At 55.9% G+C, this 137,026-nt stretch overlaps 6 protein-coding genes and 1 long non-coding RNA gene across 7 annotated transcripts; 4 read left to right on the top strand and 3 right to left on the bottom strand.

Moving 5' to 3' along the window:
* Positions 1-15,939: 15,939 nt before the first annotated feature.
* RnrS (ribonucleoside-diphosphate reductase subunit M2) lies at positions 15,940-22,389 on the top strand. The gene is made up of 7 exons (XM_037213229.1): positions 15,940-16,126; positions 16,968-17,012; positions 17,427-17,582; positions 17,978-18,228; positions 18,539-18,767; positions 19,644-19,862; positions 21,320-22,389. Exons 1-7 carry the CDS (start codon positions 16,058-16,060, stop codon positions 21,479-21,481), a joined length of 1,131 nt encoding a protein of 376 aa, XP_037069124.1. The 5' UTR covers positions 15,940-16,057; the 3' UTR covers positions 21,482-22,389.
* Positions 22,390-23,559: 1,170 nt separating this feature from the next.
* On the bottom strand, positions 23,560-39,503 carry Pgd (phosphogluconate dehydrogenase). Its single transcript, XM_037238973.1, has 7 exons — positions 39,300-39,503; positions 38,225-38,445; positions 30,440-30,684; positions 29,872-30,048; positions 26,959-27,279; positions 25,390-25,523; positions 23,560-24,547 (listed from the first exon to the last, which is right to left on the bottom strand). The coding sequence occupies exons 1-7, from the start codon at positions 39,353-39,355 to the stop codon at positions 24,205-24,207; spliced, it is 1,497 nt and encodes a 498-aa protein (XP_037094868.1). The 5' UTR covers positions 39,356-39,503; the 3' UTR covers positions 23,560-24,204.
* A 4,532-nt stretch (positions 39,504-44,035) lies between these two features.
* LOC119090668 (uncharacterized) lies at positions 44,036-46,735 on the top strand. The gene is made up of 3 exons (XR_005093283.1): positions 44,036-44,276; positions 44,733-44,828; positions 45,724-46,735. It is a non-coding gene; the product is annotated as an uncharacterized LOC119090668 (long non-coding RNA).
* Positions 46,736-49,357: 2,622 nt separating this feature from the next.
* Positions 49,358-52,805, top strand: LOC119090336 (uncharacterized). The gene is made up of 2 exons (XM_037213130.1): positions 49,358-49,843; positions 52,601-52,805. Exons 1-2 carry the CDS (start codon positions 49,485-49,487, stop codon positions 52,788-52,790), a joined length of 549 nt encoding a protein of 182 aa, XP_037069025.1. The 5' UTR covers positions 49,358-49,484; the 3' UTR covers positions 52,791-52,805.
* Positions 52,806-68,260: 15,455 nt separating this feature from the next.
* On the bottom strand, positions 68,261-75,224 carry LOC119089792 (PSME3-interacting protein). Its single transcript, XM_037212608.1, has 6 exons — positions 75,123-75,224; positions 74,409-74,518; positions 72,051-72,149; positions 70,575-70,695; positions 69,891-70,062; positions 68,261-68,670 (listed from the first exon to the last, which is right to left on the bottom strand). Exons 1-6 carry the CDS (start codon positions 75,200-75,202, stop codon positions 68,452-68,454), a joined length of 801 nt encoding a protein of 266 aa, XP_037068503.1. The 5' UTR covers positions 75,203-75,224; the 3' UTR covers positions 68,261-68,451.
* A 543-nt stretch (positions 75,225-75,767) lies between these two features.
* On the top strand, positions 75,768-91,823 carry Tango5 (Transport and Golgi organization 5). Its single transcript, XM_037238819.1, has 8 exons — positions 75,768-76,067; positions 83,580-83,833; positions 84,629-84,719; positions 85,351-85,541; positions 85,966-86,248; positions 89,891-90,037; positions 90,964-91,149; positions 91,596-91,823. Exons 2-8 carry the CDS (start codon positions 83,628-83,630, stop codon positions 91,740-91,742), a joined length of 1,251 nt encoding a protein of 416 aa, XP_037094714.1. The 5' UTR covers positions 75,768-76,067; positions 83,580-83,627; the 3' UTR covers positions 91,743-91,823.
* Positions 91,824-94,213: 2,390 nt separating this feature from the next.
* Positions 94,214-117,228, bottom strand: LOC119089791 (uncharacterized). Its single transcript, XM_037212607.1, has 7 exons — positions 117,137-117,228; positions 98,923-99,095; positions 97,192-97,280; positions 95,524-95,662; positions 94,730-94,881; positions 94,319-94,480; positions 94,214-94,243 (listed from the first exon to the last, which is right to left on the bottom strand). Exons 1-7 carry the CDS (start codon positions 117,205-117,207, stop codon positions 94,214-94,216), a joined length of 816 nt encoding a protein of 271 aa, XP_037068502.1. The 5' UTR covers positions 117,208-117,228.
* Positions 117,229-137,026: the final 19,798 nt, after the last annotated feature.

Raw genomic sequence — 137,026 nt, 5'->3', positions numbered from 1 at the left:
GAATGGATGATGTTTTTGTGGTTTGGCGACTTACGTGAGATATGAATAGCGGTGGAATATGAGACATCCACTGCTGCTGTAGATCTGTGTGGTCAAGCCTCAGCTTTCCTCTAAAATACGGCCACTATTCCCGTCCGTGCATGCCCGTTTACGCCCTTTGGTGAATGTTGACCAACGCCTACGACGTGGAGGTCGGCGATTGGTCAGTTCTCAGAAGAGTTTTATTCAGCTGTTGTGGGACTTCATTCCCGTCTTCGTCGGCGACCGATCGGCGAGGCGGTCAGGATACCTGTCGACGAATCAGGGCAGAGTGAGAAGCGGCGGCACGCAATACGTTGCCGGTCGGCATACACGAGTGCGTGGGTTGATCCTCCCAGGAATGTTGCCAGAGTATCGCCGCCGCCGCCAGAAGTGCCACCGTTTCAACACAATGAATGGAGCTGCTGTTAAGAGGGTGGTGTATCTCGCACTCGTCAACCAGGCATCATGGACGCAGTGTAAAACGTACCTGTCATTGGGAGAGACCCTTTCCTAGTCAGCAGTAAGTGGTGCGCCGCCGTGATGCAGAACAGGGGAGGGTGAAAATTTCCAGCCGAGGGAGTGTTCCCACGACGTGTGGGAATCTGCCAACAGCAGTTGGGCTTTTCAGAAACGTTTGCCAGCGTCACAGCTGCAAATAAAGGTAATCGCGCAGCTATCGTCAAAATGAAGCTAATAGGAGAACAAAGCTGATAACTGGCGTCTTAGCAAAGCGGCGTATGCAAAATTTCGGTATGGCTGGTGACGAAAGTAAAAATTGTCGCTGACAACAATGGTATCGGGCCGCAGTTGAACGAAATTTCTTGCGCGGTGCATATCATCAGCATCAAATTTCTCAGTCTAGTTATTTTTCGGCCTATAACGCGGTATATGGTCGACATTTTTTTCACATGCAGATTATCGCATCTAAGTATTTATTACCAGGGACACGTGTCCGGGTACAAGCGCCCTGAATACCCCCATATCTTAGTAAAAGTAGTCTTCTCTCAGGGCTCTTTGGCACCCTCCCATATAATTCGAGTGTGACCACTCGTGCGAAGCGTGTTTCGTCCCACAGGCTTGCAAATGAAACGTAACGTTAGCGATGATGGGGTGCTGAGAAATATCGAAGCCAAACAAAACCCGTAATTTAGTGCAGCTTGTCACTTGAAGTTTGTCTCATCTTGAAAATGATTCGCTGATACCTGAGTTGGACAGTCGACGGACTTTCAAACCATCACGTTGAGAGTTGACATTTGCCACAACATGCGCACACCTTGAGTGTTGCACATTTCATCTAAGGTAGTTATACTTGCCTAAATATAAAATGTTGAGTCTGCCCGCTCATTTGGCCAAACAGTAGCCGCTCAAGGTTTACACAGCGCTTGGCTCATATTTCCCCTAGGACATAAACACGACAGGTAAACATGTTTTCTAATTACGGTAATGACCATTCCGAGGCGAAATGTCCATTACTCGTAGAAAAGGTCATAGAAATAACGTAATGCTGCTCACGTTCCCTAAGCAATTAAAGCTAAGCAACCCAGCGCGTGTAATATTGCTTGCCGGACAGCAGCGACGGCAGTCTGGACGCCGGTCTCCTGTTCCGCCAGCCGCCCGACCCACGGGAACTGTCCAGGTGGCAGGCACGGCGCGTGCCCGGCCGGGGCACGGTCCGGCCCCATTGTTACAGGTGATTGGTTATACAGTGGCCACGTCAACAGCTCCACACCCGCCCCCCGCCTCTGACGCCAGGCAGGTGCACATATCTGTCCTCGTGGTTCCCTCGCGCGCGGGAAGGCACTCGCCGGCCGCATGCCATTGTCCCGGAGCTCAACGTTGGCTGTGTACGTGTTGAGGCGGTGCACGTGTATGTATGGACGGTTGCATATTGCAGGCATGCACAGGGCTCCCAGAGGTCCCGTGCTGAGGCCAAAGCTGTGCTGAATTATTGCATCGTAAAGAGAAAGCTCCCGACAAAAAACGAGTAATGAGTGCAATGAATGAGTAGCAACTTCCCACGTGTTGAGCTCGCAAATGTCACGACAAATATATGCGGAACATTCACGGGTGGCCTCGCATCAAAGAGACCAGCCTTTGATGAGTGTAGCGCAAATGTGCCACGAAATGATGTGACTAATGCAAACTACCAATACGCGCCCAGGTGACAGATTCAATATGACCTGCTCGGGTGTGGCTCACTTTGAACCCCCTCCCCCCCCCCTCCCCTGAGATCTCAAAAGCTAAGAGAGCTAGAGTCGCCAAATTAACGTAGTAGGCAGGGGACTATTTGCACTTATTTTGTCAAACTCTGCAGCCCGTTTAAGTTAAATCGCTCATGTCCCTCGCTTCGTGTAAATAAGGTCAACCAAAGCTGAGCTTCAGGTCGGGGTCCGAAATGCCCTCAGGCCTCTTCAAACAACCAGCTTTAACCTAACGCCCTCTTGCAAGCGAATGATCACTGGTGCTCATGTCAGGTTAGTGATCTTAGGTGATCTTTAGAAGATAGAAACTACCAAAAACCTTTAAGATTACCCTAACATTTGAAGTTATAATCGGCGCCAACCAGTACCCTGAGCGGCTTGCCTCTCGGAACCAGAAGTTGATTGGGGTCATTTTAAGGTGAGTGACCTCCACTGACCCTTAATAAATCATACAAAGAAGCATGCTGATGTCCTTGTGATCCAGGGATTCCAATTGCAAGTCAAGCTATTCGGGGAGCAACTCTTTCATCAATAAACTTTGCTTCTTTTTTACCTTGATTTGGCATACATACCTGATCTTAGGCCAATGGAATAAGTCGTAATCCTGATTTCAATTGTCTAGTTGTCTAAGAACCATCTCAAAGTTGCATGATTTCATCTTTCATGGAACTTTGAGATGGTTCAACAGATTAACTCTCCGTCGTTACAACAGATCAAACTATACCCCAGGAGCTGGCTTCCATGGGCTTCCATGACAACCGTGGGTCAATTTTGATCTTTATAACGTTTGGAGATGATTCTCAAAAAACTTGGGGCTCAAACTGACCTCCACCCGATCGCGTGCTAACGACAGAACCACGGAATGTTCTAAAACCACAGCAGTTTGCATGTTCTGTTAAAGCGGTTGCCACACATGAGCACTAATGGTAAACGCCATGAAATTAGCAGGAGAGGGTTTGTTACATTCGGCTTTCAGCCGTTGCTGCACACCCGACGCGCGCCCGACAGTGCGATGAATACGCGCCGCAGCTGTCCGGCCCGACAAGCCAGGGCACCGTTCAATCCGTCATTAGCACGTTTGTCAGCACAAATCACAGCCCAGTATTCTGCCTTCGTCGCGCCATGTAACTACAAGGTTAAATGGTCTGTGACGTCACACACCGGCTGGCGCTGCTGCCAGGACTTTTTGTCAGTCCGTCAGTAGGGAAGCTACCAGATTTAATAAATGGCTCTGACGAAGAACTGCGAGTATGATGTTGTAGCTACTGAGTATGTTGAGGGAATGCGACCTAGGATATATATATATATATATATATATATATATATATATATATATATATAAAGGGAATTGGTCATCTGATACAAGTGTAGGCACGGGAAGAAAAACGACAGTCAGTGGTGTGATGGAGGGTTGCCTTTCCAAATATTTTGATAGCCTTAGAGTAATCGTAAGATATAGAGAACCGGAATAAAGCGCATTGCGTCTCGAAGATGGGCTTGGTCAGTATAAGTAGGAGTTGGATAGATAATGGAATTAATGTCAGTAAACGCATAGTGGTGGAAAGACCTTTTCCACGAAAACTGGTGTCAGCATTTAAACTGGGAATAAAGGAAATTGAAATTGCATGAGAATGGAAAGAAACACTCAACTTACTAGGAGGATAAATGGTAATACCGAAGCAGTTGCCACATTACCACACACCATGTTATAGGCAGTGCATCAGGCCTGAAGTAAATTCAAAAGACAAAGAAAAACAAAAAGGCCAAGTTAGATGCTGTCGCATCGGCCCTCACATAAAAGACTGCGTTAGCACCCATGACGTCACGAATTTTAACTGACAGTCGTCCTGACGACAGATCGAACGCGGCTCATGTCAGGCGAACACTCTGTCGAATATGCAGCGGCCGTGGTTGGACCCGCAATGGCCGGGGGCGATATGTCCGCGCGAGGCTAGCCTGTGCGGCGGATAGCTTTTGGGAAAAGACCATGTGCTGAGCAGGCTGTGTCAGCAGCGTGGCAAGGCGGGGCCAGGATGGAGAGCGGCTCAGACATGTAACAGCGTTTGTGTGTGCTTTTGTGGCCTCAAAAAGGTGCCGATGCTGCGCGACGAAAAGTTTCAGCTCTCTCTCTCTCTCTCTCTCTCTCTCTCTCTCCTCTCTCTCTCTCTCTCTCTCTCTCTCTCTCTCTCTCTCTCTCTCTCTCTCTCTCTCTCTCTCTCTCTCTCTCCTCTCTCTCTCTCTCTCTCTCTCTCTCTCTCTCTCTCTCTCTCTCTCTCTCTCTCTCTCTCTCTCTCTCTCTTCTCTCTCTCTCTCTCTCTCTCTCTCTCTCTCTCTCTCTCTCTCTCTCTCTCTCTCTCTGCACCTTGTTAAGTTAGCAACTGTTTGGCAAGCCTATCTACGCATCCCACGCGACCGGCTTGGCTTAGGGTCACATGGACCGGACACATCATCGAATTGCCTCACAACCACACTGGGCTTCCAAACACTATAGCGCCAGCATCGAAACCAACCGCCCACTGCGGCATCCAAATCCTTCACCTCATACCGGCCTGCACCGTACCGCGTCCGCATTCCTGTAACAGCGGTTGGGGCGCCGTCCCCAATAATCGGACTCGAAGCTTCCGCCATCTGTCGACAACAGAGGCGTCGCCAGCTGGCTCGCGCCACGATTGGCGCCAATGCGACGAGGGCTGGTGCAAGCGGAGCTCCTGCCCCGATTCTGCAGCGGTGCGTCACCCTTGTGGCGGGGACAGTCGCTCGCAGTGCGGCTAGACTCGGGGCGTCATACGCCGGGCATCGCCGGCCCCTGTAGTTATGGACAGACTTCCGAGTGAACAGTTACTCTGATCGATCGCTTTGCCCAAATGCGGTGCAAGTACAGCTCAAAGACACTTGCTCGCAACGCGGCTAGAGTCAGGGCGCGATAAACCAGGCACCACTGGCCCTGCCAGCTATGGGCAGACCTCCGAGTGAGCATTTACTCTGATCGATTACCTCCTTTAAGCAGAAAGTGCAAACGTTCGGCACGGAAAATGGACGGCAAATGGAGGGTGGGCGATTCGCGGGCCAGGGCTTTGATGGCCTGTGTGTGATACAGCGCGTTGACGCTGCGCTTCCACAGCCCGTGCGGCTGGCGGTGCAGGTGCACCCTGCTGACGCACGGTCGCGGCCAGGTCGCCTGACCAGGGCTCGTCACAACCGCGCGGACCCGCACTGTTCGTCATGCCAGCGCCTTGCCGGGCTGAAAGAGGCCCATAAAACTGCCGTCAAGCACCACGCATTTGCTTCACCAACCCACGAATACGGACGTTTGGTTCTCATGCGGCGATCGCTTCATGGACGTTGGCATGTAGTTACCGGCGTACGAGTCTCACAGTTAACACTCTCGAATTTATGCGCAACGTGCTGTGCCCGGGATCGTGCTCCACTTCCACATGTTATATAAGGCAAACACGCACACACACACACACGTATAAAGTGGTCCTGCACGGAAGAAGCGGGGGCCCGTTGGCTTACACCGGAGCCATCATGCGCTATGACCTGTCCACATTGGTCGCGTCTGCCACTCCCTCAGATAAGAGGTGCACGAAGAGTTTTGATGCGTTTTCGGGCTCATTGCCCTAAGACGGTCACTTCCGCTCTCTACGGTGTCTTTCAGCGTGCGTCTGTGGGTTCTGGAGCATTTTGTACCGAATCTCGTGACCGCGGTGGACACGGCGATTACGAGGATGCCGGCGACAGTGAGATCTGCTACAAAGAATGGGTTAGCCCTGGCAGATGCATGCTGACGGACATTGCAGAGAGCCAAGTCGGCTGCCTCAGATTTCTGAGCCGGCAAATAGTGGAGCTGGCGGTTTCATGGGTTGGTTCCACCGCGTCTATCACAAGCGTGGCAACGGAGGTCAAGGCGCCGCGGTAATGGCACAGGCGTAGCATCGGAGGTCGGGGCGCCGCGTCAGATGGCACCTCCATTTTTCGACAATGCTGAATGCGGCGCAGCTGCCGGGAGGCGAAGGGGGGGGGGGGGCAGCAAAGACGCGGGAACGGAAGAGGGGGAGCAGCGGGGGAAGCTCGCGCCTCCCCCACACGTCAAAGCTGGGGGTGGCTCCCTCCCCCCCCCCCCCCCAACTTGGAGGGCCTGTGCTGGACCCATTCCGGTATGTTAAGAGTCAATTATTAAACTGTGAAGGGGCTATTAAGCCCATTCTGACCTGTCGAGGACGCATTCTGACCTATTTTGGATCCCTTCTGACCAAAAAGGGCAATTATGAGCCTGTAGAGGCCTCATTATGAGCTGTATAAGTTTCATAACTGATAACTGGGGGGAGGGGGCATTCCCGTCTGTAGAGGCCTACTCCGATTCATAGGTGACCCACTATTGACTGTGGAGGGCCAATTCTGGTCAGTTGGTCAGTTAAGAATCATTCTGGCCTTTAGGGGACCCACTCTGTTCTGTAGAGGTCCCATGACCTGTACAGGACACGTCATGACCTATAGAGGGCTCATTATTCACTGCGGAGTGCCCACTTCTGACCCATACATGGCTTATTCTTGTGTGTGGAGTGCCCACTCGGGCCCGTTAAGGGCTCATTATTCACTGTGGAGGGCCCTATGTACCTGTACATGGCTTATTCTTGTGTGTGGAGTGGCCACTCGGGCCCGTTAAGGGCTCATTATTCACTGTGGAGGGCCCATACTGACCTGTACATGGCTTATTCCGGCGTGTGGAGTGTCCACTCGGGCCCGTTAAGGGCTCAGTATTGCCTGTAGAGTGTCCATTATTTTGGCGTATAGAGGGCCCATTCTGCCGTGTAGGGAGCCAATTATTGACTGTGGAGGGTCAGTTTTAGCCAGTAAAGGACCCATTCTGGCCCGCAGAGAGCCCAGTCTGACCTACAAAATGTCTTTTACCGACTGTAAAGGGTCCATTCTGGAAAATGCATTGTGGCTCATTCAGACTTGTGGAGGTCATTTATTATTGACTGTGGAGTACCCCCTCTAGCCTGAAGAGGAGCCATTATTGACAGTGGAGGGCGCATTCTAGCCTCTATGCGACCCATTCGGGACAGTAGGGGTCTGTTATTAGCCGCGGAGAGGCCATTATGACTTGCAGGAAGGCTCGTGTTGATCTACAGAGGGCGCATTCTGGCTCGTAGAGGGTCCATTCTGCCTTGCATATGACTCATTCTGACATGTAGAGGTCATACTTATGTTCTGGTTTCGGGAGTCCTCTTCCCGCGCCGGACAGCTCTGCCAATAACTCACAGCCCCTCGGGAACGTCGATTCCAGGAAGCGGCTCCACCTCCAGTTATCGTCCACAGATGGCTCCACTAACGCCGTGATCCGCATACCGATTGCTGTCAGTCAGCTGGACGAAGCTGGGCGGGTCTTGTTTCCATTGGTCGGGGTTGTGACGATGCCAGGAAAACTGCAAAATCGCCCAACTGTCCCTCTGATCGTGGCTGATGCAGAGGGGCGGGGGACACGGTTAACAAAAGACGTAACAAAATTCATGGGCACTTCGTATTTGCTCGAAGGACCATAAGCTTTTGCCGCGGTGCCTCGTACGTTCATCTGCCAAGACACTCTCAATCGTTCAAGGACATTAATTCATGTACATTGGTCTAGGGCTTATTCTGTTAGCTCAAGGGGCTCTGCACTCTGGCCGCGGCCCTACGCCTTAACATGGCAGAGTACTCCCGATCGTTAAGGGGCCCTTCAATTGGTCTTGGTTCTTTCTCACTAGCGCTGAGGACCCTACTACTATTGACGGGAGCCTTTTGTCGAACCTGCCGCGGCATTTTCGATCGCCCCGGTGCTGTCCCTATTGGTCTCGGGTTTTCCAATTTTGTCGGAGGGCCTTACGCTGTTGACGGGCACGGGTGCTGAAATAATGAACGCACTCTTGATCGCTCCGGGACCGTTCATATTGGTCGTGGGATCTTCCGATGAGGTCAGAATGATCTTACCCTATTGCGAAAAGCTCCAAATGTGCTTGCGAACGCCAGGTTTTTGCGCCTGCTCGAGTGTACGGGCGTGACTAAATTTCTTTTGTACACAAGTCCGAGATGTACGCAATGGCGGATTCCCTTTGGTGCCTTGCCTTACAGCAGCAGTGGGATAAGCAGCGGTAAATGTTTTTACTTCCAATTGCCGAATGATCATTTTACGCGTCACCGACCCCGTATATGCCAATTTCCGTCCATTGTTGAATTTTTTGACACTTGCTATACTCGGTCAGTCACGCTCTTTACACAGTTCAAATGCTTGGAGTTATTGTACTCTTCCAAAACATTCAAAGGAAAAACTTTGCATTAGACAGTCAGCTGTCAGCCGATCACATCGACTACCCGTCTAGCCGTAAACTTCCTTGGAATTAAGTGTTGTGTTTAATTTTGATGACATTTAGCATCCGACTTAAGTTCATTTTGCCATATATTCTCCAAAATACTTGCCTTAAAATGACGGGACCCACCATGATCTGGAGAAAGTGAGCACGCTCCATGTGTGTACATAGGTCACACGCTTAGTTTGCTAAGGCTGCGCACAGGACAACGTGTTCCCGTATACCAAATATCGTACGTAAGAATCTAAGACTGAATAGCCGGAAGTGAGGACTTTTTGGAGAGAACCCTAACTCCAGGAATACACAACTTTCTGACCTCCCCCCCCCTTGACGAAATCCTGAATCCGCCACCGCATTCTGATTGAGTCGATTCTTTTGTTTTTCTTCTTCTTTTGTCTCCATGTGAATGGCGTTGAAAAGCAAGAACTGCATTGCGTACGGATAGTGTCATGTAACGCAACCATATGTGGTCTTTGCTAGCTATCGCAACAAGCACTGGAGCTATGGTTAATGCTCCGGCTGGACCAGAGTACCCACCATTACCATGGCGAAGACCTATGCATGCGTGCTGTAATGGCAGGTGCAAGTGGGCGCAAGTGTTTGAGCATGCTGTGGCGCTTTTCAGCGGGTCTGAGCTAAAAGCTTGTTGACTCTGGAGTGGCCTCAGCGTATGCACGGTAGGCGCTACCGCTTCGTCGCAATTTTCCCAGCCAGTCTCAGCTACATACCAGCTGTTTTTCTCAGTAGGTCTGTGTGCAACCCTCTTATGCTGATCATCAAATGTGCCGATGGCCTGGGCTGATCTTTGTGTCAAGTCGACGTATTGTAGCAGGCTGTAGCAATCTTTGCACTGATGTTGTCCGTATGCCTATAGATTTAGCGCGTTGACGCAAACCATGCTAGTCGATGGGCTCATGCGGCTGATCTCTACGACTTCTTTCTCCCGTATTTAGGAGAGACTACACAGACCAGTTAACAACGGTGATGCTTTCACGTGAGTGACCCGTCTTCGATGAACAGCTAGGACTGTGACCGCTGGCGCTGATTTGACTACTTCTGCACTCGCTGACGCTCAACGCAAGAAGTCGCCACGATCAGTGTCGCGCCGTCTCTAAAAAGCAATTTGCCGAGCGGCCCTGTGGTCGTCAGGCTGAGTTGCAGTTGACCGGCCGGCTAGCCCGAGTAAGCCGGTGAGCCGAGCCGCTGAACCGCCGCTGATCGGCGCCCGCTGATGAACGTCCGGCGAGCCGAGCCGCTGAACCGCCGCTGACCGGCGCCCGCTGACTTACGTCCGGCGAGCCGAGCCGCTGAACCGCTGCTGACCGGCGCCCGCTGATGACCGGCTGGCGTGCCGGCCGCCCGGCTCCGGCTAATTCATGTCTTGGGCGTGCTCGCAGCAGCACGGGCGCCGGGCGTCGGTTAATGCTTTGGCAGCTGTGACGCACGCTGTTTTATAGGTGCGTGCCTGCGGAAAGTGAGCTTGTGTCAGGGGAGATGGATTGAGGGGGGGGGGTGTACCTGCCTCACCCCCAAACTGGGTAAAACATGGCGTTGGCCCCGCTGCGTGGTAAGAAATGATTTGAACACCGATGCTTTCACCGACTCTTGAGGAAAATGTCCTACACTGAAGATATTTAAGCAAGCGTCAGATCTGATGGAATTAGCCCACTCATAACTATTAAAAAACCCTGAAAACCCTGAAACCCTGAAAAAGTATGCCCATCTTCGCGGGAGTGTAGCTCAGAAACTAGAAGTGCCCAGGTCTTATGAAGGGCAGGAATGTGAATTGCGCCGAATTATCTTTACTATGGCTATTTCAGTTCAAAACCCCATACAAATGTGACAACTCCCTTTAAGTGGTGCCGCCGCCACTGGCTTGTGTCATGGTGAGCGGTCAAGAAGGGGGAGGCGTTTTATTACCTAATGACTTGAATATATTCTGGATGCTGATAAAACATCGCATTGACACGCCAGGGTGTCTAGTTCAATGCGATGCGCTCGGGTGGGAGAAGTTGATTTGAACACCCTGAGATACAAAAAGAAGAAGAAATGACAGAGCTAGAACCACAAAATTCACAGAGTAGGTAGATCTGTACTTGAACTCATTAGTGTCAGATTTTGAGGTCGCTAGGTTGGGGTCAAAACAGACAAAATAGGTTAACTCCAAATCTGTGTCCGAACTACCCTCTGACGTTTTCATGTCGTCACCTTTAACCTATACGCCTTTTCTAATAAGAAGGTCACTGTTGTCCATTTCGGTTCAGTGATCCCATTTGACCTTTAGAAGATCACGGTGACGGAAAACCTATGCCATGACTCTTATTTTTGGATTTTACTAATCGTCAAGGGTTATGCTAGAAGGCACATTGTCAAAAACAAAAGGCTGATCGCGGTCCTGTAAGGACAGTGAGCTTATCTGGCATTCATGAAATAAGAAAGTCTTTTGACGTCCCTGTGATCAAGAAATTCGAAATAAGCGTCAAAAATGACCGCATAAAGCAAGACCTCTAGTGAAAGGTAATCTGGTTTTGACCTGGCTTTGGCTTTATTATCGGACCCAGAACAATGGAGGTAGCCTGAATAAGTGATGCATTCAATTGAGTGTTTGTCTTAGAAACCATTTCAAATGTGTATGGCTTCGTCTAATACTCCGTTGTCGTATGAGACTGAACGATCCCCAAACATTCATCCCAAACAATTTCCTGATTTTGACCTGCCATAGCTCAGCGGCCTTACAGGGTACGTCTAATTTTTAACCAAAAGATCAGCTATCCAAACGCGTTCATTTATGCACCGTTCGGCACGGCTACGCTGCACCGTTCAGAAATTATGCGAAAACTTTCGGGGCGAATGACCGCTAGCCAAGCGGATGGTAACCGGAGCGATGGCATTCACAGTCAAGGCATTTCATGACATGTGATAAATGGGTACGTGACACGTCGTCAGATAAAAAAGTAGCACATTTCTGGCTTGGATAGGAGCTCTTCATAATGTCTATATGTTGGTTTGCTACTGATCTAAACGCTTATGCCACTTCTGAAGTGACACAGTGCGCATGATTTATTTTCAAGAGGCAGCGAAATCAAGAGGGTTATTTAAAGGCTTCCAAAATCTTTGTTTTCAAATGGGGCCAAATTCCAGGGGACAACAATTTCTGCACCCTCCACCATGACAAAGTTCTGGATGGTTCCATTCCACGAAGGGGCACCAAACACCCTCATTTCCAAGCATCGCAACCTTAATTTTCATTTATGCGAAGTAAAGGGTATGGTGGTTTGAAGCCAGAAGATGTAGAGTTCTCCTATAATTCGTTGCAGATGGGTTGCAGATGAAATAAATCAGATGTGTGCAAGTCATCACTGACTCTGCTTAGTGCCAAATATCATACCGTCATGAGGAAATAACAGATATACAGATTTAATGGCGGCATGCCTGATCTGAAGGGAAGTTTTTGATTTGCGGATATCACAGTTTGATAATTACATTTTAAGTTAGGTGCAGAAGCTCATAATATTTGGACTAGCAAAAGAGAAAGTCCAAAATAAAATATTATGGCTTAATACGGGCATTCGTATAGTTCACGTATCAGTTTTTACAAATGGCATGTAGTCAGGTGGAGTCAACTTGTTCGCTGATTTTATTCGGGCCGATGGTATTTTCCTGCAGGAAGGAGCAGCTTCCAAAAAAAAATCAGGCGTAAGTTGGCTTTCCAAAATGCAAATCTGGATGAGGACTTTACACAAATATGAAAAAATATGTGATAGCTGACAATTCAGGCAACCAGTTGGGAAAAGCCCGGTGGTCTGTTATCGCAAGCCTGCAAGGTCGTGCTTCAGAATCCGGAAAACGTCACGAGTAGCTTTCAGGCCAATGTCCATTGTGCTAACCCTGACCGTGTCATAGAAACCCCAGAACTCTTCCATCACAGCGAAGTGATTCGAGACTAGCCAGCGGAGGAAGGTGTATAACGGCATGTGGAGCGTGAGCAGCAAAGCAGCCCGGAAGCGCTGGCACAGTTCGGTGCCCCGGTGGTCCCGTCGCGGGACGGCACCCCGGCGATACCAGCACAGCAATACAAGCGTTGGTTGGAACTATGATGTCATTTGCCGAGAGCCTCATGATATATGGAAGGTTTCTGACTGAACACGCGAACGTTGCACGCAAAATGCCGATGGAAAACACGCAAGTTTGGTGTTCTAGACGTTTTAGTCAGATGACCGCAGCCGTTGTTACACTCATACGTACTGCACTGAGAAACGAAGGGCGATGTAACCTCGCTGTCGGTGACGGGCAATGTAACCCCGCTGCCCCACAATTTGACGTATTTTCAGAACTGTTCGAAACCATATCGAGGCCATATAAAGGCCATATCGAGTTTGGGTGAGAAAATAATGTTGTATGGAAACCTGGACGGCAACATTTAAAATTTCGCATTGTTACACGAAATTCACAAAGCTCCATTATTTTCTGATTAGGATCCTCATCGATGCTTGTCTACTAGACTTTTTGCTGTGTGTCAGGAAGGCACAAGGCGGCCCAGTGCGCCTTTAGTGTAATGCAACGAATACAATGTCTCACTCCTTGTACGAATGTCAATCAGAATGGCAAGTATGTGCACTTGGATTTCACTAATTGATTGTCAAGTCCAGCCATCGCATGCCAGCTGTTTTTTCGGAACTATCAACGATTGACATGCATGCAACTTGACGTATTACTTAAACAATATATCGAACGTGCAGACTATCCGACCGTGGTGTGAAACCATCTTATTCGAGTCCAAAGGAAGATTCAAGCCGTTCCTCAGAAAACGAATAGTTCCTTGCACATGCAAATAACAAAATGAAATATTTTAGAGCAAAATGGCGAGATTCCGAGCTAAAAACGGCCGGAACAAAGTGTGGCGCTAAAAAACGAGGAAAGACAAAAGGAGAGCACTAGGTCAACAGGACGTTGTGGCGATGGGTGAAGAGAAATGGGGGGGGGGGGAGGGGAGGGAAGGCCAGCTCCAGTAATAAAACTGACATTGAGGGAGAGGGTGTGGTCGGGAACATGGGATACGTGTGATGCGATTATGTTTGTGATATGATGACGGCGGACATTGGTGATACTGTGTCCTACAGCGTTGCCTAGTGTTGTATTTTAAATAATGTTAGAATTGTTCGGATGTTGGTGTCAATAAATAGCGGAATGGCCCAAACGTGCTTCCAGGCTTGCTGAAAGGCTCTAACACGCACCCGGCGGCCGGTTAGATACCCTTCACTCCTGTGGGAGGTCAATTTGACACTCCTGAGATCTCAGGAACTAAGGTGGCTAGAGACACCAAATTCACAGAGTGTTGGCATGTGCGTGAAGTCACTTAAGTCAAAGCTTGAGGTTGCTAAATCATGCACTTCGGGTTAAATAAGATTCAACAAGGTCTAACTCAGGAATGGTCTCCAAAGTGCCCCAAGAGACCACATACTTCTTTTAAGCAAGAGATTATGTGCTCATTCAAGGTCAGTGACCTTGTTCGACCTTTTGAAGGTCATGGGGACCAGAATTGTACAAAACAGGATGGTTTTGACCTTGGTCTTGCTTGCATACCTGACCCTAGGTCAATGGGATTTGTTCATTCAATTGTTGTGTTGCCTAGGAAAGCATTTCAGTGATATATGGCTTCGTCTGACACTCCATTGCTGCATCAGACTGCGCGAATCCCTTGAAATTAACTTAGCTGAATACATGACTTGACTTTGACCTGCCACAGGTCAGCAGCCTTACAGAGTTTATCTAAATTTTTGGTAACAAACGAGATCGGCTGCAATTGTTTAGTTGTGAATAATTTGCAAGGGCTCCGTCGCGCCGTTCGGAAACCATTCCAGAAAAATCTTCCTGGGAGGGATCAATTTGACCCCATCCTAGCGCGTGTTGGGAGGCCAAATCCGAGAAGAGATCAGGTTTTGGGGATAGATCGAGTGAACCCTATCGGCTGACCCCCCCCCCCCCCCCAACCAATTTTAAAGAAGTGCTGCTTGTGGTGCGCCATTTGAAAAAAGCCGATGTGAGCCAAAAACTAGGCTTAGGTATTTTTTGTGCAACCGGTGAAAACCAGAAATTTGTATTTTATTTCAGAATCAGCCAGCAAGGATATTGCAGGAACCAGGGTGCTGTTTGCAAAATAACCCAAAAGATCCAGGAATCACGGAATGGAGGTTTATGAAAACACCAACTGAAGACAGGGATCTAAGATCTCGTGTTTAGAGGAGGGAGGTGATAACCGGGAGCCAACATAAGGAACCAGGCGCTGTTCTGTCCAACGCCGGCACTTACGAAAGAAAAAATTGCGGCAAGCGCGGCAGCTCTGCGCCGCATCATGAAGGTGGCTGTTGCCCGCAACCGTCCCAGAAAATGGCTAGATGGAAGTTTTGATGGACATAGATCCGCTAGCCGCGAACGCATAGCAGATTGGCTACCTCATAGCCTCGAGGCGCGTTCTTTGTGGTTCGGTCGTTAAGGCTCGATAGCTAACTTTCCGCCAAGAGCCTTAGCCGCGTGAGTACAGACGGGCCCAAATTAGAGGACACCGGGTTGGGAGGTAGCGAAATCCATTGAATTCGCCGGCACATCCAAATGCGGTCGGCGTCATCCGCTCTCATACCAGGCGTCAAATCATCCAGGCTCTTCTATCTGAAATGCCCTCGGCTACCTTATCGCTTGCTTGCTGCTATCACAATCGACGTCAATCCATTGTTTCAATATTGTGTTCGTTATGTTGCCTTTCAATCTTTTTTATGACTGTCGACTGTACGCTTTTCAACTTTTCCGATTCGAGTTGAACCCTGTCGAGCGCTTTGTGTGTTTAATCTAACCACGGTCCAATGTGTGTCATTGCGACTTTTTGCGATTTGACTGGCATCCTTGCCTATTTTTCTCCACTGAATTTTTGCTCTACGATCTTTCCCGATTCCACTTCCATTCCTGACATCCTTTTTGGATTCAATTTTAACCCTGGCGATGTTATGCCTTTTGCCTTGTTTTTCCGGTTTTTTTAGTCGAGATTCATCTTAATCAACGCTCATCTCTGAAATATTTTCGCTCGATTTTTTCGCTTCGACCTACCGTAGTTTCTTGTAACCCTCCTGAAATGCGCCACCGGCCTCAGCATATTACGTAAATGATTATGTAACATGGGGTGCATGTTTGGACACGCCTCATCTCTCGTGTTGTCCAATGTACTGCGAGCAGAATTGAAACAGACCAATCACATTGTAGGTTCCCAATTTGGCGGGAAGGCTGATACTCGAGAGCCACTCAGCAGAGTCCTAGAGCTCGAGCGGAATTGCGCGCCTTTTTCAACGGCGGGTCCGTCGGTGATCGTCCACCAGCGATCATCAGTTTTGTGCCACTAGCGACGGCTTGGCTTGAGGGGCTGCACGTGTTCGTTCAGCGACGTCCGGCGATCGCCAGTAGAATATCAGCTTTCAAGGGTCTCCGCACTGGGCTGCTAAAATGGCTCCCACTGTAAGAAGCATGCTTGCAGAGCTGGCTATCTCATCTGAAGAGTCAAAGGAAAACCAGGTAGGTACTTGTTAGCGTGCCTTTGTTGCTCGCTGAATTCTTCTTCTGCATTGGCATGTGATGGTAGGTAAGTAAGCCAGAAGTCATCCTGAAATTTTGATGTTAATGGGTGCTTTGATATCAAAAGATGTGAGATGTGCTTTTATTTATATCAGTGAATAAAACAAAGATTTGGGAAAACAAAATAATTTCCCTTATATTGCACAGCTTACAGGCTACAAATAGTGGTATGCACCCACATGCAATGGTGGCATAGCTGCATTGAGGAGATCTCCATTGATGTCATCTTCAGTAAGCTAGCCTTGCATGAATGAGGCTTAATTTAGGTAGTTATGGCAGAATAATGGATATCTGCTGGTTACTCTTATCAGTAGGTATAAGCTTTTTGCTCCATACAATGACTGTCAAGCTAGACATGCAAAGACTTGCACCCCCATTGTATTGCATCTTTGATGAAATTATTAGGGCAATGGGAGCTAAAACTGCACTGTCAAGTCATAAATGGAGTTGACCAGCTAAAGATCAGGAAAAGAGTATTGTGCATTATATCTTGTAATGTATTCTGCGGGGTGCACACAATATTGTACTCCATTCTGGAAGGCAATGCTTTTCTTTATCCCTGGTCTGATAATCATCCATTTATAAATTTATGAAGTCCTCATGGGAGGATTTGAGGTTGGACTTGTTCATTGTTTTTTTGTGTTTTGCTTTTGCAAGTTAGCACCTGCTCCACAGGCAGTTGGATTGTTGACTTCATATGCCTGCCAAATTTCATTGTGCAATCCTGTTAAATAGTTTGAGACATTGTCATCTGTATATTTCAGTCCAGCTTTCTTTGCAGGCACCTGCTCCACAGATCCAGAGTTCTGCAAAGGAGGCTATTACTGTAAGTTTTTTTTGTAAGCATTTACTTAAATTCTGGGGATTTGATGAGTTTCTAGAAGTTTCATGACCATCGTTTTTGGATTAAGAGGTCTTGGCAGCAGCCTTGTTTAGCAAGCCCCCTAGCTTTGCAGTTACGTTTTGAAACATACATATCTAATCAGATTCAACATTCCCCCGTTTCATTCAGGGCCCTGTTTGGATGATGAAAAACACATTAGGAGCATATTAGAAGTAATTAACTGCTATAAATGCATGTGACAAAGTTACTTAATTACAGCTTGGTCCTGCAAAACCTCTGATGTAGTTCAAGCACAATATCATGTCAGAATCATTGCAGTCAGTTTTGGTCAGTTACCATGCTAGGTTTAGAAGGGTTTCAGATCACTTGCAGCTAAAGTTTTTGTTCATGTTTCAGGCTCCTGTGAAGCCTGTAGCCCAAGCATCAGCCAATGTGGAGGACGAGCCTCTCCTGAGAGAAAACCCAAACCGGTTTGTGATTTTCCCAATCAAATACCCAGACATTTGGAAGATGTACAAGAAAGCTGAAGCTTCATTCTGGACAGCAGAAGAGGTGATGACCAGTGCACAGGGCTAACTTTTTTAAGCTCTTCAAAACATTGTTGAACATCTTATATAGATTATGGTAGAAGTGATAATTTCAAATATCTGATATAGATTGCAGCAGAAGTTAAAGGTAAGTCATGCAAAAAAATAATGCATTGACTGCAAATCACCAGCTTAGCCCAAAACTTGCGTGCGCTGGATTGTGATTAGTTTCATGCCTTTGGTTTTCCCCACGTCTTAGCATTGTCCGCTTTAGATGTTCTCTGTGGTCACTTAGTTACGTGTACAATGTTCACTTGAAAATGTGAGTGGGAGAAAGTGACAAAATGCAAAAAAAGTTGTAAATGTTAACTATCATTGACAGTATTCATGTCATGCCATAACGCTACCATATGGTGTCAGGTGGATTTGTCCAAGGACCTGGCTGACTGGGAGAGCCTGAAGGACGATGAACGCTACTTCATCAAACACGTGCTGGCGTTCTTTGCCGCATCGGATGGCATCGTCAATGAGAATCTGGTGGAACGGTTCAGCACAGAAGTGCAGGTGCCAGAGGCCCGGTTCTTCTATGGCTTCCAGATCGCCATGGAGAACGTTCACTCGGAGATGTATAGCTTGCTGATCGACACCTATGTCAAGGAGCCCTCTGAAAGGTTGGTTGACATGTCAGTTGGTGCTGGTTGGGGGGTGGGGGGTGGGGGAGGGTCCACTAACGTGTCACTGAGTTAGCCATTGGTTGGATGACAGGACGTGTGAAGGGCCGGCAAATAATAATTTTTGTCAGTGCACTGCCTTGTGGCTGGATGTGTAGAAGTGGCTTGCGTGATGGGTGCTTAAGTTGCCAGTGTTCCAGGTGCCATGATCATGGACTTTTTATTGTTCGCTGTAGCATTAATGCCTGTTGACGTCTAGACGGCTGTGCTGGTGTCTGGCATCGCTCAGCCAACCCCCCTTCGATTCTAGGGACCACTTGTTCAACGCCATCGAGACGTTGCCGTGTGTGAAGAAAAAGGCTGATTGGGCGCTCAACTGGATCGCGCACGAGACGGCTGGCTTCGGCGAGCGTGTGGTGGCCTTCGCTTCCGTGGAGGGCATCTTCTTCTCCGGCAGCTTCGCGGCAATCTTCTGGTTGAAGAAGCGCGGTTTGATGCCGGGCCTGACCTTCAGCAACGAGTTGATCTCGCGTGACGAGGTACGTGTTCCGCCGGTGACATGGCAGAGCTCGGGCCATCCAGCTCTGCCATGTGCTACTTGCTACTACTTGCTACACTACAGCGACTTCGGAGGCTATTAGGAGGCAAGCTGTGAGGTCACTGGTCGACGATGGCTGTTTGGTGATGCTTGGTTCACCGAAGCATCAAGTCTCCTACAATGTCGCGCTAGCTTCTAGTCGGCCGCGCGCCATTGCATCAAATGCCGAGACATCAGTTTTACCATCCAAAGGTAAAACCACACATGTTAATTTTTCGCTATTTTGCGCTTTATGTCATCTGATTCGTCTACTCGCGCTGACTGGTTATTTACACGATCAGTCGAAATTTTTTACAGAGTTTTATTAGCCCATTCTTTTAGCTAAAAGTTTGTGAAAATTTCAACTTTTGGTTTGCATATCCGAATGCAGCATGCGAAGACGAGTCAGATGACGTAAAAACGCAAAACGGCTAGAAATAAGCACATGGGATTTTACCTTTGGATGGCAGAGTTGTGCCATGACTCAGGGAGATATGCCAGTGACACTTCAAATTGCCTTGGCTACCTGCTGTGCATGAAAATAGGCATTGATCTCACAAGTTGGTATATTTTTGATACACCAGTGAGACAGGGACATATTACGGTGCTGTTCGAAGCGGGTTATGCTCGACGCTGTGGAAGGAAATGTAGATTTGCACCATACATTAGTTCTGTGTTCCTGTAATTTAATGTATTTTTTCCCTTTCGTTAAATGTTACTTTTTTCTGACCACCACATGCCAAAACGGATGTTCTGGAGGAATGCACCCAAACAACTTGCACTCGTGCTTTTTCCCGTGGTTTCAGCATTATCTCATGCTTGTTCCTCGTCTCGGCAGGGCCTGCACTGCGACTTCGCATGCCTCATGTTCAAACACCTGGTGCACAAGCCGTCGCCAGAGCGCGTGACGCAGATCGTGCGCGAGGCCGTGGCCATCGAGCAGGAGTTCCTCACCAGCGCGCTGCCTGTCGCCATGATCGGCATGAACTGCACACTCATGCGGCAGTACATAGAGTTTGTGGCCGACCGCCTGCTTCTCGAGCTCGGCTGCTCGAAGGTCCGTACCGTGCGCCCCAGCCAGAAAACACTCGCACCGGGTTGCTATAGTATTTAGCCCCCAAATAGTATCGCGATGGCACCATTCACCAGTCTGGAATTGCTGTTATTTCCCATGTGCCGTGTTTTTACTGATGCAAATGGGTTCCATTTCCCTCCCACCCCTTCCCAATTTGTTTTCACCACTGCTAGCCATTATCTGGGGTCATCAAAGGTCGTTTCGTGCTCCACTTTTGTCGTTTTCGAGTCCGGTCTGCCGTGCCAATGAAAGAGAATGCCGTCGCGGCGGCGGCGCTCAACTCGTCGCAGCATGTCTGCCCCAATGACTCATTTCAGGCGCGCAATGGGCTTTTCAAACCTGTCGCCTGCTGACTCGTCAGTACAAAATGCGCGCGAGTTTGCAGTGGCGCTGCACGATTGGCTGGCTAAAGGTCGTGATTGCCGTTTCCTCTTTTGCGGCCACCGGTCGGCCCGGTGCGCTGCCAGGGAAAACACCTGACCTCCCCGCCGGCCGCTGCGAGTGAGCGGCATTTGGCGCGCCAGGCGGGTGATGCTACAACCGCCGCCGGCTGTCCAGTATCTCCCGCCTGCGTCCCCTCCCCCAACCCCCTCCCGGCCACATGTCCCTTGCAGCGCTGTGGTCGGATTTTCCTGTCGTTTGTGGACCGGAAACCACACCGTGCCTCCGTGGCGTGGAAAATTCCGTTTGAGCTAGTGCGTTATGTACCGTTTGCCTGCTGTATTTTCTCGTGCAGCGAACATGCTCAAAAAGTATTCGAAAGGAACCACGCCGTCTACATATTCAAAACGATGTTCTTAGAATGTGGAGGCAACACTTGGGCATTGGACTTAACCGCAGTCCGAAACCGCATGCTCAAGCAGAAATTCGTAACGACAGGCGGCAGACGCGGCCGTCGGTATGAGTCATTATTTCATCACTGTCCTGAGGCCCATCGTAGTCAATACTTGTTCACATTGATGCCGACTGAGTACCGTCGACAAATAATTTCATTTACAGTTTCTCCTCCGTCCAAATAGCTCAGTTGGTTAGGGTACGTGCCTTCCGATCCACCGAACCGTGGTGGAATGGGCTCGGGTCGCTTCTGTTGCTCTCTATTTGCATTGAATGGGATGGTTGCGGCCGGCGGGGCGGGGGGCGTCAAATGACGTCAGTGGAAAGAAGTGACGTTAGCGAGGATTGCGGGACGTTGAACTTTCGCCGCTAAGTTCTGCCGATGGCTTGAAATTTCACGATTGGATGGTGGGAGTCGGGGCTCGCGCAACAAGCCCTGCGTAGCGTGAGCTATGATCCCAGAATTGTATCCATTTAAAATGTTGGGACTAAATACTTTGAAAAGCCACGAACATTCCGAGCACAGCCCGCAGTGGTTCAAGGATGTTTTGTGTCAGGCCCCGCGCTCCCAGATCGGTCGCTAATTCATGTTCGCTTCCATGCAGATCTACAACGTGGAGAACCCGTTCGACTTCATGGAACACATTTCGCTGGAGGGCAAGACCAACTTCTTCGAGAAGCGCGTCGGCGAGTACCAGAAGGCCGGCGTCATGGACAGCATCTCCAGCGCCGGATCGCGGCAGTTCACACTGGACGCTGACTTCTAGAGTCGACCTCCGGCCCAGGAGAACTATGTTGTCGATTGGCTCGCCGTGGCCACGTCACGTTGCATGGGCCAATTTTGCTTCCACGTGCTTCCGATGCTTCCGCTCTACCGTATATTGGGTAGGGCACTTACCATCATGGGCTCATTTGTGGCACATGGATATGAGCACCACAGTGGCACGCTTACGATCATGGGCTCTCCCTGTCCATTTTACAGTTTGACCATCACGAACTTGCCGTTTGCCGCTTTCGCGTATGCAGTACGCTTGTGTAGTCTTCCGTCCCACCCCTTGGTCATGTCACAGCCTCGGGTCCAGTTGTAGCCGGCTTTCCTCGGCGCCTGGCCGCGGCCGCTCGCCACGCTGTCTTCCGCGCCCGGTGCGTGCTGCGCGACGAACGTTTGCTCAGGACGCCCAGACTGTCGAGCAGCCTACCGGTGGGCGTCGGGGCTCGACGGCGATCGCCTGAGACGTGTACCTAGCGTCGTCCCGTCGGTATTAGGGGTCAGAGGTTGTGTGCTTGGCGTGTGCTTTTTTCGTGTCAATGTTTGAGTTGTACCTGCCTCAGTGCGTGTGCACGTTTGATCTCTGAGCTGCGCCGACGGGTGTCGTTTTGTCTTAGATCTACAAGTTGCTCATGTGCGTTTCAAATATTGGCATTTTAATGGTTTATGATTTGCTGTGCCGATCGGATTTCCGCCAGCCTTGCGGCACTGACAGTCTTACACTGGTTCTGCCTGTTTCACTGCTCGTGTCCGCGAGGGGGACATTGGAGGCGTGGAGCGGGGAGACATGGACCGTGCAGCCTGTGGGTTGTGCTGGGGCGCTCAGTGGCAGTATTTGCCTTGACGTGACGCATGGTGCAGAACTCATTTCACGACCTCTTTACGAAATACATGATAAAAGGCTAATCACGTGAGTTCAGTGCATTAGCGAGTAACATTAGTCACGTAGGTAAGACAGTAGTATTAGCTTTATTCCTCGGAAAAACTAGAGATATAGTTAGGTTGATATTTCGGCAACATGCCTCTCGAAACAAAAGCAGAAGTCACTTCTGCTATTGTTTCGAGAAAGGCATGTTGCCGTAATATCAACCTAACGTTTCTAGTCTGGTCTTTTCCGAGGAATAAGGCTAATACTGCTGTCTTATTTGTAAAACAGCTAATGGGTGCTCGATCCGTCTGAGATGGCATTGGCAACATGGAGTGGTTTCAGAAGTGCGGGGATATGTGGAGCGACCTCACCTGGCCGCTTGTGCCCAGTTGCAGCACTCACCATGGATTTCATCTCGCCTGATCTGGGTGCTACTAAAAATCAAGCAGTAAACGCCTGGGTAAGCAGGGGGCACGAACAAAGCAACCCCTCGGACCTTACGTTTTCCTACTGCGCAGTAAGCAGTTTCTGACAGCGAGGGCAGCGCGTGCTGGAGTGCTAAATAAGCTCCGCCTCGCCCGCCGTGAGGAAATTGTGACTGCGCCCATGTGCTCATTTATTTTCCCTCCGTTCCCTGTGTTCAGTTGAGCGGAGGGAGAGCAGCAATGCAGGCAGTAAAAGCTTATCCTCTGCCGTCCACACCGCTACCCAGGTGTCGATCGTCTAAAATCTCTGCGGATGTCACCAGCTCTGTGGTCCGTCCGCGTAGTTTATGGGACGCTCATTGGCAGCTTTGGGCTCGCAAAGCGCAATACGTGAGCGGAAAACGGTGCGGTTCACCTTGATTGCGAAACAGTCCTCCAGGTATCTCGCGTTTAAAATAATGGGATGGGTGGCACTGACACGGACACACAAGTGAATAAAGGTCAAGCAGGCAACGCGTACTATACGGATACAAATACATGTGGTAAAAGGGTATGCATTGGGAGCGATGCAAATGAATATAACACATCAAGCGATGTCAAGAACCCCAGTGTTGTGACGCGCTTCGTAGTTTCTTTCTCTTCTGGCCGGAGCTCTACAATGCTTGAGTCATGTTGCTTCCAGTATGCTCCTCACCGTTCACGCACATTCCCTTCCCACACGTTCCACCTGATACTTAAGCACAGCGCAGTAAGCAAAATCTAGGACAACAAAAAACGACGTGATAAGTGCTGTCGCATGCGTTTATTCACTGCTTCGATGACCCATCACATTTATAGCCACTTCATTTCTTTGTTCGCCGCCTGATATAATATATCCAAATTCAACAATCTTCGGCTCCATGCAACAATACTGCCAGAGGGCAGCTGAACCTGCGGACATCGCGCGCACGCCACCGACGCACCGTCATCTCAGCACTGCACCGCTATCGAGGCACCACTGGCGGCGGCGGCAGACGCGCGGGCTCCCTGGAGGAAGAACCCTGTGTTGGGGAGAAGGGGACGAGACACGAACCAAAGCTCACTGACAAGATACGCCGCCCACCAGCCAGCCGCCGACCACCTCCAGAGTGGAGTATTGTCATGAATGCACTCTCGCGCCGCAGTCCGCCTGGCAGCGTGGTTAGCCCACTGACGCCGCCGGCAGCACAGCTACGACCGCAACCCCAAACACGCCACCGGCGCCACAGTCGCCAAAACCGATCGAAACAAGCGCCGCGCGCCGCCTGAAAGCCCGCGGACGCGTCGGACAGCGCGCGGAGTCGTGCACGTGGAATGTGAGGAAGGCTGACGGCCGCCGCGGGCCGCGCACGGACCGGCGTCCGTGGGGCGGCGAGCGCGCCGCACGCGGCAGAGGAGACGCTGGCCCGACTAGGCCTGATAGGTGGAGGCCGACACGTTGCCGCCGGTGCCGGTCCAGTTGGTGTGCACGAACTTGCCCGGCTGCGCGAGCAGCTCGTACGTGTGCGCGCCGAAGTAGTCCCGCTGCGCCTGCAGCAGGTTGGCCGGCAGGCGCTCGCAGCGGAAGCCGTCGTAGAAGGCGAGCGCCGTGCTGAAGCAGGGCGTGGGCACGCCGAGCCGCACGGCCGTGGCCACCACCTCGCGCCAGGCCGCCTGCGAACGGTGGATCGCCTCGCGGAAGAAGTCGTCCAGCAGCAGGTTGGTCAGGTTCGGGTTCTTGTCGAACGCCTCCTTGATGTTGCCCAGGAACACGCTACCGGGAGGGGAGGTCGTCAGCGGCGGCGACAAGCGCTTGCGAGAGGGGTGCCATCAGGAACATGACACTATGCGATATGGCGCAGGGGCACCAGCAGACGGGCGGCGCTGTTAAGCAGGGGCACTGTCGGAAGAGTGGCGCTGTGGAACAGGGCCACCGTCGAAAGGGTAGTGCCGTGGGGCACGGACACCAGCGGAAGGGCGACGCTGTGGGACAGGGCCACCGTCCAAAGGGTGGTGCCGTGGGGCATGGACACATGTGGAAGAGTGGCGCTGAGAGACAAGGGCGCCATCGGAAGGGTGGTGCTGCTGGACGAGGGTACCAGCGGGAGGGCGGCGCTGTGGGGCAGGGATGTCCTCAGGGAGGGGCGCCTCGCGCCCTGGGAAGAGGGCGGAAGGTGCCTGTACCGGAGCCTACTGCTCCGCACACCCCGGTGTTATCACCTCATCTGATAAGACAGCGTGACTGAACGCTTTCACAGGGTCCTCACAATGTTTCGGCGTGGTGCACAGTGAGCGTCGCCACTGTGTGACTGACAGGGGCCTGTTGCCTAGACAGCAGCCACGACAGCCGAGCGTGGGTATCTCAGACTACCAGCATGATCCGGCATGCAGCATGATCCAGCCATGCAAAATGACGACAAGTGCATGTGCTGTACCACAAGTTGCTGAGGAGCGTCCGACAGGCGTCATCAGCCCAGGCACACAACAATATCAGCGGAACATATGAATACGCCATCCGGCTTAGCATCTGCCATTAGCAAACATATGACGTCACTATGAAAAGAATGGGAAGACACTTTGACTGTGATTGGCCTCTGAGCCTAGCCGCAGCGTCACCTCCGGATAATGCAGCCGCCTCGCCACATCAGGGCGATGCCGCCGTAGTTGAGCTTCCAGTTGAACACCTTGGCCGCGTCACGCATCAGCATGAAGCCCTGCGCGTACGACACGATCTTGGACGCGTACAGCGCCTGTGGACGACACAAAAACGGGGTTAGAGCACGCGCAGGAACTGGAAGGCGTGCTTCTCGTGTGATCTGAAACGGAAATGGTATGCTTTGGAGCAGGCCTTGCAGGACGCTGTGCGTCATATTGTATCATCACTGTTTGGACAGCACTTCTGCCCAATGGAAGAGCTATTCGGGTTACGATTTTGACCCAGCCGCCAGATCGTTATCAAGCTTGAAGCGCCATGAAGTCCTAATCATGTGAGAATTTGATTGAACATCTCAGGTATTTCATAAAGATCGTTGCCGCAACAAGCCAGTAGTCGACACAGCCCCGCGAGCCTGCGCCGAAGGCACCTGCGTCATGTGGGGTACAAAACTTCTCAGCCGTTGGGCTAGCAGGCCTCAAGGCTTTTCAAGCATAGTCGGTGCCAGAGATAGCTACAAAACCTGTTTTAAGCCCTACAAATGAGGACGGATCATCGAGCCGTACGCAAGCCTATCCTGTGTTGGAATCCCCCGCCGGGCAGAAGCGGGTATTAATTTTGTATGGCTGAGCTCGCGCAGTCATAGACTAGCTCCAGGGAAGCCCACATAGGACACTGGCGCACAACGACCGGTCAGCATGTCTGGAACCAACTCTGAAAACGACCGCCATTCTCGTCCACAGTCAAGTTACAAGGCACGACACAAACGTCCGCAACTGCGGCTTCCAGCAGATTAACTTGCACCACCGAACTCGTCCCCCCCCCCTCCAGTGATCACACAAGGCCACCGTTCTGCTGTCCCTCTGAGTGCTCAGTCAGCCAACTGCCCACCGCCCGTCCCGGCTCCCGCCCGGCACAAGGCTTCCATACGCCGTGTCGCGCCGCTTGGCAACAGTCGGCGACGGGCGCTGACGCCGTGTTTTGTGGCCGGCGTCCGCGCCGCGTGGCAGGGGGAGCGGCGAGACACCACACCGCCCGGTGACCGGCGCTGTCCGGAGCTGGGCTCGGAGCTGCCCGGTCCAGTCCAAATGGTCAGCTCCGATTATAAAAACAGGCCCGACGGATCGGTTTTGCCTGGATGTCGCTGGTCTGGCATTTAAATTGACATGCCAGCCAATAGTCGAAAGATACCGCTTACCGAAGCGGAAATACACCGAGGGACGTCTGGGACGTGTACCGAATGCTAGACTCTTGGATTATAGCTGAATACAATCGCATTCAAGGTCACATCCTTTTTTGCTTAAATCCCGACCACGACCCAAAAAGCCGTCCGGCCCGACTCCCCTCACGCCGGTCAGCCCGACCCCTCACGCCGTCCGGCCCGACCCCCCGCCCCCCAAGCCGTCAGCCCGACCTCCCTCACGCCGTCCGGCCCGACCCCCTCACGCCGGTCAGCCCGACCCCCTCACACCGGCCAGCCCGACCTCCCCGAACATCGCATCCGAGACCCCTCCTCCCTCCCCTCCCCTCACCTGTCGGATCTGCTCGACGAACTTCTTGCGGTCGCCGTCGAACTTGGCCGTGTCGGGGCCGCGCAGCTGCTTGGACGCCGTCACGCGCTCCTCCTTCAGGCTGGAGAGGCAGCGCGCGAACACCGACTCGCCGATCAGCGTCACGGGCACGCCGTACTCGAGCGCCGAGATGGCCGTCCACTTGCCGGTGCCCTTCTGGCCGGCGGCGTCGCGGATCTTCTCGAGCAGCGGCGCGCCGTCGGCGTCGCGGTACTTGAGGATGTTGGCAGTGATCTCGATCAGGAACGAGTCGAGCTCGCCGCTGTTCCAGTCGGTGAACACTGCCGGCGGCGGGCGGTAAAGTCTGAGGGGGAGGGGGGGGGGGTGACACGTGGCTGGCGCGATCCGCAGGCCGCGTCCGGAGAATGGGAAATTGAGACGTGATGCATGATCCATGCCATTTTGCGTGTGGGGGGGGGGGGGTAAAGCGTATGGCGACAGGCGTACGAGGGTGACGCATGCTTTCAAACCTATCGCAAACGTGGTGCCTGCGCCATCAGTAGCACAGCGTTTGCATCCGCACATTCACGGATTAATCGGCTTTTATTCGATGACATAATAACGCTGATGGGGCCCATGACCACATCTTCCGCAATAGTATAGAGGACGAGCCCTACATGGGATTTTCTCCGCGGTCCCCGGAATCTTTACTGCGTTCCAACCGCCGCCAAATTCCTCCATCCACCAGCGCAACGACATGCTGCATGGCCTCGTTTCGTTTGCATCCCGTTATGGACGAGGTCCACCCTGAGACTGTACGCTGCTAATGCATCTACAGAAACCAAGCAAACGACTGTCCTGACGCATTTCATTTCCCGAGACGTAGCGAGGGTAATGCAAGCCTTTTCACACGTCTGTCGCCCACGACAGAGCGCTGGCCAATCAGCACCGACGACTGCACGCTATTGGGTGACGACGTGGTGGTTCTGAAGTTCTCAGGCGCAGGAGAGCTCATGAAGGCCTGCCACATGTCCGAGCACGTTTCACAATCATGCTGCCTCAGCATCCCTTGGGAACACGGCGACCGCCCCATGCCGGACAGTGCGCAGTGACTCCGCGGTTTTTGCCCATGAACCGGCTCCCCACTCTTGCATTTATCCCACACCGTCTGGGGCATGATGACCATCATTAGCGGCCACGCCAGCACCCATGACGAACAGCCGGCCGGACGCCAGCGAGTCATGCCCGTCTGGTCGCGATGCCGTGCCGCAGACTGGCCAGCACAGAACCTGCTCAGAGATTCCGAACAGGCGGACGCCCGCTCCGCCCTGCCCACAGGACAGCTGCGTTCAGGTGCGGGGTACCGCACGGCACTCTGGACGGTCCGTCAGGTAGGATTCAGCTATCTGCGGCAACCCCCACCTGAACGCCAGCACCCAGTTTAAGTGTAGCGGAGCGTGCCTCCTCGCATCGCTCCAGCCAGCTGACAATCAATGAACTGTCCTCCACGCATAGGCAACAAAGGGTCCGCGCACATTTCCTATTTATCAGCGTCGCTACCGTGTCGCCATCCGGCACGAACAACAGCTATCGACTGAAAGGCCTTCCAGTCTTTCATGCTAGCGTTGGCCATCGCATGCACAAGGAAGCGTAATTTTTACAGACAATAGCACTTACTGAATCAGTAATCACCACACGCCTGCACTTGGAAGATAACGAAAAACAAAATAGGACGGCACGGTGCAGCGCACAGCAGAAATAGCCCGCAGCCGCAGCCTTCGCGAATTGCACACGAAACCTCTCGCTGCACATACATGCACCTCGCGGCCTCCATTAAGCACTAAACCACTCGCTATGACTCATCCCGGCCGCCGTCCGTTTAGCGCAAATGATCATCAGACGAGTGGCTGGCGTGCTGGGATCCGGTTTGGCTGCCGCTTTTGCCGGCCGCCAGCGGCTGGCAGCGGGACTGCCCGGTCTTGATCACCAATGACGGGGGCTGATCGGGGGGAGTGGGGAGGGCCGACACCGAAGCAGGCCCGTGCAGCAGCGCTCGCTACCGCAGATACGGGATTAACGCGAGGGATCGTGCGCAGCATGGAGGCCGACGCTACCCGGGAGTGCAGGCTGCTGTGGCAGAGCAGTGGCTCGCGCAGAACTGGCGTTCGCACCCGGGGGAATCCCCGCAGGTGGGGAATACGAGAGCGTCAGAGGGAACTCCGACGGGACCACAAGATGTCTGAGTCACGACACGTAGCCGTCCAGGTATCGCCAACAGGCAGGCGGGAAGGCGAGTTGCCGCACGCACTGCTTTGCACCACACAAACTGAGGCAAAACATCTGATGTGGCAGCCAAAAGCAGTGACAATGTCCGCACTGCAATGAAGTCGAAAGGCACGCGTGACATGCCGATAATTTCAGTTTGTGCTTTGGTTTGTGTGGGCCAAATAGTCGGGCACTCATATGATCTATCCACAATATAAGGTAATAATATGCAAAAGTCATATTTATGGAGTTTCGCTCTCTGCTTCGGGGAATAATCATAATGCGATGCATTCTCCCGGGAAACTGGATATAAGAAATAAAAAAAATACTGGTTTAGAGTAATTATGATGAGATTTCGTATTAAGCATGCTTGCCTGCGCACCGCACATGTTGATAACTGCGACCCTCGCCCCCCCCCCCCCCCCTCCCCCCACCCTAACCTGGTCCTCCAAGAGCTCAAAGGTACACATCGACCCGGGATGCCGCAGCTTCGAAGGGACAGGCAGTCGGACACCAACAGCCTGCCCAGATCTGGTTCATACAACATCTCTCCAGGCACCAACAAACAAGTCCAAACGTGTCACGACCGACCAAGAAGCGACAACACCATGATCCCCTCAGCCGGCGGTACGCCGGCCTCCGCCAGTTCCGCCTCCTCCGCATCCGCACCTGGCTCATCTCGTCATGCGACATGCCGATCGAGTCGCGCATCAGGTGGTAGGCCTCGCAGATGAGCTGCATGTCGCCGTACTCGATGCCGTTGTGCACCATCTTGACGAAGTGGCCGGCGCCGTCCTCGCCCACCCAGTCGCAGCAGGGCTCCGAGCCGGACTTGGCCGCGATGCTCTGTCCGGGGAGGCGGGGTCAGTGGCGACGGCCGGGCGGACCGTGCGGCGCGGGGGCGCTGCCTATACCATCGGGCCGGGAGTTACGCCGGCTCTGAAGCCGCAAGTCATCGACGTCGGCACATCTGGGGCACGCACGGACCGCGAGTCACGCCCCACTGCGCTGGAATGCGTGAAGCCGCAAGCCGCTGCATTTTAGGTGTTCGCGTTTTCTTTGGCCGTTTTCAGTTCGCCTCGTGTCGCAAACGTGCAACAAGAAACATTCAGTACAACCCGCACGCGGGCCAATCCTGGACCACAGTGAGGCATCTCTCCCACGACTCGGCAGCGCCGAAACACTAAACAGACCGAGGCGTTCCCGGCGTGAGCCGGGTCAGCACGAGCCACCCCACCTGGAAGATGGGCTTGATGTGGGGCCAGGCGTCCGGGTGGCCGCCGGGCATGAGCGAGGGCCCGTAGCGGGCGCCCTCCTCGCCTCCGGAGACGCCCGAGCCGACGTACAGGAGGCCCAGGCCGGCCAGCTTCTGGCAGCGCCGCCGCGTGTCCTGGTACTCCGAGTTGCCGCCGTCGATAATGATGTCGCCCTTCTCCAGCAGCGGCACCAGCTGGTCGATGAACGCGTCCACCGCGTCGCCAGCTGCGGGGGCAGGGAGGTGTTACGTTGTCACCGGGGGGGGGGGGGGGGGACAGTCGCGATGAGCCAGCTTCTGGCTGCGGGACAGGAGACGGTGGCGCGCCATTGGCAGCGGGACGGGAGACGGCGACGCGTCACGGGCTGCGGGACGGGAGACGATGACGCGTCACTGGCTGCGGGGCGGGAGACGGTGACGCGTCACTGGCTGCGGGGCGGGAGACGGTAGGCGCGTCACTGGCTGCGGGACGAGAGACGATGACGCGTCACGCCCATCGAGAGGGGAGAAAATATGTCGTCGCGGCTTCGGCCGGAAGCAAATCGACTGCGACTGGGGTGTAGTGCACGCGCACATCCGTCCACGGCGCCACCCGCCGCGCAGGTGGTAAGACACTGGCGCGGTTGCACGAGGTCACAATAGGACGCGGGCGCTGCAGGCGAGGCGCCCAAACCGCAGGCCGGCCGCGGCTGAAAGAGTGACGGATCACGACTGCACGTGGCGTGAGGGCGAGATGAGGAAAGCCACTGGTGTTTGGACGGCCGAGGATGGTTGGCGCTGGCCAGTTTACGGGTCAACGGCTGGTCGACTAGCCGATGGTGTCAGAGATGGGATGCCAAGATGGTGATGAATCGGGTCCCAAGTTCTCTACCTGCTTGGTTATGCAGCGCTCACCCAACGCCTACAATTACGGTGCCCAGGGCAAGGGGGCGCATGCGCAAATTCATGACTGACGTTACGTGAGCATCGCAATTAAATACCCAATTTCGGAGCGGAAGTGATTTGCGGCGCCGTGATTTGGGGCAAGCGATTATTAGCACACAGACAGTCAAGTTGGCACCTATACGAAAAGGAGTGTAAGACAGCTTTTTCGTTTGTTGCGTTTATGTATAATCAAAGGCCCCGCCCACAAAACGCCCGCCAGCGGCCTCATCGTCAGCCGTATACGCCGTCGCGCCGCATTCGTCAACAAACCGTCGACGGATGTTGTAGGACGGAAGTGCTTGGACGGATGACGGGCCGACCTACAGGAAAGCATCACCATCTGATGTCCTCGGTCTGGGCTCGCATTTTTGTTGCCTGTGTTTGCTGACGCTACTGGGACTTGGCAGAGCACAGCCAGGTTGGTCCATATCTGAAGTCGTCTGCGATAAACAGTCTGATCTCCCTGGCGTTTAGAGATTTGTGGCAGTGCAGGCTCTGCAGAATCATGACTGCGATGACCTTTCTGCTCGCGGATGTTAACCCGCTCGTGCGGTAGAAGGTTCAAGCTCAACGTAATCCTCCGCATATTATTGAGTTCCAGCACGCTGGCCGCATTCGGCATCCGCACACTTGCGATTAGTGTCAGGACGGGGATTTAAAGTGATCTGTGAAAACGTTCAGAATCTCGCACCCGCAATCACGATTACCTTCCGATCGCCTGTTTTGTTCGCACTGGCGTCTGCCCGTAACCCGTCAGCAAGCACCTTCCCCGTCCCAGGTCAGCCCGAACCCGGGCCTGACCTCGCCCCCCATTCAGCCGCGGTGGCGGCGGCGGTCGGCCATGCGCGGGCGTCGCATGGCCCGGCGCCCCCACCACCGCCGCCGCCGCCGCAGCCACGACCCCCAGCCGCCGTGACTCGGCCCTCCTGCAGCCGGCGCCGGCGCCGACCTCCACACGACCTCTGCCTGCACGGCCCGACCGGCGGCGGCGCCTCCTCGGCCGCCGCCGCCGCCGCCGCCGCCCCCCGGGCTCGGCTGTCTGGCTGAGATCGGCGACGACGCCCGGGGATGGAGAAAACCGGCGTGCTGAGTCGATGAGGTGCCCGGCTATCGACATCACGACTCATTTTCAACAGGTGTGTAACACTTCCGTAATTTGATAATTTTACCCACACGGCGACCGATCCGTAGTGACAATGTCTGATCCATGAGGCCTGCATGACCTGCGATCAGCGGCTACTCTGTAGAAAGTGCGACGGGCCGACCCGGCAGAGTCAGGCCCACCTCCAGCAAACAATCACCGTGAACCCATAAATATTGACACAGTTCCGCCGCATAAACGTCTCAAGAGTGAACTCTAGTGCTACGATTCTCGAGAACAGTTGCACAGCATTTATCTCCCGAAGACGACCGCATTTTCCACTTTTACGCAACTCCCGGACACAGCTGATCTCCCAGAGACGCTTTGCGGTTCAGAGCGTCCCACCACTACCGAGCGGAATCCGCGCCCGTCTGGAAGCCGCAGCCTGATCAGACTGGTCTGGTCTGGTCTGGCAGTCTGATCTGGTGACGCAGCAGACGTGCCGAGTCAGGGTCTGCTGCGGCCCGCGACGGGACGGACTGACAAGCCGGCTGCCCGCTTCAGAAAGCGGTCCGGTAATCCTTTCGTGACCAGATATTTGCTGCAGCCACAGCAATCCGCTGATCATCGCCGTGCCGACCCCACCGCAACCGACGCTGACCGCGGCCCAGCCGCCTTTTCCGCCTGGTCACAGGGGTCACAGTCAAGGTCACGGCTGACCGCCGGCGCCGGCGTCGCATGCCAGCACATTCGGAGCTCCTCAAACATGCGTCGGGGGTTTCACAATGGCGTGTCACCCAAGGATTTCTCTCCCCGACGTCAGCAACGGTGACTGCAAGGCGGCCGGCCAGCCGTGGCGTGGGAGCACGAGCTGAGAACGCGGCGAGGAGTTGTCCGTTTTCACGGGTAGTACGCTGAGTACGTACTTAGCGTGGGGAGCACAGGTAGATGCTGCCTGTTGCGAGTGAAGATCAGTGGCGTAAGATGATGGCATCCGAATGGAAAAGAGCAACGGAACCCCTCAGATCGAATTCGAGCCTGCGGCCCAATCGGTCGCCCACTTGACGTCCGCCGGCCCGCGAAGCACGGGCGCAGCGCCTCCGTTCGCAGGCGGGGGCTTCGCTTACATCCGCGTCCGTGCGAAGCATCGACCGTAACCGAGCCGGCAGCGCGGACCACGAGCTCGGCTCGCCGGCGGCGCCGGACTCCTCCGTGACGACGAGGCCCGGCTTCGGACTCCGCCACTTCGGACTCCAGACTCCGCCACTTCGGACTCCAGACTCCGCCACTTCGGACTCCAGACCCCGCCACTTCGGACTCCAGACTCCGCCACTTCGGACTCCAGACTCCGCCACTTCGGACTCCAGACTCCGCCACTTCGGACTCCAGACTCCGCCACTTCGGACTCCAGACTCCGCCACTTCGGACTCCAGACTCCGCCACTTCGGACTCCAGACTCCGCCACTTCGGACTCCAGACTCCGCCACTTCGGACTCCAGACTCCGCCACTTCGGACTCCAGACTCCGCCACTTCGGACTCCAGACTCCGCCACTTCGGACTCCAGACTCCGCCACTTCGGACTCCAGACTCCGCCACTTCGGACTCCAGACTCCGCCACTTCGGACTCCAGACTCCGCCACTTCGGACTCCCGACTCCGCCACTTCGGACTCCAGACTCCGCCACTTCGGACTCCAGACTCCGCCACTTCGGACTCCAGACTCCGCCACACCCACAGACGTCAGCAGCCGCCCGGGTCGGTCCTGCGCCGGGCCGCGGGCCGCCCGGCCGTATCGGCCGGCGCGACCCGCTGACGCACCATGACATCCGACAGAGCGGCGCCGTATCGGAGGCGATAGCGGCGCCGCCTCCGGCGCGCGCGCCCGCTGATGGCCGCCACTTGGCCGGCACAGCTGGGGCGAGATGACCGGCGCGCCGGCGGCGGGGGAGGCGGCAGGCCAGGCGCCTCGGCGCGCGGCGTGGGGCGGGACGGTGTCGCCGCCGTCCGGTCATAACGCGGAACATGGGACTGTGGCGGCCAGGATTCTGAAACTGGGGAAGAGGGGGAGTCCCAAAAATGTAGGATTTCCATCAGCCCTTATCAACTCCGGGAACAGGTTTGGAAATATCTCACGGCGTTGCACCGCAAACCATGACTTGAAAAGCCGCTCCTGGCCTTCGCTTGTTCAGTCGTCACACGACTGCGTGACAGGGCCACGTGCGTCCCGCTCGGGCCGGGGTGTGGCACGGAGCCGGCCAGTCACGGCAGGCGACGCGTGCCACCCGGCGCGTGACAACCCCGTCACGACCCCCACCGGCCCGGACAGCAGCCGTTTGGCCGCAACAGGCCGTCACGACACAGGGCGCACGTGGCTTCTAATTGTCGGTGATTTGCAGCGCAAGGCGAGGCACAGCTCCCAGATCGGAACGCAGAACGTGTGTGACAAGGCGACTGGCACCGCGTCAAGAGCTGGTCAGTGGCGCGATGGTGTTGACACTCGCAACGGGAAACCGAATGTCACGGTGATGGGCGATTTCACCGGCGGCGTGCGCTCCCCATTCAGTCTGACGCAAGCTTCACAATGCTCGTCGACGGCGCACACAAAGCCGCCTGATTGGCCGTGTGAGCGGCCGCCTTAGACCCGCCCGTCGGAGCCCGACCGATACCCACGCCACTTAAAAGGGAATGTTCCACGTTCGGAGATATTGAAGCAATAATAGAGCATGTTGATAAGATCAGACAAGCTCTTCACAACTTAATCGCATACTTTGAAGTGGAAAAGACTGCTCTAGACAATATGGTGTCTCAATTTAGTAAATGTGCTCTTCAATACGTCAATGAGTCGATTGCGTTATCGTACCTTGCACAACATTGATTGAGAGCCGATTGACGGCCGTTATACGTGGAAATCGTGCTCAGCGAACGCCAGGTATGAAAGGCTCGACAACTGCATTAGTATAAGCTTTGATCTCCGCAAGTCCAATGGAAAAACAACATTTCAATAACATTATTATGGCGTCGTGGTTGCATGGGTGGCCTTGAAATAGTCCGCACGAAATATCTGTACATCTTTGCGGGCGTGTGGCTCGGAAATTAGAGGAGTTTGGGTCTTATGCAGGGCAGGGCTGTGAATTGAACTGAATGATCTTCGAGACGGTTGTTTCAGATCCAAGACCCCACACAAATGTGAAACACTCCCTTTAACCGCACTGCGCGCCGCGCGCCGTCCCCGCCGGGGGCGCGCTCGGAGCCGTGGAGGGCGCCCACATCTGTGTCGCGTCCGAGACCGGTCCCCCGCCCCGACCCGGCCCAGGTGACGGCGGCGAGCGCGCCGCGCCGCTCTGAGGACGTCCGGCGGCGGGTCGGTATCAGGCCGGCGGCGGGCCGGCCAGCTTCCGCCGGCCTCACCGCGTCCGGCGCGCGGCCAGCGCCGCCCGCCACCGGACGCTGAGGGGACCGGCAGTGACGGGGGATGGCAGCGGGACGGAGCCTCGGGCGGGCTGCCGAGGTGCCAGTGCGACCGGAGACCGAGATCGGTACGCTGGCTGCCGTGTTCTGCCTAGACGCCCCTCCCGCTCCTCTGACGGAAAGACATTGTAACTGGGCCTGACAACGGTCCCAACCACAACCACTCTCACCGTCTTCAATGAAGACGCGGAGAGACATGTGACAAGAACATGCAAACAACGTAACAGAATCCGCCGATGTCCAGGCCCACTGACACGTCATCAGCAGCCAGCCAGCCCGACCGACCGCGAGCACCGCTGCTCATCCGCCACGCGGCACGCCGGGGCGACGACGGCCGCCACCCAGCCCCGCCGTCCGCCATTTACACACACGGTTATGAGGAGAAAGCCTGCAGCAAACGGTGCACGGCGCCACCACGCATGGCCAGGCGGGGACCACACGACGCGCAGCTGTTGACGGCGGAGGCGGCGGCGGCGGGCCAGAACGGCGCTCGACCGCGGCCGGGGCGCACGGCAGCGCCGCCGAACTGGATGGCACACTAAGCGGGCAGAGATGCGGCGAAAGCCACCCCCAATGGACGTGGATCGGCCAGGGGTGTCACCTAGCCGTTCGTGCTAGATGCCCGAGAGGAAAGGGGTACAGACAGTGGAGAGAGGATGGTGGAAGGAAGGGACGGCAAAGATGAGAGGGAGGTGCAAGGAAGGCACGGAGGGAGAATATCGGAGAGAGACATTGACGCCCCACACCACCGTCGCCTCCGCTGTGACACGGAGACAAGGAGACGCTGCAGAGTGCTCCGCCTCTGTCCACAGGGCCGTCCGTACGGCAGCGACAGCGAGTGGGGGGCCGCCTCTGACCAGGAGAGTGTTCGCCTCCGCAGCGACCGGGGGCAGTGCGAGGGCAAGGGAGGGAGCCCACCGACCCGCGCCGCCAGGCCCGGGGCAGGCCGGGAAAGTGGAAAGCCGGCGCACTGCGGTGAGCCCGGCTGCCGGGCGGAACACCGGCAGTTAGCGGCCGGGGCGAGACCGCGTGCCGCGCGGGGGTCGACTGCCGGCCGGCCGGGCAGACGGCTCAGCGACGTCCGCGTGGCTCCGGCACCGCCAGCGCTTTGTACGCGCTGGTAAGCGCGTGGGCGCAGACGGTGTGAGAGGGAGAGAGAGAGAGATACGCTACACACCTCGGCCACGCTGCCTCGGTGTGGCGGAGAATGTTTAGTGGCTCCCGCTGTTCGCCGGTGTGACTCAGTCCTCCGTTGCTGGCTGGTAATAAACTTTCCCTCGGTTCCCATCAAGCGAGCCGCCATAATCGCCGCTCTTGATTGGCCGATTTGGGTCAGTTTCCTTCGTATTCTCTTCTGCGTTGGTTCCCGCCTCACGTACCTAACAACATGACTACCAAGCAGCCAAAGCAGCAAACACATCAACAAACACGCGCAGTCCCGCTGTCCCTAATCCAACATTCATGCATGCTCACAGGCTCGCAGCACTGCGCCGGCCGCTCATGGGAATCAGCGGTAACCGGACGCGCTGACAGCGAAGGCTCGCTCGCCGGTGAGGTACGACAGACGCCGGACGCCGGACGGTCCGGTTCACCGCACCCGTGAGCCGCTGTGCGACCACACCCCGCTGCGAGCCGAACCAGAACGCAATTCGCCGCCGGTCAAACAACGCCGCTATGTAGTTTCGAAACTGATGCCGGCCACGTTACAAAACTCGCAGGGATGAGGGTGATAGAGGATTTGGAAACGACTGCTCTTTCTGGTAGGTAATTAAGCGGTACAAATTCATCGATATCAGTCAAGATTCAAGAGGGAAAATGAGGAAAACTACACAGAGCAACTATGACGTGCTGTAGTTTAGGTGCATTGTTCACAGCGACAAGATTGGGGTAATTAAATGCGATCACTCATTACACACACTGCACACTCACAAAGGCCGCACGTCACGAGTTCAGTACGGGGCAAGGTTCTGGAACATTCACTCGACCTGACGGCCTACTCAGTGCCAGGTCCCGGCCGTCATCACGACTTCCGATCTGAATGGCTCCTGGCCTGATCGTGTGAACGACGTCACACGCGGGGCAGCGCAAGCCCCTGACGTGTCGGAACACACCAGCTCGCCAGGAACGAAACAGCATACATTCCAGACACGGTAAACACGAAAACAACTATAATGAGAAATATCTGTGCCCACAGCTGGATGCTTCCTTCGGCTGGTGACCCTCCCGCACGCTTTCTACACCGCGTCCCCACACCATCACCCGCAGCTGGCCGCCGCAGCCGGCCGAGGACCCACCTTTGACCAGCATCATGACGCGGCGGGGCTTCTTCAGGCACGCGACCATCTCCTGCATGCTGTGCGCGCCGACCACGTTGGTGCCCTTGGCCTCGTTCTGCAGGAACTGGTCCACCTTGGTGACGGTGCGGTTGTAGGCGCACACGACGAAGCCGTGGTCGTTCATGTTGAGGATGATGTTCTGGCCCATGACGGCCAGCCCGATCAGAGCGATATCGGCCCTGAGGGAAGCAGGAAGGCCGCGCTCAGTGGGGGGACCGCACGGGAGTGGGGAAGGGGGGGGGGGGGGGTTGCAGGCGGAGACGGCGCCCACAACGCAGCACGCGAAGCGCCAACCCATAGACTGCAGCTGCGCAGTTTGGTCGCGCTGGATGCTTAGTGTCTAAATAGGACGGGCCCCAGTATCATCCTTGGCAGGCGGAATGTTCCATCGCCTTATAAGCTTCTGATTCCTGCGCCCCACCTGGCAGGCAGGGCGTCCGTGCAGGTCTGCGTCATGCCAACAGCGGTGTATGACTATTGCAGCAGTGGAACTGACTGCACGCTGCTTGAGTCTCCACTGTTGCATTCACCTTACTATTAAAATCCCTGTTTTCCTCTAACATGCAGCTTCAAACTTGTGACGAAGAAGTCCTCGCCATCATGAACGGAAAACATCCGAGGAAAGTAATTACGGCTCTCAGTTCCAAGCCCAGAATGCCCCATCTTTCTGACACTTCCCTTTCAGCAGCTGTCTGCGAGCATGCTAGACGCCGCCAGAGGGCCGGACCCCACCCCGCCCCAGCTGCGGACCACCGGGACCACGGCACCACGGCGGCGGTGGCCGAGATCAGGGCTCCCGTCCGGTCTGCAGGCGCTCCAGGGAGCCACCGACACACCCCAGCCCGTCACGACTCCAGGGGTGAACGAGCGCGATCAGGCACGGATCTGATACACTGCCCCCGTCAATCAGACCCGACTTTCTACGCGGAGCGCCGGGTCTGCGCCTGCTCACTGGTCGCCGCTGGCACGGGAGGCCACCTGCAAACTAGCATCCGCCGCGTCAGCGGACGCCGGCCCGCTGCCGCCGACTCACGTGGGGTTCGCCGCCACCAGCGAGGCCTTCCTCCTGCAGGAGATGACGTTGCCCATGGCTGGGTCGGCGGCGGCCGCCGGTGGCCGGCTCGGGCCCGCGCGGTCACTGGACTGGCCGGCTCAGACGGACACGCCGACACGCTCAGGATCGGCCGGCGATCACGGCCGAGCGTGCACAAGGGCGCGGGGCGCGGGCGGAGCCGGGGCCGGGCCGAGCACTGATCGCACGCGACGCCGGCGCCGCCGCCGCGCGCCGGCCACGCTCGGCTGGACACGGTGAAAGTGAACCGAATCTGGAGCTGGCCGCCGCGGCCGCCTACTGACGGACTGATGAGGGCGGCGCGGCACACAGAGCGGCTCAGGCTGGGGCAAGCAGGAACTGACCCGAGGGACGAGCCGGCACCACCGGGGGCTGGCCGTCTGGGCAGACTGGAGCGAGCAGCGAGCTGCCGGAACTCCTCGCCGGGGAGAGGGCCAGGCTGGCACCACTAGGCACTGCACGTGTGGTACCGGGGGTGAGCTGGCACCAGTGGGGCCGCCCAGCGCACCTCCTCGCGCGCCGTGCGCGCCGGACGGCTACGATACTGGATCAGCTGATCCAGAGACCCCCCGCTGCAGCCCTGACCGTCCACACACTACACCACGGCCGGGGGCGTCCGTCAGGGGCCGGTGTCGACTTCCTTCGACCGAGCGGTGCACGGCCCGCAGGGAACGGCCCCGATCCATAACCGACTACGCTGCACCGCGCTCGGTTGGCCATTGCTTCGGGGTCACGCAACAGGGGACAGTGGCCAATAACAGGCGCCGCCGTCGGACCGTCAACATGACGCACAGCGTCCCCGGTTTCCTATGCCGACCAAAGAGGTTTGCGCAAGGGCGAGGCATCAATAACGAAAACGCCTTGGATCGTGACACTGGCGCATAATGTCGAGAGTACAGCCTGCAATTATTGACGATGACATGATGGATCAACGCTAGGTGTGAAATAACGTCGCCTTCTCTCCAAACCGTCACAAAGACGCCAGCCTAGCGTGTGCATCTCACGGGCCCGTAAAAACTGCAAAGCGCCAGAACTGACGCCACCAGCAAAACGCTACAAAACACACAGTCTAAGATGCTCGTCACCAGCAAGTCGTGACGATCCGGAACAAGGGACCGGCTGGACCGCTGCACCACCGGGCGCAGTGTCGTGGCGGGACGGCCGAAGAACTCGGAGCGACCAGCGGAGCCGCGACCGGGCTGCCGCGAAAGCGGCGGGACAGGTGCCCGCCCGGTCAGGCCGCCGGCTCCGCGGATCGAACCTGACGGCCCGATGCCACTGAACCAACCACTGTAGTCATTACCCGCGGAGCGAACCACTGCAGTTATTCCGGCCATGAGTGAGCAGCTATTCCACACACGCGGCGCCGGCCCCGGGGCTGCGGCAATCGGCCGTTGTCAGCCCGGCAGGCAGCGGGTTCAGATGCCTGTGCGGTGGTCCGCACGGACACGACCTGACAGGAGCCTTTCTTGCGGGACCCGACTGCGGCGGCCCGCGGCGCACCAGCAGTTTTTGCCCGCCCGGGTCGAGGGAAAGAGACCAGGCCCGACCACCGTGAAAGGAAACGGAGACGGCGGGACCGGAGTCGGACTAATGCCGACGGTGATAAATGTGTAACACGCGGCGCAGAGGCCGGCTTTCCTCCGCAGTCGGCCACACATTCGGGACCAGGCGGCAGGTGACAGACTGCACGCGCCGGCTGGCCTCCTCCGGTATTCCGATGACAGTGTGCGTCAGGGCTAGTCCCGTTCCCATAAGGTCATCCTGGCACAATCGGACAGAACCTCACCGTGTGCGGTTCATAACCCATTCGTGCCCGGACAATTCACGGTTCATGGCCTCATCCGGGCGTCTCTTTCGGATCTGAAGTGGACGTGAAGAACAATATTGCGGCTTTCACCTAGCTTGTCTCAATGTCTTCTTGTCGTGTCTCAACACATGAGAGCTGAACTAACATCACACATTCACGTAGTGTACAAAGAACTTACTATCGTGGCAGCAAGGAAGAGCGCATACAAATACCACAATGTCGCTCCGCTACAACATGCAGATTTCCGCCCAGAGCGCCACCGGGGCGGCGCGGTCGGCCACCGATTGCCGGGCGGCGACAGGGGGCGTCGTTTTTGCCTGGCCTCGGGCCGGCCGGCGCGCTTTCTCGGGCGGGCGGCCCGCCTCGCCCCGAATTCCAGCGAGCGGGTCGGACTCGCGGCCTGGGCAGCGCGCGGGGGAGGAGGGCAGGGAAAGGCTACCGCAGGTCGGTCGGCATCGGGCAGGACAGGAGGAAGCAGGTCACATTCGCTGTCTGACGGCTGTCGTCAGGCAGAAGAGGAAGAAACGGGTCACGTTCGCTACCCGAAGGCTGTCATCGGCTGGCGGAGGACGGAGCGGGAGCGTCAGGGAGCGGGAACGGGGGTGTCAGGCACCGTTCAGCTGACACGAGGAAAAACAGGAGAATGGGGCCACTCGCAACGTGGGTGGAGCGCGAGACGGATTGCTCACGTGTCCAGATGGGGGAGAGTGTAGAGATTGCCAGAGCCACCATGCCGGCAGGTCCTGATAGACAGGACGGCCCATTTGGTTGGGAGCTACCAGCTTCCTCCATGCACAGAGGTGGTTAGCTAAGGCAAAGGTACCTAGGACAAAGGCACTAGCTAGGCAGTGTGGGCAAAGAATGGGCAGAACTGAAGCAAAAGCATTCCCAATCTGCTCAATGTTTTCATCTGTAACCCATACTTGTGTTTCTCAACCATTCTGGATACATCAATGTCCTCTGGTACTCACTTTTCCGACATGTTTGCTGGTTATGTGGATTCTTCACTTGGCACAGGCAGCAAACCTGAAAAATACATTGCTGTTATCAGGGTTGGCTTGGCTTTAAGTGATGCACATCTGGAAGCCATGACTGGTGTTCTCATGGTACATTTTGGTTGGGCTGAGGCCAGTCTCAGTAATGTGCAAACATGCATCCTTCCAATGACCACTTTGTTTTTTAAGAAACTTAAGGGCCCCTCACTGTTTGCTATGAAGACAGCAAAGGCCCATGAGCCATAACTTGTGTGCACCTCTGCATGTATACCCTATGTATATACCATCTCTGCATGTATGCCCTATGTATATACCACAAATCAGATATGTCTGTCAACTCACTAGCAATGGTGACTACTGATGTAAAAAGGCACACAACATGCAGTCATGGATACAACTGTCAAGAGGACAGATCAAGTAGAGGTGACATGGCTCAAAGCATTAGCAATGATCAGATGGCAAACCAGCAGGCATCACACTGTGCACAATGTTTTAAGATGGCATATACCTTATATCTGATACCACCCTTCCTAAGGCAGCCCTACCCTACAGCTTAGTCCCTGATGACATCTTCTGTTCACCCAACAATTGTTAAAAACATTTTTGGGATCTCACAAATTATGCATACATTCAGAAAGCTTAAAGCCATAATACCATTGAAAACTCAGGAAACAGCATTGCAGACATAATTTTGTACCATATTCTCCTTACTACACCTGCACTGTTCACACTGCCATGAGGGTGACTAATCCACTGACATACTTAATATTAAGTCCCTGCCTCATTACACATTTGGAGGAGAAAACCAAGGATATTCTCCTAAATGTCATGACTTAAGGCATCAGTGCCTCTGGCTACAATATTTGTAAAGGATATGTTCAATCTCCTTGCCAAGGCCCTGAATAGAGCTTGTCTTTTGTATTCAAATTTATGAAACCCTTCATTACTTTTAAGTTCCATCACCACTGTGTTTCCTAGGGATAAAAAGCATGCAAGTCATGATGTCCCATTGTTTTGAACAATATAAATGCATGATTTACAAGAACCTGGTTTGGTAGCCAGCATTACATATCAACTCAGTGTCATGCAACACCATTCAGTCAATGCTGCTGTTACAGCTAAATATTAAGCATTCTGTCACCAGGCTCCGTGCACACCGGCAAAGCTCATGGATGGGTACCAAAAGGGTAGTATAAAATAACTGTTTTTGTGGACAATATTTCAGCATGACCTTGCAACCAAGCCTAAGTATAATACAATGCTGTTCAAAACTTTCCTCCCTCGTTGTTTTTCCGTTACGCCCATCAATCCCGCCCCCACCTATGTGAGTAGATTGTGAACTGAACCGACAGTATCACGCCGTAATGTCACACCACCCGCTCTCCCGCAAGACGACAGAGGACTGATGCGAAAACACCTCCACTTCGTTCACAACTCACAGTTGCAGTAAGTCGCTTACCAAAAGCACAGCAAACGCTCGCAACCGGATCCCTATGCACTGACACCCGGCCCCGGCTACACTCAACCCCCAGATGAGCTCTTTGAGCGCGCTCGCGAAGTGATCACAGCTGAGAAGCAAACGCTGGTTTTGATTCTCAGCTCACTACTATATTTTGTTCAATATGCGCTGCGAACACTGAACTGAGCACACAGAAGCACACAGAAGCGAATCAAAACGCGAGCTGCTGCTACGTCAGTATGTCCGAGCCCTACTGCTTCTGCTTTCATGTTACATCATTGGATAAGCTTACTTTACGGTGCCGCAAGTTCATGCGGTTAGCATGCTTACGTTAGCGAGCTGAACATAGAGCGAATGTTAAACTAACCTCCCTCGTCTTTTCTGCGCCATGAATGGCACACAGCAAATCGGCGCTGTGTTGTATGCGTTGGAGAGCATATAGCGTTGTTAAAAGCGGTGCGTGAGTGGGTGAGATCTTTTGGGCGGTGGCACTTTGTCCACGTTGCAGTAAATCTCTTCTGCCATTTACTGTCACTCATCGCGCCTTTTTGGTCAGCGCAGCTTAGTTCGGAAATATGACCAAAGATTCGCATAGTGCAGATAAATGGCAGTGGCGCGAGTTCTCTGAACTCTATTTGAGGAATGCCTCTGCTCCAGTGACAATGGCATTGAAGGTTTGTAGTTCTCCAGCTGCTGGCACGTTGTTTTTGTAAATTGCTATTGTCTGTGTGTGTTTGTGTCAAAATCAGGGTGTAAAGATCTTTTGGAAGTGGATATTCTTTGGCAACTATAAGAAATTATCTGGGAGGACTCAGGAGATAACTTGTTTTAGTTTAAGGTCATGAACTCCATTTGCCTCTGCACTGTTGTTGTTTTTGTTTCAGTAGTTGAGATGAGTGGCTGAGAAAGTGACCTTGCATGTGTTTGTCATGTTTCAGTGTGTATGCTGTTGCCTTCACTGTAATGTGCTCCATGATTATTTAATCAATCTGCATTAAAGTATAGCTATGTTCTTTACATATGATGGTATGCTTTCAACAACTGTATAGTACAGTAGGATATTGTTCACAATGTGCCCTTGATAAACCTAATTTTAAGGTTAACCATACAAATGCTATCTGAATTTCCAGCATGTGGATCATTGGCTGTGTGATAAAACATACTTGGTCGGAACTGAAGCCACATCCATTGACTCAGATATCTTCAGACTTATTCATCCTGCCATGGTAAGTCTGCTGTCATCCATATTTTGTTTGAAGGTGTTGGGGTATTAGTTAAACACGATTCTGTTTGCAAAGTTTTCTCTGGCAAATATGTGCGCCCTGATGAACTCTACTGGACACGGGTCAGCAAAGTTGAGTGTGCTTTATCCATTCTTTGTGATCTTGATTAGCAGTGGATTAATCTGGGATGGAACACTGGGATCTCTAAGCTACTGACACCCTTTTCAATAAAAGAACATTTACTCATTGAGCTTAATTTTTATCCTCTATTACCATCCATATTGCTGCCACTCTTCCCAGATTGCAACATCAAATGTGAATTTGAAGAATGTTCACAGTCTAAAAAATGCAGGTTCTGAATGTCCCTTTTGTCCATACCCCCTACTCTCCCTTGCCAATGTAGAACATTTGGATGTCTTCATTGTTGCATAGACAGATCTGACAACCTTGGTATTCCAAACAGGATATAGTAGAGAGATAAGATGACAACAAGTGGTGTGGTGTCATGAAATCTTGTGATTGACACTGTGTGTTTGCTTTTAGACATCATAAGTAACTGTTAGGTTAAGTAAAGAACACATTTTTCAGAAATGATGATCTTAATGTTTTATTGCAAACATGCCTCAGATGCAATTGGTGATAAGCATGCAGTTATACACACACATGTTTAACCTACAACCAGCATGTGATGCACTGATTTATAAATTTAAAGACATACCAAGCTATGTATGATCACAGGTCACAACAAAACATGAACTTGTAGTATTGGCCTCAGGCACATAACACCAAGACTTCAAACACAGAGTCTACATTAGCATAGCAATGAACAAGTACCGAACCCTAGCACCTTGGCTCGGTGGTTGACTAACGGCCTAGTGTGACGCCTCGCTGCCGGCAGGCCCGTCTGTCCCACCAGGAGCGCGAGGCGTACCCGCACCTGTGCCGCTGGTTTCGGCTGGTGCAGAGCACCGAGCCGGCCAGCGCCGGCCGCGCCACCGTCGTCATCAGCCGTGCCCGGCTCTACGCGTGATGCCGGCGAACGCGCGCCCGGAGCGGGGTCTGCTCGGGATGGGGGCGAGATGCGGGCGCCGGCTGCAGCTCGTCCGGCGACGCGAACGGGGTGTGAACCTGTGGACCAGCCCTGCCACTGGCGCAGACCGAACGCAGGCCGATTCTCCCCCCCCCCCCCCACACCCACACCCGCACTCATGATGTGGGCAACATGCAGACTCATGGACATATCTCGTAGAACACGGTGACCCCGCTCGTTACGAGTAGACGCCATCTCTACTCGTCATGCAGAGGGAGGGAGGGAGCGCGGGCTGCCAGCCTGACTCGACTCGTGTTGTGGAGCGACCGACCATGTTTGGACTCGGCTGAGTGCACGGATGGAACGCTGGGCTCAGTAAACAGCTTACAGAGTTCGGTCGTCACCAGAAGGCTGATCACTGCTCGATCAATGTCGGCTGATTAAGGCTTGCCCGGCAAATTCAGTTCTGCCGCGTCATTCGGCGCTCGTCATGCGTTGAGAGCTGCGCTGTTTTGCCGGTAAGGGCCAGGCGCGGACTCATGGGATCTTTGTGCGCTTGTTGTCCGGTTCTGGGCGCGGGAGGACTGAGGGTGAGGTCGCCGTTTTACTTGTGGACATGCTGTTTGCAGGTCGACAGTTCGCTCTGATCTTCCTTCTGGGCGTCTGGCTGCGATTGGCGGGATTTGTGGTGTGCGTTGATGGCGGGGGTGACTGGTGGTGCTCGCAGTGTTCAGCAAGGCTGGGATAACCACATGGAGCTAAACGGCAGACGTGTGGGCCGTGGTCGCATTGTGAAAACCTCGACATTATGAAAACTTTGACAGGGTTGCGTGATGTCTTCGGTTGTGACATAAATGATCAATCCATACGAAAGATGGTATTTCGTTTTATTTGGATGGCAGGCTGCTGATATTCACCGAATTTCAATATCTTACAAATTTGGCAAAGCTGGCGCATCCTCAATTTCATCAGATGCAGTCCCAAAAGCTAAAAAGTTAGTATGTGACACTCCTTGCAGTAGTTTGATCAACTGCTTTCGAAGTGCGGTCTTCGAATCGAAACGTCTGTCCAAGAGATCGGGATCACGCAACAGGCTTTCTTGTATTCTTCCAGAACGATCAGGAAATTATAATGGCGGTTGGCAAGAGTATGTAAGCACCCAGTGTGCCTTTTTCACAGTTCTTCCGTTAGGTTTTGGTGTTTTCTACGGAGGTTGATTATTCATATAAAAAGTAATCCGTCGATGTCTGTCATCTATTGGCTGCGCTGGTGTTTCAGCTCCATCAATCGTTCCTTTTTGAACGAACGATCAACATGCAAATTACGGAGATATGGTTGCGTGACAATAATTTTGTATAACCAGGTTAAACTTCATTGCCAAACTGTCTTGAGACGTGATAATTCATACGGCAAAGAATGTGCCATAACGTAATGCATGTGTAAGCAAGTATACCTTGCTGGAAAAATAAGACGAATACGTTGTGAGCTAATATGTATAAGCATATATATATATATATATATATATATATATATATATATATATATGAGACAAGAATAAGGTAAGGCACTAGCGAAATAGGATATGAAATAAGACATTGTGATGCAAGATGCGAGGCAAGTTCAAGATGACATCAAATATAGGCGATGTGGAAGGTCATATATAGATCAGATGTAAGATTCAGGTTGACCTCCCAAAATAATTTGAGCAATTCCATTTCCTTCCGGAACGCAGGCATCACGCGCAATAAAGAACAATTGGTAAAAACGATGCCCAAAGTGCCAACAGATGCAGGACTGCGCCTCAGCGCCACGCGCTAGTGTCCAGAGCGGTGCGAGACCAGTCAAGTGTGCTCCTTCGTCTGAAGCGCTTTCAAGCTTCGTTCTGATGCCCCCCAGCTACACGGCGAGCTACAATGCATCGAATGAATCCCGTGAATCAAAGCTTTTCCAACACCTTCGACAATGTTATCAGTAGCTTCATGCCGTGATATGATCCAAAAACTGACCGCGTCCTGCGCGTATAAAATCGAATCAGACCCTTCGCCCAGAATGAAATGTTTGATTACTACAAGACAGAGGAGCGTGTTCTGAAGAACATCTCGAAACCAACTCATAGTCCCGCGTTACCGCAGAGACACCGTCATCGCGCCGACTGCGCCACCTCGCGACCGCCAGGTGGCGTTACCCAGCAGCCACTCGGATGTGCTAATCGTCTGTAGCGCCCAGCCACGTTAACACAAAAGATGAAACCCTCACATCATCGGTCCGACGTTCGCGTATCACTTTGAACGTTACCAAAGGCAACGGCGCCGCTGTCACTGCACTGTGGGGCCACGGTGCGACCGCGGAGCATCTAGCTCACGGTCAGTAGGCCACGGCGGCGCCGGCAGGTCCGGGCGCCGCCACACCGTCAGCGCTGATCCAATGCCGCCGCAACGAAGGCTGCATCGCTTCTCCAGCAGCTCCATGCCGGCGCCAGACTGTGCGGGCTGCTGGCAGCACCCCTGTGTAGCCACCAGTTGGTTGCTATGCGACGGTTTGTCACCCCTGCGTCTCGGCACTTGCTGGATACGTCAATGTTGATGTTGCGGTAGCCAGACGGAAATTTTGTGAAACCTTCTGCACGTATATCTCCAGAAAAATGCTTCACTGGCCCTTCACAATCAAATTAGGTTGTTGAAAATGACCTAACCTCACCAAAGAAGCAGGAAATTCCCAGGTCAACGGGCCACGTTTCCAGAGTTTTTCCAGCTCCCCGCGACAGGCAACTGCGTGGTTTCCTTCCGCGTACGCACTTCCCTTCTACACATCGGTCAAATGTCCACTGTCCAGCACTCCACCCGCCGAGGCGTGGGGCTTCTTGAACTGTGGCTGGAACTATCAGGAACGTGGTCCTTGAGAAGAGCGACTGAACAGCTTACGTCGTTGCGTGCTGTACAAGCTTTTCCAGCTATGAGCGCTGAAAATGTGCGGTGTCATTTGCCAGTTGGCGCAGTTTTGGTACGTCGACACACATGCCTGTCACGCAGTGAATCAGCTCTTCTGTCACGCATGATCCCTCGCTGTGGACTCCTGATCCCTTCCAGGCTGACTGCGCAATTAAATGGCGGTCGGCTGGCAGTGAACGTTTCGGCTACCGCTTAAGCCGCTCGGTTCTATCCAATGTGCAACAGATGCTTGGTGAAATGACGTCCTGCGATGACAATGTGCTGAATATTCCAGGGTTGGTTATTGCTGCCAGACTTCCAGGCAATGAAAATGGAGGTAAATATGACGTGCTCACCGTATTATCAGTGATGCACGATAGATGTCAGGTGAAGCTGGTCGAGAACCCGCGCGTCTAGTTCTCATCACAGCCAACAGGTGCCGCAATGTGCATGAGGGGTGCCTAGTTATAATTACTGTCAACAGATGGGAGGCGTTAGGTCAGGCATGTCCGCTGCGTTCAGTTCCGATTGCGGTCCACAGATGTCAGGCGGTGCGCCAGCTGATCGCCCGTGCGTCTCGTTCTGATCACGGCCGACAGATGTCAGCGGTGCGCCAGGTGAGTGGGTGGAGGTCGCCAGGCGCCTGGCCAGTCCGCGCGCGTCCTTGCAGGGGTGGACAACCGCAGCCGCACGTCCCGCACCATGGAAGCTGTGCTGTCGTCGCTCGGGCTCGGCACGCGCTACTGCGTCGTCAGCGCCGACCACGAGCAGCCCGAGCTATACGCCGACGACAACGAGCGCTGCCCGCAGACGGCGTTCGAGCGCTTCACAGACTTCGGCACCGTGTACGACAAGTTCTCTAGCGGCGAGCGTCCGAGCCTGACGCTGGCCGGGCGCCGGTCCGACAGCAGCGCCGCCCGCCAGCGCCAGCGCAGCTCGGAGCGCGAGAAGGAGAACACCTCGCCCGGCCAGGCGGTGCTGACGCTGTTTGACCGCCTGGCGATGCGACACAGCAAGACAGAGCTGTCGTCGTTCGATCGGCAGTTCCCGCTCAGCCGCAGGTATGTGACGCAGTCTGCAGCGACGCACTCCTGAGTTCAGAGGAGCATTGCCAGTGCGGTTTTGAACCATAGAACTATTGTAATTGGTGTGGGCAAGACTCTTTACAGGGGCTCACAGCGGAGCGGTTGTTGCGGCAGTGCTGCGTGCGCGCGTGTCTCGGTTGCCGGGGCTACCGTTGCGCCAGACCCCAGATGCGTGCTCGGCGGTCCTGAGCCGCTGGCCACGGTTTATGACCGCCAAGCACATAAATCAGCCGGCTGGTGCCTCCCCCCCCCCCCCCCCCCCCCCCCGTCCGCTGCCGTGCTCAGTCATAGCCTCGGGTTCGTCTTGCCCGGGTCTGAGCCGGGATGAGGGCGCGCCCTCCGGCTTATTTGGCTCGCTGGGAGACGCAGGTGGGTCTGCTGACGCTATCCGGCTGCGTTGCCGACTTCCGGACCTCCGTCAACTTTTCCATCAGCCTCTTTGTCTGATTGATCTTGACTGGAATGGTAGCGACTCTTGCTGTCATGAGCGTGACCACCAATGGGGTGCATGGGATCCGGACCTCAGTAACGTTTCGGGCAAATTGGACTATTATCGTATTTTGGCCGTATAACATGGCACCAAAAACAAGCTGACATAGTAAAACAGAAGACGTGGCTTGTGTACGCTTGCAGTCAAGCATTTTAGGTGGAGAACATTGATCAATGAGATAATTCGTGGCGAAGCAAGCGCTTCTTTAAGACAGAACCACAAGCCGCTGGTCTCTCGCAGATGGCATGTTATGCATCTCGATTGGGATAACTGACCGCATGACCGGCGTCGTATACAGGCGGCACTCCCTAAACTTGAATGATGGATACCAAGACATCGCATCCATTTCCACGAATGACTCTTCAAGGTTGTTGGCCCACGAAGTGCTGCCAGGCTTGACAACCCGGCCAGTCCCCTTCCTCCCCATTTCCGGGGCGATGCACCGTTATCTGGCACCTCCACAAGAGACGCCGTCCCTCCGGCCCAGTTCTGCCCGCCGCGCCAGTTCCGGTCCGGCGGGCGGTCCGCTAACCACTGCCCTCGCGGGTCACGCGGATGGCTGCATTATTCAGTGATCCAGCACCGCTGTCCGGCCCTCTCCGGACCAGCCCGCCGCTCTGAAGTGCGCTTTGTCCGCGAGGGTGGCTCGGGCCGCTCCCCCACCCGGTCCTGCGGTGCCGAGCCGGATCCGCATCTGAGGGCGGGTGGCTCGGACAACCCGGCGCGCGCCTGGATTCCCAAACTTTGGAATCTGGATCCCGTTTTGAAGGTTCGCGTTGGATCGGGGATCCGCCGGTGGTGTCCACGCACATGTCGGACGGCGGGCGGACGGGCCGGCGCCGGGCGGGGCCGCCCAGCTGATCGGCCCGTTACGGTCCGCCGCGCCTTTGTCCGCCGGTGACGTCAGCGCCGCGTCACGTGACCCGCCGCGGGCGTGACGGCGCACATGAACTCTGAGCGGAGTCAGCACGACGGGGCCGAGCTGCCGCGTGGCAACTGCTGCTAGGACGGCGGATTTGTACTGGTCTTCTCAGCCCGGACGGCGGACCTGCGCCGGTATTCTCGGCCCGGACGGTGGGCCTGCACCGGTCTTCTCGGCCCGGACGGTGGGCTCGCACCGGTCTTCTCGGTCCGGACGGTGGGCCTGCACCGGTCTTCTCGGCCCGGACGGTGGGCCCGCACCGGTCTTCTCGGCCCGGACGGTGGGCCTGCACCGGTCTTCTCGACCCGGACGGTGGGCCCACACCGGTCTTCTCGGCCCGGACGGTGGACCTGCACCGGTCAGCTGGCAGTTCGCACCTGCCGCTGCGGACCCATCCTCGTCGCTCCGTAGGCACCGCGGCGGTCCTGAGCCAAGCGGTGACGGTGCGGTCTGCTCGTGCAGGGCCGTGTCGAGCCGGGCGATTGTCCATGGCGCTGGCCGGTGGCTGCACTGAACGGCACCTGGTGGTGTCACGACGCCGGAGCCAGCGTGACCCAGAGAGCGCCGTCACGCGTCCTTGACCTGGTTCCTAGGGCACGTCTCGGTATGAGCCGCACGCCGACGAGCTGGATCGACTTCCAGTCCGTTTGGAAATCGCCGCCGCTCAGTTTCGTAAGCGCGTTTTAGCGCAGCCTATGGTTAAGGTCGCCTGCCTGCTAATAAGGACTTGTCGCCTGGGGCCGCCGCTGAACCTCATTTGTGGGAAGGCTGCCGCGCCTCCAGGTTTGCATTCACAGATCCACAGCTTGTGATCCGCGATCGCTGCCATTGCCCCAGGCGTGATCGTGACACGCCCGGCTTGCAACTACACCTTCAACAGAAAACACATTCTCCATGGCACGTTATGGACACGAATTCCTTATATTTTGCCGTTCATTTTACGCACATAAAATGAAGGAATGACTACAGTACCTATGTGCATGCTGATTGTTAAATGCATTGATGTACGGTTGAAGCGAATGTTGCACATGCAGGAGGCATGTTTGCAGATATTGGTAAGAGATTAAACGAAACTAGACGCATTCGATGGGCTTCACAGATCCATAATTCTGTGACCAAACACATTCGATCCAAAACGTCTCACAACGTTCCGAGAGCTGCTACCGAATCTTCATCAACGGAAGCAAGAAGTGTTTAAAGAAAAATTCATGTAACAGATACCGAGAAATGCATGACTAACTGCTCTTCAACACTTCTGGATGGATAAAGACGATCATTACACGAACGTCGGATCCTTGACCTACTATCGCCACCATTGCAGATCTGACAAGTACGCAAAAAGTGCCGCGATTATGAAGTACGAGGATGAATCGCGATGCACAAAAGGATTCCTGATGGGTGGCACGCATACGTCAAACGACGACATACATCAAAATAATGGTGCTTTAAATCGACAGAAGAAAGCCCGGACCTGCGGCAGCATGGAATATCAATTCGAGCCCGCAGTGTGACACAGACGGGGCCGGTCTGCTCCACGCGTGCTGGCTGATTTGCCGCTCGGGAACGGGCATGAACCGCTCAAGCCTCCCGCAGCGGACGGAGATGGGACGTACCTCGTGCGCGACGGCCCCTGGCCTTCCGCCACCGGTGCGGGACGGACTCCCTGCTGGGAGTTGGCTGATCGCGCAGCTGGCGGCACGAAGTGCTGACAGGTCAGCGGCTGATGTGAACGGGTCGGCAGCTGATGTGGACGAGTCGGCAGCTGGTGTGGACGAGTCAGCAGCTGGTGTGGACGGGTCGGCAGCTGATGGGACAACTTAAGCCTACAATTATTGCCACCAAGAAGCGCACTGGTGAATTTTTCAGAAAGGGTGCCTGAAAATTTGAATCCTTCTAGATACCCGTTAGTCTGTTCTGAAAGACAACACCTGGCGATCGTGTAAATCTTTGGTCCTTGACCTGTTATCGCCACCATTGCGGGTCCTATCATTGCGTAAAAAGCACTGCCTTTATGAACTGCGTGGGTGCAGGGTGACCTACTGAGTCCTTCACGAATGGCTCGTGTGTGATCAACATGCGTGCCTGACCGGCATGCGTCAAAACAACAGCACTTCAGATCGGCGCAAGAAAGCTCGGCTCAGAAGCCGCATGGGATAGCGATTCAATCATGCAATGCCACTCAGACCGAGCCGGTCGCCTTCACCGACCCGCATGGGATAGCGATTCAATCATGCAATGCCACTCAGACCAGGCCGGTCGCCATCACCCACACAGGCTGGCGCGTGACAACGGGGCAGACATGGCTCGAGCGGGGATCCCCGCAGCGGGAACAGATGGGCCGCCGCTGGTGCGCAGCGAGGCCGCCGGGACGGGGTAGACTGCGCGTGTGCTGGACGCTGGCAGGTCGCGCTGCCGGCGGTGCGGACTGTGGACAGGTCGTTGGTTGATCCGGACGAGTTGGCAGCTGATTCCTGAGCGATCGATGGCGAGTCCAGCAAGGCGTTCATTCAGGTGCCAATGATGGGTCGGAAGGCGGTCCTCTGTTTCGTGACCAGGCAGTCGGTGAGCTGGCAGGTCCGGTCCGTTGGCGGCTGCTGACAGGTCCGGCCGGTCGACAGCTATTGGCAGGTCTGGTCTGCCGGCGGCTGTTGACAGGTCCAGCTGGTCGGTGGCTGTTGACAGGTGCAGCTGCATGCTGGCCTCTGACGGGTCTCGGCCGGCCGGCGGGTGCTGACCGGTCGCGGTTGCGACACCGCCGCGGCCGGCACACCGCGGCAGGGGCCGACGCACGCGGCCAGTCCCCGCCGGAGCGTGCCGGCCGCCGGCGGACTCGTACTGGGCGCGCCGCCGGGCGGGCTGCACCGGCCTTGGACCAGTTCACGGTCCGACCAGCGGGCCGCCGCCCCGCTGGGAGCGGCTGGCCGCAGGGGTCGGACCGCCCACCGCCCGCTCCCACCCCTTGGCACGCTCCATGACCCCCGCCGGCGTGGCCCCGGGTCGACCACCCCACACCCTTCTGGTTCCGATGAACTGAGGTTCGTGTTGAATGATTGATCAGCTGACTCATCGATGACAGCTCATTCATCCCGTCAATCACGCTGAACACGCATGTGCGCCACTTGGGTGTGCCATTCTGGCCACAGGAGACCAGTTGCGCTAATTATTTTTACGATGTGGCACGGTTGCCACACAGCTTGCGTTACGCCACGCAACTGCCAACATTTTTGAACATTATCTCATCGACAGTCTTTTTCGTTTCCGTTCAAAGTGCACAAAATTGCCTTAACAGCGGAAGCGCCCTTATCCACCAATCGTCACCATCACCGCTTCCAATTAAGTGGGAAGGGGGTTTCCAGCGCTCGCCGGCTTTCCGCCGACCGCTGTAAGTCCGCTCTCCCCTTCCCTTGTCCGCGTGGCAGCTGCAGCCAGGCCTGCCGCACGACCCCTGACAAAGCCGGGCGGCCCATCACCTGCACGCCGACCAGACCTCAAACCGGTCCCGGCGCCAGCTGCCGGCGCCACGTGCCGCCGTCAGCTCCCGAGGCGCCGTCAGCTGTGGTCGGCAGCCGCCGGCGGCGCGGCGTGCACGGGCGGGCGTGGGCTGTTCGATGCGTGTGATCGATATGCTGTGTTTGTGCGTTTGTTGCTTGTTGCTCAGGTTGTACCGACCTTCGCCCAGATAGATAAGCGAAGGCCACTCGTCAGCATGCTATGTGAGAGCGGCCTTTTGAGCTGGCGGAGCCTATCCTGGCTCTTCTTTTGCCATATTATTTGAGGCTGACATCCATTTGCAGCCACGCCCTTGGGCGGCGACAGTCTTCACTCATCACCGTCGTATCTAAGCCAATCACGCGGGCTGCCAAGCGGCCCAAACGACCATTAAGATCGGAACAAGATCCCCGGCTCGGCTATTGTTCTGCGTCGTGCGGCCGAGGCGTTCCGGCCGACGGCGAGGCGCCGCCGATCCGGCGCGTGCGTCGGCCATCAGAATGCAGATCACCGCCCTGCGTATTCAGCCCGCCGCTGACCCTAGCGGTTCGGGTCAGCGGGTCAGCTGGCGGCCCGTAAACCCCTGGCGCTCGCGGGGACAGGGACGGTATCGGAGCGGAGACCTACATGCGCGGAGCGGCCGGCGCGAGACGAAACGCGAGCGGGCGAGCGGGCGGCGAACGGCAGCGACCACCGAACCAGAGGCAAGAGCGGATGATGCCTGATAAGTCCGCGCTAACGGAGCGCGCTCCAGGGTATAACGTTCAGGCTGTAGCGGTGCCCACATGTCCTCTCAGTCCCAGACAGTGCAGAGGCAGCTCCCGCCGTCAGCTCGGTTTGGCAGCGGTCCCATGGATTGACGACTAGCGGCAGCCCATGCCGCCCGCTCTGTTCAGCCGCGGTCCCACGGACTGACGGTGATCTTGCCAGAACTTTGGCGTTACTTGTACCGCCTTTCCGCCAGTCCTGACGGTTAGGTGCGGTTATCGGCAGACCGGGTGCTGCGCAGGGCGGCGTCCCACCACTCCGCCGCCCGGAACCGGCCCTGGTGGCTGTGTCCCTGTTTTATATTCGTGTTTCAGAGCGCTCGGACGTGCTGAAGGTCAGATGGTATCAGACCAGTGCGGGGTATGGGCCTATGCGCACGGAGAGCAAGCCCTTGCATCTTGCAATATTAACACCATTGCCAGCGAGAACGAGAGGCTGGAGGGCGGTGTTCTCTCACGCTTCTTAGAAGTCAACATTACAGGGGAGGTGCAGGCACCGAGAGAGTACCATTTTAGCACCAGGGTGTTCATGTTGGCGCCTAGCACAGCCCGGCCGCGGGGGATAAGAGGCCCGATAACGTCAGTGGATTTGGTCGTTCACCAGCGCTTAGAATCGCGCACCAACTCTGAGCATCGCTTGCCGCACAAAAATCGGTAAATATTCCCGATAATCGGTGCGTAGGCTCAGAGAATCGACTTAGTTGTCTGCGGACAAAAAATACGGGTTTGGTTGCCGGCGTCAGGGATCAGTATTTGATCAGAGCTCTCATTGTGCGACGCATTTGGGAGAAGTCCTTTTGCGCATCTACGATCGTGATGACATTGCGGGTGTCGCTGTAATATGAACGAATTCCGGTGTGAAATTGGTTATTTTGACAAAAGCGTAGGCGCTATTTGTTGCTATAAGCTTACGCGGTAGCTAGAGTCGTGCAGAATTCAGCCGACGTGATAGCCGAAGCGTTAAACATTAGCGCTCTTGTCGCTGATGCAGTTTTCACCGGTGCTATCAAACCTGTTGTGAAGGACATTATGTATAAGCCGCGTAGCGAGTAGCGCTATTGATATCGCCATTAAATAAACACCGGTGACGTAAGTATGACGTCACGCCGGTAGCTAGCGTGCTCCGTGCGGCGGGGCTCGGACGGCGAAGTGCAGGGCGTAGCCCAGACCCGGTACCATGACGGGGTGACGCAACTAGCCGGCGCCGAACTGGCTGTGACGATTGTTTCCAGGACGCAACCGGGTGCTCCGTGCCGTCCAATTACATGAAACAGGACGTTTCCCCCCAGTTATTAGATGCAGTCACTGGAGCGCTTCAACGCCCTGATGCAACGGTGGCCAATTCATTTCGTCGCAGCTGATGCGTGGAGCGAATTATCGACGGCGGTGGTACGGCTGTCGATAGCTGACGATAATTTCAGCTGACGCTCACTGTGTCGTGCGTCGTCACCGGCTCACGAAGGCTTGGCACTGTGCCACGTTTGGTGGTCGTATGAGGAGCGTAGAGGTTTGTCGCTTGTCAGTGAACTGGTTCCATGAGGTGTCTCGGAAACACCGCCGAGCTGCTTGCGCACGTGCCTATTGGACTTCCCAAACCGCATGCGCCTTGTCGCGTCGAGGTCTTGAAAGCAGTGGTCTAGCACTCGTTCCTTGGTATCTGAGGAGGCCGATAAGGTATCACGTGGGAGATTTACGATCGCCCGAATCTGCGACGCATGTTGCCGCCATGTCATGTCGTTTCGATGGCACCAGACACTGGTGGCAGGGACGGAGCCGTGTGGTGAGCCCCACGTCTTGGCCAGCCGTGTGATGGGTCCCACGTCTCCACGTCCCCGTGCCGTCAGTTGATGACGTGCGACAGATCCGCCTCTTGGGCCCTGGGCCGTAGAGTTTAAAACGTCTGACGGGTCCCAAGCCCGGGCTCTTTGCTGTAGATGTGTCAACTGAGTGTGAAGTAAACGTTTGCGACTCCCTCCGGGCGGTTACAGACTGGGCTGACCTGTCCCATGGCTCGCTCCGCGGGCTTGGCAACGTCGGACTTGTTTGTCGATCCCGGGTGTTTGGAACGCGACATGCCATGGGGTTCAACACCAGCAACATCTGGTTCATTCATGATGGAAACTGCACACTGACAGGCTTTTCGGCACCACGAGAACAGCGCAATATAAAGCTTGACTCAAAGGGCTTACGGTCTTCAGAACAAAAGTTCTATTGAGGTTTGCGCATCCGTCATTTTCGTCGCACTAATAGACGAGGCGCATGTCGCCGGAGCAATGTCAAATCTGGAGCATGCCGCCGAGGGCAAGATAATAGGGCGAGGTTAAGCTGCTGAGGTCAGGTGAAATGACTGCGGGCTCTCAGCTTGAGACGATGGGGCTTTGTTAAATGACCGGCAATGGGTGAAACGCCATTACAACACGGCGCTGGTACGGAGCGATATGAGCGCTTTCGGAGTGCCGTGTACGCGCCCGGGGGTCACGAATGGGCCGGCGCCAGAGTAGTCAGCGTGAACTGGAGGGTCATGGTTACGGTGCGTAGTCCGTTTAAGTTATCGCTGATTGAATCAGTGAAAGGGGCCTAAACCTCAGCATAGTGCAGGATTGCGTTCTAAAGCTGGCTGCGTTGAATCGATGAAATTTCCGCATGAACTAATGCTTCCCGCGTGTTTTTCACACGTGTTTACAACTCTGGACATGCGTGCTGCAGATGAGCTCGATGCGTTTCGCGTGAAAACACCCAATGAAGACTAGTATTCACGGTGTTGGTGTCGGTGATTGTTATCTATGGCGTTTGCGTCGAACCTCTCCCCGACGCGGCGTCCGCTACATGTCCGTCGGTGTGGCCCACGCCCCACTTCCGTCCGTCTGATTCGTAGCCCACGTTCGCCTGTTTGATCCACGCCCGTCTGTCCGCCCACGCCCCACGTCTGCCCGCCTAACCCCCCGCCCCCGCCCGCCCCCCGTCCGCCCGCCCGCCCGCCCGCGACATGCGTTCGCCCTTCTAACGGTGACGTTGTCCCTGTCATCGCAGGCCGGACTCGCGCCGGCTGCCGCGGCCGGACGGCGGCGAGGCGTCCCGGCCCTGGCGCACCTCCAGCACGTGAGTACGCCGCGCGGGCGCACCCCACTCCTGCCGCGTGACGCGCTGCGCACCGCTGCGCGCCCCTCGGCGTCGCCCCGCTCTAAAATCGATAGGAGTCGGGCGCGGCGACGTTATGTAAACCACAATATGCCAGGCCACGCACTTGCGAAATGCGCCGCTTGGGTGCAGTTACGTGCAGGCTGCGGCTAGGATTGCTGTGTGATTATACTTGGACTGCGAGCAGGTCCGCTGTCTCACGCGGATTTACGCTCTTAACTGGTGTTCAGTCACTTCCGGGCGGACTTAAAGGATCTGCGGGCGATATGCAATGACACTCAGTACATTTAAGCTGAATGTAGGACCGGAATTTCAGCGTTGAGTGTTCCTGATTACTTGATAAGGTGTCAATGTATGGTGCAAGCGTGACGTGGATTAAGTACGTGGATTCACAATCGCTAATATGGGCCGCGCGATCTGCAGCATGTCTCACACTCATACGGGTACAATAAAGCTGCCGTGTCGACGTTCTTAAAATTTACATTAAATTTTGACAGTCATAGCAGATAGATACCTAACGCTACCCGCACGATGTAGGCAAATCTACCGGCTGTATCCTGCTTTGCTAGATTCACGGTGTTCGACCCAAAGAGGTGCAGGCAAATGACCGGAATGCGACTAATGCCGCCTTTAAACAGCCAGTCGCCAGAAGGTTGGGGCCAAGTTGAGGAGTTTGGTGCTATGAAAACTGTGCGGGAATACAAACCAGTCAACGGTGGTCAATATCCCTCGTAAATAATGGCGCTTCTGGAATGTTTTGGCCGCATTGGAAGGAAACGTTAATGAACAACATGATAATGATAAGTCAGGCCGACACGGCTGGAGGTGGTCTGGTGCATCGCCAGCCAACCGTTAAGCTGTCCTGGCCTGGTGGAGGACCGTGATAAACGCTCCAATCGCTGCAATACAACCTCCCCAAGTTCAAATCTCGGCTAAAGATGGGCGTTTATTGGACTTTATATCTGACAAATGATTGGATAAATAGCTACCATGTTTCCAAAGCTGTCCAGACACTATTTGCTACTGCTTTGCCGTTTACACTGCCACAATACTGGCCCTTTTGATCGGCTTACCCCCACCCCCCCTCACGGCCTGTATCCCACAAAAAATGTCAGATGAGGCGTTCCACTGGCGTGTTTTATATCTGGTCAATCGTGCGTAGTAATTGTAAACATCATGTTTGCGCACTTCATTCGTGATAATAATCACAGCCACCCCTGCATCATTCATTAATCACAGATGTTTCGTAATATACTGGAGAACCCGATTGTAGCGATCTACAAACCGGCGGTGCTGCTTGTGTTCTCGTTTTCAACGCTCCTGCGTGCGCCTTCTGCAGTCGATCCGAGTCATCCCCGGACTGGACAGCGCCACGGGACACCAGCACCAGCACCAGCGCCAGCGCCAACGCCAGCTCAGCTGCGCCCAGCGCGGCCGAGAGCTGCGCCCAGGCTGTGCTCATCGATCTCAGCGACAACTGACGCTCGCGCCGCGTCTCGGGTGGTCTGCGCCGGCCGCTGGGCGGAGCGGCCCGGCTCCGCGCCGGCCGCCGCGGCCGTGCGGCCAGGCGGTCTGCGTCACCGGTCCTCCACACGGGCGGCCGGTCGGCTGGGTCGGCGCGGGGAACACCCGTGGCTGTGTAACAGGGCCCCCCTCACCACCAGCCGACGGCGGCCGACGGCGGACGGGAGAGCTTCGACACACACAGGGCCTCTGGACGGGCATCAGCGGCGGGGTTTCGCCGTCCGCCCTGTGGTGAGCAGGGCTCGCCCGCCGGCCGTGACAGCGGTACCAGCGGGAGGGGCGCCGCACGCTGTGTGGCCGCGCCCGTCGGCTGCACGACCGGCAGCCGGACCGCCGACCAGTGGTCAGAGGGCGTGACCGTGTCACAGGGACACATGCGTCAGGGATGGGGACGCGCCCTGCAGCGGCGAGCCGCAGCCGGCGAGGGTGCAACAGCGACGACCAGACACGCACAGCGGCCTGCGTGGTGAATGTGACCGCAGGGATGGTGGGCCAACTGGGCGCAACCCGGCGACTTTTCGCAACGCCTGCTATGTCTGATTTAAACCGCCTTGCGCTGGCGAGACCGCGGATGGGAAGGGCGCACGGCTGCATTAGCCGGCGCTCCGAGGGGCGCGAGCGCCCACGCGTCACCAGCCGCCCACGGGCACGCCCCGGAATGTGCCGTCGCGCTCGGATGGCAGCGGCTGATAGGCGGCCGGCTTGCGCGGGCACGCCGCGTCGCCCGGCCGCGAACAAATCCGCTCGCAGCGCGTGCGGGCGAGCCGGGGCGGCCCGTCGTGATCCTCATGTAGTCATTACCGTTGCGCTCCGCCGCCGGCTCGGGCCGGGTAATTTGTTTGTCTCGGCGGGGTCGCCCCGCAGCGGCAGCGCGTCGGAGCGCCCGGAGCGGCGCGCGTCAGATAACCGCACGCGGTGTTGTATTCCTGCTCCGGTGTGATTATGTATCGACCGCGGGACGCGCAGTCGGCGCGGCCGCGCTCAGCGTCACACGGGGTGACCTCGGTCACCCGGCGGGCGACACACCCACGCCCCGGCAGCTGGCGTCGCGCGCGGTCCCACGCCCGGTAGTCCGGCGGGGGAAAGTCCCGGTGTGGCCAGTCCTTGTGGCGGGCAGAGGGGCCGGCCGACGGACTAGGTCAAGCGGTGTTGTCGCGCGTCGGTGGAGGGGAAGAGCCCGCTGCAGCGCGGCGCTAGATCCGGCAGGTGTGCTAATGGAGATGCTGGACCCGGCAGATGCGGCGATGGCGGGGAAGTGAGAACCGACAGGGAGAGCTGGCTGCTGTGCGAATGGCATAATGGGCAAAGGGACGCTTGATGTCTGAATAGCGTGATGGGCAGATGGCTGTTGTGGGGCGTGGAGTCTCATGGGCAGGCGGCTGTTGCTGGGCAGACTGTATGGCAGCCGGACGGCCTCCTCTATGTGGAGGGCGTGGGGGATGCGTGTCACCTCTGTGCGTACCGCCCGGTGAAAAGAGTGTCATCTCTGTGCATACGGTCTGGTAAGCAGAGTGTTACCTCTGCACGTACCGTCTGGTGACAGAGTGTCACCTCTGCGAACCGTCGGGTGAACAGTGTCACCTTTGTGCGTACTGTCTGGTGAACAGTGTCACCTCTGTGCGTACCGTCTGGTGGGCAGAGTGTCACCCATGTGCGCACCATACGGTGAGCAGAGTGCCACCTCTGTGCACACCATCTGGTGGACAGAGTGTCGCCTCTGTGCGCGGCGTCTGGTAAACAGACTGTCACCTACGTGCGCGGCGTCGGGTGGACAGAGGGCAGCTGGTGTGAGTGTCACCTATGTGCGCGGCGTCGGGTGGACAGAGGGCAGCTGGTGTGAGTGTCACCCATGTGCGCGGCGTCTGATGGACAGAGGGCAGCTGGTGTGAGCGTCACCTATGTGCGCGGCGTCTGGTGGACAGAGGGCAGCTGGTGTGAGTGTCACCTACGTGCGCGGCGTCGGGTGGACAGAGGGCAGCTGGCGTGAGTGTCACCCATGTGCGCGGCGTCTGATGACAGAGGGCAGCTGGTGTGAGTGTCACCTATGTGCGCGGCGTCTGGTGGACAGAGGGCAGCTGGTGTGAGTGTCACCTATGTGCGCGGCGTCTGATGGACAGAGGGCAGCTGGTGTGAGTGTCACCTACGTGCGCGGCGTCTGATGGACAGAGGGCAGCTGGTGTGAGTGTCACCCACGTGCGCGGCGTCTGATGGACAGAGGGCAGCTGGTGTGAGGGTGGTGTGGCGGTCAGAAGGCCCTTGCTGCTTGAACTGTCTGGTGACCGGGCGGCTACAGTCTGTGAGCTGTCCGGGGGCGGAGAACCTCTGCTTTGTGCACAGTTTGCCAGTTTGGGCCAGAAGTTACTTCGGCCATGATGAGCATTGACCTCGCGCGCGCTGGTGACTGGTGTTTGTACTGCGGTGTTCTTTTTGGTTGGACGTGGCTAGATATTCTGTGCTCACCAGACTATATCATGCATGTGGGCGGAGCAATTCACTTTGCTCGGATGATATCAGATGTAATAAATATATATACCAAGCGTGAATTCTGTGGGGATACATCTACTGCATTACAGTGCCCCATTAAAAAGTGGTGCTCGATTTTATGGTCTCAGGTCAGAACCCGGTTCAGTTCAATCAGACCCTTACAGCCGAGTGTAAACAAGGTTTAGTGTTTTGCATGCGTCGCTTTCCAATGGGCCCACGCCGTTGGTGACGACATCTGTCGTTCCCAAACGCCGGGGCGAACGTGACGAAAACGAGCACATTTACAATTCAGGTACGCCGCGCGCGCCGCGAGGGTCGCATTATTGCGCCGCGCGGCCGGCGGACGGCGGCGCGACCGTGCACCAGATGGCGGCGGAACGGAGACGCGCCGCAATCGCCGCCGACGCCAGCCGCGCCGCCAATGCTGCGCTGGCTTGCGACACGCGCCGCCGCCGTTGCGCCACGGGTGCCGTCTGGCAGGCCACGTGTGGCGGTTGGACACGCAGCGTCGGCACCGGCGGCAGCGGATCACGCGACGGGTCGGTGGCGCACCGGCCGGCGGCGCGGCCGCGTCCACGCGGGTCGAGCTCGGCTGTCCGGTGGATTTCGCCGACGTAAAGAAGCGAAAGCTGGGAAATGGTATAGCAGAAAGGTGCCGTGTGCCGCAGTTCATAATGCCAAACGGAAGCAGGTTTCCGGAACTATTGCCGAATGCAAGTGGCCAGCTTGGGGTAGCTACAAGCGCGACGTACCGCTTGTGAGAGCGAGAGTGGAATGAGAACGGCGTGTATAGTACGCCGCAATTAAAATCATACCTCTAAATCATACTTGAAATCATACCACTAAAATCACACTAAAAGTCATGCGTCTAAAATCATACTTAAAATTGCATCTCTAAAATCATACTTAAAACATTCTCCTGCACTGTGTATGCCAACCATGTCGGCATACACTATTTATTTACGCGCAACGTCGCATGCATCATTTTTGTCGTGAACAATCGTAGCTACTTTACGGGCTACAATCACAAATGCTGATGATACGGTTGACGGCACTGCACATAGGTGACAGTCACGTTATTCGGTATTAATGTTAGACGGATTCAAGCGCACGGATCTCAGGCAATGCAGGAGCAATTGCACGACCTGCATACGGTCCTCACATCGTCGGGACGCGCGTATGTTGTTTCGCACGGCACGTGCGTTTACCGCAGTAGCTCCCGGCTTATGTGCGTTTGGACCCCTCCAGCATAGGTTCGTTATCCTAATTTATTGAAGGATGCGGCCTTCGAATTACTTACTGGCGTGTCTATGAGGGATTTGCATAGCGGGTCGTCACGCCAAGTGACTCTCCTCAGCAGCTGCACCTGTCCCTGCCGACCGCCCCTCACCAGCATCCGTCAGAGAATCCCTGCTGGCCATTCGACAAAGAGCGTCCTGGCATCCCCGTGTTTTTCGACCGGAAATTCCATCGGATTAATCGGCGCTGCTGGAGCACGGCGGCCGCGCGAGTCGCAGCAGCTCCTGCACCGGGAACGGCGCCAGCACCAGCACCGGGGCACCAGCTCCCGCGTCCGGCTGAGCGACGGCCGCTGCAGGTGGCGCTTCTTACATCCGATCTCACGAGATTTGCACTGCGACCAGTTCGGGCGCCGCACGCGTGATTGCAATCGCCGCCATCCACGCGTAGAGACGCGAGCGACGCGCGCGCCCGCACACATTCCGCGAGCGGCAGCATGGAGGACCTGGCTAGAAACGCATCTGGCACGTCTATCAGTGCATGCAGTGCATTCGATGAAGGGAAACGCGAACGATAGCGGCATTTTAACACCGGGATGGCTCTTCTTTCCAAACTAATGGATAGATCTTTCATAATGATCTTTCATAATGACTTCACGAGCTGCATGCATTTTCCACCAGAAAGCGCACGTGCCAGGGCCGAGCCTCACTTCTTATTCCGCTTCACAGAGAGCGGTCATTTAAACGCAGATGATGACAGGATGTATGCTTTGTGGCTGACAATTAGAGAGTGGTGCGTGGGCGTTTCATATGACGTCACATCTTTAACGGGATAATCGCGACCCTTAGAACGAAACAGCTGTTTCCTCCTGTGGAACAGTCACTCGGTAGACAAGAATGACAGTGGAGGAGCCAGCGGTGTATGGTATGCCAGAATTCCCTATGCGCCGAGCTGAGCAGGCCTGTGCTTGCAACGAATCTCCGCAATATAACGAACCACCTGGTGGCAGTGAGACTACATTTCACCCGATGCCCGACGCTCGGCAAACATCACCAAATCAAGGAGACTTCGGCAAATGTTTCAAGTTCTGCCTAAAATAACCCATCACGTAAGCACGCCGTCATCATAAAGGATGCACGGGGAGCCAGTCGCGAACGAATTACACACTCCGGCAGTTGGCGTGTTTTCCAAACCGCCCAGTCGGTCCGCAAATCACCGGCCCGAGCATCACCGGCTCCCGCCTGCCTGTGCGGTCTCCCGGCTCCCGTCTGCCTGTGCGGTTCCCCGGCCCCCGCGTGCCTGTGCGGTCTCCCGGCCCCCGCCTGCCTGTGCGGTCTCCCGTCTTCCGACAACGATCAGTCGTGACGCGCCCCCCCCCCCCCCCTCAGGACGGTGGAATCCGCGGCAAAACCAGCAGGCTGTCCGGTCCGCCGCCGGCGCCCCTCTGCTGTGACGTCAGCATCACCCCCAGTGAGTCAGCGACGCGCCGCGACTCGTCTGGAGTTCTGGCGATGTCTTGGGACTTAACGAACGATTCAGATGCAAAGTAAAGCCGATTTCGCTCAGCGTTGAGGACGCTCCTCTCAAGTTGGCCGGTGTCCGGCGGAGTAGATTTATGGGAAAGGTTGGAGGCATTCAGCGCCACCTGTATTCGTAATGTTAGGTGGCGCCACTGCCACAGTCCGGGCTAGGCCACCCTCTGCTAGTGGAAAGGACGGGGAGGGCCGGGGCGTCGTCACCGCAGCCGCCCGCTGCTCCGCCTGGTGACTGGTCTGGCGACCAGAGCTGGCGCCGTCGCTGGGGAAGCTATCGAGACACTCCTCACAGCGACGGGACCCCGACACAGCACTCCAGCGGACAGTCATGCGGGGTAATGACACTCAAACAGACGGTCACGCGGAGTGACAGCACTCCGTCAAGCGATCAGAGTGACGACACTCCAGCAGATGGCCACGCGGAGTGACGAAATCCCAACAAATGCTCACGCAAAGTGACGGTAATCCATTCGTCACGCGAGCTGACGACACTCGAAGTAACGGGCTGCCACACCGCCGGGGTGGCCACAGAGCCGGAGACCGCGGCTGAAGACCACGGCCCGGCGGCTGGCACGCCACCCGGAGGCGCGGAACGAGAGCGTCCTGGCACGGGCAAGCGGCTTTGTGACAGGATTCCCACGCTCATTGACTGACACCTGCCCGCCGTGCGGCTAAATCTCCACATCCCAGCGCCACCGAGAGCGGCTGCCGCAATGAGAAGGAAGTCGTCTCCCGCACACCAGCAGGGAGACGTGGCTGAGCAGTAGGGTTTGGAGGTTAGACGCTTAACACATAGCCGGTGACGCACTGCAGGCTGCAAACACACAGACGTGACACGTCACTCCGGGTGACGACGGCAGTAACGTGGGGGGGGGGGGGGGAAGAGGGGGGCTCGTCCGGGTGGCACACCAGGATGGCCTTCGGTTCCCATTCGTGACCGTCGCAGGCGGCTGACCGCTTCACGAGCTGAATGTCAGCACCTTAATGGGCCGGGGTCATCGCAGGGGTCATGGAACCGACCTGTGGCCGACCAAGCGCTTCAAGGGACTATTTGTAACCAGGAGTGACCCGACTAGCGTAGGATTCCTCCTTCACATTTTGGGCCCCAAAGTTTGGGGCAAGGTCCTGAAGTTGAGCCCCGTCAGTGAGGTTGCCTTGGCTAGTTTTAGGCTGTTCTCTACATTTCGAAGCCCAATATCGATAGCAGCTCCAATCCAAAGGAAAGCCGGATTCACTTTGTATATTTCTCGTTGCTGAAAGCCCGAGTTTGCAGCAATGCCGTAGAGTATTACATTTAAAACTTGCCATAATACAGAGCAGCGATGCTTTCAATTGTGACAGGACTTACAGCGAAACGTACTCTTTGGACTGTCAATTTGACGGGCTCTCACATGGAGCAAAGGCCGCAGCGTGATGAGAGTTAACGCAGACCACGTTCCTAAACCGAAAGAAACACATTTGGTTGCCTGGTCATGGACTTTGCATGCTTCTTTCCATGGGGTTACAATTCGCCTCTGACGCTAAGCTTGATATCTATGGTGTCATCCTTGCGTGCACCTACGGAACGATTTTCTTTCTACCGCGAGACAATGCCGGGACAATCAGCGTAGTTCTTCCAAGGGTGGTTTCCAAGTGCAACTTGCATGTTGGACTGCCATCCCTGAATACTGAACTTTACATAGATGTGTTCCAATCACTACGCCGGTCGTAACCATGTGCTTTCATCGGATTTCGATGCCACCAAGCTCATTTCATTGCATGACCGTTCAAAAAGGTTCCGCATGCCACATGATCACTCCTTTAAGGTTATCTTATGCAGATTGACAACGATGAAGGCCCCGAGCTCGGGCAATGAACGCAGTGTCACTCAGGTAAAACTGGATTTTTGTGGGGCCATTTCTGGCCATTTAATCAATACTGCCGCTTGCACGATGGGTTACCGCATATAGATTCTAGAAAGCATGGCTCATGCCCCTTCTTACCAAAAACACAAGCGCCCCGAGCGTGACGCAAACGCCCGCCGTTCCACGCACTTCGTTGTGTTGCGCATATCCCAATGAGAACAACTCCTACAAGTAAGTGTATTTCAAATTGGATACGTTGGGGAAAATTGCCACTGCCATGAGGTATTCCAAAGGAGGAAAAAAAACACAAAAAGGCGTCCCCAAAACCCAAGGTCAAGACAATTCTAATATTTGATCACCACGAGCACGACTAAAGCGTTGTACGGGAACCTTAAACGAAAGGTAACATATCAAAATAGGTAAGAGTACGGGAGATATCCCGACAATTAGCGTACAAACCAAAACCAGGTTCGTTGCGTGCATACAATATACCTGAAACGCGCAAGGCAATAGCAACCAAAAGACAGACCGAGGTATTGTATCCGGTGTTCATAGCTCACTGACGCGAGTGGACATGAGTCGCAGGCTTAACAGAAGTGATGCGAGGTAACGGTGAGCGGAGGGTACGCAGAAGACGCGCTCACAATCCGCATCGGGACGCTGCTAACCCACATCGCCCCACTTCAAGCCATTGTCACCACGTATCCGGGCCTTCGTAGGCTGCCCCCCCCCCCCCCCCCACAGTGATCTGCCACAACTCCCAGCTCACTGTCTCGTAGTCCGCTGTCTCCTTCGACCACTAGGACTGCCTGGCAAGTCACCAAAACGACTTCCGCTCCGACAAGGCACCTCTCGCATTGCCAGCAACGATTTCAGACATCGAGCTATATCAGCACGACTGTCGCTACCAGAAGAGCGGCTTCACTCTCGGGCGAGACTCAGACCCGAACACCAGCGGACGGGAGACGCACGTGATCTCCTGCACAGCGAACCTCCACCGCCGCCGCATAGTCCACGCTCCACCTTCCACCCACGCCGACCTGAGCGCGTCCACATCACAGGCCGCACCACAGCCTCGGCAGGTCGTCTCTACGCCAGCACAGCCAGCGGCAGGGGCGGTCACCGTCCCCACGCGCCAAGCGGCGGCACGGCTCATCCCTTGCAGTTGGCGCCGCAGCCGGCGCCGTGGCCCTTGTGCGACTCGGCCGTGCTGGCCGAGCTGACCACGATCTTGGCCGGCTTCGGCCACGAGATGTCGCTGGAGGCGTCGGAGTCCGAGTCACTCGAGTCCGTGTAGGCGCCGACGCCGGGGAGCACGCCGGCGCAGCGCAGCGCCGACGGGAACACGACCGCCGCCGCCGCCGTCGCTGACTCTGAAACGAGCGGGACTTCAGGACGGAGGCAACGGCCGGCTGTCCGGGTGGGGCCGGCTGTCGTGTGCCGGAGCGCGGCGACGGGTCGGGTCGAAGTGCGCTCCAAGTGTGTGGTTGGTGGGTATCGTTGACTGGTCGTGTGGACGCGGCAGGCACGCAGTGCCCAAAGTCAGGCCGCTGGGAATATCGGAGTCATGCGACGGGGCGGTGTTGCAGTCGGAACCACTGCCGAGAAGCATGGACTAGAAGTGAATCGTTCATAAACTGGACAAGAACGCTCCACTTCAAGAGTGCCTGACGCTGCAGATGCGCTGCGGTTGAGGCATGGAGACGTCACTCGCTTTTGCAGCGAGCCCTTCTATTTTCCCAGGTACCCCGGGACAATTTCTGCTCTCGTCACTTGGTCTTCTCGCTCGTAACATCCAGCCCCACAAGTAGTGAACTGCGATGAATTTGGCATTGAAAATCGACTCAGTCACGATTTCAGGATGACAACTCTATTAGTTTCTACAGTCAGTGAGTACCCGATGCGTGCACACTACCAGCAGCGCTAGGTGCTTCCAGATGCCACCACTGCCCCGGGTGTATGCCAATGAGTAACCCCAACGGTGGAGAGAGACGCCGCCGCGCTTTTCCACAATGACCGGGGCTAACACTTCATATACTAAATACTTTCTAAAAAATGAGCGGCATGCATTACCAGCCCCATGCATGCATACGCAATGTTTCAGAACAAGAATTAGCAGTGAAGCATCATTCCAGCTGGGAGATTAAACGCACGGCATTCTGCTTGCTGAGGACAGAATGGACGTAGTACTTGGCATTTCAAATAAAAATCTCTCCTCCGCCTCTCCACCGCCCGAGAGTCTTTGCCAGAGCCCACAGATCCTCCCACTGTTCAGAGGTTGCACCAGAGGCCCCGATAGGACCCATACATTCAGCCAGAGCCCAGACACGTTCTCGGAGCCCATAGGTTCAGCCAGAGCCCAGAGGTTCCGCCAAAGGCCCACCAGACCCCAGAGAACCGGTCAGAATCTAGGGGCTCCACCACAGTCTAGAGACCTCCCCAGATACCAAAAGTTTCGACAGAGACTTTGCCAGCGTCGAGAGCCTGCTGCAGCGGACCCGTCCGGGCGGACAAACGTTGCTGGAGCGGGACACCCACCGTCAGCGCTAGCCTTCCTCTCGCCCTCCGCAGCCGCAGCCGCAGGCCGGGGCCGGGGCCGGGGCCGGGTCGGGCTCGCGCGCCCGCCGCTTCACCACGCCGGCCAGCAGCTGGCTCTGCGAGCGTTTGGTGCCGGCCGGCCGGGCTGGCGCCGCCGCCGTCCGCTGCACCTCCGCCTTCAGACGCTGCTCCTCGGCCCGCTCCTCCGCCGACGCCTGCTCCTTCCTGCCGGTCCGCAGGGCACGCGCCGTGGATGCCCAGGTGACACACGCGCCTACAGCATTTTGACGTACTAGTACGTCACCAACGCTTCCAAGTTTTTTTTTACTCCAAGCGAAAGTTAGCTCATTCCACAGGCCTTCTCTCGAGACCTCCTTCTCCAAAATCGATCGCCAGTATAACTCTGCATTCCTCGGCGCGGGATGGAAGCCCAATTCATCAAAAGGGCATTGGGTTAATCATTTGATGAAGAGCAGTCACGATCTGTTCTACACGTGGGACACGGGCACTGTGTTCACGAGCATAACTCACGCCACGTAACCTTGCCCGTCGCGAAAAAAAAACATGTGAAATCGCGGAAGTGAAGGCTGCTTACAGCACACCTGTGACTAAAGGGTACTGTTTTGGACTGTGTTTAAACACACCACTGTTTTACAAAAACGCGCTACATCAACGTCCAACGTAAGTATTTTTTTTGTGCAGACCGAAATTCGCTCTCAATGGCTTTAAACACGTACCTGAATTCTTCCAGTTCTCTGTTTTCTTCCTTCCTTATTTTGACCTCCTGATCAGATTTCGTTTTGTCAACCATGTCGAGGAAATTGCATTCATCTTCATCCAGGTTCTTTATCTGGTTCTCTGCAATCAAACAAAGTCATTTACCACGCAGAAAAGGAGACCAGCACACACACATTATGTTATCGACACGTGGCAACTCGACACGCTCAAGGTTTCTCACTGTTTATCGGAGGTTCACAACTCACTGTTTATCGGAGGTTCACAACTAGCACAGCAAAACACGTCACGCCGACCGGAAACACCGCTCTTTAATCCATGACAGAACCCCCGACGCTTCGGCCAATGTGCGACGGGCACGTGTCAACGCAACGCGTGGTATGTCACAATCTTTTGGTCATACCAGTCCGCCCAACTGGCATTGCTCTTCTGACGTAGTAACAATGGGGACTCAGCAACACGTCATGCTGCTGCAAGGAAATGGTCTTAACGAGTCCAGTGAAGCACGTGTCAATACAATTCCATAATATATTCAGAATTCATGGACCAGCATAGAAAGTACGGGTTAGATGCGCAAAAAGAAAAAGGTGTCATGACGTTGAAACCACCTAACGAAAACCGAAATCAGAGTGCACCACCACACAAGAGCGCACACGGGATTTTACAACGAGATGGGGCGGCAAAAAGGAGACAACGAGTAAATCTTTTAACACACACACAGATGCCCACCATGACTCCGTTTTTTCATTCCAGCACTCCCACTCATGGCTGTCTCACCATCTGTTGCCGATCAAGAGGCAGGGCGTTGCAGTCACCTGTAACCTAGCACCGCCCCCTGGCACCATAAACAATCTAAACATTTCAGAGATGTGTGCGTTATTGGGGCTTTACGACGCACCCAGCTGCTGAGGCTATATGGCGTCGCCTGCCTCTCACCCTGGCAGGAAGGGCGGGCACCGCGGGGAATCGAACCCCGTACCTCTGGTTTCCCAGACGCGCAGTGGCTAACGCAGACGCGTTAACCACTACACTACCGGCACCCCCTCAATATTTCAGAGATGTTACACCCAAAAGCGCTAGTCCAACATCCTGGCTTGCTTCTCGGCATCAAGCTAAGTACTGGTGATGTATATGGCATAAAGTATGGACCAATTATCATCATTGTCAAGCTCATTACTTTAGTTTTTACACGAGCCTTCTGTAGTAGGACTGTGAGGGATAGCCTAATGTATGACACACTGCTGCAGAAAAACCTTGGCACTCCAGGCCTATCTTCCCTGATCATTGTACAGTGCTCAGATCAACTATTCAGCTTCAACCTAGTCCATTTTATCCAAAGGATATACAATACATAAAACAACATCAGAAGATACCCACATATCACCCATATGAGCCTTCTAAGCACTATCTATCTCTGGATAGAAATAAATGATCTGGTTTCTGTGGCATAGAGAGCATTGCTTGAGCCATATACTTACTGAACTTTCTAGACTCGTCCCACTCCTCTTGTTTCTTATCTTTTTGCTCCTGAAGTCGATCATAGAGGGTTCTGTTGTCATATTCTGGCTCAGGAGCCTCTGAAATAATAGCAAAACAAACATAACAAATATCCAATAATTCAGTCATCAGCACAGCACACATATGCCAGCAGCATGTGAACTAACAATGTAAAAGTCAGTTCTTCTTCACTGGTTTTAAACCTTGATTCAGAAGAAACATAGTCAACTGCGTGCAAGACATGCTGATGCAGATGGTAATGTATTCACCATAAAATCTACATCGTGGCTTTTCACTTTGGCACATATTGGTAACTAAAAATGCCGGGACATGGTAAAAAGGCAAGCATGCCTCTGGCACGGGAACAAAGCAAGGCGACAGCACTGTCAGTTACACATGGCGTCGAAAAACCGGCGCCTTGAGGATCGACGCCCAGCCTACTAAACAACTCTACGCGCCGGCAGCACAGCTGGGCCCTCCCCGTCTCTGCGCGGACCGGCGGAGTGGTTCGGCGTTCCGAACGTAGTGTCGTGCTGGTACCTCTGATTTGCATGCTGCCCAGTCGTGCAGTGCGCACTTTTAGGCAGTCCGATCTTAATGACAGTTTGAACAGCGCACACAGTTTGGGAGCCTGTGGGCTGCTACGGAATTACCCATCTGGGGTGTATGATAGCGTCCGTCATATGTGGCCGTTTGACACGACACAAGCTGACACGCGGCCGTTGTCAGTTCATATGTGACCATTTCATCTTCTGCCTGTCACCATCGGTGCGCGGAAATTGACCATCTTCTGCGTGCGCACCTGAGTATCACTACAGCAGCCGTACACAGATGTGCGGGATTGGTATCAGGACCAACATACACCGGCACAATGTTCTTTAAAGTTGTTTGAGATCACATAATGATTGCAAGACAATGTTCCTACCACTCTATTACACTCATGGGTCATTGTATCAATCTGTCAATGGAAGCTGAACTGATGATCAATGGCAACTCCCATATTTCAGTTAGCTGCAGCTCTGACCTAAGAGAATGACTCCTCAATCACTGCAGCACCTTCATTGACATCAATAACCCTGTTTAGCTTCACTTTCATGCTCACCATGGCTTTCATGTCATTCCTGAGGTCTACATCATGTGGGGAAAATATTTAGTGCCATGGCCATGTCACACAAAAATGTGACCTGGTCCAGAGGGGGTGATTAGCCCCCTCCCCCATGCAGGGGCATCCCTCACAGCTTGTAATATATATATATATATATATATATATATATATATATATATATATATATATATATATATATATTGCATTGCAAATTAAAATCAAAGTAAGTACATTGTCAGTAAGTCAAATATATTATAAGTTAAATATATTGCATTGCAAATTAAAAATGGGTCCAAAAAGAGCATAATCAGTCCCAAAACCTGTAAAACAATTTTGCCCCTAACTGTGTCCTTAGTCCAAGCAAGTTTCCCAATGGTGAATAGGTTTGTCAGCAAAGTTTGAAAACATGCTAAATGCCAAAGAAAAAGCATGTCATGTTGACACATATATCCTCTTGTGCATTTAAACTGTCCATTAGTTAAGGAGTCAATCTCAAACCATTCATAAAGAAGCTACTAGGCCTAACATTTGTTCTTTAAATAGCTAATTTTTATCAGCACATTTTGCTTTTTTAAGTTGAGTTTTGACAACATATTTTGTGTATAAGGTACAAGCAAGCACAGGAAGGCTGCAGCTATCCCTTTTGTTGGCCAATCCATTACAATACTAATAACAAAACTGTTTTCCCAAGCCTGACATATTTCCAATAATTTTTTAAAGATTGCTTTCATGTGGGTTTGATATTTATGCTACTTTGAGATCTAAATACCTACTTGCATGCTTCTTTTTGGTCCTCATGCACAAAGTACTTCTCATATTACAGATCTCATATCTGCTACATGCAAGATATGTACAATACCTGGTGAGTGTTTTCCTCACCAGATATGGCATGTCAGTGTCAAAAGGTGGCAATCTATTTTCTGATAAGGTGGCATAAACTACATGAACTATTTTTATGAAAAACTTGAGTACATTTGTTTTATACATACCATAATGAAAATTCTGCTAATATGTAAGTAGGGAATAAGGGATATGAAGAGCTTTCGTGAATGACATGATGATCAAGATGATGCATGATGCCCATGATGTTACACCCAAGACATCTATGATGCTGCATGACATTTCATGTTTGGACACACCAAACAGGAAAGCAATAGGGATCCACACATCCAAGCATGTCAACATGGTGATACAATATACAGTCACAGGGCCATATCTTTGCCTCACTCCATACCAATTGGTTGATCCTCTGTTCGGACTTTCTCCCATTCTTGCTGGCGCAGTTCACGCTGTTTCTGGAGATCTGCCTCACTCACAAATCCACTACTCATCTTTCTGAAGGTGCTGAAAATGATAATGTTGGGCTGGAGGCATCAAGCAAGACATGTGTTGCTCATAGTCATTCAAAAAGTATGGTACATACATACCAAACTGGAAAACATGCCATGCTGATCATGTCCTGGGCAGCAGTGACATTGCAGAATGTGCCTTATTCTAGAGTATGCATATTGAGGACCAGTGCTCAGCATCAGTGCACAATCACCATCCTTATCAGAGCATGGATAGTTGCTTTCCCTGAAAATCTTGATATTTCAGAGACAATTTCTGGCCAAAGAACCTCCTAAGGGAATCCTTCCAACAAACCAAGATTAGATTAAGTACAATTTGGCCTAGCCTGCATTCAGTGCACATGCACGGGAGGTCTAGCCCACCGATTTCAAGTGTCTAGTGTCTGATGTACCGAACTTATTTTAGGCAGATTCGGTACACGCTACATGTTCAAGAACTGAATGCGCCAGAAGTAAAGAACAGAACAGGAAGCTCCCTACGCTGACACGCACAGTGGATAGAACAATACAGTGAACGGTACTAAAAAGAGGCACCCCCAAGGCACCCTTACCCGCCACCAAAAAGGAAAACTTACAAGGAACTACCCAATAAAACGTACTAAATTATTTCCGACAGCAAATTGCGCTGTAAACACCAAACAGTCCACAAAGAAATCGTTATAGGCCAACGATCAAACATTGATGCACAGCGCACGTCTTAAAAGTATTCTTCGCGCCATTAGTTGTACGTGCTGATACCCTCTCTGTAGCATGTGTTCAAAGCTTCCTCACTTTCCATTGCTTGGCCAGCTGGTCACATATGAATCACATACACCAGTCTCGTCTCATTAGCTGTACCTACGCTCGATCCATCATTTTACTCTGCTGTAATACTTATAAAAAATGTCACAAGAGATGGTTAAAATTTAGCATTCTGAGAGCTGGATATCGCAGGATGCTGATACATGAATACCTATGGCAGAATACGTAGCCCTCGGGTCCAAAAGAACAAATATGTGGTCATTGATTCTGGAGTTGACTTTGTTTGATCGTGATTTTAAAACTGCCCAAAATTGTAATCAAAGACACCAAAATCCTGATAACGATCCAGAAGATGTAGCACCAACAAAAATGTCAGGGTTATGGTTTTATCAGCTGATTTCTATGGTGACAGCTTTTGGCTGTTAGCACGGCCTTGAGATGTAGACAACTGTGGCATCATGCACGACCGGCGCGACACGTAGCAGAACGGCTTGCCTCGGTCTTGGAATCGCCGAGGGCCCGCCCGTCGGGTGCTGTGCATTTAAATCAGTTAGTTTGTGAGTGGAACGGTGGATTTACGGGTCACTAACTTTTATGATAAGTTGAGTGCGAACGTCCATTCTGTTCAAGCGGCGCCGTCCCTTGTTCCTGAATTGTACGAGCATAAGGATTAGTTTTCGTGCACGTAAATCGCGCCTTTAAACGCTTGAGGTATTCAGGATGATATTAATTCCTGCTCTGCGTCTGGACTGTTAACCTGGTCAAGCTTCGGTCCTCTCGACTCTAGAGCGTTCGGTTTTAAGGTAAGAATGTTTTTCATGTCTTAAGTTGTGCCTGTTCTGGAGTGGTAAGCTGTGTACTGTGTGTACTGTGGCTTTGTTGTTCCCCAGCTGATCTCATCTGTTGAAGAGACATGGCCCAAATAGAAAGTCCTTCCATTTTTTTCAAGCTGGAAAGTCTATAACTTGATTGAAATTTTTGGTGCATCAGATTGATATGCTGAGTCAACAAGAATATGTATTTACCCTGTGTTGGCTTGCCATATTGGTGTTAATTCCGTGTGAATTTGTTTTGTTTAATTGTAAGACATGTTGCAAATATGATTAAATAGCAGTCACATGCACAACCTGCCTGGTGTGTTGCTGCTGTTGGAAGCTATTTGTACATAGCTTTAAGGTTTCATTTTGTTAAAGATTTTTGGCATCACTGATTTGCAGCCAAACCTGAGTGCAACATTACACTGCTGGAAACCTCCTCCTCTATCCCCTGTTTTGCTTCCATTATGTTATGGGGTGTAGGTGTATTTTCCTACCTGACATTAGAAAAAATCACTGGTGTGATTTTTACTGGTGTGAAATTACTGGTGTGAGCTACATCCGTGATTGGTTTGGGCTCTGAATGACCACTGCAGTTAATACTCATGAAAACCCCAGTGAACAGCTAGACAGGCCTGCCAGCTTTATTGCCAGAGCTCTATCAGGCCCAGTTTTGCTGTCGTGCATAATATAATGTGGGAATGCCTCAAGCTAGTAAATAATTGCATGAACAACTAAAAATGCACCTTTTGTTTTAAAGGGTGTGTTAAAAAATAGTGAAATCAATACTTAACTCTTTAAAAACCATCATAGTAATAATTTTGATACCATGTCCATGCATGCAGCCAAACACATAATGACATGTATGTTGAAATAATTTGACTTCCTTTTGGTTTGCACTGTGTGGTTTGTAGGCTTATCATGCAGAGGCCATAACAGCTATGGCCATATATTTTAAATCAGCAAAGTACTTAAGATAAATGGCTGAAAGTGTGGATGGTGACAACCGGATAGACTTAGATATTACGTTTAAAAGAAGTCACCAATGAAACACACAGTTGATGACAGAAGACATGTGCAAGCTGGGATCTACACACTTGGGCTGGATTTTTTTGGGTTTGCCATTTGATTGTTGGGACAGGCAACTGTGTGTGTTACATGTTATGCTAGGCATGTCTTTGTATTTGAAATTTGGAGTATCAAAATAATAAACCATTTCAAACTCCTTTTATGCAGTAGGAATTTGTTGAAAATGGGAAACACTGTCATGGCATTTTGTGCATTTGCCCCTCCCCCCTTAGGTTCCAAAGGGGCTCAAAAGGTCCCTCATAACCCATGATTGTGGGCCCAATTTTAGGGTGCAAAGGGCCTGAAAGGCCAGCTTGAGGTTTCATTCAGGGGCCCTGGCCTACAGGGCCAGGCACTCCAATGCCAGTCAGAGTGCCCTGCACACTGATCAGGACCTCTCTGAGCCGATAAGAGCCTTTTTTTGGTCAGACACCACCAGCAACACATACCCGGCCTCTTGACGGCATGGGCCTAAGAGCCTGTTTTCAAGCAGGGACAAAGCTGGGGCCAGCGATTCACATTGCTCTGGACTCCCACAGCGCCTGACAGGGGCCCTGTGTTGACAATGGGCCGCGAGTCGGCCAGAGGCAGTATTCGAGGAGGCCCAAAGAGCCTAAAGGGCCCGCCGGGTCCGACGATCAAGGACCCGATTGGAGGGTCTGAAGGCATTAAGGGCTGGTCGGAGTCTTATTCAATGGCCCGACCTGTGAAGACCTCAGATAACGACCAGAAGGCCCTTTGTGCCGATCGGAGACCCCCTGGGCCGATATAGGCCTATATGTCGATCAGGCTCCACTGTATCACACAGTCGGCTCCGTTTCAGTATGGGCCTGAGGACCCATTTCCCAATCACGTTTAAAGTGTGCGGGGGGGGGGGCAGGGAATTACACTGGTGTGGGGCCTCGCATCTGTCTGGGTTCTACAGCGTGTGACAGAGGGCACTGTGCTCGCAAGGGTCCCAAGCCGACCGAGGGAAGTGTTCGATGAGGCCCGGGGAGGGGCCTACCGGAGCTAACCCGGTTTAAGGGCACAGGGGCCCGAAGAACTGGCTGTAGGTCAAGTAAAGAATCGCGGCCCGTAGCGTCGTGACCTGAAGTATCAGTCAGAGGCCCATTTCATTCCAAGTCACATACTAAATTTTCACTTATGGTAAGACGTTTGGGAGTTAGCTGTAGCATGCAGGGATGCAAGCATCCTTGCACGCTACAGCTAACTCCCAGAATGCTAACACTTCTCGCAAGAAGCGCGCATTGCTGCCTCAATACCAAAGCATCATTCTGCATGTTCTCAAATGACCTGAGCCTCCTTAATGAAGGCGCCGAGTTTGCGGTTATTCTGACGGTACAAACGTGCTGGCCACTGACAAAAGGTCCGCTCCATCCACCATAGCCTGACATCACGAGGCTGACGCTGAAGCCGAATCTGGTGTACAAGGCCGTGTTGTAAATTAAACCTATCTTCGCGACCGCTGAAAGGTATGGGATGAGAAAACATCCGGGTCTTCAAAGCGGCTGAGACGAGATGTTAATAGTGGAAGATGATCGGACTGTTGTTCTCGTCTTAATGAGACCGAGGTCAACAGTTCCACATCGCGTATGAAACTGAATCAGGAGCCGTAATTCAAGGATTGTTCGCGGACGAAACTACAGTCAACGGTCAAAAATGGTGAAAGACACGACCGAATCCGCAGGCAACCTTTTGAAATTGCACGAAGCCGAAGCCAAAGCCTAAGTCGAAGTTGAAGTCGGTCGTATGAAATGGCTGAACGGAAGCCGAACTGGGAGCCACGGAAAGAAAACAGCGATTTCCGAAGCCGAAGCCGATTTCACTCACGGCGCTGGTGTTAGCACAGCGTAGGTCAATGCGAAAAAGGCGAGTGGTGGTTTTGGAATCAACCGAAAGTTTGTCACAGCGAAGTTGGCCTCAGTTTCGTGTGAGGCAAAGTGTGCTTTTCATCAAAATACGATCTTGATCCACTGCTTTGCTTACAGCTTCACCGTTAGTTTGCTTTCTATCCCTTCTCCCAACGTCTCCACTGCGCCCTCCTCTCCCACATAAGAACCGTCAGCATACGCTGAAAGTGCAGGATTTCCAGTTCGTTTTAAGACCCGAACTAAGTAGGATAGTTATCCCAGTGTGATAAGTGAAATTGCTTACACTGATAAAAAGCTGTTGGTAAAACCATTTTATATTGAAGCGCATACATTTTAAATCTTTTTCTCCGTTTGAAATGGATGGGCACGCATATGCATATGCCTTTTATGCATCGGGGTAAAATGATGAATGCGAGTAGAGGTAGATGCATGGACACGATAATGACAATAGGCATGAGTAGGGGCCATACGTGTGGGCATAGGAATAATTGGTGTCATAGCTGTACAAAACGGTAATATGGATTCAGTCGGCGTGACCTTGGTTTCGTAAACACCGCTGTCATGCGTGCGGGCTGTCACACTCAGACGTGAGATTGGACATGTGACAGATCGGACATTAGGGGAATTAAGCCGCGGATGTGTTGTCGGACATGTCCCTCAGTGAAACACCAGGGCACTTGCCTGTCCTCGGAACTTGCCGAAATGGCCCAGTGGAAGTCTGCCATCCTAGTTTCACGTGTTGACCCCTCTCCGGTCAGCGGCCTTTCTGCCTGCTTCTTGCCCCGACAATGGGATATTGTCATCCTTATCGTCGTTTATATCGCCCACCGTTTTTGGTGTGAATGTCTTAGCAATGACGGAAACTAAGTAGCCATTGATTGCGGAACTTAAAGACGTCAATTTACTTATCAGGACTTGATGCCTGTCACCCCCCCCCCCCCCCCCATCTCTTGAGCTACTGGTGTAATGAAGGCGAACTGGTGTTCGTGTGATTCAAACTGCTCATGTCGGGGCCACCCTAGAAACGCTGGCATGGCCACTGTCAACAGGGTACCCGCCCTCCACCCCCGAATCCCGTCCCCCTCACCCCCACCCACCGTCTCGTCTCCGTACGTTCGAGACGTTCGACGTTGGACTGTTGCACCCCTCCCCCGTCCTCCCCCTCCCCTCCGGCTGTCTGCTCCCTGACGAGCGGCCGGCTGTGGGCGACAGTGCCCCGTCGCCCCTCCCCGGCCCAGCCCGCCCCGACGCCCGGTCCTTCGAGTGCCCTCGGCCAGGCGGTTATCGGCGGTCCGTCGACCGGCCGCCCCCGGGGTCAGGGGTCCCGGGCGGCGGGCGCACGCCCGCGGCCCGGCCGCGGCGCACTCAGTCCTGCGGCTGCCTCCGACGCGACGGTCGGCGGCCCGGCGTGTGCAGTGAGAGACGCCGCGCTCTGCCGCGCTGTGCGACGTTGGCGGACGCGGAGCGAACGGCACCATGAACGGCTCGGCGTACACGGTCGTCAACCTGCCCTCGCACGTGGTAGGTGGCGGGCTGGGACCCGGCCGGAGGGGACGCGGCGCGGCCGGGCCCCGCGAGCGGCGCGCCCGAGGCGTCGGTCGAGCCCGGCCCCGGGTCGGCGGCAGCCGGGGGATGTGTGGTTCGAGGCTGGCCGGCCGCCAGGTGGCCGGGCGGGGGTCACCCGTGAAGCGGGGACACAGCCGCCTGCCAAGTGGCGCGCGGCGCAACCCGTCACCCGGCCGGCTAACACCCGCCCGCGAGGCGCCCGGTGGCCTGGCCAGCGGGGGGTCCGAGTGCTCTGCTCGCTGTGCTTGTGTGCTATGTGTTTTGGACTGGTCTTGTGAGTCCACGGTTAGAGTAGCCCTGGCTCGTGCGATCTTGCAGGGTTGACACAAAAGCACGGCCACGTGTTGTCGAACGGTATTCGGTGTTCGTGGTGTCCTCCTCGCGCGAGATCCGGCATGGACGGGAGTGCCGCGGCGGGGTTGGCTCTCGCCTTTTCTGCAACGGGTTGTGGAACCGGTGCGAATGGCCAAACCCGACTGACGAGTCAAAAGCTCAACTGTCAGACAAATGCTGCTTGTAAACAAACTTGGAAGAACTTAATGAGTGGTTGGCGTAACTAGGGCAGCCTGTTGTAACTAAGACACGAATATACACAAAAGCTGGGACAAGGAGAGCTTGAAGCGCCTCATTTGAGTGAACGGAAAGCATATTCCACTTGTTACGAGTGCAATTTAAGGGGGACAATTATTCGGGTGAGGTCCGAGCCGTCTCTGCACACGTTATATGAGAACAAAGACAAACAGCTCCAGGTCGCTCAACAGCCGTCGTCCTCGGCAGGCCGGCGGTCCCAGCCCTGGTCGAAGAGTGCTCCTTGCCCTGTGCCCGGTTGCCCGCGAGTGGTTCGCCGTCAGCGCACCCACTAACCGCATTGGAACCGAGACACGGGCCAAGTCAGTATTCTGAGCACACGTCACGGTTGACGAGTGCAGTAAAGCGACACGTGTTTGTGACGTCAAGTGTGCCCGCTTCCAACAGTCTGCTGCGGGACGGAGGCCGCATCTCCGGCTCCGCCCGGCGCCTCCGATTCGGGATCCGGGCCGGCCGCCGCCAAAACACGGCGTCACATCTGCGTGCCAGTTCAGCTGTGTTGACGGTCCGGGCGGGCGTCGCCTGTTCGGGCCCGGCCCGACCCAAGGACGCGCGGCGACGCGTGGAGTCGCACTGAGCCGCGGCACCTCCGCCCCGGCCACGTGCGGAGGAGCGCAGGTCTGGCGGCGGCGCCCCGGCTCCCGCTGGCGAGTACCCGCCCTGCTGTGGTCCGGGTCACGGCTCCGGCAGCGGCGCCCCGGCTCCTGCTGGCGAGTACCCGCCCTGCTGTGGTCCAGGTCACGGCTCCGGCGGCGGCGCTCGGCTCCCGCTGGCGAGTACCCGCCCTGCTGTGGTCCGGGTCACGGCTCCGGCAGCGGCGCCCCGGCTCCTGCTGGCGAGTACCCGCCCTGTTGTGGCCCAAGTCACGGCTCCGGCGGCACCGCGCGCCGGACCGCGGCGATGGTGACGGGACGGCCGTGTCGCCTCCTTCCGATCGCCTGACCTCCGGGCCGCGATAGCACGGCTGATCTCTCCGATTGTCCGGCGCTGGGTCTGTCGATCTGTCGAGAACGCCCGTCCTTGATCGGCACTCGGTCGTCGCCCCCCCCCCCCCCCTCCCCCCCCCCTCCTCCGCTCGGGAGCTCTGGGTGCGTCCACCGTGACCTAGTGGACTTGATCTTGTGTATGTGCGCAGGGAGACGGCCAGTGCTCTTTTAAGTCCACGGCCGCTGAAAAACGACGATGATTTGTAAATATTGACATTTGCACGGCTTTAGGTCGCGCTGCATCGAACAGGGCGCTGGCGGTCCGAATATTTTGGTGGATGCATGCTTGGCGTATCGGGAGGAGTCGCTGTGAGCGTGAGGTGCAGTTTAATGGGCTGATGCGATGTCACTCCTAGCGTGGCGGCGTCCGTCGCAAGGCTGTCAATGCAGGCCGTAGCACATCTTGCTGTCGCCCACAAGTATTGGTTTTCTGAAGCACGGCGCTAGACGTTGTTTTAATGTGCCCTGCACTGTATACAGGCCATCCTTGCCATGCACAAAACGGCCCGCGGCGTCTCCCAGTCGCCTGTTTGTTGTGTTTTTCCGAGTGTCGACTCAATGGTGGCGCGTATATGCGGTGAATATCAGCAGATGCCCACCACAGCTGTCGCGCCCTTCCCCGTCCACCTGTGTGCACACCCGGGCAGGTGTCGGTTACGCCTGCTGAGCGCCAGCCAGGCCTGTGTTCGCGCCGGGGCCGCTGACAGGAGACGTTTTGTTGTCCGGCCGTGCTGCGTGGCGAAGACTGCGAGACGCCAGTGCGTGGGTGCCCTAGCCTGTGAGACGGCCTCTCCGTGGCCCGGTGCGGACCTGTCCGCACGCTGCAGGCGAGATCGTCCGAGTCCCTGCCGCCTGCCGGTGCGGCGCGTCGCCGCTCGCCGGCTGGCGACAGAGGACCTCCACGTGCGCCTGGTGCCGGCGCGCGCGCGCGTGTTGTCTTGGCTCTGCTGGCCGCGTTGTGAATATGCCATCACGGCGCCTGTCGTGTTACGATGTACGGCGCGGCGGGCCGGCGACCTGTCCAGAGTCTTGTGCGTCAGCTACATCGCTGATTGCGGCGGGATTGGCCGGTGTCTGGGTCGACAGGCGCAGGCCGTGGTGACCCGCGTACAACCGCAAGCCCCTATACCGCATGTTTACCGACAGGAGCAGGCCCTGACTCCTCCTCCCCCTCTGTGTTTGTGTGGACGGATATAGGTCCTGACAACTTCGCGTCTGTGTGGACAAACACGGGCCTCGACATCCCCGTGTATGTGTGGACAAAGACCGGCCGTGATCACCCGTGTCTGTGTGGACTGGCGCCAGTTGTGACGGCGCCGTGCCTCTCCCTCTCGACAGGCGCAGGTTCTGACGGCGCCGTGCCTCTCCCTCTCGACTGACGCCGGTTCTGACGGCGCCGTGCCTCTCCCTCTCGACAGGCGCAGGCGGCGGCCGACTCCCAGGCGGGCCGCAGCACCGTCATCAGCATGGCGGCCGAGTCCCGCGGCCACCGGCGCTCGGCCGCGGCCGGCGCGCGCAACGGCCGCGCCCGCCACCACCCGATGGACATCGGCCTGGTGAAGGTGGCCGAGCGCGAGGAGCGCGAGGGCCTGGTGCTCTGGCGGCGGCCCGTCACCACACTGCACTACTGCTGCCGAGAGCTGCTCATCGAGACAGCTCGTCTGCTCAGGAAGTGAGTCGGCAGGCCGCGCCGCTGGCAGTAGATGCACATAAGACGCTGAGGGCAGTTTCCACGCCTCCCACTCGTTGAGTGTGGACTCCGTGTGGATTTCCACTCAGCAAGAGGGGCGGCTGGGTTGCGGTAGGCGTGTACGGGGTTTCGTGGGTCGCGGTGTTAGGTAGGATTCCGACGATCGCGTCGAGTCCTTGGCGCGTCGCTTGTTTCATGATGAGGTGTCAAGGAAAGTCGTGCGATGTTTGCGTGAGGCTAGGCGGTCACGAACGCTGTCTGTCAAAACCATAGTGTGCCGGCCGTACGACTGCGGACTGGGGACAAGTGCGGTCGAGCCTCATCTTGTCCGGCCTGTCGTTGGGGGCACGAGTGTTGATAATGCATTCTGAAGAGCCGTCTGACACCCTCGGTCAGAGCTGGTCAGAGTACGCCTCGGGCGCAGCTCGGTCCGGCTGGACTCTGACCCGGCTCCACTCGGACTGGAGCAGCGCTCTATGCGCCGAGTACGCGGTCCGGAGCGTGGCCGGCCCCTCAGAGCCCGCAGCTGGCTCCGTCCCTGGTAACGAGCGACGCGCCGTGCTTTGCCGCCATTATGACTAGTGGCAGCTGCTCTTAATCTCTGCTAGCCCAGGTGCCCTAGCCGCGGTAGGCCGCGTTTCCATGCGAACATCGACTGATTGCAGCGAGAGGGGGTGGGGTAGGGGTGACGTTTCAGGCGGCGCTCGCGCGCGTCCCCGAGGCTGGCGCTCGCCCGGTGCCGATGGTGACGTCACCGCCCGGGTCCGCTGCCGGCAGACTCTGGAGGAACCGGCTAGCTGTGGTACTGGTGCTGATGCTGGCGGCGCTGGCCGTGGTGGTGTACTACACGGAGGGCGAGCACCAGCAGGTAAGAGTGCCCGCTCTGGGCGGCGCCCCCGGCCTGCGGACCCCGGCAGGTCCGCGGCGGAGGAGGGAAGGGACCGGGAACGCTGGCAGAGCTGCCGAGCTCTGAGCTGGTGGCGTGGGCTCAGTCGATGATTCCGTACTCGCCCGGAAGCGCGTGCGTCTCCCGCTGTCAAAAGATTAGCGGGAGGGCCAAGTTTCTCATGCATTCACCCGGATGATATGGTCATCTGCCGTCTGGGAACGTTGCCGACTTGCTCACGCCGAACCTACTGGGATTACCTGCTGCTGATGAACGTTGTGCATGCCGTTAGTGCTGGTAAACCTAGGTTACGTGTCCGCTGCGTGGGTGTTGAAGACGTTTCGCTGCAGTTCTTTGAGGAGTCTGCGGTTCCGCGTACACTACCAGTGTTTCACTCGAAAGTGCATCGCTGTAAAGTTGTGCCTCTGGGGAGTCAGTGGGAAGTGTATGCTCTGTGCCCCTCGATGCCGGTTGTGTTACCTGTCCCGCCCCATCAGCCGGGCGGACAAGGAGCCGCTGTGCCTCCTGAGGAAGAACCGTGTGATCTGACCCGAGCTAACCTGACCTGACCTCACCTGACCTGAGCTGACCTGGGCTGACCTGTCGCCGGCAGCTGATCGGCCGGGCCGAGAAGCAGCTGCTGTGGTGTCTGTACTGGGTCGGCCTGGGCGTGCTGAGCTCGGTCGGCCTGGGCACGGGGCTGCACACGTTCCTGTTGTACCTGGGTCCACACATCGCCGCCGTCACGCTCGCCGCCTACGAGTGCGACTCGCTCGACTTCCCTGAGCCGCCTTACCCGGAGCAGTGAGTGACGCCCCCCCCCCCCCCCCGCCCGTCCCGACACACTTCGCCCTACCCCGAGGATTGAGTGACGCCCCCACTGCTAGCCCCGTTCGGTCGAACCGGACGCTTGGAAAGCAGCACCGAACGGTCCGTGTTCTGAGGATCTTTTTGCCTCTGGTGCTTCAGCTTTATTCTATCCCATAATGTCCATTTCCGATGGTATCCCTCACTCGCCGGGTGTTTTACAGCTGCGATAGGCATCACTGGGCTGCAGACTGTGCTTTGTCTGCGACTGAGCCACCGTCTACAACGCATCATCGTACCGCTGGCGCCGCGCAACTGTGATCTGTGCCACTGAGTCGCCTTCCTCGTGCCGCTGGAGCCTCCGCGCCAATACTGCGCCGGCGGGACGCGGGGCGATGACGTCACCGCCCGCTGCCCTCAGGATCGTGTGCCCTCCGGAGTCTGCCGCCGCCGATGCCGTCGCCGATGCCGCCGCCGCCGCCGCGGCGCCAGTCACCATGTGGGCCGTGATGTCGAAGGTGCGGCTGGAGGCGTTCATGTGGGGCGCCGGCACCGCGCTCGGCGAGCTGCCGCCCTACTTCATGGCGCGCGCCGCCCGGCTCTCCGGCGTCGAGCCCGACGACGAGGACTTCGAGGAGTTCGAGGAGCTGCGCAAGAAGAAGAACGCCGGCGACTTGTCGCTACTAGACCGCGCCAAACTCGGCGTGAGTGGGGGAAAGGGAGGGGTATGGGTGGCTCTACGGGACCGGCGATGATTTTGCGAAGGCTCAGTGCGCAGATGGCGGAGGCCGTTCCGCGCACGGGAAGCCAGGGATTTCGTGCAGAGAGGCTGGTTGTTGTTTGTTGTGGTTTGATATTTACGTGTCCGCTCTCGCGCAGTTCTAGCACATTATTTGTTCTTTACGGTCGTGACATTTTCTCATTAGGAATAGGGACAATAAGAACGTAAAGATGGTGACGATGGATTCGCCCCGTCACCATCTTGACGTGAAGTACGGTGTCAGCCCCGGTTACCGTGGCCGGGTACGGTGTCAGCCCAGGTTACCGTGGCCGGGTACGGTGTCAGCCCCGGTTACCGTGGCCGGCACAGTGTCCGAACCTGGTGCCGTGTTACCGTGGCCGGGTACAGTGTCCGAACCTGGTGCCGTGTTACCGTGGCCGGGTACGGTGTCTGGCCCGATGCCGTGTTACCGTGTTACCGTGGCCGGGTACGGTGTCTGATCCGGTGCAGTGTTACCGTGGCCAGATGCAGTGTCTGACCCGGTGCCGTGTTACCGTGGCCGGGTACAGTATCTGACCCGGTGCCGTGTTACCTTGGCCGGGTACGGTGTCTGACCCGGTGCCGTGTTACCTTGGCCGGGTACGGTGTCTGACCCGGTGCCGTGTTACCGTGGCCGGGTACAGTGTCCGAACCTGGTGCCGTGTTACCGTGGCCGGGTACAGTGTCTGGCCCGATGCCGTGTTACCGTGTTACCGTGGCCGGGTACGGTGTCTGATCCGGTGCAGTGTTACCGTGGCCAGATGCAGTGTCTGACCCGGTGCCGTGTTACCGTGGCCGGGTACAGTATCTGACCCGGTGCCGGGTTACCTTGGCCGGGTACGGTGTCTGACCCGGTGTCGTGTTACCTTGGCCGGGTACAGTATCTGACCCGGTGCCGTGTTACCTTGGCCGGGTACGGTGCCTGACCCGGTGCCGTGTTACCTTGGCCGGTACAGTGTCTGACCCGGTGCCGTGTTACCTTGGCCGGTACACTGTCTGACCCGGTGCCGTGTTACCTTGGCCGGGTACGGTGTCTGACCCGGTGTCGTGTTACCTTGGCCGGGTACGGTGTCTGACCCGGTGCCGTGTTACCGTGGCCGGGTACAGTAGCTGACCCGGTGCGTGTTACCTTGGCCGGGTACGGTGTCTGACCCGGTGCCGTGTTACCTTGGCCGGTACAGTGTCTGACCCGGTGCCGTGTTACCTTGGCCGGTACAGTGTCTGACCCGGTGCCGTGTTACCTTGGCCGGGTACAGTGTCTGACCCGGTGTGTTACCTTGGCCGGGTACGGTGTCTGACCCGGTGCCGTGTTACCTTGGCCGGGTACAGTATCTGACCCGGTGCCGTGTTACCTTGGCCGGGTACGGTGTCTGACCCGGTGCCGTGTTACCGTGGCCGGTACAGTGTCTGACCCGGTGCCGTGTTACCTTGGCCGGGTACGGTGTCTGACCCGGTGTCGTGTTACCTTGGCCGGGTACAGTATCTGACCCGGTGCCGTGTTACCGTGGCCGGGTACAGTATCTGACCCGGTGCCGTGTTACCTTGGCCGGGTACGGTGTCTGACCCGGTGCCGTGTTACCGTGGCCGGTACAGTGTCTGACCCGGTGCCGTGTTACCTTGGCCGGGTACAGTATCTGACCCGGTGCCGTGTTACCTTGGCCGGTACGGTGTCTGACCCGGTGCCGTGTTACCGTGGCCGGTACGGTGTCTGACCCGGTGCCGTGTTACCTTGGCCGGGTACGGTGTCTGACCCGGTGCCGTGTTACCTTGGCCGGGTACGGTGTCTGACCCGGTGTCGTGTTACCTTGGCCGGGTACGGTGTCTGACCCGGTGTCGTGTTACCTTGGCTGGGTACAGTGTCTGACCCGGTGCCGTGTTACCGTGGCCGGTACGGTGTCTGACCCGGTGCCGTGTTACCGTGGCCGGTACGGTGTCTGACCCGGTGCCGTGTTACCTTGGCCGGTACGGTGTCTGACCCGGTGCCGTGTTACCGTGGCCGGTACGGTGTCTGACCCGGTGCCGTGTTACCTTGGCCGGGCACGGTGTCTGACCCGGTGCCGTGTTACCGTGGCCGGGTACAGTATCTGACCCGGTGCCGTGTTACCTTGGCCGGGTACGGTGTCTGACCCGGTGCCGTGTTACCTTGGCCGGGTACGGTGTCTGACCCGGTGTCGTGTTACCTTGGCCGGGTACGGTGTCTGACCCGGTGCCGTGTTACCTTGGCCGGGTACGGTGTCTGACCCGGTGCCGTGTTACCTTGGCCGGGTACGGTGTCTGACCCGGTGTCGTGTTACCTTGGCCGGTACAGTATCTGACCCGGTGCCGTGTTACCTTGGCCGGTACAGTGTCTGACCCGGTGCCGTGTTACCTTGGCCGGTACAGTGTCTGACCCGGTGCCGTGTTACCGTGGCCGGGTACAGTGTCTGACCCGGTGCCGTGTTACCGTGGCCGGTACGGTGTCTGGCTCGGTGCCGTGTTACCGTGGCCGGTACGGCGTCTGGCTCGGTGCCGTGTTACCGTGGCCGGGTACAGTATCTGACCCGGTGCCGTGTTACCGTGGCCGGGTACAGTATCTGACCCGGTGCCGTGTTACCTTGGCCGGGTACGGTGTCTGACCCGGTGCCGTGTTACCTTGGCCGGGTACGGTGTCTGACCCGGTGCCGTGTTACCGTGGCCGGGTACAGTGTCTGTCCCGGTGCCGTGTTACCGTGGCCGGTACAGTGTCTGACCCGGTGCCGTGTTACCTTGGCCGGGTACGGTGTCTGCCCTGTGCCGTGTTACCGTGGCCGGTACAGTGTCTGACCCGGTGCCGTGTTACCGTGGCCGGTACAGTGTCTGACCCGGTGCCGTGTTACCGTGGCCGGTACGGTGTCTGACCCGGTGCCGTGTTACCGTGGCCGGGTACAGTGGCCCGGTGCCGTGTTACCTTGGCCGGGTACGTGTCTGACCCGGTGCCGTGTTACCTGGCCGGGTACAGTCTGACCCGGTGCCGTGTTACCGTGGCCGGTACGGTGTCTGACCCGGTGCCGTGTTACCGTGGCCGGTACAGTGTCTGACCCGGTGCCGTGTTACCGTGGCCGGGTACGGTGTCTGACCCGGTGCCGTGTTACCGTGGCCGGTACAGTATCTGACCCGGTGCCGTGTTACCGTGGCCGGTACGGTGTCTGACCCGTACCGTGGCCGTGTACGACCGGCGTGTTTGGCGGTACGGTGTCTGCCGGGCGTGTTACCTTGGCCGGTACGTGTCTGACCCGGTGCCGTGTTACCTGGCGGGTACGGTGTCTGACCGGTGCGTGTACGCCGGGTACAGTATTGACCCGGCGTGTTACCGTGGCGGTACGGTGTCTGACCCGGTGCCGTTTACCTTGGCCGGGTACGTGTCTGACCCGGTGCCGTGTTACCTTGGCCGGGTACGGGTCTGACCCGGTGCGTGTTACCTTGGCCGGTACGGTGTCTGACCCGGTGCCGTGTTACCGTGGCCAGTACGTGTCTGGCCCGGTGCCGTGTTACCGTGGCCGGCACGGTGTCTGGCTCGGTGCCGTGTTACCATTACTGGTTACGTTGTCTGACCACCTGACGTGCGCAGGTGGAGCGGCTAGTGGAACGGGTCGGGTTCTTCGGTATCCTGGCGTGCGCCTCCATCCCGAACCCGCTGTTCGACCTGGCCGGCATCACGTGCGGCCACTTCCTGGTGCCGTTCTGGACATTCTTCGGTGCCACGCTCATCGGCAAGGTATGGATCAGCGCCGTGTGGCTGCCGCCAGCGCGGCAAAATTCGGCCCTTTGTATGCCAAGGAAACCGGTTCAGTTGACCAGTCGTTCATCCGAGTTATTCATAGGTGTGAGAACGGCTCTGAGTATGGTCCATGGTCGGGGCAGCGTTAGCGGACTGTTGTCAGACGAATCAAGTCAGGAGAGATTTCGGGTGCCGTCCGCACATTTTCCCAGACAGCATTATTTTTGTGTTGGCAGGTCGTATGCGCTTGAGTTTGCTTTCCCCGTGATGGGTTGCCAGATGCTGCTTCGACGTGATGATAAGTGCGCCCATGTGGCGTGTTGTGAATACCTAACTGCACTGTCCGTCAAATACCCTCAAATGCCATGCACGGAGCATAGGGAACTGCGAACGCTGGGCATTGGGGATGCTAAATGTCATATCCAGGACAGACAAATGTGTCCTGACGTCCACATCCATCCTTGCATGACGTGCATTCTGAGCAAATGGAGTGCAAATGGACTCTTATTGCCCGGGCTGTCAGATCGAGGAAGGCTAGAAATATGCCATCGATCGGCTGCTTCTGGATCCGACCCGAACGTGTCCCGTGGCCGTGCCCGCCGCTCGACCTCTGTTTCATGGCCCATGGTTATAGTTATGGTTATCGCGTTAAGTTCCCACGGCGGTTATGGTGGTGTCCCTGTGTTATCATACTTTGACGAAGTACTTCTCCGAGTATCCGGAGTGCCGGGTGGTTTGGGGTATAGCGATTGGGCGTATGAACGTTAGGTTTGACAAATCTTCGTGCGGGCCTTCACTCTGTACACGGTGGTAAATACATACGGGGTCCAGAACATCATAAGGTGTGTCATACGGTACGCGCGAGCCCTGCAACGCATCCGAGAGGCCTAACGACGACCTCTCTCTCCCTCCGTCTGGGCCAGGCGGTGATCAAGATGCACATTCAGAAGATGTTCGTGATCGTGACATTCAACGAGAGCCTGGTGGAGTCGGCCGTGGAGCTGCTGGGCCGCCTGCCGCTGGGCGACAAGGTGCAGGGCCCCTTCAAGGAGCTGCTCAGCAAGCAGAAGGAGAAGCTGCATCGGAAGCCGGGCGAGGGCGCGGCACCGGTGAGGCTCGGGTCCGGCTGCGGACGGCGGCGCTTGAGCGGCGCGAGGGGGGGGGGGGGGGGCGGACGCTGTAGGGAGAACGGTCGGAGCGGCGGTGGATGTTTGTGTGTTGGGCTGCTCATGCTCAGTAAGTCGGTCTGTGTGGGGCACAGCAGCTTGCGCTGCTCATCGGAGGGGTCGGGACAGGACAGGCAGACGGATGTGTGAAGCCCGGCGACTCCGGTATAATGGGAGAGTGGCGATCCCCTGGTATACTGTCACGGGCGGGCGGATCGGTGATTTGGAATCCAGTATGTGTCGGTTTGAAACGGAGCTCGTACTCGGCTTTCGCCTCCAATGCGTTGCTTTCATCTCAACCTCCGATGTTGCGGTGCCGTTGGCCATCTGGAGGGCGGGCTTGTCAGCGGCACGTAACCCCTCATCCCTAACCCCTGGCCTTTTCGCAGAGCTCGGAGAGCTTGCTGTCCGCCATCTTCGAGAAAGTCATCATCATCATGGTTATCTACTTTGTCGTGTCCATCGTTAACTCCATGGCGCAGAGCTACCACAAGCGGCTGCACCGGTCCAAGGAGCGTAAAGTGGCGAGGGACTAGCAAAGACTGCAACATTCCGGCGCCGGCGGACGGGGCCGCGTGCTGGCGCGGCGCGGTCGACCCCGGCTGCTGCCGCTGTGAGGCGGCGGCCGGCGCCTGCTCCGTCTACCTCTGGCCGGACGCCGAGCCCCGGCGGGGGCCGGCGGCGGCCGGCGAGGCGGACACCTTCCTTAGCGAGCGGCGCCGGGACTCGAGAGTCGCGCCCGGCGGCGGCGCCCGTGGTCGGGCCAGGTGGTGTCCGCGTGTGACGGCCGCTGCGGCGGACCACCCGCTCCTGCTGGCCGGGCGGGGCGGGGCGCCGTGCTGCCCTCTGCCGATGCTCGCAAAGTCGGAGTCGGTGGCGGCGGCGGCCGGACCGGTACCTGCGCCGGGTACCGGCGCGGGCGGCCACAGGCGCGCGTGTCGCGGCCGTGGTCCGCGACCGCCGGACTTCGTGACCGTGACGACCAAGTGTTGGGTAGCTCAAGCGCACGCGGTCGGGAGACGCGGGTCAGACTTGTGTATCGGCGCAGTGATATGACGTGTTCGTATATCCATAGTACTGTGATGCCGTGTCAGCATACTCCCGTGCCGCCGACCCAGCTCGTACGTGTCAGATCTGGGTATTTTAGCTACGCGTGTAGTACCTAAGTTTTCACTCTACTGTGCATTTTATCACGCAGGTATCCGCTCCACGTGTGCCCGTATTGTATCGACCTGTTTTGTGGTAGAAATTCATATAGTATTGACGCATTATTTAAGGTCTCCTCGTCAATCATTTAAATGGAATACACGCATAATGTGCCCAGCACAGATGTGTTTCGTAATCATAGTCGTGAGGATGAAATTTTACCGCGGATGCATTGCTGGCACGATGAATTGAAGGCATGCTCCATATTTGCTTGGGGTTTTGAACTGAAATGGTCATGTTGAAGACCTTTTGATGCAGCTCACGGCCATGCCCTTTTTAAGGCCCGAAGCTCTTTGGTTCTCGAGATTCAAAGGCCGCAAGGATGTGGGAGAGTAATTTGGGGAGCATTTGAAAGTCACCTTGACATTTACGGCGTCCTAATGGCATTCAAATCCTGCCGTCTCATTAGCCATGCGGTGATCAAGGCCAATGCAAATATAATGGCCAAGGTACTGACCTAGCGTTGGCAAGCACAAATTCCAATTAAAGCGGCCGTCAATTGGCTCTCATTCAATGTTGTGCAGGGTACGATGACGTACCTAGCAGCATATTTACTAAACAGAAGTTGTTTTGTCTACTGTAGAGCGGTATTTTGTACTTAAAAGTGCACCAACAGCTATAAATGAGCGCGTTTCATCATATTTGATGCTTATTTCACTATCTTCAGATGTGAAACATTCCCTTCCACCAGCCCTCCGGTTGCGTAGATGGAACTGTTCACAGAGGGTTTTCACCTCAGCGCCACCTACCGGGTAGTTCCGCCTCAGACCGCTGGTGGTGTCGCGTGTGTCTTCTGTGTGGTGTTGCGCTGCTTCTCTGAGCAGGCTGGAGATTGAGACTAGCCATATGTATCGCTGCGCATGACCGGATGTGGACGGAAACGTGGGCTGATAGTTGATGAACGTACACTAGCGTCGGCAAAAACAGCAAAAAGGTCACCCAGTTACACCCGGCAATTGTAGGGAATATTTTAACTGGTGTAGCTCTGAAAACTGACGGACAGCATAACGGCCTCAAACAACATTTCTAAATAAATAAGTGTATTTTACGACATGTCCATGCGCATAAAAAACAAAACTGCTAGACAGTGGGCAGTGCTCATCAAGCAAACACCGCCTAACATCACCACCGCGTTCACACTTCTCTCGCACACAGAATGCTTGTCAACAGCCAAACCAGGAGACGCCAGGTCGCAGAGGCCCCACGTCTCCGCTGTCATGCCCGTACGCCCTCCCCTCCCTCTTAGTTAGCCGCAGCCATCGCCAGGTACTTTCTAGGGATGTGTGGCCCTCAGGGCCGGCAGGCGTACATCACGCCGTGGTCATTGCATGGACCGCGACCCTGCGGACCCCGACGCGGCCCCGGACGCGCCATTGTACTTTGGTAGTTATCATTGCTGCCCGCCAGGTGGCCGCGACACGCGGCACCCGGCCGCCACTCTGGTAACTCTCACGTTTGGGGCATCAGCCCCGGCTGCCGGTGGGCACTGCAGACCCGCCGGGCTCACGGCGCCTCGGAAGCCCTCGGAAGCCCCTGGAGAAGGTAAGTGGTGAACAGCCGGCGCGGACCGGCCGCAATGCCCTGGCCTCCGAAGCCAGCGTGCGCGCAACGTGGGAGTTACCTCGTAAAGTGACTAGCCTTAGCGTGAACTCCAGCGCCGTCGCCACCGCACAGAAACCGACCACAAAGCATAGAAAAATACGCGGCGAGCGGGGCCGACGCCCAAGCGGCTCGCTCGCGCCGCTGCGCCAGCCCGTCCTTGAGCGCCACGATCCGCGCGCACCAAGCTGCCTCGCGCGCATCACATGGTGTCCTCCATGGTGATGAACTTCTGCACGGCCGGCGGCACGCCGAGCCGACCCACGCCCTCGCCGATGCCGCCGCCCGCCTGCAGGCTCCGACGCACCGCCTCGCAGCTCAAGTGGCGCAGCTCTGCCGGCTGGCTCCAAAAGCGGCGCATACGCGACTTGAGCTCCAGGAACACGGGTCCCAACAGCCGGAAGTGCTGGCCCTGGCTCACCATGGCGCCCAGCACGTGCGCCTGCATCTCGGCCGGCCGGCGCGCCATCTGGCGGCAGAGCAGCGCCAGCGTGACGTCACAGTCCTCGAGGCGGCGCCGCTGGACGACGCCGCGCAGCAGCGCGCAGAAGGCCGACGCGCGCCGCACGCGCACCTGCGCGCCCTCGTTCAGCAGGAGACGCGTGAGCGGCGCGGCCGCGTCCAGCCGCTGCGCGCTGTACATCAGCAGCGTGCTGTCGCGCTGGTTGACGGCGTTGACGTCGGCACCGGCGCGCACGAGCCGGGCAGCCAGGCGCGCCGCCAGCGCCGCGTGCCCGTTGGCGACGAACGAGCGCAGGTAGAGCAGCGGCGTGTCGCCATCCTGGTCAGCGACGTCCAGCCGGCTGCCGGCCGCCAGCAGCGTGGAGCAGGCCTCCTCCAGCACCGGTCGGCTCGGGCAGCGGCTCTGGTCTGCGGGACGGGGGGAGGCTGGTGACGAGGTCCCGCGAGCAACGGTTGGCGATAACGGCGGGCCGGTGGCGTCCGCACACCGACGCAGGCGTACACACCGGACAGTCGGAGTTGTTGTGAATAGTACAGCCCGAATTACGATTTAATGCGCCCCCTTCACGAGTTGCATGCCTGTCCAAAAGAGGCTGAAAAACAGGACAGTACGGGGTTCAAACGCTGACAGCGATTAACTGCAAGATTAAAACGCTGACCGGGTTGTGCGAGTTCGTAGGATCTTATTTGATACGGGAAGGCAACCGCGCAAGAAGACTATTACAGCATAGCAGCTTACACCATCGCGTGTCAGAAGCTTCTTCTTCTATAGAGACTTATATGGGCGAGATCTTTGTTTAAAGAACGTTGTGCTCAAAGCTTCTTAGAATGATCCTTGGAAGAGCATAGTAAAGGATGTTCTTCCTACCCCTTCCCAGTGAAGACAGCTTAAGGCCGATGACTCTCGGTTCGCAAGAGCTTTTCTGCACAACTCGGCCAAGTTTTGAAGACTTCATTTCAACGCCATGAACGACCGTGCTTTGCAACATCGGCTAATGCATTCCCAGACACATAAAGGCGCCCGCGGTCCACAGAGTAGGCACCACTTACAGAGGAGGAGAACATGCAGCGGAGTTTGTCCCGAGCCATTCTGGACGTTGACAAGTTGCGGATGTCTCCGACAGATGTCTCTGATGGCCTGTCGCGGGTCGACCGTGGCACAAGCGCGGTGCAATGACGTCACAGAGTCCTGGAAGCAAGACTGCCACGTCAATACGCTGAGCCGTTTGCTATCCCAACGAGCCGGACACCTACGCCTATGACCAGTGACAGCTCAACAAAATGCGTGACGTGCCTTTCGAATTTATTCCTCATTTAAATAAAGCGCTCGGGAACATCGGAAACAAAACACGATTTAGATTATCATACATCCGAGATGCTTGGACTGTTCAAGTCCTGCGGCAACCGCCTTGTAACAAAAAGTAACGACTGAAAAGTGCCCTCCAGGCATTCCAGCTAAATGGGCCCAACCATAACCAAGTTTGCAAACTTTGAGGGCTGTTCCGTGGCACATGTTCAAGTTTTCGAAAGTTAGTACAGGAATACACGGATTTATGTAATGCGAAGCGGGCCATTGCCAGTCCAGCTCTGCGCGCGGTCTGCTCAGTCTGCTCCGGGCAAACTAGTTTAGTATAGGAACACCCGGATGTACGGCGCATGAGCCTTCACTACGCATCAAGAAATACAAATGAATTATGGGAATTTAGCAACATTCATAGGTTTTCGATTGAAAATGCATTTCACTGAAGACAATCGATCGGCTACGTTGTGCAAACATGTCCCTCGCGTCAAAACGGCGGTCACATCGTCAGAGGTGCCTTTCCGCGGCAATACGCGGGTCATTTCTCGTGCACAGATATGCGGCGTGCGTCATAACGCGAACGCTCTTTTCAGAATCAAAGGCGTTCGCGTCACAGTGTCTACTCCCTCCCACAGATTTCCGGTCCCTGATCGAAGTTATCACAGACTTGTGATGAGAACTGCTGAGATATCGTACTGCCACCATCAAATGTGTGATAGTGTTGATGACGTCATGCCTCCATTTCAGTGCCCTATTGCGTCCACAGTTATGCCAGCGACCCCAACCAACATCACCCAGGGGTCTAATGCCCGGCGAATTGCGCTAGATGGCTCAGTATAACCCTGACGACGAGGCCCTCGAGCAGGAACGCCGCCGTGGCTCATCGCTACGGTTAGACCTGGGTGGAGCTCCGGCCGCGGCTCCCCGCTTAGGTCATAGCCCGGAGCGGCTCCCCGGTAAGGTCACAGCCCGGGCTCCGGATGCGGCTCCCCGCTAAAGTCACGGCCCGGGCAGGAGCTCCGGCCGCGGATCTCTGCTAAGGTCACAGCCCGGGCTCCGGCAGCGGATCCCTGCTAGGGTCACAGCCCGGAGCGGCTCTCCGCTAAGGTCACAGCGCGGGCTCCGGCTGCGGATCCCTGCTAAGGCCACGGCCCGGGCTCCGGCCGCGGATCCCTACTAAGGTCACAGCCCGGAGCGGCTCCCCGCTAAGGTCACAGCCCGGGCTCCGGCTGCGGATCCCTGCTAAGGTCACAGCCCGGGCTCCGGCTGCGGATCCCTGCTAAGGTCACGACCCCGGGCTCCGGCCGGATCCTGCTAAAGCCCGGCTCGGCCGTGGCTCCCGACTCGGTCCGCCCGGCGGGCATGACGTGTCCACCGACCCCGTCACGCGACCGTGCCAGTCCCGGTCAGAGCCTCACCTCAATGTACACGCAGGTGGTGGGCTTGTGCAGCACAGTACTGTAGCCGAGGAAGAGCGCCAGCGGCGGCTCCAGCGACGCCTCAGGGCCTGCAATGGCGCGGACGTCAGCCACGGCCGCCCAGACGGCCGCCAAAGGCCGCGGCTGGCGGGCCATGTCACAAAGCCTGCATGTCTGGAGCAGCGGCGGCCACTGATCGTGACGCGACGGCGAGTTATCGCAGGACAGCGGCGAAGGTGTAGTGACTGCAGCGTGCGTGACAGCCGATAGCCGTCACTGGTGATTCAAATTATAGGAGCGCTGACGTCAGGCATCCTTTTGTGCCCGGCCAGTGCGGGTCAAGATGGACAGTCGTCATTAACAGACATGGCCGCGAGTGACAACCATGCACGATCGAGGGAAAGGCGCGCAGTTTCAGCTGCACACCGTCCTGCCACTACTGACAGCACCATGTATGGCAGATATTGTCTCCCTGGCGGGTCAGACCCACGCGCACCACAGACACCAACATCGCGCAGGCAGCAGTTTCCGCAGAGATCTCAGGTCCGCCGTCGCAGGTTCCACCAGACATCCCAGGTCCGACGGCATAGGTTCCGCCAGACACCTTAGATACGACGTCACAGTTTCCGCCAGACATCCCAGGTCCGACGTCACGGGTTCCGCCAGACATCACCGGTCAGACACCGCGGCCGCCGCGGACGCCAGGGCCGCCACCTCACGTGTCTCGTCTTCAACTCAAGAGTTCAGCAGCACGGACCGTTCCGAGAAACGCCGAGGCGGGCGCCGTCTTTCAATTAGTCGATATTGAAGCGGCTCCCGGCTGAGCTCCACCATGAGAAATCCTCTTCCAAGAGGAGCGGGGCCGGCGCGGCTCCCACATAAGGCCGCCGGATTCGCGGGGACCGCCGAGGACCGTGCCGAGGACCGCGCCGAGGACCGCCCTGCCGCGGGGGGCGCCGCACGCCGCTCGCCCGGGCCCAATGTGACATTTTGCACGGCATGATGGCGTGCCAGAAGAGCGACGGCTATTCTCGGGTGCATGTCAAACGATCGGCCCGGGAACGAGCAACCCCGGCTGGGGCTCGGGTCGACGGGGAGCTGGGTCACACGCGACTCATTTGCAGCCGTCGATGTCTAGTAGTTTCGTTTCGCGATGGACGTTAAGCGTTAACACCTGTCATGAATTGTGTTTTCGCACAGCAGTAAATATTGCGAGGCAATGACTGGAAAAGCCCCGTGCGAATTGTGCGGTTTACGGGGGTGAACTGCCAAGTGCAACTTTTTGCGAGGAAATCCTAGTATCCATGTCCCACGTCCAGATTCGCCGAACCCAGGCCGGCCGGCCTGAATGCCCGCAAACCCACGCAGCACGAATGACCTTTGAGCTGAGCAGCCCACCGACCACGCCCACGGTTACACACCGGAAGATAAAGGCTCTGGGCACATGGCCGTCGTCCCAGCTCCTGGAACTAAGACACCGCGGGCTGAGCTCTCCGAAGACGGATTCGGCATCTCTCCGTCCTGGCGGCCTCTAAAACGCCGGGAAGAGAAGGTCCGAGTCCGCTGGGTTTACATGATCAACAATCCGGAGCCAACGCCAGAACACGTCAGCTTAGCGGGCTGATTTAAAGGCGCCGGTGCCTCTTTGAGCCGCGCTGTGCCGCCTTCAAGCGGCGAGGAGTGCTCGCAAGCCTAGCGTGTGCCGGCCTCGGTGCGGGCGGGGTAGCTCACCTTTCCTGTTGAGCGGCGGCGCCTCCAGCTGGCGCTGGAGCGAGCTCTTCCGGTGCCGACACTCGCCGAGGAAGCAGGCGGCCGGCAGCAGCGCGGCATCGCCACCGCCGCCACCGTCACCGCCGCCGCCCTCCGGCTCCGGCCGCTCCAGCATCGAGCAGAGCAGCTCCTCCCTGCGGAGAGACGTGAGGACGTGAGAACGTGAGCATGGAGAGGACGTTCCTCCCTGAGAAAGGTCAGCACGCAGGCGTCTCACACGCTAGGCACAGCAGCACGCTGAGGCACAGGGACGCGTCGAAGCGCACCACCTCCCCGCCGTACGTCGCTCGGGCAGAGCGGGGCACTTTCCCGCAGCCCTAGAGACTTAGCGTCGGTCGCGCCCGCAGCGAGCCTGCTCCGCCCCCGGCCGCCGCTCCGCCGTCGACGCGGCGTGGGAACGGGCGGGGGGGGGGGGGGGGGCGTGACGGCGGCGGGCGGCACGTGCGTCCGCGGCTGACAGACGTCAGCCGGGGAGCAGGCCGGATGCCCGGACCCTAATCCGCCCGTCGGGCACCGTTAGCGTCGCCCGGAGGGCCGCCACCCGGGACGAACCGTCTGCCCCCCCCCCCCCCCATCACCTCTCCCCCGTCCACCCACCCGAGTGGTGGGAGCGAGCCGCCACGCTCACGGCCCCGTCGGCGGGCGATAATGGCGGCCACCTGGCCAATTAAAACCGGCTCATCGCCCATGACCGGCCGCAAGTGGCACAGGAAGTCATTACACGCGAAAGGCATGCATAACTCAGCTTTTTGCTCACTCGCATAGTAAACACGACCTTGAAGACATTTAAATGGAGATGCACGCGGTAGCTGGTGGCTTGACGAGCAAAAAACGCTCGGAACAACGCCCGCAAGCCCGCATTAAAGCTCGTTTGTGACGCCTGGACAAATGACGAAATCAGGGCCATTCGGCCTGCGGCGCACACTCGGAAGAGGGGAACGTCCCCAGACCGCCGACTGTCCGGTTCCCTATATTTGCAGCCGCTTCCTGGTCCGCTATTGATTGGCGGAGACGGGTGCGGCTTTCTCATAATGGGATGGGGAGCGCGCGTCAAGGTTAGCCGGCCGCCCCTGCCGCCGCGCCGGCCGGGGGCGCCGAGCACGTGACTTCCACGCGCCGGCGCGAACAAAGGCAGCGCCTGGGTCGGGCCCGGTCGCGCGCCAAATTGCACGGGGAGCCGCAGCAGCGCGCAGGGGAGGACGAAGGGGTGGGGGCTTTAAACTGGGCCGGTCGTTGAACCCGGCCCTGGGGTGGGGGATTTTTTTTGTTAAGTCAATACGGAAGAGAGCTGGGGAGGGCGCGGAAGGTCGGGCAGAATTCGCGGCGAGCCCGGGCGCGTGTTTTTTTTGCTCGCTGGCGGTGGGGTGGACCAAGCAGGACTCGATGTCGCGGCGCCGGCGGCGAGGTCTGCTGGCACAGAGGTATGCACGCATGGAAAATGCAGCATTTCGTGTCGAATTGGCTAAGCTGTTAGCTGGAAACTGTGCGGTGACCTTCAGGTCGGGGCAACGTCGCAGCATTCTTTTAAAAATGAAAGACCAAGGAATCGACCCATCTAATTAGTTGTGGCACGGGCCGCGATTAATGGCCAGAGAACTCCTGAACCCTCTCCGACAATGCAGACCGCTTTTCCAATTGCAAACAACGTCAGTCAGGGTCAGCTGTATGCTGGGGAAGTGCAAATAGCGCTCATGACTCAGGACCATGCTTACGCGGCACATCTGCGCAGCGAAGGTGCCTGCCGGTGTATGAATTGTATCTCGGGAACCCGTCACCAAAACATTGCCTTCCTCGAACACTCAAAGCAATATCCTGTGAAGTCTTGTCTAGGCCCACCTCATCCAGTTCGGTGAACCGGACCTGATTTCGCCCCTATACTGCCGCTGCCGCACGGCAGACGCACGCGCTGCCGTCGCCTTGGATCCGGCTCGGGCATGCCGTATGCGCACTGATCTCACGTTACCACGAGGTCGCGGCCTGGGCACCAGACCCTCTGTAATGGCGCCCGTCGGCTGAAACGGATCGCCGGGCACCGCGTCCGACGGCAGACGGGGCGCAAACGCCACTCCGTATGGTCGCAGGTGGACGGACGGGGCGCACACGCCACTCCGTGTGGTCGCAGATGGACAGACGGGGACGCACACGTCACTCCGTGTGGTCGCAAGCGGGCAGACGGGCCGCACACGCCGCTCCGTGTGGTCGCAGGTGGACAGACGGGGCGCACACGCCGCTCCGTGTGGTTGCAGGCGGACAGACGGGGCGCACACGCCACTCCGTGTGGTCGCATGTGGACAGGCGGGGCGCACACGCCACTCCGTGTGGTCGCATATGGATAGACCACAGACAGGGCGCACACGCCATTAACTTTGGTCGGGACACCAGAGGGCGCTTCACGAGAAGTGCCGAATTCAGTTCTAGATAATAATGGTCATTACATATAAAAAGTCAATCAAGGTGAGTGCAGGGTGCAAACATGATTTCACTGTATATTCACGTTTCGCCGCAACACCTTCAGGTATGCTGCTAAAACAATGACAGGGTCCTGGTATTTGGTTAGTATCGTGGATTTCTTTTTTTGCGAACAGGTTAAGTGGAATTACAGGACAGCGTCTTACAATGCCAAACCTCTCCGCTAAAAATCGGACACGGTAAGGTCTTGGCAACAAGCTGTGTTGACACGATGTGCGAAGTGGTTTCATGCATTGAACCGAGCTAAGCTCTGAATATTTTTTGGCGGTGCCAGCGTGGAGACAATGCAGAGCACTCCAAGGCCACATGCGGTCATGCGGCTTTAAGCGAGGCTGCGTATACCTCCACATAATCTGGATGACTGTGTTGTGAAAAGGTGTCAACTCATGCTGCCCGAGAACCTATGAGCGTGCAAATCCCCTCATACTTCCCGGGATGTGCAGACCACACGTGCTTCGGACACTTTGGCACGTGCACGTATCATCGCAACCTGGTTATTCCGTCCAGTCACTCATGTCCAATACGCTGAGCAAGCGTTCAAACAAACACCAACCGCACTGAATACCAATTGCCCTTCTGAGCTCAGACTAGTACCCCAGCCATCCTGTATGCGATATCTGCAATAGAACAATACATGAACCGTCGACCCGTCGACTAATCTGCAGAGCGGTGGACAGGATGCCTTTCGCAATATCGAACCGAACAACAATCACGGACCGTTCGAAGCGCGTAGCGCTTGACACATTCCTAAGTTGGTCAGGCCGACGGCGGGAGCGGAGTAATGCGAAGACTGACCGCCAACCAAACTACGGAGTGTACGTCATGCACTACGTATCTGGCCAGCCCCGAGGTCGCCTCCTGCAGGCTCCGCCGTCTCGGCGCGTGCCGAGAGGGACGAGGGCGCGGCCCGTGACGCGCCGCCCGATTGATTCATTCACGGCGGCACGTCGATTGTACGCGATAACAGGATCATCAAACAACAACCCCAGTCCCGCCGTTGTACAGATGCACGGAGCTTTGTTGCCACGCTCAAACGCGTGACGTTTCGGATTCATCCCGGCACGCCCCAACGTCTAATGTTTATCTTTAGCCCACCATGGAGAGGCAACTACGCTATGTGTTACATGTTACATGTTACATGAATGTGACATGTAACTTAACCCCCCGGCACTCAGTCTCCCGCGAGCTACGACGCCGGCACTCCCGCGAGCCGCGACGGTAGATGGGGGTTGGTACAACCACCCGCCAACCCCAAGCCCAGCGCGATCCGACCGGCAAACCAGCACCCAGCAGCAACAAACCAGCAAAACAGCGCGACAAAGATAAAATGTGAATAAATTTAAACCATTCGCGCACACGATCCGGCACAGTTTGGAGGAGACGTCCAACAGCGAAGTTTTAACGACCCAGATGCCTTTAGGATGTTATCTTCCACGTAGGATCCCACCGCTCCCGTACATGTTATTTTCCACGTAGGATCCCATCGCTCCTTTATATGTTATTTTCCACGTAGAATCCCACCGCTCCTTAACATATTATTTTCCATGTAGGATCGGGTCACAAGAGATCAGACTTCGTCCCCGCGTTACCAAGATGGCTTCACCGATGTACTAGAAATAAAGCTAAAAAACAGCGTGGCACCATTCGCGTCCCAAGAGGATTGAGCGTCCATCCGAACAAAATGTCCCCCAATGATATTGGACTCAAGATCTTTCTGTGTGACAATGACGTTGATATATTGTGAACGGTTACTTTGCAATACTTTGAACGCTTTTGAAGCATTGGTCTTGACGTGACCCTGAAGTTGGATGACATTCACATCAAATCGGACAGATCCCAGACACTCTGATTCATGATCGAGCGGACGCTAAAGTTGAGTTGACACCATTTTTAATATCCGACCCGGCGCGACCTTCACAATGAACGACGCCACAGGCACTGGCCACACGCACGATCATCCACAGAACACCTTCAGAATCATCGGACGAGAATACATCGTGCACGCAGAGCTCAGAAAACGTCACAGAACGACAGTTTTCCACGTTTTCGCAGCGCAAAACTTTGAGAATAATGTTATAAGTCGGTGATCTGGCATGGTAGGAGGCTGAAACTTGCCAAACTGGTGCTAAGAACGTTTGAAACTTACGCTAATCCAAAATTAATCATGATGTGCTTAACAGTTCGGAAATATATATTCAAAGAACGGAACAGAGCTGTGCGAGCCCACGCGCCAGTGAAGGGTTATTACCTAACTACCGTGAAACTACGAATTAACGTGCGACAATTACCTCTTGTGACGAGGCAAACGTGCTTGCCATCAATTCCTGGCTAAGCTGTGCTTGTCACACCCATCCTCGCCCCAGCACCATGCCCCAACGACGACACTAACCGAGCGCATGCGGAACCTGCAGAGCGCATGGTGGGTTGCGCACCGTCGTGCGCAGCTCCGGTGCCCAGTGCGCCACTTCCGGGCGGCTCTGGAGCTCGCCCGTCACGCGGCAGCAGCCACTGGCCGGTGCAGGCGCTACCGGCCCGCACGGCGCGGTCTCGGGAGAGGCGGCGCCGCTGCCCATGGCAAAGGTTCAACGACCCGTCGCGTCGAACCCGCCGAACCAGCCGAGGCTTTCTCGCGAGGTGGCAACGCGCCGCGCTCGGCCGACTTTCGGCTGTCGCCGGCCTTGGCCCATATCGAGTTCATGCACCTCGCCCCCCTGCCCCCCCCCCCCCCCGGCTCCTGGCGTGCACACTTGCACATCCCGGCGGCAAAAAATGGCGCCAGCCGCCGGTCGGACCGGCGGGCGCCGCCTGGCGCGCATTGCAACACCGACGGGGCCATTGACTCCGATTGGAGGCGCACTTGTCAACTGAGCTCGCGCGCGCGGTCATGACAGCGGGGCGCGGGCCGGGCGCGGGCCGGGCGAGGAGGGGCGGGGAGGGGCGGGGCGGGCAATAACGGCAGCACAGCCCCCGCGCGCTCGGCACCACCCCCGGCGTCGCCAGAGTGTCACATGGCGACGTCGGCCTGTGACCCTGAGACCTCGAGAGGTGGAGGAAGAGGGGGTCACTAGGCTCATGGCAGCCTGAGTCAAGGGTGCGGGCGTCATGGATAGATCGATGGCTTCAGCATGGGCTGGCAGCTTATCCTGTGGTGTTTGCGAACAGTCTTGGATAAAGCTGTACTTGCACACATCGGTGTTTCGTGTGCTTCATGCGCTTAGTTTCATTGGGCTGACGTTTCGCAGGAATGACAGCACAATGAGAACACAACTATCGCTAGGCATAATATAGTTCGCTACAAAGACCGACCTCACTAACCTCGTAAATCACAACTCAACGGACCATTCTGGCGGGAAGATTTGTAACCTGCGACGCAGTGTCATGACAAGGTCGCCCAACCGTTCGTCTAGCTCGCTCGATGTCGTTCCCTAACCGTCAGAAACGAATCACAACGACGCTGCGCCTGGGCCTGCATGCACGCCAGACGTTGGGAAGCCGGCTGTCTGAGCAAAAGCGGCATCAACACTAAACTGCACAGATGGTCAATGACCCAGTCAAATATTTACGTGGTTGGAGGTTAATTATGTACGGGCCGAATTCTACTGATAGGATATATTTAGCACACAGACTCAGGTGCCTAGGCAGACAGTCCTTGATGCCTCTGAGGTGCCTAGAGTCAATTCCCGTCGCTCCAGTTAATCCAAATCAGTAATCAGTTTTTTTTGTCTATTGTCATTGTACGGTCATCCATAAGACCGTCATTGAGGTCACAGTGAGCAACTTTTGGCCCGGGATAACATAGTATGAGCAAACAGAACGCCAAAAACGTCCACAAGGACAAAGATTCATCTCTGCGGGCCAAATGATCCACATTCTTTTGCAACGCAACAGATCGGCTCCGACCAGTCTGAGTAGCATGTGCCCTGGCAACAGAAAAACTTGAGATGCACGAAACATTTATTAACAAACGCATTTGGATCGGACGATCAGGATTGGCCCCTCGATTTATCAGACAAACTGACACGTCAGAGGACGAGCCAGCCGGCATAATTAGGTTGGTCCTTCTCGGCCAGATAGTCTTGTCTCCTGGTCAGGTTTTGTCCACTACTGCACGCCCGCCCATGCGACACACTCCCTGCAATGGGCTCCATGCGACATTCCCCTCGGTGGATTGTTCTCGGAAACAGCGAAACCACGCTCCAAGGAATGTCAGATTCACATGCAAATTTGATCCGGATGAAAGTAATATTGCTGGGAGATAAAGCACCCGAGAGTAAATGACGGCGATAAATAACTACATGCTGACAAAGATACGTGCATCAATCGAGGCGGGTGAGAACCGAAACACAACACGCTTGTCATGAAGTAAGAGACCAAGTTTTTAAGGCGCCATGTCCGGCCTGATGTTATCTATGAAAATTAGAGACTTTGCTGGGAGACGGACTAATTGAAAATGGGCCTCATTCTGCAAAAGTATCTCAATTAAATACTATGGTATCTAGGTTTGCTTCGGCAAAAACTAATTCGATAATATTGCAGCGCATCTGACCTGCAGCAAGGATCGACCGTCCCACTCCCCCAATCTATCAATCAACGCAAACGTGGGGCAACATTGCCAACATTCACCCCCCGGGCCAAAACACGGGTGGCCGCACCGTCGTCCCGCGCCTCGCACGCACTCACTTGAGCGGCGTTCGTCGTCCGGCCGCCAGGCGTGACGGAGCGCGACGCCGCGCGCGCTGACCCAGTAACCGAGTCGGCGGGGTCGTCGACCGGTCAGTGCTCCCCGCGACGAGGCCGACGAGCCGTCACTGCCCGGCCGGGCCGGCAGCCACCTGCCGCCGACGGCCGCGCGCGACGCCAGCGCCGCCCGCGGCCGACGCCCGAACTGCGCCGTCTGCGCCGGAACCGCGGCGGCGGAGGCGGCGCGGCGGACCGGATGGACGGGATCTGTTGACGCCCGCCCGCGCGATCACCGACCTGCCGCACCGTTAGCGCCGCGACGAAGAGCGGCGCGCCGCCGCCGGCTGCGCGCCGCGCCGCGGCCGCGCGCGGTAGGGTTGCCTCGCGGCCGTTCGCTCGCCGTCGCCCGGTGGATGACCCTGGGCTGGAGCGGGCCGGGCCGCCCCCGCCCCGACAGGACGCGGCTGCGACAGCTGCCGCCGCCGCGACGCCACGCATGCGCCTCATGGGAGCCGAACTGGGTCAAACGCGGGACGGTGGCGCGCCGGTCCCACGCGCCAAAACCGGGCCGTGTCGTTGCTCCGCGCGTCGCCGGGCCGCTTCGCGCACGGGCAACGGGAGCCTCGCGCAGATGCCGGCCGCCGCTGCTGTTTCGTGCGGTGACCACTGACCAGTGCTCTGGGCCGCACGAGTCACAGCGGTGGTGTTCGAGCACCGATGCGAGTCTGCTATGAGGTGAACAGGAACGTTGCAGCAGCGTTTCGTCAGTGGCGTACGGAGGGCGTTGACCTAAGAACGACTGCGGCCCTGGACGAGGCGATCGCGATAACGTCACGCAACGACAGATGCACATCGGCAGCGATTGCACCCGCGTAAGCTGACGGGTGAGCGACATTCGTGGTGGATACCAGAAGAAAGCTGGCAGAATCTGCCGTAATTGGGTCAGTTGCAACGGTTTCCGGGAAGAAACTAAATCTAGAAGACGGTAACAGCGGCCTAGTGGGCCGCTGAACGAGGTGCGCGGCGGCTGGCATTCACCGATGCTCGATAAGCAGAGGATCAAATCGATGGCCTCCCACACTGCTGCCTGCTTCACGTATTTCTCACGTCCTAAATTTTATGGACTGGCTCCAGCCACCGGTCCAACTACTTACTACAGACTACAGCGCGGCAGTGCAGGATAGCTGCCGTCAAAGAGAACTTACATGGAAGGGGGGGGGGCGGGGGGCAGCTACCCCCTCCTTAGCTCGAGGGAAAATTCGACATTGACTATGTGCAGGGAAAGAAACGCGGCAGCACTTGACTTCGTCCCCCGCCCCATCTCCACAGAGGTTCCGCCGTTAGTCATTGGCTCAAGAAGCCCAGCCGAGGCTTAACATGCCATCGAGTTTGCGCGTCGTCTATCCAGCCCACCCTGTGCCAGGGACTGAGGGACGTTCTCCCAGCAGACCCCGTCACTTCTAATCAGCCATCGTCCTACAGAAACCCGGGGTCACGGGGTGATGACGCCATCTCAGCGGTCCCGCCGGGCGGCCGCTGTCCTCCGCTGACCCCCGGGTCACGGGGTCACGCCTGCGAGCTAGCGGACGGCCCGCTCCGCCGCGCCCCGAGCCGCGCCGCCGCGAGAGCGCCCGCCACGCGTGACAGAGCCAGAGCCGGGCGACGGCGCCGCGAATCGGAACTGAGCGAACAGGAACGGACGAGGCAGGAAGGACGGCATTCCCCGTTATCTGCAAATGTTGCAAAATTGATTCGCGCAAAATGTGATTGAAATCAGTCTGCAGGCATAATTACTAGGCGTATCTGGACAAATCAGATGCATGAATAAGTCAACTATGCATGGATTATTGAATCAATCATAAGATTCACACGTCAACACGCGGCGGCCACCTCTTCCGGTAGTCATGCTGCAATACAGAGAATGACAGAAATAATAGTCCATGCACCTGGGAATCACATACATAATAATGCATGCCTGTCAATGCCCTGTTCCCAGCTCTGGTGGCCAGCCGGCGTTCACCGTCATACGATCGCTGGTCACCCATCTGCCGCCCGAGAGTCCCGCGTTCGAGGCTGCTGAACGTGACTGAACGCATCGGTCACGCTGGGCACTATCGATCGTTAACATGCTCCATATGCTGATCGCTGTAACCAGCGTCCGGTCTCAAATCTCATGCAAGTCGCATCAGACTGCGCCAGTCATTTCCATACGCTCATGCACCACGACGACCTGCAATGCTTGGCGAGTTTGGCGTTAACCGCTCCGGCTCCATCACACTTCATTGCTGAGCATATGGGCATTCCGGGCCGGCGTATATACAAACGTGTCGAGCTGGCGGGCGTCAGATGTCAGTGACCCGGCGGCAACGGCGAGAGAGTCGGCGCCACGCCAATGACCCGGGCCGATGACCCGTTAGGAGTTCCGTAAAACCAGCCAGGGAGTGACACGCCAGGTCACAAACCCTGTCCGCCCGGCCCAAGCAGGCGACGTGCGGGTCGTAACGGGCCTCGCTTGCCGTGCGCTGCAGTAGCACGCGTCTCGTTCCCATGCGGCACACGCGGTGTCGACGTGCGGCGTCCCATCCGACTACGCTCCGCTACGCACGTTGTCAAGGCCTGATCTCCAACACGCGGAGTCCGTGCCGTCACCGGTTGTCCGCCGCCCCACCCCGTCCGCGGCCGCCGCCCGCCCCGCCGGTCAGCGGCGCGACCGCGCGGCTCGACCCTAGCTGACCCGGCGACCCGGCCGGCGCGGCGGCCCGGTTTCGCGCCGTTTCCGAGGCGCGCGCGCGCGCGCGCGGCGGTAACAGCTGACGGTCGTTGGCTCGGCGGTAACGGGAGGCGCACCGTTACCGAGCGCCGAGTCGGCCCGTAAACAACGGCGGCTGCGTGCGCCACGCGGCGCGCCCGGTACCGGTGACGGCCGAGCGTCCAGCCGCAGCGCACCCTGCTGCTGCATCCGCAGGCCGCCGCCAGCCCCCGAGGAAGGGGCGACGCGGCCGAGTCGAGGGCGAGGCGAAGTGCGCGGCTCTTCTCGACGCAGCGCACGGATCGAAACGCGGGGAGCGAAACGGAGTCGTGGGCGCGGCGCTCTGGAAGCGTACGCGACGACCGCTGCCTCCAGAGATCGCTGGTGTACCCCGTTGACCCGAAGCCGGGTTAACTGTCGCGTCATACGGGAATGAATGGCACGGGATGTGTAGCGTCATGTATGATGCGCCGCCTGAAAGCTTACGCCACAACAAAGAGAATCAGTGGAGGGTGGAGTGAATGACGCCGGCGTCAGCAACAGCCAGGCTGCAAATACCACGTCGTAGCTGGTGCGCGAATCGCCACCAGTGCCAGCTGAGCTCTGAGTGGGATGTAAACGGCTTACTGACTGATATCAGACGCATCGGTATTCGATATCATGTGTCTTATGACGTTTTCAGGATCTCATGATATATGTATCGTCAAGATCGATAGGCCGATATATATATATATATATATATAGACCGATACCAGTCCGACCGAGAGAGAGAGAGAGAGAGAGAGAGAGAGAGAGAGAGAGAGGGAGATGTATATATATATATATATATATATATATATATATATATATATATATATATATATATATATATATGTATACATATATTGCCCAATACTACTGGTAATCCGCGATAGCCTTCCAGATGGTTTTGTTACGCTATCGCGCAAACACCCGAAGGTCATGCAAGGTCACGTTGCCAGCACATCACTCAGAACCACACCTGGAACCAGCAACATTTTACTCGATATTGAGCCAGCGGTCGGGCACCGGCCCAGCATGCCTGGGCGTCCACCCGCGCTCCACATCAGCCGTTGGCGGCCTGACATTACAATCGGTCATTGCCCTCAACGAGTCACATGGCTCGCGTCGCACGTGGCCATGTCTTGCCACGCCACCTCTGCCCCGCAGAGATGAAACGTGCAGTTCACAACGCGCTCACCGGCCACCTCGGACCAGCGCGCTCCGCTGGTATCGGTGCCAACTGAGCAGACATCACAGTCCTAGATGCTATTTCGAGATTTCGGTGAACCGTCCGTTTGCCTCACCGCGTAGCTGTCCTTCAACAAAGTCATGCAGCATGGGAATGACTTTGAGGAGGGCGTTGACGGCCGACAGGACACCAACTTTCTCCAATCTGAGCAACGAAGGGGCCTCATTCGCGGATCCCCCGTTTTCCGCGCAAAAAACGACCACAATGCTATCAGTGCCAAGTTGTTCCACGAACCGGGCGCTTTCCCTTGCGAGCACGCGGGTCAACGACCGACCGGGAGGGGGGGGGGGGGGTGTTGTTCCTGCGGTGCAGACTGACCTTGACGAGGCCGCTTTCCCAGTAACCTAGAGAGCGCAGTTGAAGGCCAGCCGGGCCAACCACGATAGCGTGCCGATCTGGCCTCCCGCCGATCTTACCGAAAGCCGTTCTGCTGGAAACAATCTGCACTGGTCTCGGCGGCACAGCGAACCCGCAGACGGCTTAAGAGGGAGACCTTGGAGGGGCGCGAAGACGCATCCGGCAGGGCGGCTCGCCCACGGCCGACAGCTGCGCCCCGCCGAGCCTGATCGTATCGTCTCGACGGTCGACGTATTACAGAAGCCGGGTCACGCTACTTTGGCTCGAAAGCCGCATTATAAATGACGTCCTCCATGGTGCACCCCGGCGTCCCTTGTCAGTTTTTCCTTGAACGTGACTTAGTGAAAGCAGATCTTGCACGCTGCGTGATTATGACGAAAGATTGTTGGACTGTGTTTGATGAAGCCACGGGCGAACGAAAAGCTATGCTAAAAAATGCGCATTCTGAATCGCAAGCCAATGCATCAAGCTTAAGTCAGCTGAGATGATAATGCTGGACTCGACCGTGATTGCTCCGTGCCTTGCCTTGCGCTGGGACGTCACGAGAGACACCCGACCAACATCGCAGCCCCTGCTCTTCGACAGGCGTTGACGGAACCTTTCACCGTCCCCCGGCGAAAGTTGGCACTGCACTGGCATCACGCCGCCTCGTGGTGAGGAAAACGGCCGGGAGCGACATATACGTTTGAGGACATTTGCGGAGCGCAGAAACATTGGGCCCTGCCCGTCGCGTGGAATGGCTTAGCGACTGCAAGACAAACCGCAGGCAAGTGGACATTCCGCTGACGAGTGGGTGTTCATGGAATTACGGAGCCTTTCGCGGTAGGTACGCGACGAAACCTCGACCTTGCTCATTCCGGCAAGCACGCCAGCTGAACAGAAACAACGGCCAAAAGAACAATCGCACAGAGGATAAAGGATCGGCTCGCGCACGGCGCAGATGCTATCGGTCATTAACTGGAGAAAGTCTGAAATTGGTGAACCTTGCAGAACGCCGAATGTCCGCCTGCAAAAGAGAGCTGCAGGACTGCTTCCCGGCGGGGTGGAACAAGCCGGATACTGTCACACGTTGTAACCTCACCCTTGCCACAATTAGAGGCCGGTAGGTGTGTGTGTGAGTATCGTGCAAGACCCTTGCCAAAAACCGACCTATAATGCTTTCTAAGAATAGCATTGAGATCATTCTTTTCCAACCAGGCTTGTTGCAAAGACTCAGACGCCACCATGCCGTAGAGATATTTTAGTTTACGGGATAATTTGAGCGTACGGTGCAGCGTCACACGGCCGCGCTGTAGCCTGACCCTGCTGGTCAGTTGCCAACAGACCACGACTGGCGAGTGATGTAGGCGCGGTTTCGATGACGCCAACCTGCGCATTACAGATTAGTCAGAAGTCGGGCGCTCCACGAAGTGAACTCCACAGTCCCAGGAGAGACGCTGAGAGAGGCGGAAACGTGCACGGGGAAAACACTCACAGCCGAGGTGACGTCCGCTACACGAACTGAATACGCCCGGTCGATGAGAAGCTGCAGAGGCTCAGTGCTCCACCGGCCGAGGAGTTTCCCACGGACAGGCCGGCTAACTCTCAACTCTGACAAACGGAGTGACTCATCAAGGGGAGGCGGCGGCCAGTCCCCGCCGACGCCGTGCCCCGGTGAGCCGAGGCCCCAGACCGCGCGCTGACCTCGCACGCCACGCTCGCTCCCGGACACGGTCCGAGGGATCTCAGGGGGCCGCTGTGGAGTCTCAGGATGCCGCCGAGGGATCTCAGGAGGCCGTCAAGGATCTCAGGAGGCCGCCGAGGGATCTCAGGAGGCTGCTCGCCGTGCCAACCGATGTTCTCAGCGCGCGACGTTCTCAGCGGGCAGAGTTCGGTCGCCAGTCCGCTCCGGTCAACGCTGCTCCAACGCGGTCCGAGTCGCACCGCCAGCGTTCACTGATCGTGACCAGGCCGCGCTGTATCGACTGCGGCATTGATGCTGTTTGTATGGCATAGGCGCGCCAGAATTTGGTCGCCGGCAGGGATATTAGGCACGTAGTCCATGTAACACGGCCTGCTTAACGTCCTGGCGTATGAGAGCCTGCCGTGGCTGTGCACGGACTCAGCACCTGGCCGGCTCTGCTGCAGTGTGCCACCATCACGGTCGGGCGTCAGTCAGTGCTTCCTAGTCGGTATGGCCGTGGACCGAGCTTGGAAGAATGAGAGGATTTAGTCTGCGCTCAGGTGCCAACGAAGTTCCTCACGCTAATACGGCTGCGACGCACGCGAGGAGGGCGTTCGGCTTATGCGACCAATGACACAACGCAAACGTAAAAAGCCGGAAAGGCCGTTTTTACCGCATAATACCTTCCGGGTCCCGCAGCAGTTCGAGAGCCGCTGCACGATGTCGCAGTCATGCAAGGAAGGGCTCAAACAAGAGCCCAACGATTTCGACTTCCGCAGCATCGCTGTCGCATCAGCTCCAGCTGGCACGACTGCAGATGTTTCCTCGCCTGTGTCGGTCCGCGCGGAGCGAGCCACCGGAAGCTGCCGCTGCCACGTTCGGCCTCGGAAGCGGCGCTGCAGCGGGCGCTGGCTCGCTACAGACCGCGTAGGTGCCGGCTGGCTGCGCCAGCGTGCAGCCCGCCGCGCTCAGAGGCGCAGCCCCGGCTCCGACCGCGCCAGCACCCGCGCACGTCCAGCACGCTGACCGTGGCGGCCCGGCGCCGCCCGCCATCGGGCAGCAGAGCCCGCCGGTGCGAGCCGCCCGGTTCATCGACTCCGGGTGAGATTTGCCACATTTCCTCGTCGCCCCAGAGCGCATCGCGGCGCCGGGCGTTGACTCGGCCGTGCGCACGCGGCGGCGCCACGCGAGGCCGGCCGACCTCGCGCACGCGACCCTGCACGGCGGCGCCGCGATCGCACGGCGGCTACTGCAGGTGCGCTTGACGTGCTTCAGGAAAGGGGTAGGCGCCGCCCCAGTGGTCTCCTCCGTGTCGACACCGGCGGTGCGCCCTATCCCAGCGTGTCGCCCGTGCGGCGTCCAATTTTGGGTCCGTTGTCCGTTTGATTGGTTTTCGTGCATTGTCGGGTTCGCCGTCCGTGCGAAGGATCCGCCATCCGTACGTGAGGTCCAACGGCTGTGTGACGGATCCACCATCGGTGCGTTGGCTTCAACGCCCGCCCGCCTGTCGGGTTCGCCGCCCGGCCGGTCGGCCGACCGGGCGGCGGCGGCGGCGGCGCGGTGCGTTCGCTGGCTAACTGTACACCAGGCTGGCCGGCTGACCCGCGCCGCGGCGGGTTCAACGCCACCCGACGCGGCCGCCGCCGCCGGCGCCGTGCCGTCGGCGCCGTCACCGGCCGCCGCGTGACGCCGTCATGCCGTGTAACGGCGTCACGCGGCCCACGCCGCGGCCTCCAGCTGTCTCGGGACTAGGCACGCGGCCGGCTCTGGCTGCAAACTTCAGCTCCGACTTAAGTCGCTGGTCTGGCTCGCAGCGCTCTGTCCGCCGCTTTCAGGCGGCAACTCCAGCAGCTGGCTAAGTTCGCAGCCTTGCCCGGAGGCGTCGTTTGCATCCCGGCCCCGGACTTCCGGCGAGACTCGGCAGCCGTTGGCAGCGCTACTAGGGTCCACTTTGCCGTCCAACTTCCACGTCCTGCCAGCTTGGTGCGCCAGCGGCGTCCAGGAGGTGGCACCAACGAGCGCTCTGCGCGCGCGCGTTTCCGCTCCGCCGCCCAGCTGACCGGCACGGCGCGCGCTATTTGACACAGTTTTCGCGCCAACTTCCTGGTCGTCACGCCGGGAACGTCAGCCGGGTTCTGGCGGGACGGGGACGCGCACGGACGAGCGGTACACGCCGGGATTCGGGGGGCGGGAGCGGGAAGAAATCGCGCAGCAACAGACGCCGAGTCGGCGACCTCGACAATGTAGCTCCTGCGGGCGGGAGGACGGGGAATGCCCTGCTGCCCGGCCGCCGCGCTCGGGTCGCGGGAAGACCAGATTTTCGCGCTGCTTTCCCCAATTTTCACCGGATGTCGACGTCTTGTCGACGGACAGCCCGCCGCCGCCGTGTGCCGTCCCGGGACCGCTGTGAGTGGCAGGCAGGTGCAGTTTGTGCCCGTCAGATCAGCGTGCGCCTCATAACGACAGCGGCCAGGGGACTGCTGTTTGTAGCAGCCGCGCGCGGCAACTGACCGTGTCTGGGTGGGAAGGGGGGGGGGGGGGAACACCGCATCGAGCGGGTCGCCGGACAAACGGGTCAGCGAGGTGAGCTTAATGCGACAGTTCACCACCTGACTGACTAGGTCAGGTCGCGGACGATGCGCTGGCCGCGATGAGGTTGTTCCCTAGACAAAGGTGCCACTGACCAAACTCGGCAGGTGAGCAGGAGCGGATTATGGCTGGAAGGTGCTTACACGAATCGCCTTTGTGAGCCATCCTGGTAACAAGGGATCTCAGAACGGTGGGCCCTCAGACAGATTAGCCGAGAGTGAACAAAGCAATTTCAGGGGCTTAAGCGACGACCATGGAAGTTCGCATGCACGCAGCGAGAGTGTGGCCACTTCCCTCGCGTCATGATTCACGCCACCCGTGAGTCATGGCATCATCCACCTCACAGATCACGGGGTGGAATGTTTACACAGCTCCGGGCAGTGAGCTCTATACACCGGAGCCCCGAGCTCGCGCGCTCCCGGCCAGATGGCCTTGGGTGTATCGCCGGGGGAGGAAGGGAGGGAGGGGTGAGGGCGCGGACACAGTCCGGAGGCGGCTGACCTGACAGCCCAATATCACCCACTGACATTTCAATACCGGCGTGTGCAGGCGGCCTGCAGCCGTGCAGCCGTTGCCGACACAGCGAACAATGCGGCGAAGCTCCGCCCCGGGCCTCGCGCGAGGCATGTACGCCATGGAGTCGCCAGCCCGCCGTCACACCACCCCGCCGCCCGCAATCGGGGCCTCTGGGGGCGGGGCCGCGGTGTCGCCGACTGCAGCGACCCGCTGAGGGGTCACTGTCTCACAACACACGGCCTAATTAGATAACTGCAGCGGCGGTGATGAGCCGTAGTGGCGACGATGAGTAAGTGACGTCAAACAATAAGGACGGCGCGACGGAGGCGCGACGCCTGCTTCACATAGACGCTGGGCGACTGAACCAGCGCGCGACGGAGTTGGGACGCGGCTTCACGTGAACCCTGGACGACTGAACCAGCGCACGACGGAGGCGCGGCGCGGCTACACGTGGACGCTGGGCGACTGTACCAGCACGCCGCGTGAGCGCCGGGTCGTCAACCTAGTGCCAATTGAAAAAACCAGCCCGTCAGCGTGAGCTGGGAAACGCGCCCGTTATGCGAGCGCGCGGAAAGCGCGTGTACACCGGCGTGACGGCGCTGATCATTAGAACAACCCACCAGTTTCAACGAGTCTCATGTCAACGATGCAATCGAACGGCTCCGGCATATATATATATATATATATATATATATATATATATATATATATATATATGCATAATATTTATATATCTATGTACGCGAGAAATATATACGCGAGAAAGTGTAAATGTGTAACATTGGGAAATGTTAGGAGACCGGCCGCAATTAACAGGCGCTTCCATTTAAGCAGGCAGTCCAAGCGAATTACAACGGCACATCGCTGAGTGTTTCCATGGCCGCGGCGTGGCCCGAGGCCTTCCAGAAACTGCCGCGGAAGCCGACGACCGCCGTCGGCTGATCCCGTGTAGACTTACGAACAGCTTCACGAACACGCATCCTAGTGCAGCCGGGCATCTTATGCGTTACTGGGAACGCCGCCCGGTCTGCAGCATTGTCGGCTCTCTGTGGTAACTTAGGTACATACGGGCCAGCAACAGAACTGTAGGTTCTCTGCAAATGGGGAGTGTGACAGCCGAAAAAAAGTGATGAAATGCGTTAAAGTCGCGACATCTTTCCAAAGTGAATAAAACTCCTCTCGGGAACTTGGCCACCTTCTACTCAAGTCACCAAATTGTCACGCTATTAAGTCACTAAATTGTCACGCAATACATAAGCGCGACAACTGAGTGACTTACAGCTTGTGCCCTGGGAGCTAGATATTGGCTTCGACATGGGCGTCGTGATATGGGGAACCCGGTAGTGATACTGGCAACCGTGATCATGTTTTAACCGAAACCATCAGTGTCGACGACACGCACAAAAGCGGCAATACTATCGTGGTTTGTTATTCGTTGCAGGTTAAAAGCTTGTTTTAGTTTTACAATTTTCTGTCCGCCCTAGAAAAATATGCGGGAAACTTTTTGGTAAGCTCATACCTTTGATCAATATCACCTTGCGCTCTGCGGAAAAGACCCAGTCAAGTCATATTGCCCATTCTGAGCCGCAGGTATGTCCTGGGCAGGGAAAAGCGCCCGCGTCACGTCCTTTTCACGTCGCCGCCGCTCCTAACGCTTCAACACTTTTCGCCAAAGCTCGCTGTGCACGGTTACTAGTGAATCTGCACGTCAGAACGGACCACAATATCCTGTTGCATCATAACGTTCTGTGTATGGTTGGGACTACATACATAACCAGACGACCCCGTCCCTGAACGCAGGCGCCACGGACAGCGGAACGTCGGAGGTCCGCGGCACGTGTCCAGCCGCGCCACTCTTGCCGCCTCCGCGCCGGCGACTCACCTGTCGAGGTAGCCGGGCCCGCCGCTGTCCGGCGCGCGACAGAACACTCTCCGCTTGGTTGGCACTTTCATGTCGGGCGCGCGCGCTCTGTACGTCGGCCGAGCGGCGACTGAAGAGCACGCGACGGGGACGCGGCGGCGCGGCTGCCGCCGGTCGGGTAGGCTGGCCCGCGGATGCCCGGGGCGATAGCCGACTCCGATGGGAGGGCGACGCACTGGGCGCGTGGTGCCAGGCAGCGGCCAGCCGGTGTTTTATGACCGGAAGGCTAGAAGGGGTGCGGTGGGCGGGGGCGGACGGGGGCTCTCCGAGCGAGCCGGGGATGGGAGCTGGGAGCGGGCGACGGGGTTCGCTGTAAGATAAACTTTTATTAGGTGGGGAGTTCGCTGATGAGGATTAACGCACGCGGTGGGCTGTCCCTGTGGGGTACGACCCGTAGGGATTCCGGTCGCTCGTCTTGTCAAAGCGGACGTTGCTGCAAGGAGGCCGGGTGCCCCCTGACGCGTACATTGAAGGAACGAGAAGAAAAAGTTTACAATCGGCGGGCTATTTCATCATCTGGTGGAAAGTTTCGTCACTAGTTTTCTTTCAGGAATTTACCACTTACCGTAGGAAACATTGACGTCATTAGGGCTTTGGGTGCTCTCAGCTGCTTAAGTAATGTTTCATCAGCTGAGTCTCATCCTCGCAGGCGGGGCGGACACCGCCATAAATCGAACTCCATACCTCTTGCTTCCGAAACGTGCAGTTTTATCAACGCACTTCCAGCACTCCAAAGTCGAAACATGATGCAGTCACTTGCAAAGAACTGCAATTACGGCTGTCATTTCGCCAAGGTTTTAGTTAGTCGACTCGAAATGTGACCTGCATTTGTGTAAGCAATGATAGCTGTTGACTATGGTGAGTGCATGCAATGGGGCGGCAGAAAGGGATTTTTCTCCGTTCCACTTGAGATCAGTTCAGAAAGAAAAACGGTCAGTGACACCCATTCAGTATATCCCAAATCCATTCTTATATACAGCAGCGACCACGCGATCTCTTGCATGGCCAAAACTTTCGCTGAATTGTTCCTAACACCCAGTGGACGGAACTTGGAAAGGTCACAACTCCTCTGCATACCCGGAGCTGTGCAGACAGACACCGAAAGCCTTCGCTGAACATGCGTTGGTTTTAGAGCAGCTGCTATGCGTGGGTAGTCGTCTGCAAGCGCTGGCCTGACCAGGTAATTGCTGAGCGTGATACAGTTGCACCGGCCAGCAGCATTCCCCGAGAACCGGCGGCCGCCGGCGCGCCAGAGCCTAATTATGGGGGTGGCCGTACACGCAGCCCTCCGCAGGCCGTCATCAGCGGATGCCGCCGTCGCCGCCGCTGCACACTCCCCGCTGCAGGTAGGGGCAGAGCCGGTCACGTGCGCCCTTCTGCAGGGGGCAGGGCCGGCCCGCGCCCGGTACCGAGCGTGGTGACCTGGCGCGGTCGGCGACCCCTTGTCCGAGCGAGGAGCCGGCGGACCCGGCCTCTGTGGGAGGCAAGGTCTCGAGGCGGCGCCTCGACACTACAGACCGAACGTGTCCCTGTGAGGAATACTCTGCCAGGCGGCGTCTCGACACTACAGAATGGACGTGTCCCTGTGAGAAAAGTCCTGCCAGGCGGCGTTTCGACACTGCAGACCGGACGTGTCCCTGTGAGGAAAGCTCTGCTAAGCGAAGCCTCGACATTACAGACCGGCCGCGAGTCTACCGTGGGGTGAGCTGTGTAAGCACCGGCGTTAAAGCGTAGGAAACGACACACCGCGGTCGTGCCGTCCTGACACTGACCTGAGGTCCTACCGTAGTTTCCCCTGAGGCTCGGTAAGCGCCTGCTCTTTACACCGAGTTGAATGACTGTCCTAGCGTATGCGATGCGTTCGAAGCGTTGGGCATCAGGAGAAGTCCCGGATTCGCCGTTGATATCATAATTCCTCTTTATCGCGGGTACTGAAAATCGGTGTGGGAGAGGCAGGCGAAGAGCAAACAAGCGCCGTGTGCGTTCAGATTGGTCCGCATCACGCTCCGGGGCCACTCTGTCAGTCACGACACATTCCAGACGCCAGATGCGGACTCAGGCTTCCGTTTGTAAACATTTCCGCCACTCAATGTGGGAAATGTAAAAACGACACCCTGGTTTCAAAGCTGGTTTATGTTTCAAACTTCGAAATCCACCAATGTGGTGACGGGTGAGAGAGCATGTAACGCATTGGCTCACCCTAATGAAGATGACCATTTTGTCCCAACGAAGACCCGTGAAAAGCAGCCGTATCTGAACTGTACTGAACCGTCCTGAGACCTCATGCACTGCGGCCATGATTACTGTTAGCTCGCTGGGCAAGCGAGAGAACAATTTGAGCGCCAATGTATGGAACATCAGCAACGTGTGCAACACCACATTACAATGGAAAATACATGCGAACCTCGTCGGCAACGGATTAGTCCAGAGACCCCTCACTGTAACCGGAGACGTGAGGCATGTCCAGCACACATCTGGCACTGAACACCAGTGTCGGTGTCGGCTGAAAGCTAGTCTGAAATCAGGCACGGGAGATGTGCCAGCTGCATGGCTTCCACATCTACTGAAAAGGAAAAATGATGGCCGAATCACCAGCTGCCGGAGCTTCTTGCTTGTCCCACTCACTTCACCCCACCAGTGGTTCACGGATTCAGACCACGGTCCAGCACCGCTTCGGTAGCCAGCCGTGCCCTACCGTACATGCGTGCACAGTGAAGGCAGGCACAATGCAGCGCAGGTACACACGAAGCAACAGCTCCCAGCGGAGGTCCACCACCTGGCATCAAAGAGCGCAGGTTCTCACGAAGCAGCAGCTCCCAGCGGAGGTCCACCGTCTGGCATCAAAGAGCGCAGGTGCTTACGAAGCAGCAGCCCCCAGCGGAGGTCCACCACCTGGCATCAAAGAGCGCAGGTGCTCACGAAGCAGCAGCTCCCAGCGGAGGTCCACCACCTGACATCTAAGAGCGCAGGTACTCACAAAGCAGCAGCTCCCGGCGGAGATCCACCACCTGGCATCAAAGAGCGCAGGTACACACGAAGCAGCAGCTCCCAGCGGAGGTCCACCACCTGGCATCAAAGAGCGCAGGTACTCACGAAGCAGCAGCTCCCAGCGGGGGTCCACCGCCTGGCATCGCGCCGTCCATGGCAGCGCCGCACCGCCGCCCGCGCCCTATTGTGGCGTTATTCGCGGGTGCCCCGGTCTGACTAAGGGCGCTGGCACCGCCGCCTGACCCACGGAAGGGCATGGAGCGCGTGCCACACGTGCAGTCGGACGTGCATGCAACAACGGCCCGCAGCCCCCCCCCCCCTTCCCGCCTGCCCGCCGGGGGAGGGGGGAGGGGGGCTGCACGCGACCTTGGTGTGTCAGGTGGCCATGAACGGCGTGGCAATGACTGATGCTCAGCGCTTTGTGGAATTGTGGATCTGATAAAAGCCCTGTTTTACCTGCAATGGTAAGCTGCCGGTTGTTGGCAGGCAGGAGGAAGCGTTTCGACTTATGTGCAGTTTAAGCATTGATTTCGAGATGGGTTTTTCCTGGTATTCAACCGAGGCTGAGCGAACACCATGCTAACGTCATTCATTTGCTCGACCAGTTGAGAGGAGCGAACGCTGGAACTGAAATGTCAAAATATTTTCACATCCAATTGCCCCTTACCGCATGTCAAATGAAACACACTGATCTCAGATACCATGCCATCAGACAGCAGAAACATATGGTGCTGTAATAATTCAGACATGGTAGACTACTGACTGTTACAGCTACATATGTACATATGTATATAACGTTTAGTATGCAAGTGTAAATCTATACATAAATATGCATATATATATATATATAAATTATCAGAGATGTGGTCACATTCATGATACACTATGGAGCTGTAGTCCGGATTTGATCGAATAATGCACAACACACACACACACACACACACACACACACACACACACACACACACACACACACACACACACACACACACACACACACACACACACACACACACACACACACACACACACACACACACACACACACACACACACACACACAAATACATACACAAACACACGCAAACACACAAACACACACACACACACACACACAAATACATACACAAACACACGCAAACACACAAACACGCACCCACACACACACACACACACACACACACACACAAGCACACACAAACACACACACACACACACACACACACAAACACACACACACACACACACACACCACACACACAAACACACACACACACACACACACACACACACATCTGACCCGGTAACGGTTCATAATCCAAGCCATAGCAAACTGTACGCATTAAAAAAAAACCGAAACCATCACTCAGATTTCGACCAGTTGGTGCAGGGCTTAATGAAGGTGGAGAGATAGAGACTTCCAGCGTTCAGGATTCAAAATTCAGTAACATCCAGTGATGCAGCTGTCCATTTTCTGAATATTTTAAGCGACCTTGGCCCGGTAAGTGCGGGTCCGCCTCTTGTATCCATTCGATTTGATCTCTACCGCGTTACGCCACTACCTCTCACCGTAGAACTAGAACATGTATGCATGATGATCTCTCCTCCCACGATCCTTATCCCATATGACTGCTTATCCATATCCCAAACCACTGCTTCCGATCTGTTGCACCAAACTATTTCTAAGGTTGTTTTCAGTAAGAGCGCCATCAATGCCGCTCTTCCCTGGCGACTCTCTACGACCTTTTTCTCACAATCAATTTATATGGCATTTTGCGTGCAATCTGTGCCACTCGATCTTTTGCCCTATGTGACCTTCACCTAAAAATATTTTGTCCTACAGCCAGCTGCTATGCGGTCTTAATCTAACCTGCAGTCAGCACTGGGTGAAATTGGCTTCAGAATTAGCTGAGATGGCATCGGATCAGGGCGGAATTAATTCCTTTAAATATATATTTCAAAACTGAATCGGAGTTGATAACCCTAAGCACCGGTGAGTCGATCAAATCCAGGGTAAGCAACCGCATATGCTAATGATTGGACAGGTTACATATGAACAAAATGGAACAGAATAATATGCAGCTGTATTGCTGTCGAACTTAAAATTTCGTATAGGGTTGGTGGTGTTATATCAATGTTTTATCTCTTATGCCACTGCCGCTGGAGGTACTTCGATCAGAGCCAACTCCAAGATTGAGCCCGATCTTGGGCAATGTGGAATCGCAGTCAATTCAAAATCGAGTTGTGCTGTTCGAAACTGAGGTCGGAATAAATGCCGTGTGTTGTGAGTTAGAGCCGTATTCGATACCGCTAATGCATGATTTTGCACAAGTCTGATATGCAGCTCAATCTTTGTAGTTTAGTATGGCATGGACTGAAATCGCTATCAAAAGCCCCTTTCAAATGTTCCGCTGAAAATGAGTGATCAGTTGCCACCACAAGTCTTCCTGCGTCAATTCTGTATCTGTTACTACACAAAAAGGAAGTCAGCTGGAGGAAACTTCGGCATGCAACAACAGCTTCAGGTATCACCTTCATAAATGGCTCTGCTTTGCTTCAAAGCAAACGAGCATCTGCGAATGATTTCACAGGACATTATCTTGCCATTTCAAATATGCACTGGCCAATAAGGAAATCGCAATGCTAGTCTGCGCTGCACCGGCTGAGTCGAGCACTCCATCACAAAATCCGACAGTAAAGACGCGTGACCACTGACCCCACCTGCCTGCCACCTATGAGCGCGTGCCCTACAGCGGCGGCGGCCGGCGCGGCCCTCGGCGACAGGACCGGTCCCCGGTTGAGCGGGCGGCGGCCGGCGGGCGGCGGCTAGCGGACCCCACCCGGAGGTCATCGGACCGGCAGCGGCCGGGTCACGAGGCGAGGTCGTCGGCCGGCGCCGGCGCACGGCCGCCGGGTCACCGGAGCGGCTGCCCGCCAGGTCCGACACACCGCAGCCCGGCGGGACCGGAAGGACGTACTCGCCCGGCGTCCGGTGGACCGCGTCAAACGGAGCGAGGATAAAACACGCACAGTAGCGGATATGACACCCAACGGGCTGCGGCTTGCCGACCTGGATACATGAGTGATTTGCTTATGGTCATCCACAGCACACGTGTTGTGGCATACGCCAGCCCACCAGAACCATGTACGCACATTAGAGGATCGTCGGTTGCGTCGCGAACAGCTTTTCAGGTGCCATGGAGGCATGCTCGGAAAACTACTAATGACGGGCACGGCCAAAGTTATGTCCTAAAATACGGCGAAGTTTTTGCAATACGTGTTGTCGACGATAACACTTTTGTGGTGCCTGCACTACGAATGTGTGTATACATCATACCACGCAGTAGTCATTCACCGTCCATCTTACAGGGAACAGTCACCGTACCAATTTACACCATACTGTACATGCTGCGCGGCCCCAAGTATCGAAGTGAACAAATAAAAGCTCCAACTATTCTTCACCTCTGAACCAGAAAATTCTAGGACAGAAATTACAGAGTGCACAAATATATTCACTCTGCATGCATTTACTTGAGATGACCGCGGCCGTCAGGCAGCACACGCGTGCCCCGTTGAGTACCCGGCGCTCGCTTCACAGTTCCCCTGCACCCCGCCGCGGTCGGGTGTTGTGGAGTGGCCGGTCGTGGCCGGCGACAGCTGGCCGGCCAGCGCCGACGCAAGCCCCGAGCTGGTGAGAGAGCCGCCTGGAACCGGGGGCGTCGCAGGAACGGCCCCGGCTGTTTGGGTGGGGACGCCCTGGGTGTGGGGCAGCGGCGAGTGATCGGCGGGCGCGGGGGGGGGGGCGGAGGTCCGTGAACACCCCACGTACCCCTCAGGATCGGCGGGCGCGGGGGGCGGAGGTCCGTGAACACCTCACGTACCCCTCACCGCACGACTGGTGCGTGTTGCGGTGTGAGCAGCAGCCGCTCCCCCTGATTCAGCGCTGTTCGGGCTGACGACTCCGCATCCAGAGGGCATCTTCGACGGCGATTCAGTTGTCTCAAGCATGAAAGCCCAAGTTTGCACCGATAGACAATTACGTGATGGAGGAGTTGCACCTGATGGCACAAAGCAAGCTATTTTAATCGGTGCCGTTGATATCTCATCTTGCCTGCCTGCGAGTTTTTAAATTGATATCTGAGTCTGATGACAGACAGCAAGCAGTGCTTCTTATATTTTTGTGCCGCGTACGACGTCATTGCCGAAGATATTTGCATGACAGTGGATTAAAACAGGTCCAGAACAATATTAAATGATGCAACAATGATAGGGTAGTCCTAGCATTGGTTTACGGAAAAGACCCGCTTCAACTCACTTTCAATGGCATAATTGAAATACAACCGCGGATCTACTAAAATGGATGCAGCAGCAACGCACGCTTATTCTACGAGGAGCGTCAGACTAATTTTGATGTAATAAGCTTCAAGCAGGCCTTCCCCTGAAAGAGATTTCACCCCTGGCGACCGCCAAACAGAACAAAGCAAGAAACAACTATTCGCAAGATTGTCTGTTTGGCCATGTTTGGTCAGCTCCGGAATACCCTGGAAACCGAGAAACTGCCGCTGTACCAGATAATCGTCTCAGGTCATAATTGCCTTATTGCATGACTTCGTCACCCATTGCGTTCATCGATCATGAAGGCATTAGTAGTTTATGAATATCATCCAGTCGTGTCAGCCCATTATGTTTCAAACTGCTAGCGCATGCGGTGTATTCATCTAAAGCTTTTGCATCACTCGAACGCTTATTTACATGAACAGATCATTAATACTTGTCACCATTAAACCACCGCTTAAAAAGAGTGCTTTTTTTACCAGACGAGGAGGAAGCAACAGTCATGAGATGTTCCAATCAAAGAAGCGCACAGATGAACTGGCTCCGAGTCGACACACTTCGGACCGAATCGCTATCCCGGGGCGGGGGAGGAGCGCCTCCGCCCCCAAACCGGTAAAAGCGGGCCGTAGCAACTGCCGCGGCCGTGGCGGGGTGAGACGACCACCAGCCGTCACGCGACGGCCTGGACCCGAGGTCACGGGTCGGCCAGGGCCACCCGCCGAACACCCACCCAACTGGTCCGGCGTACACAGGGCCGACGTGCTGATGTCGAGCGCGGACAACGACCCCGAGGACATGCCGTACATCCTCGCCGAGCGCCTCCAGCATTGCGCGCCCGAGCTTGAAAGGCGGCTCATTGACTCGAGTCCGTGCGCAGAGTCATGCCTGCCGCCCATGGCAGAGCGGCCCGTCCGTAACGCCGCGGGCTGCAGTCGCACATATCGCTCGGCCGGACCACACTCGAGCAGAGACTACCGCCGACAAACACTTCCTGGTTGAGTCGTAACGGTGACGACCAGATGGAGCGAAAGGTCTGCAGATAGCACCTCTGTTCACCTAATGAGAGCCGGCCCCATCAGGAGCCGGCTCTGCACCGATCACGCTGCTGCAGTGCTGAACATCTCCGGCCGGGTTGACAAGCGCGCGGGCTGCTAGCGGGGCTTCGTCGCCAACGGGTCTGGTGTGGTGAGAAACAGAGAAAGGTAAAGAGAGACAGACGAGTAGGGGAGAGCGAAGGTGAGAGCGAGAGCGGCAGAGGAGGGAGAGAAGCAAGGATCGGGAGTTTGTGGTTGCATGTTGTTGCATGAAGACACTCAAATGGGGCACACTAAGCCTGTGGCTTATTGTGGCCAGCAGGATTCAGATCAGCAGGCCGCGCTGTGGAATGTTTGTTCGCATTGCTCGATCCGGAGCGTGACCGTCAGAGCCACGATGTGCATTCGATAGCACATTTCCTGTTTTTCTGGTCAGTTCGCACATTGTTTGATAACGGACGGTGTTCCAATCACCGTAATTTGGTGGCCATTTGTCCTCTGCCCCAAGTGACAAACCCCGTGTTGATTGGCCCCGTCCTAATAAACTACACTGGCAATTCCTGTTCGGCCTAGCTGTTGCTGATAACACCCCAGACGCCCTCGTTTTGATGCCCCGACTCCTCTCACACGGGGTCAGCAGGTCACAGATCTGATCCGGAGGCTACCCTTCGATCACCACGCCAACAATGACCCGGGCTGCCGACCCGGCGCTGACCTGAGGGTCGCCGGTCCGCCGGTGACCGCGCAGCGTCGGTCGTCAGCGAGGCCGAGACCCCGCCACGCCGTCTCAGCCCCGCTCCGGCGGCCCGGCCTGAACCGCGGCCGGCCGACCTATGGCGGCGTCTCCGGTCACTGGACCGCAGTGCGCACCGTTCCAGTTTGGAGCACTGCTCGGCGTCACCGAACGATACACGGTCCGTTCAGCAGCCCGGTCCTGAGCTTCATACTGTCAGCGAGCGCATGGCGCAAGCTTACATAACCCGCCGAGCTCGGTCCAGCACAGGGCAGCTGGTGACATGTGAACACACGGCCGAAACGGTGACCTGCATACCATGGCTGTTGAATACGGATCACATGAATGTCCAGCACCGGGGTCAGTTCCAACGCCGAACCATTTTTTGGCCTGGTGCGACGCATGTCCGCTGCACAACCGGACAGTGCCATGTCCGATTTTTACCTGTCGGCAGTCCGCTGGTTTTCCTCTCACGGTGGCGGTCGGGTTGTTAACCGAGCCTGGCCACCAACTGATCATACCCCAAGCGCCCTGGGCGGCGGGGGCTCAGCGAAGACCGGATCTGTGGAATTCCCGACCGATGCCAACCGCCGCACGAGCGTCCAGCCCAAAGCATGACTATTTAGATCATATCGTTCGCCTCCCATGGAAGCGTGCCTGCTAGAAACTCGCCGATTCGACGCCTTTCGAGGACGTGACGCGGGGAGACGCCGGCCCGCACGTGCCAGGCGTCGCACGTGACGTGACGCCGAACGTGACGTGACGTGACGCGGCGCCGGGCGGGCCGCGGTCGTGCCGGAATGTCGCGCAGCAGGGGGTGGCCGCAGTGAGTCGGCGGGCTCACAGTCTCGGGCACCCTCGTCAGAGGACGCGATGTCTCCCCAGGGGGCAGATGATTCATTAGTATTCGTCCCAGCGCTTTCCGGTGTGTCAGAACGTCGGTGGAGGATGCGACAGAAGTCGTAAAGTCAATAGTGTTGTGTCGGGCTCACGGCTGCGCATGGCGCCAGGAGGGCTGTGCGCCGGGCCGCGACCTGCAACCGACACTACAGCTGCGAACGTGGCAAGTTATTGGCCCTCGGAGGTAGAACTGCAGTTGGGAGAAAAACCAGACTGATGGCTCAGAAACTGTCGCTCAGCCCACGAGGCAGTGCAACGGGCTTGGATTGTTGTAACGGATTCGCCACTTTAAAATGACGGACGCCTTAATGGTGCTTACCTGCTAATAACGTGCAACGATAAATCGCACTATGTGTCACACCCATGCGGTTCTGTTTTCCCGGAGTCCCTGGGGATTTTCATAAGCACATTTAAGAAATGTTCCTTTTCGTTTCCGTGTTTCATCAGCTAACTCCTTTGCAGCCTGCGGAGACAACAATCTAATACGACATTGTGGACCAAGCTCCAACGGCGAACACGCTGCAGCGATATTCAACACGCATGTGAAGCAGATCAAGCGTCTCAGCGATTATGCACCAGCACCGGGCCTAACACCGCACCTCCTTTGTCACGGAACGATGGAAACAGATCAGGCCAGCTTCCGTAACAGTGCGTGCCTTCCAGGCGCCAGTCACACGATCTCCTGCGCAGCCGGTCTGTCGGCGTCAGCTTCGGCTTCTCCGGTGACGCGCACCGGCTGCCGAGAAAGAAACACCGCCGGGCCGACAGGGACATGACTCGCGAGCGCGTGGGTGTGGTGTCGGCTTCACTGCGTTCGGGTGCCAGGACGCCCTCAGTCATGGTTTGTTAGTCCGGCTCACCGCGTATGGATTCATGGTGCGCTCACAGCCGGTTCAAGAACCTGGCGCCTGCGGACGAGCGGTTCATGTGTCAGCTTGTGTGTTTGGGAGCAAGCTACTCTCACAGCCGCTTCAGAAAGTTGACGTCCGCGTGTAGGTGGTTGATGTGTCAACGCATCAGTATATATGTTTGAAAACAAAATTAAGGAACGATAGGTTCAGGTTTCTGAACCAACTAGACAATGTATTATGCATACAAGTAGTGTTTTTGCCCTAATCCAGAAAAGAATCTGGCGTGTCCCCGCATTTTTTTGCACGGGGCTTGACAGGAAGCCCGGCTACACATTCTACTCTATCTCCCCGCCAATTCATTGTCCTGCCTCCTTGCTCTCAAGGCCTGCCAGAAAACCACAGATTCACAATGACATGGTGTTACAGCCAGAAGGTAGGATAGCTAGCCAGCCAGCGAGCCAGCCAGCGAGCCAGCGAGCCAGCCAGCCATCGGGCCAGCCAGTCAGCCAGCGAGTCAGCCAGCGAGCCAGTCAGTGAGCCAGCCAACGAGTCAGCCAGCGATCAGGCCAGGCACCCAGCCAGCCAGCCAGCTAGCGAGCCAGCCAACCAGCTAGCGAGCCAGCCAGCCGGCCAGGCAGCAGGCCGGCCGTCGTCCTCTCCGGGCCGGCCGGTGCCGTCGGCCGCGCCCGGCGCTGGCTGCCGGCACCGGCCACCGCCCGGCTAGCGGCGCATCGGCCTGACCAGGTCGTTGGTCCCGCACTGGACACCGTGGGCCGTTACGCCGAGGAGGCCCCGGTCCGGCTGACGGAGGGATCTGTTGCAGGCCGCCAGCGCTGGCCGCATGTGGGCGCCGCCGAGGGCAGCACTCTGCGCTCCGATACAGGCCAATCATCCAATAGCCAGTCAGCAGAGGTCGCCAGTGCGGGCTCAGCTGGGAGCCATGAGCGCGAACTATTCAGGGCAACAGAAGTGCGGGCTTCACCGGCGGAAGAGTGTAGGCTACGGCGGTCATGACTGTGAGGTACACACGAAGCCCCGTGTGCGGATCCGGGGGAGATTATGCGTGTCGGGCCCAGCGCAGGTTGTCAGTGTGGACTCAGTCTCAGAGGAGGTTATGGGTGTCGGCTCCACCGCAGGTTGTCAGTGTGGACTCAGTCTCAGAGGAGGTTATGGGTGTCGGCTCCACCGCAGGTTGTCAGTGTGGACTCAGTCTCAGAGGAGGTTATGGGTGTCGGCTCCACCGCAGGTTGTCAGTGTGGACTCAGTCTCAGAGGAGGTTATGGGTGTCGGGTCCACCGCAGGCTGTCGGTGTGGACTTAGTCTCAGAGGAGGTTATGGGTGTCGGCTCCACCGCAGGTTGTCAGTGTGGACTCAGTCTCAGAGGAGGTTATGGGTGTCGGCTCCACCGCAGGTTGTCAGTGTGGACTCAGTCTCAGAGGAGGTTATGGGTGTCGGGTCCACCGCAGGTTGTCAGTGTGGACTCAGTCTCAGAGGAGGTTATGGGTGTCGGCTCCACCGCAGGTTGTCAGTGTGGACTCAGTCTCAGAGGAGGTTATGGGTGTCGGCTCCACCGCAGGTCGTCAGTGTGGACTCAGTCTCAGAGGAGGTTATGGGTGTCGGGTCCACCGCAGGTTGTCAGTGTGGACTCAGTCTCAGAGGAGGTTATGGGTGTCGGGTCCACCGCAGGCTGTCAGTGTGGACTCAGTCTCAGAGGAGGTTATGGGTGTCGGCTCCACCGCAGGTTGTCAGTGTGGACTCAGTCTCAGAGGAGGTTACGGGTGTCGGCTCCACCGCAGGCTGTCAGTGTGGACTCAGTCTCAGAGGAGGTTATGGGTGTCGGGTCCACCGCAGGCTGTCAGTGTGGACTCAGTCTCAGAGGAGGTTATGAGTGTCGGCTCCACCGCAGGTTGTCAGTGTGGACTCAGTCTCAGCGGAGGTGATGGGTGTCGGGTCCACCGCAGGTTGTCAGTGTGGACTCAGTCTCAGAGGAGGTTATGGGTGTCGGCTCCACCGCAGGTTGTCAGTGTGGACTCAGTCTCAGCGGAGGTGATGGGTGTCGGGTCCACCGCAGGTTGTCAGTGTGGACTCAGTCTCAGCGGAGGTGATGGGTGTCGGGTCCACCGCAGGCTGTCAGTGTGGACTCAGTCTCAGAGGAGGTTATGGGTGTCGGCTCCACCGCAGGTTGTCAGTGTGGACTCAGTCTCAGAGGAGGTTATGGGTGTCGGGTCCACCGCAGGTTGTCAGTGTGGACTCAGTCTCAGAGGAGGTTATGGGTGTCGGCTCCACCGCAGGTTGTCCGTGTGGACTCAGTCTCAGAGGAGGTTATGGGTGTCGGCTCCACTGCAGCCTGTCAGCGTTGAGCCACTGGAGGACACGGGTGTGGCCTGGAGTGTGAGATCGTCTGGAGGCATTCAGAGTGGGCCTTATTGAAAAGCCCGGGAGTGTTGGCATTGCTGAAGGTCATGAACCAGCATATTGTCATAAGCTAGGTCGAAAGTAGATTGCATGGGAATGTGCTTGTTAATGCCAACAGATTCCTACTTAATTATGGTGGTAGGCCGATCACTCGGAGAAGTGGACAAAAGTGAAAAAGGGAACAATTGGGGAAGGATTTTGGCAAGCGATTGAAGTCAACCAACATTGGCTCGTCGAGCCGTTGTTTTGGGAATGGCGGCTGCATAGGAGATCCTAATTCCTGACGCGATTTCAAAGTCAGTCTTATGCTGCGAAATCACATGAGTTATGAGTTGGGAGCTCTTATCTTCACACTAATCGACCTTAAATCTAACAGGAGGGGCGGATTAAATGACGTCATCAAGCGAGCATTGGCTGCTTCGACGAAACTCGGCGTTTCGAGCTGTGCTCATGGTCACGTGCGGTTAATGCTGGAATGAGAGGTTTCACCTCACAAAACCATGAGTTCAAGGCCATTTTTGCTTACGTCAAGTGTTCATGCCAAGTGGTCGTCAGAACTGCTCAGAATCTAAATTGATAAAAGATGTCTTTAAATGTGCAGCAAACGCTTGCAATGAGGTCAACGCAGCAGAGAACATTGATCAAAATCAGTTCAAGGGGCTGGCTTGTCCGGAATTTTTAGTCCCCGCGAACCGCATTACTGAAAACACATGAAGAAAACGTCTCATGACTCGAAATTGATTTCCAGCTGCAAGGAGGGCTTCACTGCAACGGCATATCGCGAGAAGTTTGTGCCGGCCCCGTAGCTAATGGCTCGAGCAAGTCTTAACGAACATCTCGAGACTGGCGAGGCCTTACTTTACCGCTTACCAGCGTTGATTATCATATTTAGGACTGGGTTGACTATCTGTCGATTTAATACAAAGTTCATCTTCCACAACAATAGTGAGTGAAAAGGAGACCACATGCAGCTGCAGTTTTGCGGAAGGGGCAATGCTTTCTATTTCGAATAACCCTATTCAGGAAAACCTGTTAAATATTCAAACATTATAAAATATCTTACATGTCACCTGAATCAAAACCGAAGGGGCCGTCCACAAAGTGCGTCACGTACTTCAAATGTTTTAACCCCTGTCCCTGGTTGCGCCGCGCTAAGTGTACCGTCCTAAAACTAGAAAACCGTTTGTAACCAGGCTTCATCTGTTTTTAATGATGCACAAGGGATATGAGCTAAGAGGCCTTGAATTCCCGTACAATTCCATCAATCGGTATGCTATCTAGAGGATTTCTAAGGTTTAGACATAATTTTGAATTTACCAGAGCGCAGCGTCATGCTGCCACAAAGTCCCTTGCCATTGTTAAGTCTCAGTTAGGCCGCATAAAAACCACCTTTCTCCTCCACACGTAACATGACTTATGTAGTGCCCTGTCCAATTGCAAAATACTAAAAAAACGTTTTATGCGTATGGATTATCTGTGTCTGGGCTTCTGCTCTAGTAAAAGGGCTGACACAAACATAACGGCATCGAATACAGTCTTTGAGCGATTCGTCACGCAACCCCATAAGATCGGCGGTACTGGTGATTAGTGCTCTTAGACGGTGCGGAAGTTCTGCGACCGAGCAGGCCGTTGGACAGCTGGCCGACCGCCTGGCACACTCCGTTCTTAAAGTGCACACATGTGAGGCATGTCAGGACCTCCTCGACGACAAGGAGGCGTCCCATGAAACGGTCCAGGTCCACGTAGGGTTGGATAAGGCCAAGAAGACGTGGATGGATCCAGCCCGGACGTGCGCGACGTCCTAAAGCGCCGTAGCTGTGTTGAGCATTGTGTTTGCGCTTATCTTGTTGATAATGTTTTTCTTATGCGTGGAGGTCACTGCAAATCTGCAAATTGAATGCATGTATGTAACAATCATGATTGACATGTTCGATTCTATGATTGCGTAGATACTTTGAAACGGCGAAAATAAATCGAGATGCAAATAATTCTCACAGCGTATGATCTGAGCACTGTATATCACCTAAGGCTTGATGCTGTAGTCATCATATATGTCGCAATCGAGCCTATACCTGAACCGGACACAACTTCTTAAAAGCTTAGCTGACGGCACAAGCTGTACTTGCCATCACATTTCCAGGATGGTACCTACCTTAACCCCAAGAATTGACTCCATATACCACTGCAGGCTTCTACATTGCGTACAAGCCGAGGGCAGGCTATACGGAATCGTGATTTTATATAGCAGGGCAGCGGAAGGGTGACATAAAATTTCCGAACCGAAAATATATTTGTCAATGCTATGATGATGCTACTGGTCAGATCGAAAGACCTACCCGTTGAGTAATGCAATCAATTTCACGTGGAAATTTCAGTGCTGGAGGAGTCCTAAACATCAAACACCTTAACATTAAAAGGAAGCCAAAACCCTTTAAGAAGCGAAGGAATGGAGATCGAATGTCCCAATGCACTGCTGGTAAGAATCAGCATTGTCTATGTCGTGCACTTTCTAAACGGTCCCCGCTATTCTGCAACGTTTCCGCGTCGCCTACTTATTCGGCGAACAAAGAAAAAGACTCGCCAGTGCATGGTGGCCCCGCTGTATTCTACACCCAACACTGAAGCAATGACCGGCTGCCCACTTCTGAGAATGAACGGGTAAAAAGCTTTCTCCAAGGCTAGCAAAAGAAGTTAGCATATACGGGAAGGGGGGGGGGGACGAGCAATAGTGTTGAGCAGGGTTTGCACGGCTGAATGCCCATAAAACCATTGCTACACACGCCAGCACAGAACATTTATTTGCTGTGATATGTCTATGCAACATACCTCCTAAGTTTTGCTTCACCCGTTTAACCTGCCTGTTTACAGTCTTCGGTACAGACGGCATGAGCAATCAGTACCGCGAGCAGGCCAAACGTGGATATAGTGCTGCCATCTATTGTGTGACATATTATACAGCGCCATCTATCCCAAGCCCCATCTACAAGTCGAGCTGCCTTGACACCACCGAGAAGTATGTAGAAGACCGCTCTACGGCTTGGTACGACGACTCGCCACTGTGTCCGGCTCATCGTTGGCAAAAGGTGGCAGGTAAGAGACAATTTGATTTGAAAGAATTATGGGAAGCATTTATCAGGCAGCCTTTGACAGGTATCTTGGTGTTTTCAAGCTTACAGGCATTATATGAGCCCACTAAGAGCTGGCTCATGCAAGGCGCAATGGTCCTCGTGTCCATAACCAGTAGCGGCCATTTGCAGCTCATCACGGTTTGTAAGCACCTAGTCTTCTGTTTGCATTGAGCTGCACGACTGAATGCACTGATATCATAAAATGATCCTCGTAAAACGTATTGCGAAGGCCAGAATCCACATGTCAAATATCGTGAGCCTTTAATTTCTCGCGGGCTCCTCTCCGCATGGGGTGAAAGAGCGCCTTTTATGTCAGCGGCGAGGTGTGGAAATGTCTTGATTGCCACATAACGCCAAATTTATCGTCCCAAATTTATCGAAAACGTTGCAATATGACTCGGAATGAGGTAAACCACAAAAACAAAGACAAATGAAATGCAATGCAACATAACCATCAAACATTTTCGTTTTGGGAGTTCATTTGTAGTCAAGTGTCATTTGTTGGCTGTCAGACACTGGACGATGGTCGAGACTAAACTAGTGAAATTATCAGATGAAGGCATACCTAACATAACCAGCCTAGAGGCGTGTAGTTTCCTTTCGAGTTGTGTGTGTGTGGGTGGGGGGGGGGGGGGAGGGGAGGGATTCTGCCTCGTAACCAGGGATAAAGTATCATAGTTTTAGTCATAATTAGGACTTATTACTTTTCATTATGAAGCATCAGTTTTAGTGTTCAGTCTCCAAACTAATTTCGAGGAACTACACCCCTACTTCCAATTCTGAGAAGAGTTCGTCAAAGCTGGGGAGAAAATTGTTTTTCGAAGGCAGGCTCATCCAGTTTCTCTTCCTCCGCCCCATCCCTCTCCCTCGCCCCTACGTATTTTACAAAGCTGCATCCTTGTAGCCCTACATTTACCGATTACGTGGTTCTACAAGCACCTGCAAACAATATTACTTTTGGTTTTGTAGCGTCGTCTTACAACCAGCTGGAAACGTTGGCGACCTCCACTATCTTCGCATTATTACTGGTATTACCAGTGCAGGCCTCGCACTTCTCAACATGATCCCAATTAATTACTGCGAAAGCTATGTAACACTGGTAACAGAAAACAATATTTTTAATGCCTCTAGCACCTTCACTTAGCTCTGTATAAATAAAATGACAATTCAAAACGTTTTATCTCAAGCTTGCCCACCGGCAGAACATTAAGCTTGAGGTGTGACGGCCAATGTGAGAGGTCTACAGCAGCGATGCTCAACATCTCACCCCAAAGTCGCTGTTCCTCTCAGAAGCAATAAGCCCCGAATGAATCCTCGGCATGCGTCACTCCAACAGCCTCCATTGACCTCTAAAGCCACAGTCAGTGTATCCACAAACCAGACTCCCAGGCCTGCATGGATTTTAACGCTATTACCAGGGACACCTTCCATGGTTAACCTTAGAAATGCCGCACAGTGCCTAAAAAACAACAAAAAACTGACGATTAGCTTTGTTTTTCAAGCCCGTCAGCTTCCCCTGACATGTACAACCAATGGCAGCCGACAACCGTACACTGAACCTAATTCATTAACGCGTGGCGATCATTCGAGCCCATCTGTCTCAAATAACTCGACGCTTCAAAACGCCGCGTAACAAACTGATCGCGTTCGTCGCAAGATGCTGTGGCCAGCCACGATTCTTACGACTAGTAATAAGCCTTATTATGTAGTATCTTATGCTGGTTAGTATGTGGAGTGAATCTTGGCTGAAAAATCTGTAAAAAATTGAGCTGAGGGGCATTGGAAAACACTGTCGCCACTGATCTGTGACGTCAGCGCTGGTAAAGGATAGTTTGTGTTATATCTTCGTCACCTTCCAAACACTGTCCTGATAAAAGCTTCTACATGTAGCAACATCTTGTGGCTCAACCTGCTCACACAGCGAAACATCAACGTTTCGACATGTACTCTACACATGCTTACGTTGTAAGCGTTAGAGAGTGCAGACCAATACTAGGCTTTGCGTTTCGTCTAACTGGGGTGGTCTGTAATAATATCAACTCGGCCGTTGTAATTTATTTCCATTTTCGTAATTATGTCTTTAACTGGCACGCAAAAGAGCCTGTTTTTTGCCACCGATCATATCCGGTAAATCAGAAGTTTTTTCACCTCCGCCTTTCCAGTGTTTTTAGCATTGGCCTTCACGCGTTATTAGGGTAAGGGGGGGACGTCTCAGCATTGGGGGGGGGGAGCATGCCCCCTCAAAGAGACACGTAGTGGCATCTTAAGGTCATTTTCCCGCAGTTTTTCCAGCGGTGATAGTGGAACAACCGCACGGTTAGGTCGAGGTTATTTTGCTCCACTGCTGTACGCTGGTCTAATAAAGGCCGCATATCACTTACGATTGTATGGAAGAGCGCCGTCTATAGGACTGCACGGTGGCACACTTGCGCCATGCGTCAGATGTTCTTGAGAGCACCTCCAACCTGCGCCGATAGCATATTCTGTTTGCCTATCGTCTCCCTCAAGCTCCCATCTCGGCTTAAGATGCTATCAGCACACTTTCAGTACGACGTTTGGTATTATTTCGCGGGATGACGTCATTCAATTTTCCCCACTTCCTTGGATCAGCTTTCCGGCATTTGACTTCTTTTAAGATAACATAAATACGCGCCCGGGTGGCCCGCTAGATACCCTTCGCTCGGGTGGGGTGGGGTGGGGGAGGGGGGGGGGTCAATTTGACCCCGTGAGCTCTCAAGAACTAAGAAAGCCAGAAACACCGAATTTACAGGATGTCTTAATCGATACGTGAACTCACTTAGGTCAAAGTTTTGGGTTCCTAGGTCATCACCTTTGGGTCAAATAAGGTGAGACAAGGTCAAATTCCAGGTTGGTTTCCTAAGGGCCCCCAGAAGCTAAATAACCGTTTCTAAGCAAAAGTTCACTTACGCATTTAAGGTCGGTGACCTTGTTTGACTTTTTGAAGGTCATAATGACCAAAATCACACCAGACTGCGCTGGGTTTTGCAGTTGAATAAGCGTCAAAGATTACGCTAGGCGGTAGCTTTCTAAAAACAAAATGTTCAGCCGGGTCATTTTAGGTCAGTGACCCATTCATACCTCTAAGTAGTCCGTGAAAGATGTATAAAGCGGTTCCTGATATCAATATATTCGAAATGAACACCAGAAACTTTCCCATACAGCAAGCCCCAGAGTAATAAAACGGGCTGGTTTTGACCTTGGTCTGGCCTTCATACCTTACCTCAGGTTAACATAATTTGCTCATTCAGTATTTGTGTTACCTGAGACACCTGCCATAGGTTGGCAACCTCACAAGATGCAGCTAAATGTTTTACACCAAACGATCCGCTATTCACTTGTCTACAGTTATGCAAAACTTGGCGTGCCTGCGCCGCGCCGTTAGGGAACCATTCTGGAAAAAGCCTTGGGGGATCAGTTTGACCCCTCACCCGAACGCGAGTTCATTT

Source organism: Pollicipes pollicipes, unplaced genomic scaffold, assembly GCF_011947565.3.
Source record: "Pollicipes pollicipes isolate AB1234 unplaced genomic scaffold, Ppol_2.1 Scaffold_3087;HRSCAF=3621_pilon_pilon_pilon, whole genome shotgun sequence".
Taxonomy (NCBI): Eukaryota; Metazoa; Arthropoda; class Thecostraca; order Pollicipedomorpha; family Pollicipedidae; genus Pollicipes; species Pollicipes pollicipes.
Note: the sequence above shows the minus strand (reverse complement) of the source record. Positions and strands in the feature narration are given on the sequence as shown.

Bases quoted from the DNA above. Each gene is read 5' to 3' on its own strand.
- LOC119089791 (XM_037212607.1), bottom strand. From the start codon at position 117,207: ATGAAAGTGCCAACCAAGCGGAGAGTGTTCTGTCGCGCGCCGGACAGC. The intron at 95,663-97,191 runs GTGAGGCTCTGA...TCTTGCTTCCAG, and splicing joins CCACCTGCGTGTACATTGAG to GACTCTGTGACGTCATTGCA. The intron at 94,481-94,729 runs GCGCGCCTGGCT...CTCTGCCGCCAG, and splicing joins ACGGGCACGCGGCGCTGGCG to ATGGCGCGCCGGCCGGCCGA.
- Pgd (XM_037238973.1), bottom strand. From the start codon at position 39,355: ATGGGCAACGTCATCTCCTGCAGGAGGAAGGCCTCGCTGGTGGCGGCG. The intron at 27,280-29,871 runs GTGCGGATGCGG...CCGCCGCCGGCA, and splicing joins CGCATGACGAGATGAGCCAG to GTGTTCACCGACTGGAACAG. The intron at 24,548-25,389 runs GTGACGCTGCGG...CCCTCCCGGTAG, and splicing joins GGCGGCTGCATTATCCGGAG to CGTGTTCCTGGGCAACATCA.
- RnrS (XM_037213229.1), top strand. From the start codon at position 16,058: ATGGCTCCCACTGTAAGAAGCATGCTTGCAGAGCTGGCTATCTCATCT. The intron at 17,583-17,977 runs GTGATGACCAGT...ATATGGTGTCAG, and splicing joins CATTCTGGACAGCAGAAGAG to GTGGATTTGTCCAAGGACCT. The intron at 19,863-21,319 runs GTCCGTACCGTG...GCTTCCATGCAG, and splicing joins TCGAGCTCGGCTGCTCGAAG to ATCTACAACGTGGAGAACCC.
- Tango5 (XM_037238819.1), top strand. From the start codon at position 83,628: ATGGCGGCCGAGTCCCGCGGCCACCGGCGCTCGGCCGCGGCCGGCGCG. The intron at 84,720-85,350 runs GTAAGAGTGCCC...TGTCGCCGGCAG, and splicing joins CGGAGGGCGAGCACCAGCAG to CTGATCGGCCGGGCCGAGAA. The intron at 91,150-91,595 runs GTGAGGCTCGGG...GCCTTTTCGCAG, and splicing joins CGGGCGAGGGCGCGGCACCG to AGCTCGGAGAGCTTGCTGTC.
- LOC119089792 (XM_037212608.1), bottom strand. From the start codon at position 75,202: ATGTTTGATCGTTGGCCTATAACGATTTCTTTGTGGACTGTTTGGTGT. The intron at 72,150-74,408 runs GTATGGAGTGAG...CTATTATTTCAG, and splicing joins AACAGAGGATCAACCAATTG to AGGCTCCTGAGCCAGAATAT. The intron at 68,671-69,890 runs GCCCCGGCCTGC...CTCGTTTCAGAG, and splicing joins CCGACCCGGCCCCGGCCCCG to TCAGCGACGGCGGCGGCGGC.
- LOC119090336 (XM_037213130.1), top strand. From the start codon at position 49,485: ATGGAAGCTGTGCTGTCGTCGCTCGGGCTCGGCACGCGCTACTGCGTC. The intron at 49,844-52,600 runs GTATGTGACGCA...CCACCATTGCAG, and splicing joins CAGTTCCCGCTCAGCCGCAG to ATCTGACAAGTACGCAAAAA.